The following is a 144,179-nucleotide window of genomic DNA, read 5'->3' as shown; positions in this document are numbered from 1 at the left end:
ATTTCAACCTCACAAAACTGCAATTTCCTTGGGATTCTTCATATTCCTAGCTCCCATTAGACTGTGGCCAGTCGGAGACAATAGAATTCTCTGTCTCATTGTAAGGTAGCAAATAGATGCGAAGTGAAGGCACTGGTTTGTTTCTTGGAGAGTCTTAGGGTCAGTAATCAGGAAGCTGGCTGACTGACAGTTTTAGCTTTGCTTAAATTTTGACAAATGCTAAGGAGAAAAACCTTTGCTAAGCTTTTAACAGAATCTGTATTACATTGGAGCACTGCCAGTTCTTTGGGGTGACATTGTTCTTTACCAAACTTTGTCTCCTGCAATATTCTGAGGGACAAAATGAGGTTTCAAAATAGCATGCAGAAACAGGACTAGATTTAAAAAATCCCCATTAAGTTTTCTTATGTAGATACTTGCGACTATTCTATTAAAGTTGACTCAGTTGTTTATTTTTCTGTTTAAATTTTTTTTTCTGGGGCACCTGGGTGGCTCAGTTGGTTGAGTGTCTGCCTTTGGTTCAGATGATGCTGGGGTCCTGGGATCAAGTCCCTCATCAGGCTTCATGCAGGGAGCCTGCTTTTCACTCTGCCTGTGTCTCTGCTCTCTGTGTGTGTGTCTCTCATGAATAAATAAATAAAATCTTAAAAAAATTTTTTTTTCCTTTTAAATTCTGGGAAAGAAACTAAGTAACACTAAAGCAATTTTCAGATTAAGATAAAAGGGACCCTGTGAAGTTCATCTGTATTTTGTATTTTGTTTGTAAAGGTACTTCTAAAAATAATGATTTCTTTTCCCAGCTGTTGCTAAAAGAGGTCTGTAGTGGATACAGAGTCCTTCTACAACAAGAGATTAAACAATATTGCATTTCTAATGAAATTAGGAAATTGAAGACTTGAACTGGCAACATATCCTCTGTTATCTCTGAGGAAATGCATGCTATTGATTGTAACCAAAAATAAAAACGGCTCTTTGCGAGGCTTGATCCCAGACCCTGAAACCCTTAACTGACTCTCAGAGCCACCCAGAGTATAATATTTTGGAAACACCTGTGATCCATTCTTAAATATTTTAGTTGAAAACCGTCTTTAATAAGACTGTTGTTCTCTGAACAAATTATTTATTGTATTATTAAAATAAAATATACTTTGTGGCATGCTCTTGAGGAGCCCATTCCAAAAAACTCAAATTTTACATAGTTTTTTCTAGCACATGTCTGGGAATTAACTTTAATAAGTCTTTAACTGGTAAAATTAGATTAAGTCATGTAGGTCAAATGACACAGAATCAAATGATCTGGGTATTTAAACAGTGCTATCGTCCTCTACCCATCCATTCCAAATGAATGTATAAAACATTTCAAGAAAAATAATGTTGATCGCATAAGCAGTGTTTCCTTTATTTCCAGAATATGTTTATTAGATGCGAGACATCTATTAAAATTTAAAATGTGGTCATGTATCTAGATATTTGGAATCATTAGCCCCATTAGGACAGACATAAAGTCCAATTTAACTAGGCAACCTGTTTTTTTATTTGCTAGTTATAGTATGCATAGAAAGAATAATACTGCTAGTATCCACAGTTGCTTTCTGTAGATTCCTTTGAATCACTCTGTATACCCATCCCCCAGCTTTTCCAGGTTTTGCTACTAACTACTAGCACCTTCAATTTAGGAGGTTTGCCATTGGGCACTGGAGCCCCCTGGATCAGGGTGACTGTCAGGCTTGATCAGAAAGTAAATCCTAGCTTTGACTGACTTCCTCCTCTTTCTGTTCTATTTCTCCCACTCCCTTTACCACCGTCTCCTGGGAGCTTCTGCCTTGAGGAATCAATTGATGATGTTTCTGTGAGTCTTGTTTCCAGAAGAATTAGTAGAATCGGTAGCCTCAGTAAAGAAGATGACCTTCACCAATGGAGGTGGCCATCGTCCAATCTGTTGAGGGTCCAAATACAATAAAAAAGTAGAGGAAGGGCGAATTCTCTTTCTCTCTTTCCTTGAACTAAGACAGGTTCAGATCTGCTTTTAAAAGATCTGATCTTAGTGTACCTCCTTATACAAAGAAGGTCACTACCAAAATGAATTTAAGTCTCCAAAATTTTTCCTATTAGAAAAATATTTTATTTTCACTAAGCTTTAAATAATAAGCAACTATTCTACTTATAGCATGTGGTCCTAAGGAGCAGTTGTGGAACTTTCCTCATTGTGATAAAGACACATTGTTCTGCGAAAACTTTCTTTGTCATAGCAGACTCAGAATTATAGCCAAAATGGAACTGGGCTAACTTAACAGGGCCATTGTATGGGCTTTCCAATGAAGACAAGAAATGCACTGCTATAGGTGGGTTCATTTATTGAAACATTTCTCTGGTATGATTTTTTTTGCAAACATCCACATCCTATATTTTTTGTCTAAAAAATTTGGAATTATGATTGGGTCATCTTGTTCCCAAATTGAACCTGGATTACCATCTAATTCAGATAGCTCAGAGAATGTTGGCTTGGTCTATCAGTGAAGAACTGTATCCACTATTTTTGCATAGTAAATTATTCCAAAATTTAACAGCTTAAAACAACAAGCATTTTTTACTTCACATATCTTCTGACAGTCAGGAATCTGACAGTTGTTCAGTGAGGTGGTTCTAGCTCAGGGTCTTTTGTGAGGTTGCAGTTGTCAGCCAGAGCTGTAGTCTCTGAAGACTTTGCCAGGCCTGAAGGATTCATTTCTAAGCATTCACATGGCTCTCGGCTCGAGGCTTGGGTTCCTTATTATTGAAGCTTCTCATAAGGCTGTTCCCCACATGAATTCCCCCAAAGTGAGTAGTCTGAGAGAGAGCAAGCAAAAGAATGTGCACACAGGCATCCAAGATGGAAGCTGCATCTTTTATAACCTCGTCTGAGAAGTGACACACCATTATTTCTGCTATATTCCATTCATTAGAAATGAATCACTAAATCCAGATCAGACTCAAGGGGAGGAGAATTAGGCTTTACTTTTTGAGGGGAGGAGTATCAAAGAATGTGTGGCTATGTATTTAAAACCACTACATAAGCTGTGACCATTACTTGAATGGAATCTTTTCATTCAACAAATATGTAAATAATACATAGTATGTAGCAGTCTAAGAAACTAAAATAAAAAGACAAAACCTTGTAAGGTAGTCATGGCCCAGTGGAAGAGTGAGCAATATATCATCATATTACTGCAGTGGAAACACATTTAGAGAAGAGATTTTTCTATCCTGTCTATACAGTAGAATTCTGTCAAGAGCATTTCAAATATACTGATATTTGGCTCTACCCAGACCACTGAATCATAATCTTTGTGAGTGGGGCCCAAGCATCAATATTTTTTAAAAAAATTTCCCAGGTAATTACAATATGGAGCCAGGTTGAAAATTCTGTTTAAAATTTAAATTTAAAATTCATCAGACACTAACTGCAGTGTGACTTGGTTTGAGTTCTTCCAAAAGCTGACCATATAACAAGGATTTTAGCATAAGTAATTTATTGGGAAGTGATTGTAGAAAGCCTTGCCAAAATATTGGGGAAGTGAGATAGGCTAGGCAAGGAAGCCAATACAGGTGCATCGATGAACAGGTTACCACCATCATAGAGAACTTTGGAGAGTATACATCACTCTTAAGCATCTAACCCACCTTTCCTACATCTCAGCCATGAGGCACAGAGTTTCTGCTACATGCATCAATTTTTAAATCTATAGACTATGTTTTCCAATACCTCCTTTGTGAGGTAATGAGGCAATTTACTTGTACAAAAGACTTAGCACAGTAGCTAGGGCATACTAAGACTCTAATGTTGGAGTAGTGAATAAGACTCTTTGTGCTACTTAGAAGTTTTATGAGCACACACAATATAAGGATGAATAAGGACACTGAAGTGAAGTGCTGATCTTGTATAGCTTAAGGTAGGTCAGGAATTAAGTGAATTTGAGCATTCATAAATGGCAAATAATAAGAATACAGAGTTATGTTTGGGAGAGAATTTTGGTTTTAGATATAGGCAGATCTGGGTTCAAAACTTGGCACCACTGCCTATTAACAATTTGGACCTGGGATGTCACTTAATCTCTCTGAGCCTCATTTGTAAAATGAGAATAATACTAATAGCTACCCCAGAGAATTGCTATTGGAAAGATATGAAATAAAATCTGTAAAAAGATATAGAAGAGTGCTCAGTATATTGTTATTTAGTGTTCCAGGGATCACCATCCTATGCTTAGAGTCTTATCAACATCAATACCACTCTCTTGCTAACTCCAGGCTCTCACTGCTGTAGAAAATGCAGCAGCATACAGAGTTCTATTGTTAAAGTATTTCTAGGAATCTCCAGAATAACAACTACATGTGGCCATTAGAAGTCTCATTGCTAGTATGGCCAGGTAAGTAGGGACTCCTAGACACTGACCCTGACTTGCCAGGAAAATTGTGTTTCTGTGTCAAGTCACTAGGTTTAAATTCTCCTGTTACTCCCTGGTGGTGGTAGATCTGTGCCCTTGCATAAAAACATTTATTGAGTATTTATTGTATTTTTATAACTCTTCTAAATGTTACACTAAATTCCTCTAAACCTTAGAAGGAACAGCATTACTATATCTAATTTATAGAAACTAAAAGAATTTGTTTTGTTGAAGCTAAAAGAATTGAAACAACTTTATTGTTATTTCTTTGTCTCTCTCCCCTTTCTTCCCCTTCTCTCCTATTACTGTTTTCTGATATTGGATCTGTGATTTAGTATCTGTCATTACTTTTGGAAAATTCTGGACTATTATTTCTTCAAATATTTTTTCTACTTCATCTCTCCTTTCTTTTCGAGCTTTTAATTATATTTATATTAAGTAGTTTGATATAGTCCTGCAGCTTTTGGATCCTCTGAATATTTTTTCTACTTTTTTCTCTGTGTGTTTCAGTTTGGGTAATTTCTATGGACTTATCTTCCAATACACTGATTCTCACCCCACATCCCATGGCTATGTGAAATCCACTGATGAAATGCATTCTTAATCTTTGTGTTTTTCATTTCTAGCATTTCTATTTGATTTTTTTCTAATAGTTTCCATTTTTCAGTTAAAATTACTTATCTGATCTTGCATTTGGTTCATCTCTTCTGTTAGAGACCTTAACAAATTAATTAGTTATTTTAAATTTCTTGTGATAGTCCTAATATCTCAATCTGTATCTGATTGTATTAATTGCTTTGTCTTTTAATAGTGTGTGGTTTTTTTTTTTTTTATTCTTGCTTTTGTGTATGCCTTTGAACTCTTATTGTTGTTGAAAGCCAAAAATCTTATGGGACGCAGTAGAAACAGGAAGTTTTTATGCTTAGAAATGGGAATAATCTTTTATTCCCCTTTAGGGTGGGGATGGGAGTTAATCAAGTCAGGAATTGAACTAGGTTTGGGATTGGTTGCTATGATTACTTTTGGTGTACCACAGGCTACACATTTCTATGGCATTACCTTGTGTTTAGGGCAAGAACTGGCTTGCCAGAAGCTTTTCTCAATATTTGCTCCATTCTTAGTTTTAGGTGTGCCCTTTGTGCTGTGTCTCAGAGAAGTCCTCTCTTCATGTTCTGGCCCCTCTTCCATGCCCTTGCATCAGGGTTATTGGTTATTTAACAAGTATTAGCCTGGTTCATGGAGGGGTGGTTAAGGGAGGGGGAGCAGGTAAGGGAGAGGCATTATCTGTGTTTGTGATTAAGCCTCAGTAGTAGGCCCCTTTGGGTCTCTAGGTCTCAGAGGTGTGGTCCTCTTAGGATTCCTGCCCCAGTCCCAGCCAGAGGTGTGGGACACAGCATATATTCTTGTCCCTTAACCTAGCTGAAATGGGTTTTCACCAGGGTCCTAAGGGTGACAGTGTTTATTTTGCTTCCCATAGTCACCTAAGGCTTTGTTTGGTTCTGTAGGGGAGACTGGGAAAGAGGAAATAATCTGGGTGAGTGCTCTAGTTGTCTTCCAGTCTGCACCTCTCTCTAATCTTTTAATTAGGTATGTGGCAAAGAAAGAGTGGGTGTAAAAGTCTCTTCTATTTGGAGTCCCTAGGGGTCTAGACTTTCCTAAGCCCATACTTGGCCTTTACCAACTTGTTATGAGTTTTTATTGAATTCTTTTCTGTGTCTGGCTGCAGCCTTTTTAGGTAAGAAAGTGTTTGTGTCCTGGCTCTTCTTCTTTTTTTCTTTTTAAAGATTTTATTCATTTATTCATGAGAGACACAGAGACTGAGGTAAGGACATAGGCAGAGGGAGAAACAGACTCCTTGTGAGGACCCTGATGTGGGACCTGATCCCAGGACCCCAGGATCACGACCTGAGCCACAGGCAGATGCTCAACCACTGAGCCACCCAGGTGTCCCATGTCCTGGCTCTTTTTGAAGATACCTGTCTTTCCTTATATTTCCAGCTAGTTCAGAGTTCTCAGCTCTCTGATGAGTTCAAGAAAAGTTACACATTTTCATATTGCTTTGGTTTTGTAAGGGTAGACACATGTTTTCCCCAGCTTTCTACATCCCAAGCAGTAGCTGGAAGTCCCACATATCACCCAGGTTAACTTTTTACCTTGTGAATAAGAAGTGGAACAAATATGAGTCCGACAGTTGATTCCAGATTCTGTCTTCTTACCCACTGAGCAACTGTGTTGCTTTATCTTGGTAACACTGAAGCTTCACAGGTACTTTGCTGCTGGCCAGTGATGCTTTTAGTCTGTGCCATCTAGTACAGTAGACACTAGCTACACGTGACTATTTAAATTTATATTTAAGTTAATTAAAATTAAATAAAATTAAAAATTCATTTCCTCTGTCACACTAGCCATATTTCAAATGCTAATTAGCCACATGTTCTAGTGGCAGCCCTCTTGGACAGCACAGATTAGAACATTTTCATCACTGCGGAAAGTTCTATTGAACAGCTCTGCTGTAGATCCTCTTGACAACATGACAGTCCCCTAACATGAGAGGAAAAACTCACTTTCCCTACTTCTGAGCAGTATTCTACTTGGGTCCAAATGTGTAACAGAATTTTTACTCTTAAATCTATTCACCCCTTGTAACATTAGGCCACTTGGGCACACTATGATTTTTCTGCCCTTAACATGATTTCTCTCTCAGGGGCCCCATTATACTTGACTGAACTTTGTCTTTCTTCAGGTTTTCCATGGTCAATCAGACACATGGATATACACATCTGTGTTTCATATGTGCACATAAAACCCATCTTTGTTAGTCTGTATTGTAGCTGTGCTCTGAACTTAAGTAATTTTCCCAACAGCCTCCTTAGCTTACATGCAAATCAGCGGACCCAGACAGAACATGAGGGTCTGCCTCATTATCCCATGCAAGCATCAGAGCTAGTACTGTCTGGCCTTCAATACTACCTAAAATGTGGCACAAAGTTTATGCACTCAAGCTTTCTTGGGTAGGATTTTGTTTAGGGGTCTTAAAACATATACACCTTAATCTCACCTCTGACAACACAAAATGTACAATTTCCATCCAGTGTTTTTATTACTACCCAACTGTTAACAAGTTCAATTGACCTAAAAACTTGTGCTTAATTTTCTTTTATTTTGTATTCATCTGCTTTGGGCATTTTTCTTTTTCCCGAAGCCTCTATATTTGGGGGCAAAGTAATAATAATAATAGGAAATATGTGAATGACATTCAACATATGCTAGGCACATACCCATTTATTCTTCACCATAATCCTATGAGAGAAATATAATTAATACCATCCCTGTTCGTAGATTAGGGAAATTGAAACACTGAGACATTAAGGTCCCATTGATAATATAGTAGAACAGGGATTTGAATTAAGACAGTTTGGTTTCAGAGGCCAGGCATTTAACCTAAATGTTGATTACCTAAGGTGACTAATTACCTATTCAACATTTCCTGATTTTTCTTCAGGATTCTCTGAACATCTTCCCAACTAAAGAAAACTACTGGTCATGTTTTCTAATCTAGGGTGTTCCTGGCTTATTAGTCAATTGCCCCTCTTTTGCTCTGACCACTTAAGTTTTCATATATGCCTAGATAATCCATTCCCCAAGTTCACTCTCTGACTCTTCTTTCTGACTGCTCTGACCCAGATGTGTGTTACTGGATTTTCCTTTTTTGTTTGTTTGTGTAAATAAATCAATGCCTGCTATCTCCAACACAAACTCTTTTTCTTAATACCTTAAATCCTCAAACTAGGGTTTTTCAGAATAGGATAGGTATTATTTTTTCATACATATTAAAAGGCAAAGACATAACCATGTAATTGAAGTCATATTAGTTTTTATATTTTTGCTAGAAAACATGAATGCCACGATTGAGGGAAAATTATTAAACCATGCCATTCATTCAGTTCTCTCAATTCTGGGACCCATGATATAATTCTTTTTCTCTACTTACCATTATCCATCTCTCTTTTCCATCACCTCCAGTTTCTACATCATACACTTGGGTTGTATCAACCTTTAGAGGTTATTTTTTTTTAAAGATTTTTTATTTATTCATTCATAGAGATGCAGAGAGAGAGAGAGAGAGAGAGAGAGAGGCAGAGACACAGGCCGAGGCAGAAGCAGGCTCCATGCAGAGAGCATGACGTGGGCCTCCATCCAGGGTCTCCAGGATCACGCCCCGGGCTGCAGGCGGCGCCAAACCGCTGCGCCACCGGGGCTGCCCTAAAAAATTTTCATTTTTAATGAAAATGTTTAAATGCACTAATTATATCATGTTAATATAATGTTTAATAATAATGTGACCTAATGAAGAAAAATACCACAAGTAAGCTGTATTCATATGTTGCTTTTAAAATGTATAAATGTTAAGAGAATTGAGGTACTAGCCATGCTCACTTTATACATGCTGAGTATGTGCACTTGATGACATTGCTTCTAATACATATTAAGGCTAGATTAGTCACTGTGCTGTGTCGTTTATCTAAACATGATTTGTGACCTTAAGTTTCCCGTTTGTTCTCATCTAAGCTCACTAAGAGCCAAATTTAATATGTTTTTTCCCTAGTACTAGTGCTTACAGAAACCCATATTCCCTGACATTTAGAAAACAGTGTTGCCCACAAAAGCCATTAACATCTAAAGAGATTAAATTAAAATTCATTTAAAGGCCTCACAAGTTCCCTGAACATTCTTATTCTTAAGATTTCAGTGTAAGCTGAACTTTTCCCAAATTCCCGGTAAGTTTTTATCTTCTAAGAATTAGACTCCACTAAACTCAGTGTCTCTTCTCTTTCTAATAGATGCTGAAATAACAGTCTAGTTGGGAAATTTGGCTAATTGTACAGAGAGGCATCCTGACAAATAAATACTTTTATTTATCTAAATACAACTGAGAAATTAGTTTCTCTTTTCTTCTTCTCTTGTCTTCTATTGTTTTTGACTGGGAGGAGGTAAGACATGGAGCTAAAAGCCATAATATCCTACTAATCTACTTATCTTTTCATTCGTAATGTGTTATGCATTTACGTATGCCAATATTTCATTTATTATTTGTCTAGGCTATTAAAATGTTGGAAGAGATACAAACCACCAAAACAAGAGATTAAATTAATTATTTATATTGTCCTTATTCATATAGCAGTGGGCCTAAGAGCATATTTGAAGAATGTAATAATTATGTCAACTAAAACCTGTAGGAAGTGGAAGAAGAAATTTAGATTAGACCAGTTAGAGCATTTAAGTGAGATTTGTAAGGTGATGTTCTATCCTAGGATCAGAATGGGAGTCTGAAATATGTACAATAAACAATCTGACTAGAAATACAAAGTTTCTGACACAAACATCTAAATAGCTCTCTTGCTCCAGGGGCCAGAGAGTTGGAATGAGAAAAGAGTGTTTTTTTTTCTAAAGGGCATCTAGCTGTAATTCAAAAGATTTAAAAATTAAAATACGTACTCTGTAATCAGACCTACATTTAAATTCCATCTCTGTAAATATGTGACATTGAATAAGTTCTTTATGATTTCAGTTTCCTAATCTGTGAAATGGAGATAAAAGCAGTAGCCACTTTATATGGCTGTTTGCAGAGTGTTTCACATACTGCCTGGAACATGGCAAGCACACAATAATGGTCACTTTTGCAATTAATAATATTAGCAATTATAATAATGGTAATATATATAATTATTAAAATCCTAAGGTGAAAAGATTGCTCCTTTTCTTTTTTAAAGTGCACCAAGTTGCTTTCTTTCTTCATCCTCTAATTTAGCAGAATTCTAATCAACTGGAGTTCTTTGCAGAGCTAGGATAGTTCTACCATAATTAACCATGGTTAAGTTGAATGAGGGTTCCCCTTGAGAAATGTCTGCATTGGACCATCATCAACTCTTAAATTGGTGCCCTCTAATACCATTTCTGGCGCTGAATGAATGTTATTCAGGCTCAGTTTTCATGCTTTCATTTTGGAGACTTTTAATTTTTTAAAATTTTAATTAGAAAAAAACATTTTAAATATAGGAACCAACGTGATCCAAAGGCTGGAAGAGTGTACTTTTTGTGCCTTATTCTCTTCTCTTGAAATGTCCTTTCCTACTTTGTTCTCCTACAACTTGTCCATCTGGTTAACTCCTTTCTATCTTTAAATCTTAGTTGAAGAATTACTTTCTTTAAGAAGCTTTTCTTAATCTACATAGTTGTATTACATGTCTATCCTCTGCTCATATCATTGCACTTATCACTGTAGATTTTAACTACTTATTTATTTGTATACCTCTGTCTTTAGATTCTGAGTTCTTTCAAGGAAGAATATTATATATATATAATATATATATAATATATATATATAATATATATATATAATATATATATATATATAGTTAGATAGCAGAATCTCAGTAAATATTTGTAGGGTTAAGAAATTTTGTAGTAAAAATAGAGGTGAAAGCAGAAACTACAATTGCCAATAAGCATATAAAAAGGTGTTCAATATAATTTCTCATCAGAGAAATGCAAATTCAAATCCCAGTGAGATACACAGGCATACCTATCAGAATGGCTAAAGTGAAAAAGACTGACCATACCAAATTTTAGATAGGGTGTAGAGCAATGGAAGCTTTTACTTACTGCTGATGAGATTGTAAGTTGGTTTGGCCACTTGGGACAACAGCTTGGCAGTACCTATGAAAGCTAAACATATATCTACCTACTTCATTGCTAGGTATATACCCAAAAGGAGAGAATGCATGTACCTACCAAAGGCAGTACAAGAATGTTTATAGTATCTTTATTCATAATCCCTAAGTGAAAGCACCATAAATGTTCATCAACAGAGGATGGATAAGCAAATAAGGGTATATTCTAACAGTAATAGAAAAACATAAACTCCTTACATAAGGAGTTCAACAACATGGATAACTTCTAAAAAATTATGTTGAGTGCAAGAAGCCAGACACAAAAGAACAGTTACTAATAGGATTTTTTTATATAAAATTCAAGAATAGACCAAAGTAATCTATGGTGATAATTGTGATAAAATGACAACATTGGTTATATTTAGGGGAAGGGTATAACAGGATAGGGGCTTGAAGGAAATTTCTGGGGTGATGGATACAATATATCTTGAATTAAGTGGTGCTTACATAACTATATATATTATACAAAAATCCCTCAAGCTGTACACTAAGACTTGAAAACTTTATTAGATATAATTTATGTCTTAAAAAAAACTAAAAAAAAATCATCCAGAATTCTAAATCTCTAATAAATAGACTTATTTTTTTTCCATATTTGTTTGCAGTTCTTGTTCATTCACTAAGTTGTGTATGTTTCAATAACTGTTTTAAATATATTTTACTCCAAAATGGTTAGATTTGGTAAACCAACCCCTAATAAAAACACTTAAGAGTGATAACAGCAGGAATGGCAGAGTAAGGACCTATAAAAATCTTCTCCTCTATAAAACTATAAGAACACTAACAAAAAATTATTACAATCAACATATTATGAACTCTGGAAATTAACCAAAGGCTGTAACAATCTGAGAAGTATTTATTTAAGATGACTGGCTGAATCTTAGTAAAAACAGTGAGCTCTGTAGCATTTTAATTTGCTTTAGACCCATCTCCTTCTCCCTAGCCATGTGGTAGCCTTTCAAACCAATTCTCTTATAATTATGGTGAAAAACTTCAGCCTAGCAGCCTCTGGAGAAGGGTAGAACTCTGGAGGAGCGATTAGAGCTCTTCCAAAGCCCCATTCCCAAATAACTGTCATTATTTTACTTGTCAAGTAGTTCCCTAAATAATCTCTACTTTGAGAACTTGCCTTTATTTGACCTACTCAGACCTCAGCTGATGCTAATGTAGCCTTTTCTACAGGAGCATTTAACAAAAACAGTCAATTCCAATTGTATAGTATCACAGCAGCCTGAGGTGGTAATAACAGTTGGGGCAAACCACAAGCTGATCAAAAAACTTAAGAGGAAAACCTGGGAATAAGATGTCACAGAGAGGTTTAAAAGACCTGACATAATTCTGGGGATTTAAGGACTATGAGCATACCCAGGAAAGACTCAAAAAAGCTATAAGCACTAACCTTTAGCTGACCTTGAGATCCATGCAAGTAGGAAGTGGAGACTATGGCAAAGTAGTAAACTGCCTGCCTGTGCATCAAAGAAATGCCCCAATATAGACACAGAGCTATTCATTAAAGGCTATGGACTTTAAACAATTTAGGGAACTATCTGTCCAATAATTAACTAACCACTAAGCTAACTGAACAGAGACTTCAGTGGCCACCCAGGTCAAAGAATACTGACCTCAAGAATTAGTTCAGGAAAGACACTAAATAAACTAAAAGCAGTAACAATAACAAACGACTACAACACACCCTGGAGAGAGACAGGAATCTGATTTCCACAGTTGCCATATTATATTACTTAGAATTTCTAGTTAAAAAAAGAGAAACATACAAAGCAACAAAAAGTATAGCCCATACACAAGGAAAAAAAGCATCACCTTAAATATTTTCTGAGGGTGTCAGACATTGAAATACTAAAGTCTGTAATTCAGCTATTTTAAATATATCCATAGAACTAAGGGAAACCACATCTAAAAATTATAAAAATATAGGAGAATGATAGAAACTATGAATTAAAAGAAATTATGCAAAATAACTAAACGTAAATTTTGATGTATAATAACTGTAATAAAAACAATCATTATAGCAGGTTAACAGTTGATTTGAACAAGCAGAAGAAGAAGAAAAAATCAGTGAAATTAAAGATAGCAATTTTTTTGATGGGACAGACAGAAACAGAATGAAAAAAATGAACACATTCTCACATCATTAAGTGCATCAACATTTGGATATGGGAGTCACAGAAGAAGAGAGAATGGGATAAAATATATATTTGAAGGAATTTTGTTGAAATATTTCTATTTGATAAAAAATTTAGTACATTCATCCAGGATGTTCAACAAACTCCCAGTAGGATAAACTCAAAAAGATCCACACCTAAGTACAATGTAATTAAACTAGAACACAGACAATGAGGGAATCTTGAAAGCAGCAAGGGGGATATGACTTATCTTGGGAAAAGATTCCCAGTGAGATTGACAGCTGATTTCTTAGCAAACCTTGGAGACCTGAAGGCAGTGAGATACAATATTCAAAGTACTCAAAAACAAAAAACAAAACCAAAAACACAAAACCCTATTAACTAAGAATTCTGTGTCTTGCAAAACTACCCTTCAAATGAATGAGAAATTAAAACATTCCCAGATAAGCAAAAACAGAGAGAACTAGTCCCTAGCAGACTACATGAAGTACTAAAGGAAGTCTTTCATGTATCAATGAAAGGACAATACATAGTAATTCAGATCCATGTGAAGAAATAAAGGGTATCAGTAAATGTAACTACATAGATAAATCTAAAAAAACAATGTTAATGTACTTTTTGTTTGTAACTCCTTTCTTCTTCCTTGTGATTTTTAAAATAACCATATAAAATAACCAATCTTCATAAATCTGTTGGTGGGCATATGGCGTATAATGATGTGACTTTTATAACAATAATAGCACAAAGGAGGGAGAGGGAATGGATTATCCCAGGATCAAAGTTTCAGTGAACTATTGAAATTAAGTTGGTATTAATCCCCAGGACAATCATTAAGAAAATAACTCAAAAATATATATAAAATAAATGACAAAGGAATACACTGTATATAAGAGACATACTTTGGATTCAAGGGCACAAATAGGTTGACAAATAATGTATGGAATAAGATATACCATGCAGAGTCTAACCAAAAAAGAGCTAAAGTAGCTATACTAATAACAGACAAAATAGACTTTAAGACAATAATTGTTACTAAAACCCAAGAAGGATATTTTATAATAAGGAAAGGATCTATCATCAAGAAGATATCATTATATAAACATTTATGCAACTAACAAGAAAATCGCCAGGTAAATTAACAAAAACTAATAGAATCGAAGGGAGAAATAATTAGTTCACCAATAGGAGGTGGAGACTTTATTACGCCACTTCCAATAATAGCAAAAGGAGAGGATCAATGAATTGCTAAAAACTTGAATAACACTGTAAACCAACTTGAATAATATTACATATGCACTAGACCTACTAGACATATACAGAACACTCATCTATCAATATCAAGTACATACAGAACATTTTCCGGGAGAAAGTGTATCATAGGTTATAACCAAGCTTCAATAAATTTAAAAGAATTGAAATTATACATGATATGTTCTCCAACTATGATGAAATGAAATTATAATCAATAACAGGGCAGCCCAGGTGGCTCAGCAATTTGGCACCGCCTTTGGCCCCGGGGAGTAATCCTAGAGACCCAGGATCGAGTCCCACGTCTGGATCCCTGCATGGAGGCTGCTTCTCCCTGTGCCTGTGTCTCTGCCTCTTTCCCTTTCTCTCTGTGTCTCTCATGAATGGATGAATAAAATCTTTTTTAAAAATTATAACAAAAATTAAATAATCAATCAATAACAGAAGAACATTTATAAACATGTGGGAATTAACACACTTCTAAATAACCAGTGGGCCAAAGAAGAAATCATATTGGAAATTAGAAAATTCTTTGAAATTAATGAGAATGAAAAATAAGATACTAAAATAAGAGGATACAGGGAAAGCAGTGCCTAGAGAGAAATGTATAGCTGTAAATGTTTACATTAAAGAATGAAATATATCAAATCAATAACCTAAGAAACATCAAAATAAACCCAAAGCAAGCAGAAGGAGGGAAAAAAAAAATTAAGGCAAAGTAAGTGAAATAAATGACAGAAAAACAATAGATAAAACAGAACTAAGAAATTGATTCTTCATAAAGATTTTTTTTAATTGACAAATCTTTGAGGCACCTGAATGGTTCAGGCAGTTAAGTGTCCAATGCTTGATTTTGGATCAGGTCGTGACCTCAGAATCATGAGATCAAGCCCCATGGTCAGCACTGAGTTTACTTAAGAGTCTCTTTGCCTCTCCCCTACTTTATCTCTCTCTTTAAAATAAATAAATATATCTTTAAAAATAAAATTGACAAAGCTTTGGCTACACTGGCCAAGAAAAAGAGAAAAAGCTCAAATTACTAAAAATAAGAAATGAAACAAAAAATTATGAGGGAATACTACGAATAAATGTAAGTCAACAAACTAGATAATTTAGAACAAATGAGCTGATTTTTAGAAAGACACAAACTACCAAAACTGACTCAAGTAGAAATAGAAACTATGAACAGAACTATAACAAGTGAAGAGATTTAATTGGTAATTAAAACGAAACAAAACAAAACCTTCCCACAGAGAAAAGCCCTGGATCGGATGACTTCCCTGGCAAATGCACTCAAACATTTAAAGAATTAACACCAGTTTTTACATACTCTTTCAGAGTAGAAAAGGAGGTGCATAGTTTCTTTTTATCCTGTAAGTCAACATTATCCTTATACCAAAACCAGAAAAACACTTGCCAAGTATCTCTTAGAGTTACAAAAAAATCCTCAATAAAATACTAGCTGTGGAATCCAACAGTATATTTAAAAAGTTATATATCATGACCAAATGGTAGTTATCCCAAGAATGCAGAGTTGGTTCAATTTATGAAAATCAGTGTAGCACACTATATTAATAGACTAAGGGGCAAAATCCTTTTGATCATTTCAATAGGTATAGGAAAAGCATTTGACAAAATTCAGCATCCTTTCATGATAAAACAGTTTTAGAAACTAAGACTAGAAGGGGACTTCTTTAACTAACAAAGGACATCTATAAAAAACTCAAAGCTAGTGTCATACTTAATGGTGAAAGACTCAAAGTATTCCCCCTAATGTCAGGGACAAAGTAAGGATATTTAGTTATACTACTTTTATGCACCATTTTACCTAAATTTCTAGCCAGGAAAATTAGGTAAGGAAAAGTAATAAAACTCATTTTGACTAGAAAAGAAATGAAACTATCTTTGTTCACAAATGACATATCTTAACATCTAGAAGTTCCTCAGGAATCCAGTGGAATATTATTCAGCCATGAAAACAAATGAAATATTAATTCATGCTAGAGCATAGATGAATCTTAAAACATTATGCTCATTGAAGCCAAAAGACTACATTTTGTATAAATTAATTTATATCAAATGTTCAGAATAGAAAAATCTACATAGATAGAAAATAGATTGGTGATTGCATGGGGCTTGGGATTTAGGGCAAATGGGAAGTACCTGCTAATGTTATAGGTTTCTTTTTGGGGTAATGTAAAGTTTCCAAAACTGATGTGGACTAATCTGTGAATATATTAAAAACCAGTCAATTTTATATTTGAATGGATGCATTATATGGTTGTGTGAATTCTATCTCAGTAAAGCAGTTATATAAAACAAATGGGTAAAGAATTTGATAGAATAGACATTCCTCCAAAGATCTACAGTGGCCAATAAGCATATGAAAAAGTAATAAATATCATTTATCATCAGGAAAAGACAAATTAATCCACAATGAAACAGTACTTCAAATACACTAGGATGGCTATAATCAAATAAATGAACAATAACAAGTGTTGGTGAAGATAAGGAGATAGTGAAGCCCTCCTATTTTGCTTGTGGGAATGTAAAATGATGTAACCACTCTGGAAAACAGTTGGAAATTTCTTAAAATATTGAACTTAGAGTTACCATATGATCCAGTAATTCCACACATAGATAAATACCCAAGTTAATGGAAAATCTGTCTATGCAAATCTTATACCTGAACATTCACAGCAACTTTGTTATAATAGTTAATAAGTGCAAAGAACCCCCAATTGTCCATTTACTGAAGAACAGAAAAATAAATGTGGTTTATTCATACACTGGAGATTTTTCTATTCAAGCATTAAAAGAAATGAAGTACTAGCTACAACTGCCTGACTCTTGAAAATCCTGTGCTAAATGAAAGAAGCCAGACACAAAGGCCACATATTATATGATTCCTTTTACATTAAATGCCCAAGAAACTCACAGTCATACAGACAGAAAGTAAACTTGCAGTTTCAGGGCTGGGAGTGGGGAATCAGTAAAGAACTACTAATGCTTACAGAAGTTTCTTGTTGAGAGTAATGAAAATGTTCTGAAATTAGATATTAGTGATGACTGTGCAACTTTAAAAATATACTAAAACCCACTGAATTGTAGACTTAACCAGGTTGGGTTTTTATGGTATATGAATTATATTTCAACAATAACAACAATCAAGACAAAAATCACTTTAAAGACACAACCTATTGCTGGCACAGTTTGAAGCCATCAGGCTATGTCTGTCTACGTAAAAATCTGAATTCCAGTCTGTCTGTGAAGCGTTCTCAGCGTAATTGACTGCAGTGAATAGTGCACTAATAATGTTCTTTTGGGTGCCAGAGTGTCCTAAGTGTTCAGCACAGTTGAAGTGTATCCCTTCAGTAGGTTGTCTGGAGAGAGTACAGAGCACTGCATTTTATGGTTGAAAATTTTTTTTTAATAATAAATTTGTTTTTTATTGGTGTTCAATTTGCCACATACAGAATAACACCCAGTGCTCATCCCGTCAAGTGCCCCCCTCAGTGCCCGTCACCCATTCACCCCCACCCCCCGCCCTCCTCCCGTTCCACCACACCTAGTTCGTTTCCCAGAGTTAGGAGTCTTTATGTTCTGTCTCCCTTTCTGATATTTCCTACCTATTTCTTCTCCCTTTCCTTCTATTCCCTTTCACTATTATTTATTCCCCAAATGAATGAGAACATATAATGTTTGTCCTTCTCCGATTGACTTACTTCACTCAGCATAATACCATCCAGTTCCATCCACATTGAAGCAAATGGTGGGTATTTGTCATTTCTAATGGCTGAGTCATATTCCATTGTATACATAAACCACATCTTCTTTATCCATTCATCTTTCGATGGACACCGAGGCTCCTTCCACAGTCTGGCTATTGTGGACATTGCTGCTAGAAACATCGGGGTGCAGGTGTCCCGGCGTTTCATTGCATCTGCATTTCTGGGGTAAATCCCCAGCAGTGCAATTGCTGGGTCGTAGGGCAGGTCTATTTTTAACTCTTTGAGGAACCTCCACACAGTTTTCCAGAGTGGCTGCACCAGTTCACATTCCCACCAACAGTGTAAGAGAGTTCCCTTTTCTCCACATCCTCTCCAAATTCGTGGTTTCCTGCCATGTTAATTTGCCCCATTCTCACTGGTGTGAGGTGGTATCTCATTGTGGTTTTGATTTGTATTTCCCTGATGGCAAGTGATGCAGAGCATTTTCTCATGTGCGTGTTGGCCATGTCTATGTCTTCCTCTGTGAGATTTCTGTTCATGTCTTTTGCCCATTTCATGATTGGATTGTTTGTTTCTTTGGTATCGAGTTTCATAAGTTCTTTATAGATCTTGGAAACTAGCCCTTTATCTGATATGTCATTTGCAAATATCTTCTCCCATTCTGTAGGTTGTCTTTGAGTTTTGTTGACTGTATCCTTTGCTGTGCAAAAGCTTCTTATCTTGATGAAGTCCCAATAGTTCATTTTTGTTTTTGTTTCTTTTGCCTTCGTGGATGTATCTTGCAAGAAGTTACTGTGGCCGAGTTCAAAAAGGGTGTTGCCTGTGTTCTCCTCTAGGATTTTGATGGAATCTTGTCTCACACTTAGATTTTTCATCCATTTTGAGTTTATCTTTGTGTATGGCGAAAGAGAGTGGTCTTGTTTCATTCTTCTGCATGTGGATGTCCAATTTTCCCAGCACCATTTATTGAAGAGACTGTCTTTCTTCCAGTGGATAGTCTATCCTTCTTTATCGAATATTAGTTGACCATAAAGTTAAGGGTCCACTTCTGGATTCTCTATTCTGTTCCATTGATCTATGTGTCTGTTTTTGTGCCAGTACCACACTGTCTTGATGACCACAGCTTTGTAGTACAACCTGAAATCTGGCATTGTGATGCCCCCAGATATGGTTTTCTTTTTTAAAATTCCCCTGGTTATTCGGGGTCTTTTCTGATTCCACACAAATCTTAAAATAATTTGTTCTAACTCTCTGAAGAAAGTCCATGGCATTTTGATAGGGATTGCATTAAACGTGTAAATTGCCCTGGGTAACATTGACATTTTCACAATATTAATTCTGCCAATCCATGAGCATGGAATATTTTTCCATCTCTTTTTGTCTTCCTCAATTTCTTTCAGAAGTGTTCTATAGCTTTTAGGGTATAGATCCTTTATCTCTTTGGTTAGGTTTATTCCTAGGTATCTTATGCTTTTGGGTGCAATCGTAAATGGGATTGACTCCTTAATTTCTCTTTCTTCAGTCTCATTGTTAGTGTATAGAAATGCCACTGACTTCTGGGCATTGATTTTGTATCCTGCCATGCTGCCAAATTGCTGTATGAGTTCTAGCAATCTTGGGGTGGAGGCTTTTGGGTTTTCTATGTAGAGTATCATGTCGTCTGTGAAGAGGGAGAGTTTGACTTCTTCTTTGCCAATTTGAATGCCTTTAATGTCTTTTTGTTGTCTGATTGCTGAGGCTAGGACTTCCAGTACTATGTTGAACAGCAGTGGTGAGAGTGGACATCCCTGTCTTGTTCCTGATCTTAGGGGAAAGGCTCCCAGTGCTTCCCCATTGAGAATGATATTTGCTGTGGGCTTTTCATAGATGGCTTTTAAGATGTCGAGGAATGTTCCCTCTATCCCTACACTCTGAAGAGTTTTGATCAGAAATGGATGCTGTATTTTGTCAAATGCTTTCTCTGCATCTAATGAGAGGATCATATGGTTCTTGGTTTTTCTCTTGCTGATATGATGAATCACATTGATTGTTTTACGAGTGCTGAACCAGCCTTGTGTCCCGGGAATAAATCCTACTTGGTCATGGTGAATAATTTTCTTAATGTATTGTGGGATCCTATTGGCTAGTATCTTGTTGAGAATATTTGCATCCATGTTCATCAGGGATATTGGTCTGTAATTCTCCTTTTTGGTGGGGTCTTTGTCTGGTTTTGGAATTAAGGTGATGCTGGCCTCATAGAACGAATTTGGAAGTACTCCATCTCTTTCTATCTTTCCAAACAGCTTTAGTAGAATAAGTATGGTTTCTTCTTTAAACGTTTGATAAAATTCCCCTGGGAAGCCATCTGGCCCTGGACTCTTGTGTCTTGGGAGGTTTTTGATGACTGCTTCCATTTCCTCCCTGGTTATTGGCCTGTTCAGGTTTTCTATTTCTTTCTGTTCCAGTTCTGGTAATTTGTGGCTTTCCAGGAATGCATCCATTTCTTCTAGATTGCCTAATTTATTGGCGTATAGCTGTTCATAATATGTTTTTTAAAATTGTTTGTATTTCCTTGGTGTTGGTTGTGATCTCTCCTTTCTCATACACGATTTTATTAATTTGAGTCTTCTCTCTCTTCTTTTTAATAAGGCTGGCTAATGGTTTATCTATCTTATTAATTCTTTCAAAGAACCAACTCCTGGTTTTGTTGATCTGTTCCACAGTTCTTCTGGTCTCGATTTCGTTGGGTTCTGCTCGAATCTTTATTAACTCTCGTCTTCTGCTGGGTGTAGGATCTATTTGCTGTTTTTTCTCTAGCTCCTTTAGGTGTAAGATTAGCTTTTGTATTTGAGTTCTTTCCAGTTTTTGAATGGATGCTTGTATTGCGATGTATTTCCCCCTCAGGACTGCTTTTGCTGCATCCCAAAGATTTCTAACGGTTGTATCTTCATTCTCATTAGTTTCCATGAATCTTTTTAATTCTTCCTTAATTTCCTGGTTGACCCTTTCATCTTTTAGCAGGATGGTCCTTAACCTCCACGTGTTTGAGGTCCTTTCAAACTTCTTGTTGTGATTTAGTTCTAATTTCAAGGCATTATGGTCTGAGAATATGCAGGGGACGATCCCAATCTTTTGGTATCAATTCAGACCCGATTTGTGACCCAGTATGTGGTCTATCTATTCTGGAGAAAGTTCCATGTGCACTTGAGAAGAATGTGTATTCAGTTGAGTTTGGATGTAAAGTTCTGTAGATATCTGTGAAATCCATCTGGTCCAGTGTATCATTTAAAGCTGCTCTAGTTTCATTGGAGATGTTGTGTTTAGAAGACCTATCGAGTGTAGAAAGCGCTAGATTGAAGTCACCAAGTATAAGTGTATTATTATCTGAGTATATCTTAACTTTGGTTATTAATCGATTGATATATTTGGCAGCTCCCACATTTGGGGTATATATATTGAGGATTGTTAAGTCCTCTTGTTGGATAGATCCTTTAAGTATGATATAGTGTCCCTCTTCATCTCTCACTACAGTCTTCAGGGTAAATTTTAGTGTATCTGATATAAGGATGGCTACCCCTGCTTTCTTTTGAGGACCATTTGAATGGTAAATGGTTCTCCAACCTTTTATTTTCAGGTTGTAGGTGTCCTTCTGTCTAAAATGAGTCTCTTGTAGACAGCAAATAGATGAGTCCTGCTTTTTTATTCAGTCTGAAACCCTGTGCCTTTTGATGGGGTCATTAAGCCCGTTCACGTTCAGAGTTCCTATTGAAAGATATGAGTTTAGTGTCATCATGATATCTATTCAGTCCTTGTTTTTGTGGATTGTTCCACTGACCTTCTTCTTAAAGGGGAATTTTAAGAGTCCCCCTTAAAATTTCTTGCAGAGCTGGTTTGGAAGTCACATATTCTTTCAGTTCCTGCCTGTCTTGGAAGCTCTTTATCTCTTCTTCCATTCTGAATGAGAGCCTTGCTGGATAAAGTATTCTTGGTTGCATGTTTTTCTCATTTAGGACCCTGAATATATCCTGCCAGCCCTTTCTGGCCTGCCAGGTCTCTGTGGAGAGGTCTGCTGTTACCCTAATACTCCTCCCCATAAAAGTCAGGGATTTCTTGTCTCTTGCTGCTTTAAGGATCTTCTCTTTATCTTTGGAATTTGCAAGCTTAACTCTTAAAAGTCGAGGTGTTGAACGGTTTTTATTGATTTTTAGGGGGGGGAATCTGTCTATTTCCTTGATCTGAATGCCTGTTTCCCTTCCCAGATTAGGAAAGTTTTCAGCTATGATTTGTTCAAATACATATTCTGGCTGTCTGTCCCTTTCAGTGCCCTCGGGAACCCCAATTAAAAGTAGGTTTTCCTTCCTCAGGCTGTCGTTTATTTCCCTTAATCTATCCTCATGGTCTTTTAATTGTTTGTCTCTTTTTTCCTCAGTTTCCCTCTTTGCCATCAACTTGTCTTCTATGTCACTCACTCGTTCTTCCACCTCGTTAACCCTCATCATTAGGACTTCTAGTTTGGATTGCATCTCATTCAATTGATTTTTAATTTCTGCCTGATTAGATCTAAATTCTGCAGTCATGAAGTCTCTTGAGTCCTTTATGCTTTTTTCTAGAGCCACCAGTAGCTTTATAATAGTGCCTCTGAATTGGCTTTCTGACATTGAATTGTAATCCAAATTGTGTAACTCTGTGGGAGAGAGGACTGTTTCTGATTCTTTCTTTTGAGGTGAGGTTTTCCTTCTAGTCATTTTGCTCAGTGCAGAGTGGCCCAAAGCAAGTTGTACTGGGAAAAGGAGAAAAAGAGAGGAGAGAAAGAAGGAAAGAAAAGAGAAAAAGAAAAAAGAGAAAGGAAGAAAAAAAGAAAAATAAGAGAAGAAAAAGAGAAAGAAAAAAAGGGTGGGGGAAGCAAACAGAAATCAAAAATCAAAAAGCAAAACAAACAAACAGAAACAACATAGGGGAGTATCTTCTGATTCTGTATACTTTAAGTCCCTTGAGTTCCCCTGGAACTTGTCCGTCCAGCTGGTCTTCTGGGGGAGGGGCCTGTTGTGCTGATTTTCAGATGTTAGCACTTGCGGGAGCTGCTCTGCCCCCTGCCTGGTGCAGGGCTCAGTGGGGGTTGTTACTCCATGAGGTTCCAGGAGGAAGAACCGCATTGGCAGCGGCCAGCTCTGGAGCCCTGGAGTCAGCCCCCGCAGTAACTCCGGAGCTCTCGGTCTGCAGGGCCTGGAGGCTCCGGGGCGGGGCCGCTGATCTGCTCAGCTCGGGGCAGGAGCGTCCTTGCTGTCCTGGGCCCTCCCGGCCTCTGCCTGTCCCGGGGGAGGCCGGATCCTGGGCTGTGTCCCTGCGCCCTGTGCTCCGGGGCCTGCGCTGTTGGATTCGCGCTCCCGGGCCGCAGCCCCCTCCGCGGAGCCGCCGCCCGAGCCCCTCCGAGCTGCTCCGGGTCCCGCCGTGCGCGCTGCAGCCCTTACGGAGCTTGGTGCACTCTCCTGCACGCGTCGCAGTTGCTCTGTTACTGTCCCGGGGAGCCCGAGGGCATCCTCGCCCTTCTGGGTCCTGCTCCAACTCCCTGCGAGCCCCTTTCCGCCCGGGAAGGTTGGTGCAGCTCCTGCTCCTCCGGGACGGGGCTCTCCTGTCCTGGGGACACTCGCCCCGGCCTCAGCCCGGCTCCTCGCGGGGCCCCTCCTCCTTGGAGGCCTTTTGTTTCTTTACTTCTTTTTCCCCGTCTTCCTACCTTGATAGAAGCGCGAACTCTTCTCACTGTAGCATTCCAGGTGTTCTCTCTTTAAATCTCAGACCGAATTCGTAGATTTTCAGATGATTTGAAGGTTATCTAGGTAATTTGGTGGGGACAGGTGATTTGGGGACCCTACTCTTACGCCATCTTCCAGTTGAAATTTTTTTTGTTTTTCTTTTTGTTTTTTGAGGGGATTGAAACTGTTCAATGACAGTCATGGCATTTCTGAAGCCTCCTGCTCAAAGGTGTGGCATAAAAAATGATTGAGTTTACTTAATGAATGTCTTTCCAAGTAATTGCTATCTCTAAAAGTTTTAGAATTTTCTTTGGAAAGTACAGCAAGGCGGGTGAGAAATCAAATGAAACATAATTTGAGATGCTTAAATTTTGATATGCATTTCGTTAAAGGTTTTGTTAAAAAACAAAATCCAACTGAGTAAATTTGAAGATCTAATTGACTTTATGAACTGATTTATGAATTGGGTAGCATCCCATCTATCAAGTACAATGATGCTCAAAGGAGTTGTGCAAAATGGAAGGTTTTTATAGGAAGGAGAGTGGAGTGAGAAGTTTTTACCAAAATAAAAGATTGTTTCAGGCAATGTCACTTCCCTTTAGGGGGGAAGGGCAAAAGGTCTATCACGTAGATTACCTCTCCTTCCTTTGGAGACTGAGAGGTCCCCACAGGTACCTCAGTGGTGCTGACCAGAAAATTCCTGACATTTCTGAAGGAGGTGGAAAGTGCAATTAGCTTAAGTCTTAAGCCCCAGTTTGGTGACATTGTCTAAGTGCCTAAATTTTGGGCCCATGGTTTTCTTTTTGACAGTTTGCCACATTACAAACTGTTGAAACATATTTGCTGTTAGCTTTATTTAGAGAATTATGATTTCTTCTCAAGAGCTTATCAACAGAACTACCAGGTACCTAATAAACAAGATTCTGGAGGGAACAAATGTAACATTAAAAATGGAACTCAGACTCTGGTTCTGTCAATTCAATTGTCTATTTTAAAAGAATATCTGTTAAGCCCTTTACCAAAAAGCAATTATATTGTAACGGGAAATTATTTTTATGCATTTCAGGGGCCACTTTAAAAGAAAAAAATCCACTAGAAATAATACTTATAGGGATGCCTGGGTGACTCAGCAGTTGATCATCTGCCTTCAGCTCAGGGCATAATTCCAGAGTCCTGGGATCCCACATCAGGCTCCCTGCATAGAGCCTGCTTCTCCCTCTGCCTGTGTCTCTGCTTCTGTTTCCATGCCTCTCATGAATAAATAAATAAAATCTTTAAAAAAAGAATACTTATATTCAATGTTATATAAATTAGACAATTTCTAGTAGTTATAGAATGGATGGTCTTAATGATAAATTTGATATATAGAACATCCTTAGATGTTTGTATTGCATTTATGTTTCCAAATTATAGATTTTATGCAACTTGAGAAGTAGTGTAAGATCTACTTACTGTTAGTTTTTTCAGTTGCTTTTAAAAAACTAATCTTAGTTGAATTTCATTTGTAAATGTAAAACTAAGGGAAACACTGGTCTAGGATTTCAAATTGAAAATGATCTTGAAACCCTAGGCTGAAGAAATAAATAGAGATAGCATTAATGGATGATTTCTGGTTAGGAATCTCCATCGTTTCTTGAGAAATTCAAGACAACAAATGCCAATTTCCTTAAATGCAGCTCATTCATTTTCGTCTACAAAAAGCCCTTGTAATAAAGTTAGGCTTTTTATCCTTAGAGTAAAAAAAAATATTTTCCCAATGGAAAGAAAAAAAGATATGGCTGTAAATGTATCTTAAATATCCATTCAAACTGTGTTGCATGTGGTGTCTTTCAGCTTATCATTTCACTGCATTTTTTCATCAAATAACAGTTTTAGGTACTAGCTTAATATTCAACTCACCCTGATTTTATCAGTTCTGATTGAAGCTGTAGAATTGGAAAATGAATCTAAGAATCTAAGGATTTGAAGGAGTCCAGTCATTCAAATGATGGCTTAAGGCTTGACCAAAAAATAGGAAAATCTTGGATTTTCTCTTTGAAAAATTGCCTCAAATAAATTCAATTTATGATCCTTTGAATTTTTTTTCTGAAAACTGAAAGCCTAAAACAATTTTTGACAACCATTATCATTCAAGCTAGGTGGAAATAGCCATCAAAATGCAAAGAAATTACTGTTCCTGACTCTCTTTACACTATGGGAAATCAGAAGTCAGTAGTTAGTTGTTGCATTATCATGTTAAGTATTTGTTTCTTATTGTTGTCACATTCCTAAAGGTTTTAGTACAATTCAGTGAGGAACTAATAAAGCAAGAAATCAGAATAGCCAAAGCAATGAAAGTCAGAGTGAGGCAAATCAAGTTCCTGCAAAACGAAATAAAATTCATAAATGAGACAAAGAAGCTTTGCCACAAATCACTTAAAGGCTTTTCTTTTTCTTTCTTCTTTCTTTCTTTCTTTCTTTCTTTCTTTCTTTCTTTCTTTCTTTCTTTCTTTCTTCTTTCTTTCTTTCTTTTCTTTCTCTTTCTTTCTTTCTTTCTTTCTTTCTTTCTTTCTTTCTTTCTTTTTTCTCAAAGGACTTTCTGACATGTATTTGCTATTTTATCTAAAATCATGTTTCCTAGGTTTTCCCATCATGTAAATACACCTTTGCTTAAATTACTGTTCCATTGGAAATATTTTTATATCTTTTTTTTTTGAAAGAGAGAGAGTGCATGAGCAAAGGGGGGAAGTGGGAGAGAGAGAATCTTAAGTAGACTCCATGCCCAACATAGAACACGACACAGTTCTTGATCTTACAACCCTGAGATCGTCATCTGAGCTGAAATCAAGAGTCAGACACTTAATGGACTGAACCACCCTGAATACTTTTAAATTTTGAGGAGAAATTTTCTTTAATTTCTAGATTATGGCATTGTTCTTGTCAATACAAATGTCAGGATCAAATCAGAGTGGATCAAACTTGTGATGTTCCAATAGATGATAGCCTTGGCATATTCTTCCCAAAGTAGACAGTTAACAAAACCAGGAGCTTCTTTCTTATCCCTCTCTTCTTACCTCACTAACTTTCTTCCTTTTTTTAGGTTTCTTTTGGGGGGACTTTTCTTTCACACTGGAACTTTCACCATAGAAATTGACCATTTCCTCAGTGTTCCTATCTATTAAAATCATCTCAATGTTGTGTTCTCATCAACACTGAAGTAGATATTTTCTTCATTTTCCAGATGGAAAACTGAGACCTAAAAGGCAAAGGGCCACAGTAAATATCAACTTAGGGATTTAATTCTTCAGATATGATATTGACTTATCTGGAATGTTGCGTGTAGTGTAGATCTTTGCAATTTTCAAATAGCAATATTATCCTTGGTTCCTTTGTTATTTTTTCTCTTTCTTGTCCAATTTCTTTGAAATCTCAGCTTTTACCCATGTTCAGAAAATTGTCATTTTTTTAAATTTTTTTTTATTGATTGCTTCTTCTGCTTCTCTCATTAAACAAAATTTTTTCCACTACTGCTTGCATTAATCTGCCTTGGTATTTTGGCTACCATAGTTTCTGTTACAGAATTTCAGCCTAAGTAAGCCTCAGAGTTTGAGTTTAGTCAAATTCATGGAGTTTTGTTTTCATCCTTTCTGAAATCCTCATTGCTCATCTACTAAGTTTCCTCTAAATCCAGTGACATTTTGTTTTCATACCGTGGAAGTAGCTTCCACTCTGATACAGCATTGTAGGTAGCTTCCCCTGTGAAAAGTATGCACCTTTTAGGATTCTCCTGTGGGCCTGTGCAGAGAGGTCACACTGCTTACAATAGATCTCTTGCCTTTCCTCATCTCAGAATACACTTCCTCTTGCCATGCTGCTTTAAAAAGGAGTTTCTCTCTATTCTCCCTCCAGGCTACCTAGGTTTTGAAATATATTTAAAATTTTAATTTTTTTTACCAGAGTAATAAGCACACACTTATTTATTTTATTTTATTTTTTTAAGCACACACTCTTTATTTTATTCATGTGAGACACACACACACACACACACACACACAGAGAGAGAGAGAGGCAGAGACACAGGCAGAGGGAGAAGCAGGCCCCATGTAGGGAGCCCGACATGGGACTCAATCCCGGGACTCCAGGATCACGCCCTGGGCCAAAAGCAGGTGCCAAACCGCTGAGCCACCCAGGGATCCCCAGCACACACTTTTTAAAGCAAATATTTTTAAAAGATTTAGGAAAAGAAATAAACAGGTCTTACATCCATCCTTTTCCACCCCTTCAATATCTATTTTTTCTTTTCTTTATTTAGATAGTTCTAAATAATAGATACATACTATTTCCTCAATTATCAACACTTGGATATTGTTTATCAATTTTTTTATATAATAGCTTAGCATTTCTTTTCATTATTCTTCTAATTTCTGTTCTCATTATCCTTGCATAGTCTTCTACCACAATTTTTGGTTAAATCAGCTGTTAATGTTTATAATATTATTACACTGTAAATATTGTGGCTTGCAGATCCAAGTAATGTATTGTGACTTCTTTTATTTTGGGGTTCATTTTTTCTGTAGTTAAAAATTTCCTCTAATATTTATTTGTTTAGCTCTCAGTGAATCTATTGCTATTTTTTTTTCAAAAGAGTCCAGTTGTTCTGTTCTAATGCTAAAAATATTTCTATATGCCAAATCACCAATTAATATATTGGTTTATTTTTTTTCTCTTTGGAATCCTTGTAGGGCCAAGGGCAGGCAGCCCCAAGATGGGCCACTTTGGCATCAACATTGTGAGTTAAAAGCAACTAAACCCAGAAGTTTTAGAAAAATCTCTTTACCACCCCCTCAACTGCCTGCTTGTACCAGGAAGAGACCTATTAACAGAGATTCCTCTTTACCTAAGAAACTTACTTATGTAATAGGGCAATTTTTGTTTTCCAAACATCTCCTTTCACCTTCCTGATAATGGTTTTATCCTCTTATATGCTCATACTTCTATCCTTCTCCTTAACTCATATAAGCATTATGCTGCCTCACTGTCTTTGGAATTTCCACATCTGTGTGGATTCCCTTAAGTAGACTATTAAATTTGATTTTGTTCTGTCAATCTGTCTCTTTTCAATTTGATTCTTAGCCCAGCTAGAAGAATCATGAAGAGTAAAGGAAATTCTTCCTTCCCAACACCCTCCTTTGACATCTCTCCAATTTACCCTAGTCTTTCATTTTTCTCCATCTGTCAGAAAGAGAGACATCATTCTGGGACTTATTTTTTACCCACCTGTGTTGCAATCCTTATTTTCTAGATTTCATATTATAACTTCTTATATTCTATGGTATATCCTTTCATGATGATGTACTTTGATACCTTTTCCTTTCATTGTTCTGTGCTTTCAGTGGACTTGTGTGATTTGAAATGCATATCTCTCAGTTCTTAGAAATTTTCTTATATTATTTGATAGATACCAGCCTTTTCTTTTCCCTTTTATCTCTTTTGGAACTCTTCTTAATGAGAAGGTAAAACTCCTGAATGAAATCTCCAATTTCTGTTATTTTTCTCACTATCTCCAGCACTATTGCTTTATCATTTTATTTTGCTGAGAAATTCTTCTCAACTTTGTCTTCCAACAATTATAAGGCTAACATGTTTATTTTGGTTAGTGTATTTTAATTACTCTTTCTTATTCTCTCAGTGTTTCTGCTTTTGTTTTTCTTTTCTTTATTTTTTTAAAGATTTTATTTATTTATTCATGAGCGACACAGAGAGAGAGAGAGGCAGAGACACAGGCAGAGGGAGAAGCAGGCTCCATGCATGGAGCCCGATGGGACTCGATCCCGGGTCTTCAGGATCACACCCTGGGCTGAAGGCGGTGTTAAACCACTGAGCCACCCGGGCTGCCCTGCTTTTGTTTTTCATAGCATGTGGTGATTATTGTCTTATAGACGTAAAATTTCCTTTTATTACTCTGAATATTTGAAAAATTTTAGAAGGGTATCTTTTTTCTTTATTTTCTTCTTCGTCGTCTTCTTCTTCCCCTTCTTCCTTTTTGATCTTATGCTCATGTTGGAGGTTTTTTTCAGGTGCCTGAGCACTCACAGGTATCAGTGAATAAGAGGAATCAGAAGATAAAACTGATAAGTTAGTACATTTGTCAGAGTTTTTTCATTTGTCATTTACAGAAACCATTTAAATTAAGAAGAAAGGGACATCTCTTGTCATACACAAACATAAAGCACAAAACAGTCCTCAGATATGGCTGGATTCAGAAGCTGACACAATGTTGTCACTGTAATCTCTTTTTATCTTGTGATGAGGTCACCTTCTTTTCTACCACATGAAATAAGTGAAAGAAAAGAGGAAAGAGGAGTTATGTTATCAAAAGAAAGTTGGAAGGGAAAGGAATACTGGAAAGAGAAAAACCGTATCTATTCCCTAAAGACCCTTAGAATGGCAACATGTGAAACTCGGGATTCTAAAACATCACTTTATTTTATAGTTGAGTTATTATTGCTCTTTAATAAAGCAAAATCTATTCCTTTCTAGGACTTTGACCTGTGATTCTCCTACACACCTACTTCTCTCCCCTACCCAAATATGTTTGAGATGTAGCCTTCTGAAAGGCAGCATTGTCTTGACCCAGAAATTCTTTTAAGACAGTGCTTCTCAATCTTCAACAAGCATATAAATTCTTAGGGTTCTTGTTCAAATGCAAATGCTGATTCAGTAGGTTCTTGGTAGGGTATGAAATTCTGTTTTTCTGAAAGATGCCAGGTAATATTGGTGCCACTGGTTCTTGGATCACACTTTGAATGGCAAGCTTCTCAAGTTGCCATTGATCAGAAACTTTTCCAGAAAATATGAAACCTAATTTGTCTAGTGTCCTGTTTTCACAAGCTTCAGGATCAAATCAAGTCCTTCATGGCTTAGTATGTAGGCTAATGTTTCCAGCATGAGTAAATTCCAATGGCCAGAGTGAAAAAACAAATGATGGGGAAAAAAAACCCACAAGACTTTCTGGGAGGGATTTACATTTTCTGAATCGCCAGTACCTCAGGCTCGTTGTACTTCTGTGTGAGCACAAACCTTGGAGGAAATCTCTAGGCTATAAATGTGACTACAAATGGATGTGAGATCGGCCAAAATCAATCCCCTAACAGATGCTAACTGATTATTTTTACATAGTCTGAAATCCATGAAGTAATTAGGAAAGCAGATAAGAATTATATCATAGTTCTAATAACTCGTAAGTGAATTGTCCCATCATGAGGCCATGTGTATTCACAAAGAGTAGGAAGTACATGTCATCCTGTAGCAGTGGTCCCCAATTGACACACTTCTTTTGTTATTTAATAGTAGTATTTCAGTTACACAGTATTACTCCCAAACTTAGCTATGCATGTTTCTCTACAATAAGAATAGAAACTTGAATAATGGCAGCATATATTTTTCACTGAAGTCCCTTGAGTCTTTTCCATATCCTTTTATATCTCTTAGAACTCATATTTAATCATTCCTCACATCCCTGAAATCTTTAAATAATAAAAAATGAAAGCACTGCTGAACATAATCTGGCACCAGGAACAATCCTGGCTTTGGTTGAGAGATGTGGAGTAAGCACAGGCTTGGGGACAGGGGGACACCCGTGTGCTTAATCTGTCTCTGACATTACCTACTTCAGGAACCTGGGGCAAGTGCTCAGCTCAACTGCCCCCAGCTGAAATGGGCAGGAGGCTGATAACACTTAATCTTCCTCTCCCAGAGAGAATTAACTGGCAAAGCAACTTTGAGGAGGGGTTTGGGGGAAGAAGGCCTATAAAATACTCAAAATAGTACATTTGAGTTCTGTGAGAATGTGTTCACTGGACCTCATCAACTCCAAGAGTGGCTTGCAAGTTTCTGTGCAATTAACAATTGCTAAAATCTTAAAGAGTAGTGGACACATTATATTGGAGTCATATTAATAAGTATATTTATATTTCACATATATATTTATATAAACCAGAAGATTATTATGAACACCTGTGATATCCTTTTACAAATCATAGATTTATTGATGGAAAGAACCTTAAAAATAGACTGATTCCATCCATTTTATAGGAAAAGAAGTGGATGCACAAGGAGACTGACTCAGCCAGAGTCATAGAGTGACTGCTTTTATGCCAGAGGCAGGACAAGAAGGAAGACAAATGAGCATTTGTTGAGCACCTCCTAAATGTCAGATATTCTGCTAGGATTCTTCACATAAATGAATCAATATAATGTTCATAGCAAACCTTTAGGATGTTATCCATATAGGTTTTCTTTCGTCAAACTCAGCATGATTAGCCAAAGTAAGACATGGAGTATATGTCTTAGTGGTTGAAAGAGCATGTTTTGCTTCTTTGTTTCATTATACCTAATTACCTCTCTAATACAGGGTTGCCAAAGGTTGAAGAATCCAGGTTAGTGTGGCAAGAGGCCTGGGGGATCTGGGCCCTGTCCTCCTAGCCATGTTCTGGCAATTTGAATGGAGAGTTCCTTTTCCCATAATGGGTCCCATGTTCTCCATTCCAGTAATAACACTAATTTTGGTCTTCAGGTACAGTTTTGCAGCCTCCTGAGGCTCCCATTATCACCTATAATTCCTTATCTGTCGAGTAACTTCTAAAATCATTTTTGAAACTTTCTAAAATACATCTTTGAACTTTTCATTATTTTGGAGAGTCCTGAATCTTTCCCCAGGTTTCTCCAGAATACTTCAGGGTTTATTTTTGTAATTGATAGGGAATAACTATCATATGTTGTAGGATTATGCATGAGCCAAATATTCTACAGACCTACAGTGACATTCTGTTTTCCACACACATGTTGCAGTATAGTCTATTGCTTACCAATACATCTATGAAAATGTGATATCAGAATATTCAACCCAAATGCAGAGGCTTCCCTACTTGAAAACCTACAATCCATTAATGTCACAATTCACTAATTCTAACTAGTAGACCTTGTAATCTTACTGTAGACCCTTTTCAGTTTGTCAGAAAATCAGTTTCCATTTAAGAGCCTTTGCTTATATTTACATGCTGAGTAAATTTTAATTTGCCCTTTGAATATCTTCCAATGAAACCTCACATGTGAAGAACATGTGATCCATGGTTTTCTTGGCTGTATATATTTCCAGACTTATTATTAAGAAAGTTTATAAAATTATGTAGTCAATAGTCATGAAGTTGGATTTTTTGTTGTCTCTTAAGAAAAACATATTGGCAATACTAACTTATTAAGAACATAACACAGTCTTAACAATGACATCAAAAAAAGCTAGAATCTAGGACTTTCATAAACTTGGGACAAGATACATATTAATCTAATGATTCATGCATTAATCTAGCATGACAATTATCTTCTTAAATAAAACTCTACTTGGATTTGGTATTTGTAATCCAAAGAAAAGTAGTTTGTAGGAACATCCATCAGGATAGTGTCTTTACAAAACTAGCTATTTCTATTCGTTTCTCTATGAATTATCATCATTAAGCCTTTTTAATCAAGGGAAGTGAAGGTTTATTATGAATTACTTGAAAACCGAGCTATTTTTATAGTGATTCTGAGTATTCCGAGAATTATCAGAATGGTCCAATTGACAGGACAATTGAGAAATTTAAATCCTCTGAATGGACCTTTTAAGAAAGCCACATATTCACAAGTTAAATATATAGCTCATTCCTTTCTTGCTTTGGTTATACTGACAGAGAAAATATATTTGAGAATGATTGTTAGGGGTTTTATACTTCTAGATTATTATATCATCCACCAGTCCGGCCTAAAATAATGGTTTAAAACAACCACTTCTTTGTTTATGATTCTGTGGCTTGGCAACTAGGGTTGGACTCAGCTGAGGTGGTTTGGCTCTGCAACATCAGATGTTAGGCTAGGCTCAATCCTATATGTGGGCCATGGCCGGAACAACTCAGGGGGCTCTCTGTGTGTTTTCTTATTCTCAAGGTTTGCCACATCTTTTCCATGCATTTCTAGAAGACCAAGCAGGAAAAGGTGAGTCCCAGTGCACAGACCTTTGTTGTGAGCTTTTGCTTATATCATGTTTGCTGATCTCATTGGCTAAACAAGTCAGATGGCTCAGCAAAGTCATTGTGGGAGAGGACTACTCAGGGAACAGATACAGAGAGGAATGATTCTCTGGAATCATACAGAAAGAAGTAACAACCGTAATTACTAACACAGAGATCCATGGAGTCCTTTCATCTTTCAGAAAATGAATATTAGATCAGATCAGGTGTGGGCAAACTATGGCCTATGGGACGAATTCAGCCTGCCACCTGTTTTTGTAAATAAAATTTTATGGAAACACAATCATGCCCATTCATTTATATATTGTCTATGGCTCTTTTGCGCCACACTGGCAGAGTTGAGTAATTGCTACAGAGACTGTAAGGCCCACAAAGCCTAAAATATTTACTTTCTGGACTTTTACAAAAGATGTTTGCCAACCATGAATTGGATAATTGATCTTTTTTTCTATCTCTAAACTGTAAAGCAATGGAATACATTTTAATAACTGAGTTCCAGAGGTCGAAATTAAAGTATCTTTTAGGGAATTAAAAACTAGGATGAAAAAGGCTGTATTCCCAGCCAATACCTGAAACAATGGTCCTTTCCCTATGAATGAAGGATATGTAAAAAGATTCTACCAAGACAGGCTGTGGGTAATTTGAAGAGTAAGATTAAGTTACTAATACTTTTCCTGTGTGTATATGAATGTGTGTATGTGTGCATACTTTAAATTTTATTGACTAGCACAGAAAGTCAATTCATGAGAGAATCAATCCTTTTCCCCGACATCTCATTTTGAAGAGTTTCCCAATGCTCACAAACTCATGCATGGTGTAGTTGAAGCTGGTAGATATTGCCAAGTAATCTCACTATATTCTGTTTCATAAGATCAGAGACCTGATAGAGAAGATGAGACATATATGTACATACAGATGTTTGAATAATTAGATTTTTATTGTTTTCTATGTTCTCAATTCCAATTGGATACATTTCACATGAAAGGGAAATAATTTTGCATGTACATACACCAACTATGATAACTTAATATATACAGTATGTAATATAGGATATAGTATATAGAATAGTATGAATAATATATACATAGGTTAGATAGAGAGCCAGGTAATGTAATAATAACATAATATTACCTGGCCATGAACATTTCAGCCCTTTATTGTTTACTACCATCATTACAAATGTATCTGATGATAGACTATGCAGAGAAAAAAATTCTGGTTTTGTAATGCATATTCTTCATATGTTGATGAAAATTACCATTGGTTGTCACTTCAAATATCTTTGATTCAGCTTAATTTCTATCAAGCTTTGAGTCTTGGGTGCCTCCAATTTGCTTGACACTATGTATGTATAGGTTAATACTCTATGCTGCGTTAATGTCAACATTAGACTGAGGTACTATTTAAAAATCAAGAGTCAACATAAATCGGAAAAGCGGAAAACATATACTGTAAGTGTGACCTTCAACCTATGACTATTTTATTGCTCTTGAAAACTTAATGGTTACCAATTTAAAATTTTCACTGATTTGATGTTGTTAGGATTAAATTTGTTATCCTATGTAGAGTGTTTGTAAGAGTACCATGTACATAGTGTTTGCTATTATTGTTATGATTTAGTTTGCATGGACTTTAGTCTTGTTTGTTCATGTTGAGTATATTGAATACTACATATACATATATTTGTTGAGTTTAATATGTTAACATAGCTGAATGCATATGCAACTCTATAGAAATATAAAAACCAGAAGTAAGGTTAAGAGTTAAGTAAAGGTTAAGACAAAATGAGTCTAAAAAAGAAGAGAAACAAAGAGTATGATTGGCATCTGGAGGAATTACAGGCAGGGTGGAGCATATACATGGAACTGATGTAAATGTTGAATATATGTAGATCTCCCAATTCATCCCATATTGTGGGTGCTCTCTGGAAATGGACGTGGTGACTTAAAAACAGATTTGGCAAAATTGAGCATAGAATTTTTCTATCAGTTTTTAAAGAAAACTTCATTTTTGGAACAGTTATAGGCTTACAGAAAAATTGCTAATAAAGCATAGAGGGTTGCCATATACCCTTCCTACTTCTTCCCATCCCCCACAGTTCCTTCTTTTACCAACATGTTGCATTAGGGTAGTGTTTTTGTTATAATTGAACAATGAATATTGATATATTATTAATTGAAGCCTATAATTTACATTAGAGCTCACTCTTAGTGTTGTACTTTTTACAGACTTTGGCACATGTATGATGTCATATATCCACCAATACAGTATTATACTGAATACTTCCTCTGTCCTAAAATTGCCCTGTACTCCACTAATTCATTTGTCTCTCTTCCCTCTGAACCTTTTGGCAACTACTAATCATTTTACTGTCTTCATAATTTTGGCTTTTCTGGAATGTCATATAGTTGGAATTATTCAAAATAATAATTATAATTATATTTATAATTATAAAATAAATAATTTTACTTAGTAATATGTATTTAAGTTTCCTCCTTTTTTCCCCCATAGCTTGATAGTTCATTTGCTTTTAGCATTGAATATATTCCATTGTATGGATATACCACAGTTTGTTTTTTTATTCACCTATTAAAGGACATCTAGTTTGAAAGTTTTGGCAATTATGAATGAAGCTGCTATAAACACTAAATGCAGGTTTTTGTGTGGAGATAAGGTTTTGATTCATGTGAGTAAACACCTTAGGAGTGTGATTTCTGGAACTTTGGTAAGCCTGTGTTGAGCATTGTAGGGAACTGCCAAACTGTCGTGGGGTGGCTTGAACTATTTGCATTCTCACTGTCAATGAATGAGAAACTGTGTTGTTTGATATCCTTACCAGCATTTGGTGTTGTCAGTGTTCTGGATTTTAGCCACTCTAACGAGTTTAATTTGCAATTCAAGAATGAATATGATGTTGAACTTCTTTCCATATGCTTATTTGCCATCTATAGATCTTCTTTGGTCAGGTGTCTGTTCAGATCTTTTTCTGATTTTTTAATTGGGTTGTTGTTTTTCTATTGTTGAATTTTAACAGTTCTTTGTATATTTTGGACAAGTCCTTTATCAGATATGTGTTTTGCAAATATTTTCTTCCAGTCTGTGGCTTGTCTTTCACTCTGTTAACAGTTTCTTTCACAGAGCAGGAGTTTTTAATTTTTAGAAGTTCAACTTATTGTTTTCTTTTTTTTCAGATCATACTTTTGATGTTGTATCAGAAATGGCATTGCCAAACTGGTCACCGAGATTTACTTTTATATTTTCTCCTGAAAGTTTACTACCAGTTTTTTAGGAAAATTATCCTTACAGTGCAAAACTTTGTCTCCCTTAATGCTTTCTTTTCATCACATAATGTCTCCCCCTACCCTTGACTTTACTTATCTAGAGAAACCCTAACCATTCTTCAGTCAGTTCAAGACTTGCATACCTAAAACCTGCCCTAACTACTTCAGACCACTTTGATCTCATCCTTCTTTGAACTCCTAAAGCTAAAGCAATACACTACATTGTTCTGTACTGTATTATACTCTGTTTAGTGAGTGTCATTTAAAAAATGATTTCCATGTGGTAATCATATCTTGCAGACAAGAGCAGTTAGAAATTATACATCCTTTATAACTACAAGCAACTGGAGGTTGGACCCAGAGCAGATTCTCAAAAATTGCCTGGAATCAGGAAGCTACAAAGTGAAATTGTTAATGGTTTGAGTTTTGAAGTCAAATTGACAAGGTTTTACTTCACCTATGCAATGGATGCCTGTGTGATTTTTAGCAAACTAGTGACTGAACCTCTCTGACTTGAGTATGTTTATCTATAAACAGAGGAATAAGAATAATACCTATATGATATGATTGATGTAGGTATCAACAGATAAGTGTACGTAAGGATCCTAGCATACATTTTGGCTGATGGCATGTGCTCTGTGTTGTTGTTGTTGTTATTATTATTATTATTATTATTATATTATTCTTTCTATAAATGAAGCAGACTAGAGTATCAATGAATTAGGTGAGTTATAATGAAGATGCAAATATGAAAATACTTTGTGACCACTGTCATAATTATTATTAATATTATTATGTTTAAAAGTATATGTTGCATAGAAGAATATTAAAATGAACTAAGAATCCCAGACAGCATATTTGAAATCCTGATTTTGCATTTGTGCTTCCAAATTGGATCCAGCTTTTATAACTGCTACTGAATATTCAATTTGGTGATCACATTTACTAGCTCTGCAATCCTGAGAAAGCTGTGCTCCTTCTGTTTTCTCCTTAAAACCTCACTTTGTCCTGTTAAAAACCTGCTAAAAACTATTACAGAAATATTATAAGGGTTAAAAAAGATTATTATGTGAAGGTAGTGTAGTGTCTCATATTTTGTGGCTATTCGATGAGTATTACGTGTTAATTTCTTCACAGTGAGTGTCCTTTAAAATTCTTCACAAAATTCTCCCTTATACTCCATCATCCACACAACTGCCAGTATAGGCATGCCAGAAGCGCCAACAGGCCAGGCTGCTTCTCTGTACTTCAATGGCTTCCTGCCGTTGCGTGAGAGTCAAAGCTCTTTAGCACACCATTGGAGGCTTCAGATCTTCTCTCCCAGTGTGGACTCAATTTCTGCTTCTGTCTCATTTTAATAATATGAAGTGTTGGCAATTTCTGCTTTCTGTGCTTCATTCTTCCTGCTTTTATACTTGGCTAGCTCTTTGAGACTCAGTTGAAGTATGTCGCCCAGGAAGATTCTGAGTACATCCTTCCCAACCCCAGACTGATGTAAATCTTTGTTTTTTCCAGAACTCTATTCTCTTATTTGTAGGTCTTCTTCCCAGGACTGTAAGGTTCTTGAAGGCTGCAATGGTGTCCTTAGCATCTAGCACATAGTTGGTGCTGATTAACGAAAGATAAATATTCTTCATTGAATTCTATTAAAAAAATGGGCACTAGTACAGTGTCATGTATGTTCTAGTCATCTTATAAATTTGGTGAGTGAACAAATAAGTAAATATATGAACAAATACCCAAACAAGAGTGAAGAAGAAGCTTTACCCAAGGGCAGAATTCAAATTACTTTTGACAAGGTTTTTACAACTCTGTATTTATATAAAAGATCCACATAGTACCAGTGGAATAGCAGTTTTATCATTAAACATAGACAAATAATAAATATATGCAATAATTATATGGTTATAGATAGTAACTTTGTCTTTAATAAAATCTCTACAACGAATAACTTCTTAGAATTAACAATATGTTTATGTTAATAAATATAAATATAATATAAATATATTTATAAATATAAATATAATAGACATGTTAATGAAATTATCTTTTTATATGTCCTTTCAATGGCAAAGAACTCTGAAGTTTTCATAAACATTTATATCACCTACTGTGTGCTGTTAGTTGATTCATTCCTTCTTCTTTCACGTAACTCAGATTTTATCAAAGTGTCCACTCCTTAATAGCTCCTGTCATTCAGGGGTCACTGATGTCATCTTCAGCTCCAGATGGGTTTAAACCAGTCTCTACACTCTTTGCTATGGATTGGTCGTGGAGACCAAGCTTAACCCAATTAGTGTATGATATTCTCCTGGGGACTATTTGTGACGAGCACATGACCCCAGTGATCTCAGTCAGACTGGAGGCAGGTCCTTTTTCTGCTTGGTCAAGGAGAGGCTCTCTCTCTTTCGCTTACTGGATAGAATGAGAAAGAACAGAGCCTTGTTTGAGCTTAGAACGCTATGTAACTGATAGGGGAACCAATGCTGTAGCTAGTAGTATGGACAGGTGAAAAGACTGCATGCTTGACATTACTTAGGGTCTTGCATAGGCAAGATAATTTACTTATTGCTTAAATTCATTTTTAAACAGATTGGTTATTACTTAAAACTGAAGGCAGCCTAACTAGTACCTATTTATAACTTTTCTGTGCTTCATATAAACTAAAATATAAAATAGGCTCTTCCTGACTCAGCAGTGAAATGAGTATAAAAACCTATAACCATCTCCCTAGGAAACAAGGGCTGAACTTGCAGGTATATGCATGAGATTTAATCATAGAACATCACTATCTCTCCTCAAAGTGTGAACTATTGTTAAATCAGCAGTCCCCTGGACTTGAGGGAAGAAGAGTAAAGAGGAGGCTCTGCATGTGAAGGTGATAAGAGGAATCACTAGTGGAGAATGGAGAGCAATGCATCTTTTCTGGTAGCCAGAAAAAGCTGAATGTAGTCTGCCTTGAGGTCCTTTCACTTTTTTTCCTTTGGATTGTCTAATGGTAGCTGAGAGCAAAATGTCTCCCTTAGGATGTAACTTCCCATAAGCTGAGGAGCCAAGCATTAACATTAGGGAGAGAGCAGGAAAGGAAGACTGTGTGCTTTCCTGGAGCTGTTAATAATATACTGGACAAGGGCAATAAATAATTGATACTTGTCACCTCACTGCTTCTTGGTTATTCATGGACTTCAAGATGGTCCTTTATCTTAGTGCCATCTAATCGTGTTACATCACATGCACTCCTCATCACCAACATTAATATGTCTGCCAGTGACATGTGCTGCATGCTGGCCTTTCAGAGCTATCACAAACTGTTGATCTGCACCAGTCAAGAGCAATGTAATTGTCACTGGCAGACAGAAATATTACCACCAGACAGAGTAATGTAAATAATAATAATAAAAAATAACCTCCAACACCAACGACAAATCTCCATAATTAGGAAGAGGTCTCTTTCATCACATCCACTGTACAACTCCCCTGAATGAGAATTGTGGTAGTCTGGAGGGAAGAGAGCTCAATTCAATCAGGTTGAGCACCTGTGCTCTTTTGATGATGTACATTGCAGACACAGAGTAGGTGTAGATTCTGGAGCAAAGCAATGGTAGTCTGTGAGTATTTTAGATTTTTGTTCCTTTTATCTTTACATACACCTGTAGAGGTACCACAGCAACCTAGAGGTGGTTGCTTTCCATGGCAATGTGGCCACATTAACCCACATACAGTAATTCCTAAATTTTGATTATAGGCAGAATGAAAGTCCCAACAGAGGGAATAAATCCAGAAAGGAAGAGAAGGCAAAATATGTGCCTTAACTGGAAGCTAAAACTACCTGGACATTACATAGCTCATTTTATTCCCAAAGTGTTCAGAGAGCATTACCTAATGAATTCTTTTTATCAGATGCAGCAAGATCCCCCATGCACCTGTGGCAAACACTATCTATTCCTCCTCTTTCTTGCCAACAGAATTCCAATTTTGAACAGCATGGCAGAATGCCTGGCTAAATAACAGCTTCCTCAGCCTTTCTGGTAGCTGGGCGGATGGGGAGGGTGGGGAGGGGCTGCAGTGAGGGCCTAGCCAGGATGGGGAAAGTGGCAGTGTTCTGGCCAGTGAGACATAAAGGGAGGACTGTTCGGCATTTCTAGGAATGTTTTTGTTTCCCAAATAAAAGGGGAAGATGTTGCTGGAGTCACTCTTCTCCTTTGGACCTCTTCCTGTCTTGAATGTCTGGAGCTGAAGAAGTACCAAGTACAGATCAAGAGATGGACAGATACATCCCTGATGTCAGTGAACCAATGAATCAGTGCCAGCAGCCACCTAACTTTGGGTTTCTTCTTATTTGATAAAAAGAACCTCTATTTTCTAAAGTCACCATAGGTCATGTTTTGTTTTGTTACTTGCTGATGAACACATTCCTAACTATAGCACCTAATTTAAAATGCCCTTGATATGGCCCCAACATTAAAACAAAACAAAAATTTTTGATGATATTTTGAAAAGTCATGTGGAGGGGGGCATGGGTGGCTCAGTTAAGTGTCCGACTCTTTTGTTTTTGGCTCAGTTCATAATCTCAGGTCATGAGATAGAGCCCTGCCTCAGGTTCTGTGCTCAGTGGGAAGTACACTTGAAGATTCCCACCCTCTGCTTCTCCCCCTTGTAAAATAAATAAATAAACCTTTAGAATAAAGTCATGTGGAGAAATGATAATGAGGAATACAACAATAAAACTGGCATTTATTGAGAATATACTCTGCATTAAGCAACTTTGTAGGAACTTAACATTCGCCAACTCATTCAGTTCACACAGCAACCTTATGAAGTAGATTCTATTGTATATCCATCTTATAAATGTAAGAGATGCATAGTGAGGCCAAGCAACTTGCCCGATAACTCACAGCTAGAAGGGGATGGAGCCAGGATTCCAGTTTAACCACCATATTTTCCGATTTACTTTTCCATTTCATAAAATGAAGACAAAGTCAAAGTTTTAATTGACAAATCCATAGCTATATAAGGCTCTTTTTGTTGTGTCTTGAGTATTACTAAGAAAAGATTTTTTTGTGAGATATGATTTCAAGCAATTTTTGCTTTGTGTTATATTTTTGTTTTCAGATGCTCAAAACAAAAATTTAATCTATCCATCCATCTCATATGGAGATTACCATGACAACTATCTTCACTGCATCTAACATATTTGCATTAATATATATTGAACTTACCCAGTTCTTGAACTATGGCATTTAGAACAACACATTCTTTAAATTTGGATCACCTAAAGTGGATTTGAAATCCAATTGTATTGCTCTATTTTTTTTTCCTTAGTGAAGGCTAGTGCATCTATTTGTTTATTTACTGATTATCACTGAAAATGAAATAATGCATGTCAAAATGTTTTGGAAACTTTCAAATAAAAATCCATGCATATATAAATTATCATTATGTGTTGGGGATATTTTGATATAGTAGAACAAGAATTAGGAAACCCAAGTTTTTCTGGCTGTGTCTCAGAATTACTGTGTGACACAGGGCAAGTCAGGTATACTTTCTGGGCATCACTGACCTAATTTTAGTTCTCTTGACCAATATAACTCCCTTGTTGCATGTACCTACCAGTTAATGAAAATTAGCTGAGAACATTAGTCAGGTGTTTGGAAAACCTCATGCAGGACTTCATTTTTCCTTGTTTGTTTCCAGCTGGCTTTTATTTGATCTCATCTAACTGCACTTCCAGATGTGACTCCAAATTTAATCTCTGTTTTCAAAATTGGCTAATAATAATGGTTTATACTTATTGAGTACTCAGTCTGTGTCAGGTACAATGAGCAATGCTTTGATCGTACTATCTTATTTAACATATACTACTGCCTCACCTGTAGGTAGTGGTGTGGCTAGACCGATATTTTTGCCTCTGGTTCTGATTGGTTGGTGGCTGTGCTCTACTGGTTACTAATATTTCTCATATCATCCCTGACTACAGTGTTAAGAAGGCAGGTGTGACTGTTATTTCCATTTTAGAGATTAGGAGACATATTAATATTTGGGATTCTTGGTATTCAGGGCTTTTTCGTTTCTAATGGATTCTCACCTGATTTACTTCTGTCACCACTGGTGGCTATTGTTAGTTTTCTAGTAACTGCTTACCCACGCTAGCCTTTGCCCCTGTGCAAGCCTCTAGCCCAAGGATCCCATTTCCACTTTTGGCAGGTTGTCTAGTGCCAGACCTGTTGGTCCGTCTACCCACTTGTTTGTATATAGATAAATGACAGAGTGAGTTTGATCTTAATCTTTGGGTTTTGGATTGTTAATATAGAATCAAACAGTTTCCTTTTTTAAATTGACAATTCTGACTAATCCTGTTCTGCCCTCACTGCCATCCTCAATTCAGATACATTCTATGAGGGAGGAAGTGGGGAGTATGTGTGTTTCCTGTTTATTTATCTGTATTATATAAACTGATAGAAAATGGAGCCATAGATCTATCTTCCCTATGTTTTTTGAAGTTTATCCTCCTTTGCTTATGGTAGAAAATTGAAGTCCATTTGGATATTTGAATTAAAAAATACTTTAGGACTTCAGTTTTGGAAAGATGTGGTCTAATCCAATATAACAACATTGCCACTGCAAACTCTTAAACACAATAAAGAAAAAAAATATTTAAAAATTCACAGTGAACTAGTCAGCAAGAAAGGAAAGTAACCAGGTGCCAGAAAAAAGGTAGTAAATCTATAAACCAATGCCACAATAGTCCTAGACTGTAGGAAGATGAGAGAAAGATATATTTTACTAGGTAATAGCTAACTACTGAAGTTTTAAGATTCTCCTCAATGACATAGAGAAACAATAAACTTGCCTTTGTCTAGGATCTTTGAATTGTTAACAAGATACTATATGAAAGTATCTTGTTTAGTAGTATAAAGTAGTATATTTGCAAAAGATCAAAAGTGTAACTTTTAGGAATATGAAATATAATCATCGAAATTGAAATAAATTAAGGGGTGCCTGGGTGGCTCAGTCTGTTAAGTGTCCGACTCTTGATCTAAGCCCAGGTTTGGATCTTAGGGTCATGGGTTCAAGTCTCCAGTCTCCATGCTGGGTATGGAGCCTACTTAATAAAAAAAAAGAAGTAGGATTGATGTTGAAATACAAGCCTGTTGTTCAAAGCCTGTTCTCTTAAGTATTATTTTAGGGCTGATTAAAGAAAAAAATATAGATTGATTGGTTGGTTGATTAATTCTACCAGTACATATTACTTAAGGTGGAAACGTTATATCTTCATTTTAGCAATAAGGCATTGAGGAAAGAGTAGGTATAGGAGGCAAAGACTTAATAGTCTGTATTCCTTTCTGAGTTCACTCTCAGACTAGTTCTTTTTCATTTTTAGATGCTCTTGCTGCTTTTAAGATTTTTTTTTTTTTGGTCTTTGGAATCCTGCAGTTTTATCACGATATTCTTAATTATGTTTTTATTTTTATTTATACTACTTGGTAACCATTTTGCCTATTTGTGGAATCATGTCTTTAACAAGTTTCAGAAAATTTCTAGTTGTACTCTATTCAAACATTTAATTTTTTTCTGTTCTCTCTATTCTTTCCTCCTGAGAGTTTGATAGTATACATGAGGTTGTTCTCATGTTATCCCCCATATTCTTAACCTCTAGCTTCCATATTATTTCATGTTATTTTCTGTACTATAATATGCCATTTCTTCATATCATTTTTCAGTTCTCTGATTTTTGTTGAATGTTGTCATTTTAAAGACCAGTTCTAGTTTCACAGCACATCTGCAACAATGATACAGAAATTTCTCATTACTCTCTGCCCTGACACATGCATATCTCCCTCCATTATCAATATTCCTCACCAGAAAAGTACATTTATTGCAACTGATAAATTGACATCGGCCGTCCCTATCAACCAAAAATTATAGTTTGCATTGAGATTCACTTTTGGTTTTGTACATTTTATGAATTTGAATAAATGTATAATGACATGAAACCACCACTAAAAAAAAAGAAAAAATATATATAAATTGAAATAAATTAAAACTAAATGGACAGATTAAGCAGAAGTTTAGACATAATTAAAGAGAAAATAGACTGGGAGACCAATTTAAAGAAATTAATAAATTACATTTCAGATAAGAAAGTTGGAAAACATAAATAAAAGAGAGACTTACAAATATTATGGATAGAATAACAGATAAACAGTTTCATAATCTGAGTTTCTAATATTCAAAGAGTATTGGGTCAGAATTTCTCAGAACTGAGGAAAGATGACATCACTTCAAGAAACACAAATTCTACCTGGCAATATCATAGAAAAACTGCAGCACACCAAAAATGAAGAAATAATTTTAATAGATACTACAGAGAAAAAACAGATTACCTACAAAAAGAAACAATATTTAGAATGAAAGGATAAATAACCACTACAATAAAGTACAAAAACAAAGAAATAATGTATTCAAATTCAGTTTAATGTAGTTGTTTTAAATTCTTGGTCTAATAGTTCCAAAGTCTCTGAGTCTAAATTTTTTTAAGGTAATCTCTATATCCAACATGGGGCTTGAATTCATGACCCTGAGATCAAAAGTCTCATGCTCTACCAACAGCCAGGAGTCCCAAATTCTGATGTCTTTTTAAATGTGTTTTTATCTTTTAGTATGCCTTGTAATTTTTTTGTTGCAAACAGGTCATGTAGTAGTGGGTTAAAGCAACTGAGGTAATTAGGCCTTTTCGGAGGTTTTATATTTAAGTGCCTAGTGGTTAGACTGTGTTTACTGTAGCTACAGGTATCAGAAGCTAAAATTCCCTCTGATGCCCTTGTTTTTGTCTCCTATGTTGTTTTGGGATTTCCCTAGGGACTTCTTTTTCAATGGGGTAGGGCTTCTGGAGATAAATTCATGGAAGTGTGGATGCCCCCTTTAAGACCGGGCCTCCCTGAGTTTTTAACTCTTAAATTTATCTGCCTTGAACCTCTAGCAATTCATTAATTACTGTTTATGTTATACAGGCTATGTTACCCTGTGGTACTCATTCCTGCAGAGGTTTCTGACTGGTAAGTTGTTATTCTCTGCATTTATGTATTTGTCTTTTAAATTTTGGGGGCAATCATTTGCTCTCAGTGACCTCAGTTCTCTTGTGGATCTAGGAAGAGTTGTTGATTTTCTTTCTTTTCAGCTTTGTTTTTGGTTATGTAAACGGGAAGGACAAGTTACAACTTCTTATATGCCAGGCTGGAAACTAGAGGTTCCCACTGTTTAGAATACATCTGATAAAATTACCATTCAGGAATAAGAGAAAATAAAGAAATTTTTACATTGGCCTTCTAGAAAGAGAAGACAAGAACAAAGTACTATAACCAAAACAACAAATTTAAAAAAAGCCCAAAGATTAAAATCCCCAAAAAGGCTGTTAAAATTATCTACTCACAATTCTTAATAAAAGAACTAGGGTATATTTTTTTAAAAAAGGAAGGAGTAAAAGAAAAAGGAAGGAATAAGATATTTCTTAAACCATAAAATTAAAACATTAAAAATAAACCTTTAAGCTCATTCTGGTGTTGGTGACTTAAAATACAACAGTTTTTCCTAATTTTTGGAATAGTAGACACTTTGACCTCCATGGTTTCAGATTGCATCTGCTCTACATATTGAAACATATTTTTGGGATTCTCCAATATAAACTCTTTCCCATTACACAGGATTCTTCTTCCTCTCTCTATCCTCCCCTGCATGCCCATTCTTCCCAGTTTATTCTGTTCCCTTACTTTGAATAACTATCACTTGAGTTATTTCTCTATACTCATGCTTCAAGGTCCAGGTCAAATTCTGCTTCCTCTGTTTGGCACTGAATCAACTCCAAATGATTCACTGTAAGTTGATTTCATTCCTGCAGATAGAGTGGAAGTTCCTTGAGTTCAGGAGTTGTGATTTATTTATTCATATATATTTTAAGACCTGTCTACCAGTATCATAAAATGAGAGTGGCTGTCTAATTTTACTTCTATGACTAAAGTCAGACATGAAGGCCTCAACCAAATGAGTCATAATATATGTCTTACCTTTCAGATACTTGTCTGCCTCAGCATTTGGTCAATTTGATTTTAAGGTAGTTGGAATTTAAAACACTGTAGTGATTTAAAGAATATAGTGTCATGGAGCACCTGGGGTGGCTCAGTCAGTTAACCATCTGACTCTGGATTTCAGCTCAGGTCATGATCTCAGGGTCATGAGATGGAGCCCTACATGGGGCTCAGCAGGGAGTCTGCTTGAGATTCTCTTTCTCCCTCTCCCTAGGCCCCTCCCTCTCTCTAAAATAAATAAATAAATCTTAAAAAAAAGGGATATAGTGTCAGCCGATATATGGCTTCTCAAACACACCCATGTTGCTACAAGCACTTGCATTAATATTTGTCAGTACAAGTTGCTTTACTTTGGGCAGTTGGTAAGGGTTTAAAAACTTCTTCCAGAGAATCACTCTGTTCCTCTTGATATCAGCTGAAGAATTTGAACTACTCTCAGAACTAAAAGAATACCCACCTATGACCACATGGTAAGAGACAAATATTTAAATGCACATATACAGAGTACTTTAGGAACTTGAAATCTCACATTAAGCCACATATTCACACAATTAAGTTTGTTCATGTTTGTAATCACTGTGTTATCTATATATTTAGGTGACTGTTGATAATTTGAGTGTCTTTTTTTTTTAAATTAAAGTGATGCAGAGTGAGTATCAACCAAATAATACTGAAGTACTTCTTTCATCCCTATTTGTCAAAAGTAGGTAACATCCCAAGCTGTTTATGGTTTATGATGATTGTGGTGAGTAATCCATTAGATCTATGGGCTACTGTACGATGGGATGTAGCTGGTAGGTGGGATACCAGTGTGATCACTATGCTAATGTTGAAGTTATTTATTAGTGTGATGTCACTGGATAGGCGCTCACCTTGCCACCTGACATTAATGCTTATCCTTTTAAGACTGACTTTTCTACTACAGTTGTGCATATCTATGTTGATATTAATGTAATTTTAATTGAGAGGCTTTAGAGTCATGGACCTTTCATACAATTGTATCTGGAGTCTATCATTCAGTGTTTCCTTCCATATTTTTGAAAGACTTCATTTCCCCCAAACATCTCTATTAGCAGCCTCCTTTCTTTCACATGCAGTGTGAGAAAGTCATAGATTCTCATCAAGAAAAGAGGTTTCTGTTTATTTCTTGCTTTGCTCCACTAAAGATATTATCATTATTCCAAAAGTATGCCTTGATTTACAAAGGTTTACTACTCTACTACCTGTACTTCCAGGTTTAAGGTTTATTGGCTACTTGATCAACCACTCAAAAAGGACATAAAGTGGATTGGGTCAATGGGAAAACAAACAAACAAAAAAAGTGATGTCAGTTAATATGTGGCTTCACATATCTTGAATGGACATATAACTCTTTCAGGAGAACTTATTAAACTTGAGAAGTTTTTAAGTCTCCTTAAACAGGAGAACTTGATTTAAAAAAATCAAGATATACCTCTTTTAGAGTAATGTGCATTGCTTTAGTATAGCAACAAAAGTAACTTTCTAACTTACTAACATTTTCTGGTTTGGCCTAGGAATTTATATGCTTTCTCCTTTTGTCTCCCTCATTTCCCATTTGCAACCTCTAATTATGCATATGAAAATTTTATTTCAGTAAATGAAAAATTTAAAAGGTCCTCAAGAATAAAATGTCAGGGAGAATTCAGGAATTTAAATTCTACCTAAGATAGCTTGGGTCAGGTCTATTGAAGTAATTATGCAAAATGTAGGGACTAGTTTAAATGATCTTTTATCTGGCAATTATTATTTAGAATTTTCGAAAGTACTTTTTTTTACCTTCATTAAATAAGAATTAAAACCTCAATAATTTTTTTTAATAGAGAGAGAGCATGTATGTATGCACATGTGAGCTGTGTGGGAGAGGGACAAAGGAAGAGGGAGAGAAAGAATCTTAAGCAGGCTCCTGCCCAGTGTGGAACCTTATGCAGGACTTGATCTCACAATCCTGAGATCATGACCTGAGCCAAAATCAAGAGTTAGACACTCAACTGACTGAGCCACCTAGGTGGCCCCAAACCTCAATAATTTTTAAAGGGCCAATATTTAGGACTTACCACAGAGTGGTAAGTCTAGTAAGGCATAGTGTCTATGAGTGGCAAAATGTCTCTGAGTGCAGCCTATGAAATCAGATTTCATGGGAACAAATCATGGCATTACCATTTATAAACTGTATAAATTGGGCAAGTTGTGTAACTTCTTTCTGTCTCAGTTTCCTCTTTTGCCAAATAGGGTAGAAAATAAGATTACTTACCCCAGAGGGCTGTTCCGAGGACTCATGAATTAATCTCTATAAAGTATTTTGATCAGTACTGGGCACATAGTAAATAATCAATAAATATTAGCTCAAAAACCACACCCAGATTATATATCTATATACTTTTGAAGACTTTTGTTTTTCCTGCAATACAGTTAGTAACTGCAAATCTTTAAAATATATTTAGACTTTGCTGGCTGACAATTTCTATAACAATACATCATATCATTATAAATTGTGATCCTATACTATGAAATATAGAAGGCACATAAAAGCTTAAAATTTATAAGGCTATCTCAGGTACCTATCAGTAATACTATAGACAGAGCAGTACATTAAAGTGACAGCAAGATTCACTATCTCTATAGTAACCATGGAATTCAAAGTTATCTTAAAAAATGTCAAATCTACTAGTTTTTAGAGCTGTATATGTGGTGTGGTGGTGGGTCATTTTAATAGAATAAAAGGTCTTTATAAAGATTTTCATGGATCAAAGGGGCAAAAAGACTCTGATATTAAACTTTTATGTATTAGTTGAAAATGCATTTTCTGAAAGAAGCAGTTTGAGGTACTTAAGAATATGAGTCTTAAGACCAGAAACCTGATTTGCTTTCTGGGTCTACCAGTAACCATTAGCCTATCCAGAATTCAGTTTTTCTAATTTGTTAATGGAGATAATAGTAAATAGGGTTTTGAGACTCAAATTAGGTAATGTATGTGAAAGCATTGTTTACTGTTTAGTATTCATGATTTTAGTGTTTCCAAAAACAATCAAGTTCTAACGGAAATTGTTTAGTACTCCATAGAAAAGGAGTTCTATGATCAAATTAGTTTGGGAAACACTGTATACTTGTAGTGGCTCCTTGGGCTCTGCACACATTCCTAGTCCTTTCACCTCTATGGAAGTGGCCCTGACTTCCTACCTGCATTAGAAGTGCCAGAATTCACACCTTCTGGAGTGAACCTCTTCCAGTGACTCACAGCAGCTTTCCTGCCACTCAGGTGTGGATAGCATGGGTTCTATGGTGGAATTATGAGACCTTGCCCTCAGTGCAGCCATCTTGATAACACAGTCTTGATTGGCTGATTTCTCTTCCTTTTTTCATTTTTAAATTCCCTACCTGTGTTTTCTGCACCTCCCCAAAATTGCCACTAGCACTTGAATCCTATTCTGGGATCTGCTTCTGGGGGATCCCAAGCTAAGATCACAGAATAGATAGTTTTGTTTGTAGAAACTCACAATTACTTTTGCATATTGAAGACCCTGGGAAGCCCAGAAAGGCAGACCAAACTTTAGCAGTATCTTAGTCTTTCCAGCCTTAAGCCATTTGTTAAAGGAATAACTTGGATCAGGTCAGTGGTTTTCAATCATTCTTAGCAGTATAAATTGTTTAAAGACTGAATCCTTACATGGAATTACAAATTCCTAAAAAAATATTAAAAGTCTTTTCTTATATGTATAACATTACTTTATGCTTACAATCTATAACACTAACTTGCTAAAAAAGAAATCAATAAGAACATCTTGGCTATTTGGACTAACACCTAAATTTGAAAATTGAGGGTTTGAATGGCAATCAAAGTCTTTTATCAGCCTCATCATGCAATTTATTTCTGTATTTTGTTTGGTTCCACAGCATTGGAGTCATACAATTAAATACTTAAAAGTAGTAATAGTGTTTAAATGGCTTGCTTTGCAATTTCAGCACTATTTTCAATTGAATTGAACCAGAACCTTAAAAGAGCAACGTTATGGTGGAAAATTTAGCACCAAAGTTAAATCAATGCCAATGTATAAAAACTGCTTGTGTGTCATCATTGGTAAGCATTTGATTAAGAGGAAGTTCTTACTGATGTGCCTAAATATTCACTCTTTAAAGGGAAATACCTTTCCAATTCTCTTGATAACATCAAAAGATGCTTAAAATTGTAATTTAATACATTTTAGGTACTTTGATGCCTACCTAGTTGGAAATTCACAAGTTATCACAAATCAAATTCATGTTTATTTTGCTTAGTGTATTAAGTTTAAAGATTTAGTTTGTGTCATTGCTGACAGTATATCTATAGTGGTGGATGCATTGTGGCACTGTAACCCTAGCATGCCAAACTGAACTTGTTTCACTTATTAAACCTATCAGGTAGTAAAATCTTATCATGCTTGAAACATATTTAGTTAATATTGCTTATTTTATAAACCAACAAGCAAACAACCGTATTATTTCACTTGAAATATTCACTCAATTAGTATTCTTATTCTGATTCAGAATAGCCAATAACATTTAGAATGAAAGGTAAACTGTGCTACTCTCTGTCACTATTAATTACAAATGATTTCCAAACCTGGAAATATAACCAGCATATACTAATTTGTTTGGCTTGTCCAACTCTGTTTTGAAATACACTAGGATTGTTTCAGCATTAGGGATCATCTATGCAGTGCATATTTGAACATATGTTAGCCACCTTTTTAGTAAGAGCCTGAGCTCCCGTGTGCTTTGTCCATGACATTCTGTTTGCACCCTCAGTGAGGATATCACATCATTTTTATGATTTATACTATGGCAAAAATGGTTCTAAACACTTAAAATATTATTTTACTACTGTGTTTCTATGCAGCATTTTTACAAAATAAAAAAAATATATTTTGTGTTTTCTTCTGTGATGTTTTTAAATTTTTTTGGATTTTTTTTTATTGGAGTTCAATTTGCCAACATATAGTGTAACACCTAGTGCTCATCCCGTCAAGTGTTCCCCTCAGTGCCTGGCCCCCAGTCACCCCATCCCCCGCCCATCTTCCCTTCCACTAACCTTTGTTCATTTCCCAGAGTTAGGAGTCTCTCATGATCTGTCACCCTCTCTGACTTTTCCTACTCATTTTCTCTCCTTTCCCCTATAATCCCTTCTACTATTTTTTATATTCCCAGTATGAGTGAAACCATATAATGTTTGTACTTCTCTGATTAACTAACTCACTCAACATAATACCCTCCAGTTCCATCCACGTTGAAGCAAATGGTGGGTATTTGTCGTTTCTAATGGCTGAGTAATATTCCATTGTATACATAAACCACATCTTCTTTGTCCATTCATCTTTCGATGGACACCGAGGCTCCTTCCACAGCTTGGCTATTGTGGACATTGCTGCTGTAAACATTGGGGTGCAGGTGTCCCAGTGTTTCACTGCATCTGTATCTTTGGGGTATTTCCCAGATGGCAAGGGATGCGGAGCATTTTCTCATGTGCTTGTTGGCCATGTCTATGTCTTCCTCTGTGAAATTTCTGTTCATGTCTCTTGCCCATTTGATGATTGGATTGTTTGTTTCTTTGCTCTTGAGTTTAATATGTTCTTTATAGATCTTGGCTACTAGCCCTTTATCCGATATGTCATTTGCAAATATCTTCTCCCATTCTGTAGGTTGTCTTTTAGTTTTGTTGACTGGTTCTTTTAATGTGCAGAAACTTTTTATCTTGATGAAGTCCCAATAATTCATTTTTGCTTTTCTTTCTCTTGTCTTCATAGATATATCTTACAAGAAGTTGCTGTGGCCAAGTTCAAAAAGGGTGTTGCCTGTGTTCTCCTCTAGTATTTGATGGATTGTTGTCTCACATTTAGATCTTTCACCCATTTTGAGTTTATCTTTGTGTATTGTATAAGAGAATGGTCCAGTTTCATTCTTCTGCACATGGCTGTCCAATTTTCCCAGCACTATTTATTGAAGAGACTGTCCTTATTCCAGTGGATAGTCTTTCCTGGTTTGTTTAAAGCTTTTTTTAAAAGATTTTATTTATTTATTCATGAGAGACACACACAGAGAGAGAAGAGGCAGAGACAACAAGCAGAGGGAGAAGCAGGCTCTGTGCAGGGAGCCTGATGTGGGACTCGATCCTGGGTGTCCAGGATGATACTCTGGGTGGGCTGAAGGCAGCACTAAACCGCTGAGCCTTTCCTGGTTTGTTGATTAGTAGTTGACCATAGAGTTGAGGGCCCATTTCTGGGTTCTCCATCTGTTCCATTGATCTATGTGTCTGTTTTTGTGCTAGTACCACACTGTCTTGACGATCACAGCTTTGTACTACAACTTGAAATCTGGCATTGTGATGGCCCCGGCTCTGGTTTTCTTTTTTAATATTCCCCTGGCTATTTGGGGTCTTTTCTGATTCTACACAAACCTTAAGATTATTTGTTCCAACTCTCTGAAGAAGGTCCATGGTATTTTGATAGGGATTGCATTGAATGTGTACACTGCCCTGGGTATAGACACTTTCACAACATTAATTCTTCCAGTCCATGAGCATGGAATATTTTTCCATCTCTTTTTGTCTTCCTCAATTTCTTTCAGAAGTGTTCTATAGTTATTAGGGTATAGATCCTTTATCTCTTTGGTTATGTTTTTTCCTAAGTATCTTATGCTTTTGGGTGCAATTGTAAATGGGGTTGACTCCTTAATTTCTCTTTCTTCAGTCTCATTGTTAGTGTATAGAAATGCCACTGATTTCTGGGCATTGATTTTGTATCCTGCCACATTGCCAAATTGCTGTATGAGTTCTAGCAATCTTGGGGTGGAGGCTTTTGGGTTTTCCATGTATAGTATCATGTCATCTGAGCAGAGGGAGAGTTTGACTTCTTCTTTGCCAATTTGAATGCCTTTTATTTCTTTTTCTTGTCTGATTGCTGAGGCTAGGACTTCCAGTACTATGTTGAATAGTAGTGGTGAGAGTGAACATCCCTGTCGTGTTCCTGATCTTAGGGGAAAGGCTCTCAGTTTTTCCCCAATGAGAATGATATTTGCAGTGGGGTTTTCCTAGATGGCTTTTAAGATGTTGAGGAATGTTCCCTCTATCCCTACACTCTGAAGAGTTTTGATCAGGAATGGATGCTGTATTTTGTCAAATGCTTTCTCTGCATCTATTGAGAGTAACATATGGTTCTTGCTTATTGTCTTGTTGATATGACCTGTCCCATTGATTCTTTTACATGTGTTGAAACAACCTTGCATCCCGGGGATAAATCCCGCTTGGTCATGATGAATAATCTTCTTAATGTACTGTTGGATCCTATTGGCTAGTATCTTGTTGAGAATTTTTGCATCAGGGATATTGGTCTATAATTCTCTTTTTTAGTGGGGTCTTTGTCTGCTTTTGGAAATAAGGTGATGCTGGCCTCATAAACGAGTTTGGAAGTATTCTGTCCCTTTCTATCTTTCAGAACAGCTTTAGTAGAATAGGTATTGTTTCTTCTATAAATGTTTGATAGAATTCCCCTGGGAAGCCATCTGGCCCTGGACTTGTGTGTCTTGGGAGGTTTTTGATGACTGCTTCAATTTCCTCCCAGGTTATTGGCCCGTTCAGATTTTCTATTTCTTCCTGTTCCAGTTTTGATAGTTTTTGGTTTCCCATAAATGCGTCCATTTCTTCTAGATTGCCTAATTTATTGGCGTATAGCTGCTCATAATATATTTTTAAAATCATTTGTATTTCCCTGGTATTGGTTGTGATCTTTCCTCTTTCATTCATGATTTTATTAATTTTAGTCTTTTTTCTTTTTAATAGGACTGGCTAATGGTTTATCTATCTTATTAATTCTTTCATAGAACCATCTCCTGGTTTTGTTGATCTGTTCTACAGTTTTCTGGTCTCTATTACCTTGAGTTCTGCTTGAATCTTTATTATCTCTCTTCTTCTGCATGGTGTAAGTTTTATTTGCTGTTCTTTCTCCAGTTCCTTTAGGTGTGAGGTTAGCTTGTGTATTTGAGTTTTTTCCAATTTTTTGAGGGAGGCTTGTATTTTGATATATTTCCCTCTTAGGACTGCTTTTGCTGTATCCCAAAGATTTTGAACAGTTGTATCTTCATTTTCACTAGTTTCCATGAATCTTTTTAATTCTTCTATAATTTCTTGGTTGACCCATTCATCTTTTAGCAGGATGCTCTTTAACCTCCATGTGTTTGAGTTTCTTCCAAATTTCTTCTTATGATTTAGTTCTAGTTTCAAAGCACTGTGGTCTGAAAACTGCAGGGGCCAATCCCAATCTTTTGGTATTGGTTGAGACCTGATTTGTGACCCAGTATGTGGTCTATTCTGGAGAAAGTTCCATGTACACTTGAGAAGAATGTGTATTCAGTTACATTCGGATGCAAAGTTCTGTATATATCTGTGAAATCCATCTGGTTCCGTGTATCATTTAAAGCTCTTGTTTGTTTGGGGATGTTGTGCTTAGAAAATTTGTCATTTGCAGAAAGCGCTGTGTTGAAGTCTCCCAGTATTAGTGTATTATTATCTAAGTATGTCTTAACTTTGGTTATTAATTGATATACTTGGCAGCTCCCACATTAGAGGCATAAATATTCATGATTGTTAGGTCTTCTTGTTGGATAGACCCCTTAAGTATGATATGGTGTCCCTTTTCATCTCTTACTCAGTCTTTGGGATAAACTTTAATTTGTCTGATATGAGGATTGCTACCCCAGCTTTCTTTTGAGGACCATTTGAATGGTAAATAGTTCTCCAACCCTTCATTTTCAGGCTGTAAGTGTCCTTAGGTCTAAAATGAGTATCTTGTAGACAGCAAATAGATGGGTCTTGCTTTTTTATCCAGTCTGAAACCCTGAGTCTTTTGATGGGATCACTTAGCCCATTCACATTCAGAGTAACAACAGAAATATATGAATTTAGTGTCATCATAATACCTATTCAGTTCCTGTTTCGTGGATTATTTCTTTGGGCTTCCTCTTTCTTTCACAGGGTTCCCCTAATATTTCTTCCAGAGCTGGTTTGGTGGTCACATATTCTTTCAGTTTCTGCCTGTCTTGGAAGCTCTTTATCTCTCCTTCTATTCTGAATGAGAGCCTTGCTGGATAAAGTATTTTTGACTGCAGGTTCTTCTCATTTAGGACCCTGACTATATCCTGCCAGCCCTTTCTGGCTTGCCAGGTCTCTGTGGAGAGGTCTGCTGTTAATCTAATATTTCTCCCCAGATAGGTTAGGAATCTCTTGTCTCTCAGTGCTTTAAGGATTTTCTCTTTATCTTTGTAATTTGCAAGTTTCACTATTAAATGTTGAGGTGTTGAACGGTTTTTATTGATTTGGGAGGGGGACCTTTCTTTCTCCTGGATCTGAATGCCTGTTTCCCTCCCCAAATTAGGGAAGTTCTCAGCTATGATTTGTTCAAGTATGCTTTCTGGCCCTCTGGCCCTCTCGGTACTCTATGGAACCCCAATTATACGTAGATTTTTCCTTCTGAGGCTATCATTTATTTCCCTTAACCTTTCCTCATGGTTTTTTACTTGTTTTTCTCTTTTTTCCTCAGATTCCTTCCTTGCCATCAACTTGTCTTCTATGTTGCTCACTCTTTCCTCCACTTCATTAACCCTCATTGTTAGCACTTTCAGTTTGGATTGTATCTCATTTAATTGATTTTTAATTTTGGCCTGATTAGATCTAAATTCTGCAGCCCTGAAATCTCTTGAATCCTTTATGCTTTTTTCCAGGGCCACCAGTAGCTTTATAATTGTGCTTCTGAATTGGCTTTCTGACATCAATTTGTAATCCAAATTCTGTAACTCTGTGGGAGAGAGTACTGTTTCTGATTTTTTCTTTTGTGTGAGTTCTTTAGTCATTTTGCTCAGGGCAGAGTGGCTAAAAATGAGTTGTACTGGAAAAAGGAAGAAAACAATAGAAAAAAAAAAAACAACAAGGAGGGGTATCCTCTGGTTCTATATACTGTAAATCCCTTGACTTCCCCTGGAGCTTTCCAGCGCTGCTTGGTCAAGCACTTGCTCTTCCCCTGTCCTTCTAGCTGGTCTCCTGGGGGAGGGGCCGGCTGTGCTGATTCTCAGGTGTGTGCCCCTGGGGGAGCTGCCCCGCCCCCTGCTGGGTGCCGGGCTCAGTGGGAGCTGTTTATTTGTGAGGCCCCTGCTCCCTGGTGGCCCGCCCTTCCTGAGCGCAGGGTGACACCAGGAGAAACAACAGTGGCAGCGGCCAGCTCCCCAGCCCTGGAGTCAGCTCCCGCAGTAAGTACCGCAGCTCCCAGTCTGCACGGGCCTGGATGCTCTGGGGGGCGGTGGGGGGCGCTGACCTGCACAGCTCCGGGCACCCGGCGGCAGGAGAGTCCTCGCTGTCCTGGGCCCTCCCCCTCCGCCTGTCCTGGGCTGTGTCCCCGGCGCCCTGGGATCCGGGGCCTGCGCGGCTGCAATCGCGCTCCCGGGCCGCGCAGCCCCCTCCACCCGGAGCCCCTGCCTGACCCACCGGCTTCTCCCGAGGCCCCGCGGGCCGCTCCAGCTCGTTACTGCGCCTTTCCCCGGGGGGAATTCCTCTGTTAGTAACTCTGGGAGACCGCAGGCTTCCCGTCCCTCCTGCGGTTCTGCCCGGTTTCCCTGCTGAGCGCCTTTCCGTCCGGGAAGAATTGGTGCGGATTTTTAAAGTTCCTGCTTCTCCAGGGCTGGGCTCTCCTGTCCCCGGAGGCTCTCGCTCCATTTAGCCCGGCTCCTCACAGGGGCCCTCCCCACTAGATTCTTCTTTATTTTATTTTATTTTTTTCCACCTTCCTACCTTGCTAGAAGCAAAAACCCTTTTCTGTGTAGCTGCCTGGCTGTTCTCTCTTTAAATCTCAGGTCGAATTCACAGGTGTTCAGGATAGTTTGAAAGCTATCTAGGTAAGTTAGATGAGTGGAGGGTGAGTGGAGGACCCTACTCCTCCACCATCTTGCCTCGCCTCCCTTCTTCTGTGATCTTATTTAAAAATGAGCAACAAGAGCTCTGTCATATCTTTATCCTCAGAAAATTGATTTGTAAAGAGATACAGTAATGGGGGCGTCAAATTAATTCTTCCTGTACATTTTGAATTTTTTTTTTGCATTTTTATTTATTTATTTATTTATTAAATTTTTATTTATTTATGATAGTCACAGAGAGAGAGAGAGGCAGAGACATAGGCAGAGGGAGAAGCAGGCTCCATGCACCGGGAGCCCGACGTGGGATTCGATCCCGGGTCTCCAGGATCGCGCCCTGGGCCAAAGGCAGGCGCTAAACTGCTGCACCACCCAGGGATCCCCTACATTTTGAATTTTTATCTGGATGGGGCTTTTCATATAAGGATGCTAATTTTATTGTTTTGCGCTATGCCCCCAACATAACCGGCATCGGAGTACCAACAGAACAGGCTTTAATAAACTCCACCTGGATCACTTCAATGTAAGTTTCTTCGTGTGCAGCAAGATTTCTTGATTTCTTACTTTGAATGATTTCTTAAATGCATTTTTATTGTCAGATTTTAATTTTGCTTGTGTATCTGTGAGAGCACATCTACAAAGCACACCTATGGAGTCTTTGTTTCCACAGAAACATTTCAAGATCTCTTCCATTTCAGGAATTACAAATGGAGTTGAAAATCAGGATTTTCTGAGTGCTCACCTTCACTCTTATTTAGGAACTGCATTATTTTTTAGGGCCAGATATAGAAGGTTTTGACTCAGGCTTGTCATCCATGAAATGGAATTAATGGTGCTCTCAAATCAGATAGGGAAGGTAGCAAATAAATGCATTAAAATGTTCTTTGAAGACTCGAAGGGACCAAGTTTGATGTTTCTAATCTAGGAAGACAGAGATGGCTAGATTGTTTGGAGAATCAGCAAGAATTATTCAGTATCAAATTAAGTAAATAGAGCTTTGAAATAAAACTCATTTATGTGTGTATTTAGCAAATATTTATTATTTATGCCTTATACTATTTAGGCTCTGAAAATACAGTTGAGAAGAAGATAGTCACAATTCCTCCCCTCTCAAATCTCACAATCCTAAATATTATAAGGAAGTATAAAGTGTTATATACTTTACCTGGAATGGGAGATTATTTCAAGTAGGTTAGGATATTTATATCATGATATTTCCATCAATGTTAGGAGCAGTTTTCTTAGGTTGTAAGGAAAGAATCATGTATCTTGGTAGAGTTAAGGGTTTTGATGTCAGTACTGTGTCTGGGTTCACTTATGTCATTAACTCAAAACTCAGTTCTACAGTAAGGACTGAAGATATCTCTGGAGAGGACTTAGACCTCGATTTAAAATGCAGGTATCAATCATTATCTACTATGCATACAGTCTTTACTGAGTGATTATTAAATTAACTGTGACCATACCACAGCAGTCACCACAGAGATAGAGAGCTGCTGAGTAATAGTTTTAGTACATAAATATCTTTACTTCTATCAGAAGACAAACCGGCTTTCCTAGAATGTGAACTGTTTCAAGTTCAGGATAGCAGGAACATAATGAATGAGAAAACTGGTATAGAAAAAAGTCTTCAGCAGATATTTAATCTGCCTGGTGCTGATGATAATAATAGTAACTTTTCTATTACTTTATTAATGAGGATTTAAATTTGTAATAGAATGTCTTACCTCATTCCTTTCAATTTCTAGTCTCATAATTTTACACTTAACTCTTGGAGTTTTCTGATTGTCATTAATCAGTTTTTTGTTTTGTTTTGTTTCTGGATTTTTAATTTATTTTTTCATGAGAGACACAGAGAGGCAGAGACATAGGCAGAGGGAGAAGCAAGATCCTCACAGGGAGCCCGATGTGGGATGGATCCCCAGACTGGGATCATGCCCCAAGCCAAAGGCAGATGCTCAACTGCTGAGCCACCCAGGTGTCCTCTAATCAGTCTTTTTTTTAAAGTCCCATACTACTTTCTATTTACATAGAAAACATATCCTTTAGGTCAGCCCTGAGTATGAGTTCAATGATGAATTGCTTTAGGCTATTGGGGTGAGGATCAGGACAGAGGTGCTTTGTGGTGGCATTTCAGGGAGAGAAGAGAAGGCAGGAAAAGTGAGTTGGTGGATACTTGAGACTCATTTTCATTTGCTTTGAGTTTTTCCTGGGCTCAGGCTTGGGCTGGGATATTTTTAAGCTCAGCTTTCAGATCTTATTTTATTGTTGCTGTAAAAATTTGCATATGCCCAAATTAAAAAAGGAAGGACAAGGGGGAGTAGCAGATGAAAAAACTGGTCCAAGCATAAAGACGTTTTTGAGCATTTCTGAGATCAATCCATTTCCTACATTTTATAGAAGAGAAACTGATGCCAATAAAGTAGACATGTTTATTCTTAAAGTCAGAAATCAAAATCAAAAGTCTTTTAGTTTTTATCTTGAATCACCAGTTGACTTTTCCTTCCTTTCCCCCTTTTCTGAAAACATTAGAAAAAAATCATTTGTTGAATTAATCTAACCTTGGGTAAATAGCTCTGAATTTCCCATGGTGTGTGGTCTCTAGGCCTCTTACCATTTCTAGGTCTCTAGGTCATGCAGTGAGAGACTGTTTGTATGTGTGTGTATGTGTGGGTAGGGGAGCAGGGTGTTAGTGGTGATAGCCACACACATGTGTTTAGAAAATCCAAAATGCAGTTTGGCTCTAAGCAGTTCCCTCCTCACCTAGTTTCTAAACCCATGTGTATTTTAAGAGAATCTTAATCCATATGTTCCTGATTTACTTTCACTAAGTCATCTGCTTGTTGTTGCTAGGAGTCCTTTGATGTCTAAGAAGACTTATGAGCAATTTTTATGGCTTCTCTGAGCCTTTGTTCTTTCAAGAGGCAAGATGTGCTTTGCCTGCATGGATGGCACTCTTATTGTAACAATCTAAAGTTTCCTAAAATTTGGAAAGGAGACAGAGTGAATCCTAACCTTGACCAAGGGCCATGTTTTTTTTCCCAATGCCAAAATCGTGGAAAAAAAAAAAGTCTGGTCTGACTCAAGAAGGTAACATGCTGTCAACGTTCCAGCATCACTTTTGTACTTTGGTCCTTCTGTGTTTGGGCAAATTGATTCCTCTTGTTTGGAAGGATTGTTTATTAAAATATTCATTTGTTCTTGCTATTCTTTCATTTATTTTTCTTTCCTTATTTCACACAGGATTCAGACCCTTAATAATTTCCTGCTTCAGAGAATTTTTGTTTTGGTAGGACTGAGAGCAGAATCCTAAACTTATTAAAGCCGCTATGTAGGTACCCCATGAAAGTCACTAGTAGGTGCCCAGAGAGTAAGAGATAAATATCTTCCAAGGCAGGGTGTTCATCTTTGACTAAGATGAGTGGGAGAGAATGACTTGGTCCTTCTGGGCTCATTCTTTCTCCAAGCAGAGTCCTAGGTAGATGACAAAATCTTGGAAATCATGGCCAGATAAAGCACTGGGAACTGAACCTTGAGTCCAGGAGTTCCAAACCTAGTCCAATTGCCTACATCTCATGAAAGCCAGAGAAGCAGTTAAGCTTGCTATGACATACCACAGGAATCATACAGGCTGTCACTGGGTGTCTTAGTAGTGACCAGTGTAGAACAGTGTGAGGATTCCCTGATGAAATGCCATGTGAGGCCCTAGGACTCTTCTTCTTGGATAGGTAATCGTAACTAGTGGTGAATTTCCTTCAATTTAGTAGAATGAAGCCAAAGTTAGATTTTAAACGACCTAAAGAAAATGTGGGCATGTGATGATTCTGAAATACCTGAGTTTGTATATTAAGATTCATTTCTGCTATGTTCACTTATTTTTATTTTAGTGTACCATGAGCATCAGTCCACAAGCATCCCCTAGGTGATGCTATTCTGTTTCAGGTTCTAGAGCAGGGTAAGTGGTCAGTGACGTAAAAGAAGTTTCCATCTCTGTCTTCAAGTTTCCAGAGGCAAAGTCTATTATACTTGTTTTTATTAACTGTTATAAAATACCTCAATGAGTTATAAACACTGTACTAATTTCTGTTAGTAGATTATCTCTTTTAATCCTTGTAAGAGATCCATAACAGCAGAAACTCTTATTATTTCCATTTTACAGGTAAGGAAGTGGAAGTTTAGAAATCTGCCCAGTATCATGCAGCTAGTCACAACCTTATCCAGGTGTATTTGACTCCAGTTTCCATGCTCTTCTTCTCAATTCTATACTGCTTTCAGTAGACCATACAATAATTTATATAATTAAATGTGAGAAAAAGAAAAAGAGGAACTGATCAAGTTCAGAAGAGTCAATGAAGGCTGAAGTGATGAGAGATGAGCTTATAAACAAGTGGGATTTAAGATGAGTCATACGGGATCCCTGGGTGGCACAGCGGTTTGGTGCCTGCCTTTGGCCCAGGGCGTGATCCTGGAGACCCGGGATCGAATCCCGCATCGGGCTCCCGGTGCATGGAGCCTGCTTCTCCCTCTGCCTGTGTCTCTGCCTCTCTCTCTCTCTGTGACTATCATGAATAAATAAAATCTTTAAAAAAAAAAAAAAAAAAAAAAAAAAAAAAAAAAAATAAGATGAGTCATAGAATAGTTAAGGTTGTAATGTAACTTAGAATCATTTCATCTCTCCCATGACCTTTACAGCCCTCACACCTGGACTGAATTCAGACAAGCTGAGGGTAGAGGCAGAACAACATGACTGAAGGCACGAATGTGGAAATGATCACTGTGTAGTCATTTTTACAATAAGAAACCAAGTCAGAGGACAATAGGAAGTGATTTGGAGAGAGAGGTAAGTTACAGTGGACATCAAGACAGTATGAGGTGCAGAAATTATAGAGATCCATGAATTCCAGGCTAGAACTCTGAACTTTATCTCAAAGTATTTTTCCTATCTTAATATCTTAAATGTTTGTTTAAAACACTTCTCTCTAGAGACCATGCCATGTCTTAAATCAAAAATCTTATCTTGATGGGAGCTGGGCTTCTGCATTTTCCACAAGATCCCACAGGCCCAACATCCTAGTGATTTGGATATTAACTAAAGTTTGAAGACTACCGCTGTGGACAGTGGGGATCAGGTGCATGATAGACACTGGAGATTTCAGAACACAGAAGAGGCCTGTGAGGATTTATTAGGTTGTAAAACATGAATTAGAGACCAGAGGGATCAGCCTAGATTTGGATGTCAGTTACGGTACAGCACAGGGCTTATCTTGGAAAGGGCCTATGGTGGCTATGCAAACAAAGGGGAACAGCTGAATAAGGCTTAATTTGAAAGAAGAACTAATAGATTTGGTGACCAGCTAGGCTAGAGCCATCTGATCAATCACTAGTCCTGTCATCTACAGATGACATAAATAGTTCATAAATAGTTCTCAACTACTTCCAGCTTTCTCAATTCTCAAATCTCAGGCTATTACTTCCATGGCCTTCTTGCTAGTTTCGCTGACTTACTCCTTGTCCCCTACCTGCCCATCAATCCTCTATTCTCCACCTTGTGAGAGTGTTCATTCTCAAATGCAATACTCCCCATGTAATTGTTCTGCTCAAAAGTGTTTAATGGTTACCTATTGCTCTCGGAATAGCTAAAATTTATTTATAAAGCATGTAGGGTCTTTCATAGTCTGGCCTCTATTGCTTCTCAACTTCTTTCTTTCTCACTGCTTCCTCCACCTCTTGGTCTCAGGTATACTAAACTTGGATCATAGCTTCTTTACATCTCTGAATCTGTGCATGTGCTCTGCTCTTTCTCTCTAGAACAATTTCCCTTCCCTTTGTCTGGTGAGCTTAGGTATCATGTTCTCCAGGAAGCCTTCCTTGACCATCACCAGCCTGCCCACTGGATTAGGACTTCCTTTTATGTGTTTTCACTATATTCTGTTTTTGAGTTTAATGCACAAGATCCTTGAGGGAAGGCCATGTCTGATTTATACAACCCAGCATCTGGCATAGTGCCTAACCCATGGTAGGTCCTCATGACATGTTTATTGAATAAATGAACAAAAAGAGTGACTGAGAAAGAAGGAAGAGCCAAGGATGTCATCAAGGTTTCATGTTTGATTATATGAAGATAATGTCAGAGCTTTCACTTGTCTTTTCAACAGCTTCCATCTTGACCATAAGGAGACACAGGGGGCCTTGTCTTTGTCAGGACAAAAACAATAAGGATGGAAACTCCAAGACTTAATCTCTTTCAACTGAATCCATCTCCTTGACATTTGAAAGCCGACAGCCCTTCCAGTCAGGGGAATAATGATCAGATTGTGTATAACAAGCCTGAAACTAGTGTCTATCAACTCTGTATTGGATAAAGTACATTAAGATAAAGGGCTATGTAGTCATTCATTAAATGGTGGGTTTTGCTATTTAAAAGGAACCTCTGTTCCTCTGGGAGAAAGAGAGGCAAGGAACAGGGTGTCTTGATCCTGGGGAGAAGCAGCAACCTACTTTGTGTGTTGACTTTCTGTTTGTGAGATATATAGTCAGCATTTCTAATGAATCTGCTGGAAGCGGCTGGAATATTATGATTTATAGCACCTTCCCACTCTCTATCATAGCATTTTATTAGATGGATGGGAAGCTGGTAGTAATGAGGTTAGGAATGAGAAAACATCCATCAAGCCCTGCTACATCTTCTCAGGAAAGACAACACACTATCTCATATGTCACAGGCAGTGATCTAGGTCACGATGATATAAAATGCGTGATTAAAACCAAGCATTTGACACTAGATAATAGGCATCTAGTTAAAAAATAGCTCTAGTGTTCCTGACTTTTAATTAAACCCAACTCGTAAATATGCACTGTGGTAAATATACTGCAGAATGGGGCTTGTTTATATTCCACCACATAACAATTACCTCCAGAATGGGTGCTTTATTTCACTACATGGTGTTATTAGTCAGGCGATGGACTGAAATACAAATGTTAAGCCAGTGATGTCAGACAGGCATGCCACAGCAGGGCCACCACTCGACTCCTGCTTTCCCCACCCACCTTCCCTGGGTTTCCTGCCTTCTGCCTTCTCCAGTATCCTCTCACCCTTTTGACCAGAGTTATCAATCTAAAATCAAACACATTTAATCATTTCCAGCAATCTCTCATAGTACCTTTGATTGCATCAGTAATGATTGGAAGAGAGAAGATCTTTTAAATACATAACTTTGACGTTCAGTAAATCTGTCCTGTTAATGGGTTTATTCTTTGACAGGACATTCATTTATGAGAAAGTTTTTCTTTTTTTTTTTGAATATCAAGTCCAGTACTAGAATACTAATACAAAATTGGGGGAGCAGTTAGGAAACAGTAATTGAGCTTTTTTTTTTTTTTTTTTTCATTTTATTGGGTATCTGGACATTCTTGGTTGATAGCATAGATCACGGACAGAGCACTGGTCTAGGATCTAGATTTTATCTCTAACATTAATTGGTCTTCTGACATTTATTGCCTCTTAGCCATGCAGCTTTAGTGAGTTTTTGAATTTGAGAAATGAGATTAGACCTTTTCTAAGACCTCTTCCCTCTGATGGCCTGTGAATCTGTTAAATCAATGCATCTCGAGGTTTAATGCCATACAGATCTCTCGGGAATCTTGTTAAAATGCAGATTCGGATTCAGCAAGTATGGGTGGGGCCTGAGATGCTGCATTTTTGACAAATTCCCAGTGAATGCTGATTCTGCCGGTTTACAGACCACACTTTGAGTAGCAAGATGTTAAAATACAAGGACTGTTTCTTACCATCGAAAATTTTTAAACTCTGGGTCTTTTTTTCTTTCTCCCAGTGTCACTACTTATATATGTAATGCCCGTCAGTGAAACATCTACCTCCTTTAAGTAGTATATTATTAAAACTGCTTTCTTTTGGCTAATGGTTTTGAATTAAGATAATTTCTGAATATATGACTATGCTCATAAAGTTCAGTTCAGTTCAGTTAGTATTTCTCTAGTGTCACAATTTAATTTAGTAACCCATTCCAGTGATCAGACAACTCCCTGTCAAAGTGATTTTTAGTCCCTTTAGACACCACATGTTCATGGTTAAGCTCTTCTTTCTTCCTTCAATCTCCGAGGAGATGAGGAACAGCTGATCACCTGTGGAAGTAATTTACCCTAAATTGGCATGAACAGACCATGTGCCTCAGAGAAGGAAAATTCTGTTAACAAGCAGGAAGCCGAACAGCCAACCCTCTCCCCCAAGACTTGTGTCTCCCCAGAGCTGAGGAGCAAAAGGTTTTATATCCTGGACAGTCAAGTGGTTAACCAGCCACAAACAGCTGTGAATGGGCTGGTCTGAGCTGCCTGTGTGCATTTGGAATAAGGAGAGTTTCCTCCTGCATGAGATTTAACTTATTATTTTATTTCTTTTTAATATGAAAATCAGACCTCCACTCTCTTTCCCTTTATTTTCATTCAGTTTGATGTGATTGTCGTAATTATATGTCAGCTATTACCAAGCACATTCTAATTACTCTATTTATCGCTAGAATTACTGTTACTACATAGTGTTTTGTTCATTAGTGAACTCTGAGGGGACTTCCTTGCACATGTCAGACTTTACATGGTGTGATACTCAAAATCATTATTATTTTGAGCAAATTCACAAAATTGATGTGTACTTTTCATTTGGATTTTCTTGACTAACGCAGTTCCGCAGTTCCCATTCCTGAATGTGTTGTTACCAGGAAAAATTACAATTTGACAGGAATACAAAAAGAGGGAAATGTTTTGAATCAATATTTTGCTTTCAGCTCTTAAAAATAGCACCATGGTGTTTGAATTTCAAATCACTAAACTCCTTTATTGATTTTTATTTTTAACTGCACGAATTGGTGGGCTTTGTGATTCTGAACCCAACTTTTCTATTGACTTATGGTGTCTTGAGCAACTGGTCAGTTGAACTTCTCTTATCCATCGGTAGTTTGAATGGAACTTTCTCTCCATGTCCTAATGATGTTGTGAATTTAACATGTTGGTTTTATATGTAAGACAATGTCAATATCCCCAAATATTGGGAAGGCAAAGTCTATTAAATTTAACAAATTTTTACTTATTTTACATAATATATTCTAAGCTTCTCATTGAAATCAGTTCTGTAACTCTTCACTTTGTGTAAATATAGGAGTACAACCTAATTTAGCATAAAATTTGTATGGTTTTTATAGATGCAATTATTTCAGTTTTTGTTTTTCGATTCTAAAATTCTCAATGAGATGTTTCCTTTATCTTTTTCTCTCACCCAAACTCTCAAATGAAATTGACCAGAGAAAAATAAACTGCATCTAGGAACTAGGGAAAGTGTTTATGCAAAGATATTTTTTCCCTAGCAGCAGTAAAATGTGACATCATAAATACAAAGGAAGAGAATACAACTTAAAAATATTGCCTGCAGATGTAATTGTGGACACTTGCTTTGCACTTGCAATAAAGTTTAAAGATCTTTAACATTAAATATTAAAGATAAGAGATATGACATATTAGCATGAAGAATTGGGAAGAAGAGGTAGGGAGAATTAAATAGGAGCTAGTAAGATTAATTTTAGAAAGGTAAGAAAATAAAGTATACTAGAATTAAGGTCTGCAGAAAATTAAATGAGCAGTTTGGAAAACAAACTTGGTAAGTTCAACTAGAATATAGAGGGACAGGTTTAAAAAGCAAAAAATATCTACAGAGATGATGACAGATACAGAAATCAGAGTAAGCATAACAAATAATATCTATATAAGAAGAAATGGATTCTGACCAGTGAAAGCCCCTCCTGAAACAAAAAGACTCATTATAAACCAGAAAAATGTATTCAGGGAGAGAAACCTCTAGGCATATTCTGAAGAAATTAAATTTAAACATAAAGACATCCTGGAAGCATCAAATCAGAAATAATTTAATAATAATAATAATAATAATAATAATAATAATAATAAACTATCAGATGTGTTTCAGACTTTTCCTCTTTAACAGTGTTAGTGATAGAACACCATGAAATAAATGTTTCATGGGGAAAAGTTCTAATCCAATAACTTCACACTAGTTAAATTGTCATTCATGGGGGATACAAACTAAAAGGCAATAACTGAAAGAATCATGTATATTTCTTGAGGGAAAAATATAGCCAAAGACTAACAACTGTCAGCTGAGAAATGAATGGAAAACAAACAACTTTGAGGAAGACCAGCAGTAAATTTAAAGCCAGGTAAATTTACCATTAAATAAAATTATTTGACCTTGGTAGATTGCAAATGAGAATATGAATATCATAAATAATTATTGAAAGAGAAGATGGAAGATGTGCAAAAAATAAATTAGTCTAGAGAGTAAATTATATAAATTAAAACAGAAAATGGTTGGAAAGAAGTTGAAGAGTATTAATTTCCTTATTTCACATAAGGGAGTCCTAAGATATTGATAATTAAAGAATATTCAACCATGCTTAGAAAAATCTTCGATTTGAAAAAAGATAGTTAACATAAGTTATTAAAGAAAAAAGATTTTAGAAATTTCAAAAATATAAAGAACCAACAGAGTAAAACAATCAAATCTTATTTATTTATTATTCAAGGAAATAGTTAAAACCAGGTAAAATATTACTACTGAAAAATAACTGGGATTTTTTTAAAAGCTCTATGCTTTATATAAAAACTTCACCTAAAATGAAATTACAAAGAATAATTAAAGAGTAATGGCTTATTATAGGGAGATGTGTAAAGTTAATAAGCAAAAGCAAAAGAATAAAGTAATTGACAATAAATTAATATTAGTGTAGATTTCAAGGCATTATTTGATTAGATGAGTATAAATGCCAGGCAAATAACAATTAAGCCTTATTACTTTACATAGGAAAAAATGCTAGAACCTGCAATGAGGTATAGAAGTCATGAAATTTATTTGAAAAATAAATATATAGCTTAAAATATAAATAAAAACAATTAGAAATATATATTTATATAATCATGATGATAGTACAAATGTTACCATATTTTTTTAGTTTTTGACAGATGAGTAGGAAAAATAAACCAAGAAAATAGAGGGTGAATAATAAAATAGTAATATTGATTTAATAGAAATCCATCTAGCTTAACAACTTACATAAATAAAATATATTTCCTTTTGGGTTGGCCTAAATTTTATTATAAAATTGATTATGTGTTATACAATAGAATCTCAATAAATGCCCCAAATCATAAATTTTGTAAGATTACATCCCCTGGCCAAACTGCCTTAAAAATATTAGCAATATCAATAATAAAGAATATAAACTAAAAAAGGAAATTTAGATAAGACACTTTTAATATGTTATCATCAGGAAGTAAAACACAAAATTACACACTAATTAGAAAATAATAGCAGTAAACATGGGTCACACAATGTTTTCTGGTAAATGAGGAATATTATAATCCAGAAGTGAATTATTTGTTAAAGCCATTTAGTTTTTAAGCAAGTTAAGTCCACAAATTAAAAAATTCAATGCATGGAGTAGATAAAAACAAAACAGTAACAGAAGGAATTGCTGAGGAATAAATTTAAGAATTAATGATTATAAAAGAAAAAAGCAGTGAAAATGAGCTCAAGAACTGATTCTTTAAGAAAAAAATTGATAGCCTCTAACTAGCATGAAAAATATAAATGAAGGAAAAACATTCAAAAGGCACAATTTGCAATGAATGGCTGAATTTTCCACTCTTAGAACATTCTTCATTTGGCTTTTATGATGCCCCACTACACTGGATTTCCTTTTCTTAAAGTTCCCTGGACATGGCTTGTTTCCTTTGAGAGCTGCTTTTCCTCTGTGATCTCCAAATATTGGAGCACCTGACTGCTGGTCCTGAGCCCTCTCCTCCCTGGGATTTGAATAGCACTCACTCACATGTGATTGTCAACCTTACATTCTCACTCCAAGTCTGTTCCTTGAAATTTGTATATCCATCTCTCTCTCTCTTTTTTTTTTTTTTTTGGTATAACAGGTATTAATATATATGAGATGTAGCTCTTGGTTGTGCCCTTTCCTTTGAGCATGTCCCTCAGCTTTTCTTCCCTATCTCAATAAATGACAAGGCTATCTCTTAGTTTCATAGGTCAGGAATCTCAGTTTTTACTGTTTGACCTTTTCCTTTTTAAAGCAAGTCCAATTGATTCCCTTCCATATTGTATAACCTAATTCATTCTTTCCTCTCATCTCCTCAGCTACATCCTGGTCCAAGCTGTGAATCCCTCTTGCCTGGACTATTGCAGCAGCCTCCTTATCAGCTTCAGGTTCACACACGCCTTCTCTACATTATTCTTTACACAGCAGTGACACACGATTGTGTTTTTCTTAAACACATATCTAACATTTTTTGATGGATTGCCAACACAGGTAAAATAATATCTAATCTATACAAAAATCTACACAAAAATCTTTATAGCAGCTTTATTCATAGTTGCCAAAGCTTAGAAAGAACCAGGATGTCCTTCAAGAGGTGAATGGATAAACAAACTGTCATTCATTCAGACAATGGGATTTACTTCAGTGATAAAAAGAAATGAGCTATCAAACCATGGAAACACATGAAAAGAACCTTAAATGCATATTTCTAAATCAAAGTACCCAGTCTGAAAAGGCTGTGTATCGAATGATTCCAACTGTATGACATTCTGGGATAGGTGAAACTATGGAGTCAATACAAAGATCAGTGGTTGCCAAGAGATTGGTGGTCAGGGGGAAGGGATGAATGGATAGGTGGATGACAGGTGACTTTTAGGGTGGTGAAATTATTCTGCACAACACTGTGATGATGGATACATGACATACATTTGTCAAAACCTGTGGAAAGTATAACACCCAGAGTGAACCCTAATGTAAATTGTTGATAACTGTAACAATGTATTATGATTTTTTCATAATTGCCCAGACTTTCATCATTTGTAACAAATATACCATACTAATGTGAGATATTAATAATGGGGAAATCTGGGTAGGGGTTGGTGTGAAGTGGTGAATGGAGAGAGTGAACGAAGATAGGGAAAGAGGTTATCTGGGAGCTTTCTTTCCGCTCAACCTTTGTGTCAAACAGAACCTACTAAAATGCAAAGTCTAAGCAATTAAAAAGATTATCTAAACTCTTTACTGTGATTTACAAAATGCTTATTACAAATAATCTCACTCTTAGATATGGATGACTGAATTATTCTGCATTTTATGTAAAGAACTGTGCACAGTTACAATTTTTCCTTTTGAATTGATTGCCATGCCTAATCTCCCTTATAGGAATTCTCCAGTAGCCACTGAAAGACCTGCATGCTTCAACCTCTGGCCCTCCAACATTCTTTCACAGTCCTCTCCACATCACCCTCTGTGTTTTAGGCACCTGTACTTCTTTCAGTATCTCAAATACAGGAGTGTCTGTCCTGCCTGGGAATATTTTGGGATTTTTTTTTCTCTTTCCTTCACAGAACTGGTTCTTCCTAATCTATGTCTGGGTTTAATTATCACCCTACACAGTGAGGTCTTCCCATACTTCCATCTAACTTTCAACTTCCCTTAGGCCTGTAATCCTACTCCAATTATTTTCTTTAACTGTATGTTTGACCTTCATAGCACTTATAACAATTAGTGATTACTTGTGTGCTTCCATGTTTACTATTGTTCTTCTCCCACCAGACTGTGAGATCCTACAGGGCCTGAAACCATATATGTCTTGTTCATCAGTAATTACCCAGTGCTCTGAGCAGAGTCAGACACAGAGTAGATGGTTAACAAGGGGGCAATTGATGGAGAAGATGGTTCTAAGATCAGATATGGAGTGACTGTCATGAACAACTTGTATAGTTATTATTTTGGCAAAATTAATAAAATGGACAATTTACTAGGAAAATATGAATTTCTAAAAATAATTCTAGAGGCAATAGAAAACCTGCCTATTCGTGGAATAAATTGAGAAGATTGTTAAAGAACTAATTCTGAAGAGGATACCAGGCTAAGAGTTTGAGGGTGTTTTTTCCCAATCCTTCAAGATAAAAATATAATTCTTATATTATTTAAAATGTTATTGAATTTTGAAAATGATGAATTGGTTCCCAATTCATTTTGTGAATTACAAAATATAGCTAGTTCATATAAGGATAAAGATTCAAAAACCCTAAATAAATAATGGCAACTCAAATATAGACTGTATTAAAATAATAATATGCTATGAACATTTTATTAAGTTTGGAAAAAGATGGATTGATCCCCAGTTCATTTTATGAATTGTGAAAATAGCCAACTCACTTGAGAATGAAGATTCAGAAACTCTAAATAAATAATAGCAACTCAAATACTGCATTCTATTAAAATACTAATACACTATGAACATGTTGGCTTTATCACATACATGCAAAGTAATTTTAAAAGCAGAAAATTTATTAAAACAATTCATCATATCAAGCGATCAAAGAAAGTGAAAAAAATTATGTGATCATCTCAAATGATGCTAAAAAGGCATTTGATGAATTCATCTTCAAAGTATAAAGAACACTTTTATGAAATAGGAATAGAAGGATATGTATTTAGCATGATAAAAACTGTTCTAAACCTGAAGCACATGTTTGAACTAAACGTTAAAAATTATGGAAAGTTTAGCATAACATTTGAGAGTACCTTTTAGATCTATAAGTCTCAGTTTTCACATCTGTAAAATGGAGATAAATAGGGATGCCTGGGTGGCTCAACGGTTGAGCATCTGCCTTCAGCCCAGGGCGTGATCCTGGAGTCCTGGGATCAAGTCCTGGGATCGAGTTCCATATCGGGCTCCCTGCATGGAGCTTGCTTCTCCCTCTACCTCTGTCTCTGCCTCTCTTTCTCTGTGTTTCTCATGAATAAATAAATAAAATATTTTTTTAAATGGAGAAAAATAATAGAACTTATTTATGGGGTTTCTATCATTATATCATATGATATTTGTAAATAGCTTTATACAGTACCTATAGGACAGTAATAGAAATTAAATTTGTTTATTTCCCCTCTTCATTATTAACATATCAAGGGCAGTTTTGTTTTGAATGATGAATATATAGAAGATTAAGGCAACTTACAAGGAAAGGAGTACAGCAAGACAGTCCAGGAAAGAAGGTGATACTGGATTTTTCATTATGAGAGCTCTGAGAACAAAGGAATTAATTAATTAACAGATTAATAAGGAATTGCCTTTGACCTAGAGGTCCATATTCCCAAGCCTCAACAGTGAATGGCCTCATAATAAATCCAAAGTCTTGGAGAAGCTAATGCCAGTGGACTAGAAGAAAAAAACAAAAAAAAAACAAAAAAACTCATGAAGCTTACTTGGAGAGAATTCCAAGGAGTTGAATCTCTCTAGTTTACCTGACCCCATCATACCTGGTATGTGCCATGAGACCTCAACTGGCACCTTGAGATATTGCCTGAGTGTCATTAAGTTATGGTTTGGGTAATTTTGTGCTATTTTGATGCTTTAAAATCTCATACTCCAGTTGATTCAGTTCTCTAGGGAAGATGCTTCTGTGCTATCCTAGGATACACCCTAAGAGGATCCCTGGATACCTAGCAAGATACAGTTTCCATTCTAAGATTTTTAGTTTCTAGGCTGGCTGAGGGCATGCTGGGCTGGGGATGATGGAGAGTTGACATCCCTGTGACAAATATTATGTGCCTGTTGATAATACAAGTAAGTATACTTCTTATTACAGTTTAGTTTTACTTTGGTATTTCCATCCAAGGAAATGATACAAAAAAAGAGAAACTATAAAAGTATTGGAAATATAATTATTTTTAAATAGCAGTATTAGTTACCTAGAAAAATCTAAAAGAATTGATTGCAAAGCTCGAGGATTAGTAATAGAAACAGTTCAATAAAGGGACTTCTCACATAAGGATACATATACATATACATAAATTTACATAGTTCTTATAGATCAGCAATAACCATTTAGAAATTATAAAAGGAGAAATGCCATTCAGAATAACAACATAAATTTAAGCTTAAAACAAAATCTGGAAGATCTACATTTAAAAAAATCCACGAAACATTTAATGAGACACTTAAGAATTAATTGAAAAGACCTATCCTGTTCTTAGGAATAGGAAGAACCAAGATTTTAAAGATGTCAGAGTTCCCCAAATTTATCATAAATTATGTAATACAAATAGTGCAGTGCAATTTTAAGTGTATCTGATGAAATGATTTTGAAATTATGGAATAAAACCAGCTATAACAAAGAAAGAAACATTAATCTAGAAAGAATAATATGCTTGATATTTGTACCACCAAATATTAAAATGATCAACAAAATTAGATTCTGTCAAAAATAATCTATGAAACAAAATAAAAGTCTATGTATGTTCAAAACACTATCGTAAGTAGAGATTACATGAAAAATGGTGCTGGAAATTTTGGCTAAGTAGTAATTACTAATTAGTAATTAGTAATGAAAACAATAAAATCACACCTGGTAAAATGAAATAAGATTTAGATTTTGCATGGTTTATATATTTAAGTATAAAATTAGGTTATGAATTAATGTTTATCTGAAGGATGTAGAAATATTTTCTAAACTTAAGTCTTTTTAAAACAATTAAAGAAAAAGATTGGTGGTCTAGATTCTATAACTATTTGAAGTTTTCTTTGTCAAAACTTACTATAAAAAGGGTGTTTGTAGAAGAGCTGGAGAAAATCTCTTCCCCTGAGAGACATTAAGCTGGTCAAAATGAGTAAAGACAATTATTTAAAACCCCTGGAGATGAATCGAAGGGCTTATGACACATTAAGGAACATTTATTCAGCAGAGGTTAGTTGAGAATCTTGCATGAGGGCATGGCATTTGTACTAGGGCCTGCACCTATTGCCTCACAGCTATGTGTTCCAGAGAAGCTGTTCCAGCAGGCTAAGCAGTAGAGTGGCAAGCCTCAGTTCTCCTAGCTTTCTTGAGTGGGAGAATTATTCCTGGTGGATTTGGCAGCCGGTAAATGTTGGCAGATCCCCTTTCCACAGATGCATGCTGCGGAAGGTCTATGTTGAGGGGGTGGTGGCAGTGCCCATTACTGTACTCCCAATTTTTGCCAGGTACCTGGCAGGTACCTGGTTGGGAAAGCTGGAGAAAAATGTAGCTGTCCAATCTTGTGTAGCTCCGTCTTACCAAGCTCTAGGAGGCTTGTCAGCCAAATGTCAGGTTCCATCTTCCCTGACCCCGTAGGGGAGAAGAGCTATTCTGATTAGATTTGACTGCTGGTAAAGCTTGGCATATTCCATGTTTCCTGACTCTGGACTGCAGAAGACATGAAGACAATTCACAAAAGATATTTTTCAAAATGAATAGAAAACATATATAAGACATTCAAGCCTTTTTAGTGCAAGTTAAAAGAATAGTGAGATTCCTTTCTTCATTTGTGAACCTGGAAAAGATTAAAAATAACTAATACGCATTGATGGGAATGGGAAATGTTATCTTCCATTGCTAATACTTAAATTTAAAATCTTACACAATAGCATTCCTAGTACTCATGTAATAGTTTTCTGGGGTCATTGTTTTTTTTTTTTTTTTAAGTGACCAAAAAGATTTGTCCTCATTCTGCATTATTATTAACACATTAGCAACAAAGAAATCATCAGTAAGCTCTTTAGATATTGTCAGATGTCGTTTTTAAAGTGACCTATATAATTACTTTTCCATATATATCTTAGGTCACAGTAATACCTGTGACATTCAGTCACTGAATGAGTTAGGATGACAGTTGTCATTATGTTTGTCTTTATTTAGTTGTAAATAATCCTGTAAGTCATTGCTTCAGGTGGTTAACTAGCCTTAGCAAAGGTTATCAGTTGTTTTTATTGATAACTTAGCTACACTTACAAACATGATACAGATGTGCCACCAGTAGCACTAAATGAAAATTCCTCCATGTTGTGAAGAGGAAACAAAATGGTGAAGAAGCTAAATGAATTATTGGGGGTAGGAAATACTCCCAAGTTTTATTTTCATGAGTTGTAGGAAATATAAATCATTTTGTAATGTAAACACATCTCCAAGTTAAGCAGTATCCTCTCTTCACTGCATTCTCTTGCTCTTCTAGCCAACCAGCCACTCCCACCCCCAATATCCCTAAGTAAATAACACATGTTTCTTAAAGGACTTCCCTCCCCCCTGCCACTCCTCCCACCTGTGGCTATAGAAGATGAAAACTGATAGTAGGGAGAGATGAACAATTTAGAGCTTTATCATAGATCTTTTACTCTGGCCTTCAACATTGTCACTTAGTAGTTCTAAATAGATGACTGAGGGAAATCTATAGTATTTTAGACTACTTAAATTCTTTTATTTTTAAAGATTTTATTAATTTATTTAGAGAATATGAGTAGGGGGAGGGGCAGAGGGAGAGAGAGAGAGAGAATCTCAAGCAAACTCTGTACTGAGCACAAAGCCCAATGTGGGGCTAGATCACACAACTCTGAGATCACAACTTGTACCGAAATCAGGAGAGGGCTGCTTAACTGACTGAGCCTACCAGGGGCCCCTGAACTAGTTAAATTCCTGACAAAAAAAATCTTAGCTTGCTTTTTTTGTTTTGTTTTAAAGATTTTATTTATTCATGTGAGAGAGAGAGAGAGAGAGAGAGAGAGAGGCAGAGACATAGGCAGAGGGAGAAGCAGGGTCTACGCAGGGAGCCTGATGTGGGACTTGATCCCGGGACTCCAGGATCATGCCCTGGGCCAAAGGCAGGTGTTCAACCACTGAGCCACCCAAGCTTCCCTTAGCTTGCTTTTTGAATTCAGCAATTAGCCAACAGAATCTATAATTCTGTTATTTAACTAAAATTCTTTGTATTTCATAAATAAAGTATAATATAATAAAGATTCATAACCTTCTCAGGTATATTTTACCACCCAGTCTAAGAAATACATTATTACTAATATGGTTGAAGCTCCATGTATTTCATGGTACACATAATCTGCAATTGTTCTTTTATTCTAACATTTCATTTGTGTGATTCATTCATATTGATATAACCACTAGCTCATTTTCACTGCTATGTAGTATTCCATTGCATAAATATAAAGAATCTGTAATATTATAATATCTCACCTAAGGCTGCTGATGGTCCTAGTCATTCTCTTTGTACAAGTACCCCGAGAGTCTTGGTTCCATTTCTATGTTCTACCTTTGAAGAGGAGCAATAGTAAACTGGCATATCTAGATAGATGTGGATTCATAATTCAGTGACACTATTGATGGATGTGAAGGAATTAAGAATTGTTTTGATTGTGGTGGTGGGGTGATGGTAGAGAGGACTATCTTTAGAAATGCATCTCTAAATGACGCCAGTAAGGGAAATGGACCATGCCTGAAGGCAATTCCCTTTCCTCACCAATGTTCAAACATGGTTTCACTATCTGATGTATTAGTTACATAGAAGAGATTCAATTTAGTGGTATTTGTCAAGATAACTTCTTTTTTTTTAATAATAAATTTATTTTCTATTGGTGTTCAATTTGCCAACATACAGAATAACACCCAGTGCTCATCCCGTCAAGTGCCCCCCTCAGTGCCCGTCACCCATTCACCCCCACCCCCCGCCCTCCTCCCCTTCCACCACCCCTAGTTCGTTTCTCAGAGTTAGGAGTCTCTATGTTCTGTCAAGATAACTTCTATGGTTACATATATTTCTTAAGATATTGCATTTTTTTGGAGATATTGTATCTAATTTAAAAAAATTAATGTTCACTTAATGTGTAAATAATACTGTCTCATATTTTGGAAGTTTTGATGTATATTTTTTTCATTTTTTTCTCTGTGTTGCCAACAATAAAGAACATAGTTAAATGTCCTCCAACCTTGCAGAAATTCAGCTGAAACCTTAGTTTAACCTACTAATTCCATGCATTGATCACCAGTACTTATCAGCCAACCTGTTAGGACTGCAAAAAGTAGAATGGGTTATGTGTTTGCAATTTGAGTATGTTACTAAGGTAGTATTGCTGTAAATAGTAGTTTTAGAAACAGAGTAGTGAAGATAGTCAAATTCTTGGGTTAGGGACCTTGGGTTAGGACTTATTTGCCCTACTATCTGTATCTGTTGCTTAGAGTATTGCCTGGAAAAATGAAAGTGCATAATTAATACTAGTTTAATTTAAAGAACTATTTCTCAATAGTCATAGAAATTGTCCATATCATCAGTAGTAAGGAAGAATCTAGATTTATATTCATACGTTTATTCTTTTTGAACAAAATTTCATGTAGTCAACACTTACTGTGAACCACAGGAGAGGAGGAAAGAGTATTAGGTACTGGGAGAAAATGGATTTGGAAGTCAGTGGTTTAGTTTTGAGCACCTGATAAACACATTGTAACTACTTTACAACTCAACAAACAACACACATTTGTTTTCTCGAGTGCAGAAGCATTCATGAAATATAGCAAAAAAGGAGTGATTGGACTCATTGTGCTAAAAGCCATTAATTTCTGATTTTTGCCAGCCAATTCCTCTCCACTCCAAAGGATAATATCAGTAATTTATATTTTGAATTACATATTACTTGAAATGACTTTTGAGTTAATTATTAAGGTCTGTTTTGATGCCTTTGAAAACCAAGTTTTACCAACTTTGCCACACTTGGGAATTGTGGTTTTGAAGGAATTTGGACATAAATTACTCTTTTTTTTTTTTTTAGTTCACTGGCAAATGTCATATATGAAGGCAGATATTCATCCCAGACAGTAAGATAAGTGTTCTTGATTTCATTATGAGGCAAGAATAATAGCTCAGTGGAAAGAAAAAATAAATTCCTAATATGAGTGCAAGTTGCTTTCTTGATGCCATCATGATCCTCATAGCAAGAATGATTTAGTATATTGGATTATATTGTCCCAACTCTTTTTTTCAAAGGAATAAATCACATGCTTCTATTACTATGATAATATGCAAGCAACTATGACCACTGCTGAATGCTCTTTCAGCCACATCTTTTATACTGTGCCAATTAAGCAGAAGGTGTGGAATGTTGGCAGGGGGATTTAAATGTCTCATCTAAAGGTCGACACCTAACAACAGGACAGCATTTATCCTGAACTGGACTGTAGAGTCAGCACTGGGTTTGAGCCCAGTTGCTGTTGGGGGACTTAAATATACAGTTCTCCAAATGAGAGCAGGTGGTGTCAAAGGAGCTATACTGGTGTTCAAGATATATCCTAAAATAGCTTTAAGCTTCTCCATGACCTCATTTTGCCATGCTGGCTTGCTTACGAGTGTGTTTTTGGGTGGTGTTAATGTTCTAGCGTTAGCCATTATAATTTATGGACTGACATAGTATCGTTAACACTGAGCATGGATTGTACTCAGTAGCCAAAGCATAACTTTTTTTTCCCCTCTATGTTTCCTGCAGCTGGTCAGTGTTTTGTAACCAGGGCACCAACTCTGGAGCCAGTTGGTAACTTTAGATGTTTGATTGGGTGTGCAATTGGCATTACAGACGTGGTTAACCAAGGATAATATTAGAGTATGCGTGACAGTTTCAAGATTTCATACTGTGAGACAGAACTTGTTTTAGCACAAGATGAAACCAGATAGCTGTATTTATAGTAAGATTTCATTTAATAAAAGTGTTTTAGGCAAGGTGAAAGTGACTGTGACTATTTTGCCTTTGAATAGATGAATGAGCTAGTGATTTTTAAAATTAAATTTTATTTTTTATCAAAGTAAGCCATGTATATTGTGTGTTTATAAGGATTAATAATGTTGTAAGACTTATAATGAAAAACAGCAGACCTTTCCCTTGACCTCTTCTTCTTCACCTTAAATCCTGCTTCCAGGGGCAATTGCCATCATATTTCTACGTAACACAATTATAATTGTAGTTCCTGATTCTCCAGTTTTAGGAATTATAGATTGAGTGTCCATTGTGAAAGATGAATACTTAACTCTCTTAAACTCGTTTGCTCTTCTTCTCCTCTTTGTCACAACTCTTAGTGAAATCAGATAATTTCAATGGAGGCAGGAATAGTCATTCTTTTTTTTTTTAAGATTTTATTTATTTATTCATGGGAGACGAGAGAGAGAGAGAGAGAGAGAGATAGGCAGAGGGAGATCCCTGCAGGGAGCCTGATGCAAGACTCAATCCCAGGACCCGGGGATTACACCCTGAGCCAAAGGCAGACACTCAGCTGTTGAGCCACTCAGGAGCCCCAGGAATAGTCATTCTTAAACACTATTCTTTAGGAGATTATAATAACCTAGATTAAGGAATGTGATGGCCCAATACTACAGTAGATACAGAAATTGATACACAGAACATAAAGAAACAAGCTGCTTCCTGGACTTGAAGGACACATAGCAATATGTCTATAAAGACGTGCCAACAAAGGAAAATCAGAGTTAGATGTTCTGTTGGAGAGGAGACAGGCAGGTCTATAGTCCCTGACTTGGGTGACCCAATCACTTTTGTTTTAGTTATATAATAACTGCTGAATGTAAAGTTTTCTGCTCAAAGTGGTCCCTGGCCATTTATTTATGATACAGTCTGAGCCCAAGAGGTAATTTCTCCTTCAATTACACTAAATGGGGAGGAGTGGTGAAGCTATTGATTGAACTTCAGGCAGCAGGTGAAAACTGCTACTGGCTGGACAACACTTTGTTGTTGCTTACTAGGGAGACACTGAAGTGCTGAAATTAAATATTACAAATGTTTACAAGGTTAGAATAATCCAGAGCAGAGGTCAAGGTGGATATGTCATCCCATGAATTACAAATGGTAACCCCCCTACAAAAAATTATAAGGTGTATCTTGTATGTGCATTGAGAAAGTCCTTGAAACAGCCTTATGCAGTCTTATATACCCTCATCAGCTCCTAACACAATATCCAACACGTGCTAAGAAATAAATAGTGGTTTGTTCAAGTGTCAGCTGTTTGGGTATAACTGTGTAAGGTATAGTTTAACTTACTGTAGAAAATTAGGTATTACTCAGGCTCCATCTCTTTATGGGTACTCTTGCTTACAAGGTAAGTCCACTGGAAATACTAGACTCTTGATGATAATTTTTTTGTTTGTTTCATCTGATCAGAACATAAAGACTCCTAACTCTGGGAAACGAACTAGGGGTGGTGGAAGGAGAGGAGGGCGGGGGGTGGGGGTGAGTGGGTGACGGGCACTGAGGGGGCACTTGACGGGATGAGCACTGGGAGTTATTCTGTATAAAAAAAAATAAATGTTTCATCTGATCAAGTTAATGATATCATTAGGGCTCTTTTACTTGGAACATTGTAGTGACAATAGAAATGTTTAGTTGAGAATGAGCGACTACACACAGGAGTGAGTTATATATAGTTCGTGAAATACTTGAGTTTAGCAAATATGTACTGTACAAAAAGATACAAATAATATGCAAAGTCGCTTGGTTATTTAATTCGTTACTACTCTTAAGGAAAAGTTAGATGAAATTAAGAGAAATATCTCTCTTTGATCTGTTCAGATCTTTTCTTCTTTAACCTTTTCCTTAAATTATTTGTTATTTTCTGTTTATGCTCTGTGGTTGGCCTACATCCTACATTTATTTGTCATTATAAAAGTTTAGACATAAAGCATTGGTAATGCTTTAGGTGAAGACATTGGTAAGTCTTTAGGTGAATATTTCATTTAGTAATTTAAAAAAAATAAATGTTCAGTTGAAACACTAGAAAACAAAGAAGAGTCAGATGATCAAACAAAAAAACCCATGATCTTCCTGCCATGGAAAATTTTCTTTTAGGGGATCCCTGGGTGGCTCAGTGGTTTAGCGCCTGCCTTTGGCCCGGGGTGTGATCCTGGAGTCCCAGGATCGAGTCCCACATCAGGCTCCCTGTATGGAGCCTGCTTCTCCCTCTGCCTGTGTCTCTGCCTCTCTCTCTCTCTCTCTCTCTCTCTTTCTGTCTCTCATGAATAAATAAATAAAATCTTAAATTTTTTTTTCTTTTAAAACATTGATGTTCGTACTTTCCTTTCTGTGTATGTGTAGGTATTTGTGTGTGTGTGGATTAAAAGTTAAAATCATACTATTTTGTAGCCTTTTTTTCACTTAGAATTTTCACATACCAAAACTCTTCTCTAATAATATTACTGGTAGTAATTACATTGTGATTATTTGTATGAATATGCAATAATTTGGAATAATAAATCCATACTACTAAGACTTTAGTATGTTTCCAATTATTTTTGGTCATTGCATCTATAGATTTTGCTAACCTTGCTCCTCTGTATTATTGCACAGCCTTGGACAAAGCTTGACATGAAGAAGTTTGCCATTCTCTAATGTAAAGATTGCAAAATAGACTATGATTCCTAGGTATTCTGACATGCATACCCCACCCTTTCTCTTTCCCTCCTCCTTCTCTCTCTTGTTCTCTCACTCTCTCTTCTACCATGGGGTGGTAAGGGGTTATAAAATCTCCCAGGATTCACTTGGAAAGAATAAAACTTCCTGTTTGGGTTCAGCGAAAAGGCCCCCATCTGCACAACTATTGTTAGCTTTTAAATGATAACAATTCAAGGTATCCACTTAGGATTTGGTATCATAACCATTTCAAATCAAGTCGTATATTGTTTGCATACTTATGGAACAAGCCTCCATGAGCTACAACCTCTCGTATCAACCATGGGTTATAGTGAAAGTACAGGATTAAGCCTGCAAGATTCATGGGCTGAGGGATGCTGTGGAAGCAAGATAGTGTAATGAACAATTGTCATGCCAGATCCTGGACCTTTGTAAGCTAATTACTACTTCTCAGCCTCTCTTTTGTCATCTGTAAAATGAGTATAATCATAATCATACCCGATTTTAAGGTTTTGTTGGAAATTAAAAGTGAAAACACATTTATTGCAAATTTAGCACAAAATATGTTGCAAAAGTATTAATCTTGCACAAAGTATTAATGGGAGTATTATCATATTGTTCTTGTGAAACTGCAGATGGCAAGAGATACGCTGATGCTGTGTTGAGGAGCACAGCCAGATGGACAAAGCCAGATGGAAAAGGACCCTTAAAACAGATCTTCCATAGTATTTACTTGCCTTTCCTTCTTCATACTTCTTGGAAAAAGCAGCCCTTTTTGATTCTAGGATTTTCTCTGTCCTGAGAACCAATATGATACTGATGAAAAGAAAAAAAAATCTCTAACAACCTGAAAACTGAGTGCTCTGAGAGGCCAACATTTGTTGGAGCTTTTCCACTAGATTAGCGTTCATTTGTCTTACTTCACACTGTCCCCCAGTCCCCCTGCCAGCTTCAGTTTTACTTTGTTATTAACAATAAAAGCTTTGTTCACAGACAAAGCAGATATGAACTTGATCTTAACTTATTTGTTTAACTCTCACTTAAAGTTATTGCTCTTTGCAACCCAGGGCATTTCTGGTATTTGAACAGGAAAAATTCTGAGCAAATGAGTAAAACAGCACATTGTCTTAAAATGGATCCTTTGTTACCAGTGAGCAAGGTAACCAGCATACAGTAGCAATATAGTTGGGGTTCTATTCCTGACCAAGTTCACCACACTTAATTACTCAGAAGTGTCATCAGCAAATGTTGCAAATGAAGATACTCATTATAAATCTAAGTAGCAATTTCAAGTGGTAAGATGTTTCAAGTCTCATAAAAGGAGCATAGATATATGTTATGCATTGATTATTCAGGGGACCTTTATAAAGTGTACATATAGCAAATAAAGTAATCAACTATGTCAAATTTGGCTGAGCTTAAATTAATATGCTTGCTATGACAAATACTAACATTTAACTCACCGCTTTAAGTTCATTTGGAGGCATTATTTTATTGATAAAAATAGTTTCAAAAGCTACCAAAAAAATTTGGTCATTTTTAAAATAAGTAAATATTTGATCTAGCAAGTAGAAGCATTTGGAATTATTTCATTGACCTTAAGCCTGCTTTCAAATTTGAGATGTTGATTTTTTTTTTAAGAGCCATTGAGGTATCTAAATATTTCAAGGGCTTTCCAAGGATTTTCATTGTGAGAGTTTGAAGAGCCTCAGACTCTTAAATCTAGCCCTTCTGTTTATCTTTTTTCCCCTCTTCTCAACAACTATAAGGGCTGAATGGAATAAGAAAAGAAGTCACAGAAAGGTCCCTGAATCAATAGGGAAGATGGTATTGGGGAAAGGAAGTCATACCTCTTTGCCTTTGAGGTGGGAAATATTTATCAGATGATATATGTATACAGATATATAACATATGAAACTTGAAGGCTGAATATACATACATGTGTATATATGATATAGCACATGGTATGTTATTTGTATATGTGTGTATGTATATATTTCAAATACAAACATACATGTAAGTATAACACATTATGTGATTTATATCATATATACATATATATTATATATACACACATATATGTATCTCACAACTTCAGAGTTTCAGATATTTTCAGATCCCATCTAGAGGAGTTGCTGTCTTTTTCAAATTTAATTGTCTGGTTTGTCACTGTGTTACACAAACTTTATAAGCAGATGTCACTGAAAAGTAAAAAGAGTATTACAGACAGACTAGTTTATAATCTCTATTCTATCACTTGCTAACTCTGAACTTGAGGATATTATTAATCTATTGAGCGTGAATTTCTTTATCTATGAAACATAATTCATAAAACCAACTCTTTAAGGTTGGAGTGAAAATGACATGAGATAATACATTAGCATAGAGCACAGAAACTGGTCATGGAAGACAAGTGCTTAAAAAGGGCAGGGGATCCCTGGGTGGCGCAGCGGTTTGGCGCCTGCCTTTGGCCCAGGGCGCGATCCTGGAGACCCGGAATCGAATCCCACATCGGGCTCCCGGTGCATGGAGCCTGCTTCTCCCTCTGCCTATGTCTCTGCCTCTCTCTCTCTCTCTGTGACTATCATAAATAAATAAAAAAAAATTTAAAAAAAAAGGGCAGTTGTTACAATTATTTTTTCTATTATGAGGAAGTCCACTACAAATACTAGTGGAATTTATCATGCAGAATATGGACTAAAAGGGACTCACATTGTTATACATATTTACTTGTTACTGAAGTTTCTTGAAATTGTGCATGCAGCATTATTACTATTTATTTATAAATGTATTTCTAATCTGGGTCCTAATTAGAATTTTTTACCTAGGCAATTTTTTTTCTTTTTTGAAAGAGAAAGAGAGAGTGAGTGCGTGTGCATGTAGGGAGTGGTGGGGGGACAGAGGGAGAGGGAAAGGGAGAGAGAGAACCTGAAGCAAGCTCCATGCCCAGTGTGGACCTGGAGGTGGGGCTCGATCTCACGATCCTAAAATCAGTACCCTGAGCTGAAATCAAGAGTTGGACACATCACTGACCAAGCCATCAAAGCACCCCCTTAGGCAATTATTTTAATTCACATTGGAAAGGATAAGCAAAATCAATGTGGATGAGATGAAAGGAGTTGGACCACTAGAGTCTAATCTTTGTAGCTTTTGCTGATAACCAGCCCTTGACTAGCTTTAGGGAAAGCCCAGGAAAATTTAAATAAATAACTAAATAAATACTTTGCAGAGGTTGCCCAAGGAGGTTCTGTGAAGAGTTGTAGCTCACTTGTTCTGGTGTTTATTAAAACAACACAAAATCCATATTCCCACTTTGATCTTTACTCAAGAAAATGTAATGAAATTGGCACCAAATTCATCAGGCAACTCTGTATTTGTCCACTTGGATGCATCTTATGGGCAGTCAAGAAGGTGAAAGAGGGAAGATTTGATGGCCTATCTCTTTTGAAAGTATAATATCAGCTAGATGTTAGAAAGAAAATACAATAACACCCTGCCAGTACTAGTCAATGTCCATCTAATTACAAAAGCTTTAGGAAGCTGGGATTCTATTTAACTTCAAACATGTTAAAGGCTCAAGTCATTCAACCTGGTATAATATTTTCTGAGGATTTGGTCAGATCATTTTCTTGCCTCAAATATTTAATTGAACCAGTTGTGGGTAATGAGGTCTGCTCTTTGACAACTCACAAGTAGTTTTCACACTGACTTATCCTTAATCATAAGTTGTATGTCATCTTTGGCCTTCTGCACAGACAGATGAGAAATTAGTGGGACAGTCCATAAAAATACTGGCCTGCAATAAAGTCTTGACTGTTTCAATACCAGCTGCTTTCCAAAAACACTTCACTCAGGACCTATGTCAATGTAAATATTAGAAGACTTGGAAGAGTTTGCAATCTTTTTTGACTATGGTTAAATTATTATTTTAACCTTCCTTTCCCTGATTACCACTGGAGGATCATTTTAGTTCATTTAGTTTGTTTTGCTTGTTGTTTTCTTAAAGATATATCCACTTAGCTGGAAAAGCAAATTGAGTAAAATGACATGAAATACAACATAAGTCAATGACAACAAAAACCACCAGGTAATCCATTGGCCTAATTTGTTAATGTGTGGCTTTATTAATTTTTTTGCTTCAGAATTAAAAACAAACAATCAAACAAATTCAGCATTACTGCTTGGACATAGAGTTCTGTAAAAGCACCAGGCTTGCTGTGAAGTAGGATTTTTCTTTCATCGAGGAAAAGGGATTACAAGAAAGAATACCAGTTGGAGAAAAAGAATAGTTGGAGAAATCTTTTAGAATAATTTGCATGTGAATAACCCCCATGATATTTAGGTATGAGTATTGAAACTTCTCCAAAATGGAAGTGAATCCAAAAAAAGGAAGTACACTTTCTTTAAATTGTGTTTGAGAGAAAGTAAAGTGGGTAAGGAAAGATGAAGAATCTGATTACTTTATAACTGTTAGATAGTTGGGCAGTGAACACATCAGTAGCAGTTCTGTGTTTTGTGTTTCTTTAGTCATACATAGTGCCATTCCGGATGCATAGTGTTTCTCAATGCTGTTAGTCCCAATTCAAACCTTTATATCTCAGATTGCTTATTGCACATTGGCCATGTATTAGAATTGCCTATGTCACACACTCTATGCAATTTAGAGAAAGATTTCCATCGTGGAACAAACTTGAAAAAAAAAAACAAAATATTTCTCTGAAAAGCAATTTGCTTTGCTAGGCTTTGCCTGTATTCCCAGTACAATTACTGTAGATTATATGAGTTTGAAAATGAGCTTTCTTCCTTGCAACCCACTCTGTTTGATTCTCTCATGAAGTCATAATCCTCTGTTTGCGCAGTAAGCCTGTTGCCATGGAAATTAATGTGATGTTACAAATTTGCTATTATTTATGACTTCATTGTAGGATGGATCTGAGTAAGACATTAATCTCCAGTTTCTTCACAAGTATTTGGTGAGTCATACAAGAACAGGTGAAGGCATTTCAGCTTTCATTTCTTAATTGCAAGGTGGAAGTGTTTTCCCTGGTAAAAAAAATACAAATATCTAAGAAATAATAATTGCAAAAAAATGTTAAAATAAATACTTCTGAAGAGAAGTTGAAACATGTGAAACACTAGGATAAAATTTATATTCTACTTACAAAATATCTGCCAAGAGCTACAAGGTAAGCTCCTTGAGAAACCTAGCTTGTCAGTGTCACTCTCTCAACAAGTCTCTTCTTGGTGCTGCCATGTTTACTTTCTCAGCACAGAAGAGCTAAACAGTGAGCACTCTGGTGCATAAGCCCCTCAACCATTGCAATATTGAATTCTGATCTTTAATAAACCAACATTGATTTACTTCACTGCTTCTGTTTGCTTAGTTAAGCTCCATTGGCATAGGAAAAGGCACACATAATTTAATCAAATTGCTTTTTTTTTCATCTGATTTTTTATTAGTGCACAAGGCAGGCTCTAAGCATTCAGAATTTATTTTTACTACTAAAATATCTTTCTTCTCTCTTGGAGGAAAAGTTTGAAATAACAGTTAATTTCATTTATTTTTATTTATTTATAAATAAATATATTTATTTTCAATATGTACAAAAACAAAGACAAAATATTACCAATGGACTTATTTTTGAGTATTAAATTGACTTTCTTTTTTGACATCGTGTTGATTTGAAGAATCAGTATAACATCTAAACAGTATAGAGCTTTGAGATTTCCAGATTTCAGATGCCAATAAGCAAGTCAATGTTTTCAACATTTTGAATTGAGGTAACATTTTCTTTTGTTACAAATGAATTTTTCTGATTATCTAAGTTAGCCAATTAATAGATTAAAAAAAAGACTTGGAAAGGTAGATGATTTGCGGAAGGTTAGGAGGCTGATTGATTGACAGTTTGGGGGTAAACCAGGAGATGCTGAGATTTCAATTCTGTATTATCAATGAAAACTACTCTTATTTCTCCTCTTGAGTTTATTGCATATTAGGGAGTTAGAACTCCTTTTCATAAATGTAAAGGTTAATCATATTTTTCATATTTAACTTGTTTTTATATGTTGGATATTTAGTTTCCAAATGAAGGTCCTAGTTATTTCTGTGGGAACGAAGTCAGTGAATTACTTTGGAGTATGAGTGGAATTCATGAAAAAGCTTATGATGTTGCATTTCTGGAGGCCTAGAAGCATATAGACTTGCCAGTGTTACTGGAGAATGACAAGCTTGAAAAGCTGTGAACTTTGTTTCTCTGCACCATACACTTGTTTCTTCTGACTCCTTAGTGCAAGATTTAAAAATACAAGAGTATTACTTTAACTTTACAGAATTAGCCTAAGTACTATTATAATTTTTATGTATATAATTTTTTATATCATAATGAACTAGAAATATTTCTCTTAATTTAATGGAATATATTATTTTCTTATCTCCCAAAGTTTGAAGAGTGAAGAGGAGGTTTTTCTGTCTTCTGTTTCATGCATACAAGGAAGCATTTTTTTCTCTGGGGAGATGGCAGCCATCTCCTTACTATGAGGAGAACCAAGCTTGAGTGGAGGAAAAACAGCTTATGTGGCAAAATGGAGATAGAATCTGTCTGGGACCCTGATGAACATTTTGAAGGGCTAAGTTAAACAGTCCTAGAACCTGGCCTACTTTTGGAAATCCTTTTTTATAGGGTAATAAAAGTTCTCAGTACTGTACTGGACCAGTTTCTGTACCTCCCAGATCTACTCAGCCCTATGTTCCTCCTAGCCCTCAACCATCGCCCTGATTCTTGGCCAGAATAAAGTCCAAACTATGGCAAAGATTCTGTTGTTTTCCATGTCTGGAAAACACATGTGTGTTTTCCATGTGTGCAGATTCAACTCAACTGGACCCACTAAACAGTTCTGGCTTTCTTCCCCAGTAGCTGCCTAGAGGGGCTAATAACACAACCCACATATAGAAGGTGTTAGACAAAGGATGAGAAAGAGCTGAAGATTGCTGTGGACTATTTAGAAATGTAGTCCTCCATCTGTGGATTCTTTGGAGATGTAGTGGTTCCATGAATCAAACATCCTGCATAACTAAGTAAAATGTTTGTGTTTATATAAGGCTGGGGTCAGCTGGGTAATGTACTGCCTTGTAATGATTGTCCTCCTTCTGTGTTTCATTCCATTTTTCCTTCACTCTTGCTTCGCTGGGATAATACTCCCAAAAAGTTAAGCTAGTGAACTTCAACTTAGGTTCGATTTTCTAGAAAACCCAGGCTAAAGATTCCCTTAGGACCCTGGTATCAAGAGAGGCCAGAGAAAGCAGACCCTCAGGATGTTGGATTGCCTGACTAGCAGACTGTAATAGAGACCTGCTAATTACTGCTGATGTGGTGAGTGGCAGTCATCTCTGGTATGCATGATCTAACAATTACTGAAGTTTTCATTGGTGATGAATTAAGGTGAGGTGCAGATAAAGGCAAGTCATTGGAAATGAAGTGGCTACTGCATTTGATTGGAGTGACAGAAAAATGATATAAGAATTGTGGCATGAGGTAGACACTTTTGATGGTATTGGAGAACTTGCAAAAAGAAATAATAATAATTACTTATATAAGGTATGCTGTGAATGCCAGAAGACTTCTATAGTAGCCCTAAAGAAGCTAAAAAACAAAGCCAAACAAAACAAACAAACAAAAACATCAAGCTTAGGATCTGATTATAAATGTGACACACACCTGCAAAGGAAACAAAATAAGTGCCTGTCAGATCTTCCATGTCAAAGTTAGAGTCCTAAACAGGAAAGGTAAAACAGTGAGACTAGAATTTAAGTGGATAAGCCTAAGAAACTTGAACCCTTCCAATCCCCTGACTCTTGCTGGCCATCAGAAACAGTCCCTTTCCTCTTTCTGGAGGAGAATAGCCTCACAGTGTCTGGAGACTGCAACGGTTTTTACATAAAACAATTATCTAGCAAGATGATGCTCGTTCTAATTCTCCATCACTGTTGTCCTCATTTAGGCAAATAAGAAAACTCATGTTTATAAGTTAATATATACAAGGAGGGAATGATGGTGAGGGATGGAAAAGTGGATCTATAACCACTGAAATTCTGGTTTCCCATCCCAGTAGCTCTCAGAGGAGGAAATAACACGATCTGAAAATGAGAGGGAGTTAAATCACCATGGACTAAACTTTAACCATGAGATCTGGGAAATGGTAAACAAATTTCTGGCCCATTCTCCCCTGAGTAGATTCCTTAAGATGCAGTGTCATAGAGCAGATATCCTGTGCAAATGAGCAAACCAGCTGTGTTTTCTTGAAAAGTTATGGTCATCTGGGTGCTACACCTGTAGGAGTAGGAGAAAGAATATAAAGCTGGATGGGAAGAATTCATTGTCATGAGATTCACCTTTGACTTGGGTTTGATGTTCTGCAATGATTCCTAGAGCTGGTTGAGATAATTTGTTGGGATGTTTCTTTGCATCTTGTAAGTGAGATGGTTCCTGATTCTTATAATGGCTACCCATTACAGAGTTAACATAACAGAACTTTCTTGACATGACATGGAGAAAAGAATCAGAAAACTCAGAAAAATGAGAATATATTTCTATATTGTTGTGTAGTATCTGAGAATCCATCACAGGACTGTGTACCCTGGAGATGGGGTAAGGGCCACTACCTTCACTTAGGCAATAAAGAATGTACTAGGATGGAGGGTACCAGAATTTTGAGAAGTCTAATCATGGTTGTCCTCTGCAGGCTGGGCATGTCAGTTGGGGAATGCTGCCATGGCCCTGGGCTGCCTAATATCAATGTGAATGATAAGGATCTAAGACAAAATAGTCCAAGTGGCAATCCTGTACTGTCAGATGCAGAGTATATGTACTTACTGTAATGGACAGAAAAGGCAGAGCAACAGTCATGGTGCCTTCACCCACAAGAAGTCTATGGTAATGAGTAATAGACCATGGTGGTGTCCTTGCGATGAGACATATGGATAGTGGCTACAATATTGCACAATTTTTGTATTAATAGCAATATTCACAATCCTGAAAACATTGAGCACAAGGCCAACACCCCCCACCACAATGGAAAGTTGTGGCTCTTCATTCCATTTCTAAATATATATTAATTCCCTGACTCATAGCTCATTGACTGAAGGGAAAAATAGCTTTGTTTTAAAAGAACTCTACAATTTTGCCAAAAGTATAGATGCAAAATTATTTCTTTGATTATTTCCCCAAAAGTACTTTTCCCTGAGGAAAGAGGATACTAGACCTCTAAAGGATTCTCAAGTATGAGGTTTTTATGGGCACTGATATCAGGGCATCTAAAATGCTGTCACAGTCTTATTGTGGTTAAGACTTACAGAAACCACATGGTAAATGGCACTATCTGGATCCAGTGGGTTTAGGGATCCATTCTATGATTATGTCCTCAGTCCGGGAGGGTATAATTGTATATACTATACATGGAAGCTGGCAGATCCCTAACACTGCTTTCCTGATCTATAAAGTAAGACCTATTATGGTAGAAAGCATTATAGAAGCCCTTAAAGTTGTCCCAACACCTACCACACAGCCCTGATAATAAACCAGAAGTAATACTGCTTTTGGGATGAATTGTGGAAATTAGTATCATTACTAAGGGTGTGAAGGTGGTGCTTCTTGTTTTGTTACCTTCTTGAATTCTGCAAAAAGCAGATGGCTCATGACAACAGATAATGGACTACCATAAATTTAACCAGGTGGTACACTAATTGAAGCTGCCTTGCTGAATGTGGTGTCTTTTCTGAAACAGATCAGCACTGATTCTATTATTTAGTATGTGGCTGTTGGTTTGGTGAATACTTTGTTCTGAATTGCCATCAGTAGGAATAAGTTCATCTTTATATAGTAAGGATATGGGCACAGTGGCACTGTTTGTCCTTAGGGCTCCATTAACTCTCCTGCTTTCTGTTATAAGGGGCTTTGATCATTTATCAGTCAGGGTCCATTCATGAGACAGAAACCATAGAAATTACTTAAAAGATATATTAATATAGAGAATTGTTAACCTGGCATAAGAAAAATGAAAAGGCAAAAAGGAACAAAAAGACAAAAAGGAAAAAAGTAATAACTACAGGAAGCATTTATCCCTTCTAGTGTTGCGTGTAAAAGAGAAGATATTGGAATTACTAAAATCTAGAGACTTGAATAAGGGGCTTGCTGAAGGTGAGACTCAGATCCTGTGAAGGGTCCTGCTTGGTTGGTATAATTGCCTTAGAAGGTCAGAGGACAGACCCATGAGGAAGGGGCCCTAGCTGATGTGCTGTTAACTCTGGATGTGATAAAGCTGGCTCTACTTGTATGGAAAAACTGTAAAGTGGAATCAGTTCCTGCTACTGGAATCAACTAGGAATAAGATGGACCATGGGCTTGGGAGGAAAGCATCTCACACCACAGAACAACTCCCAAAGAGGAGAGTCACAACAACGTCCTGAGAATGTGAACCAGCCTCTCTCCCTGGCACTGGTTGCACAGTAAGGTTATCTACAGAGGAAACATGGTGTCAGAGATAGAGGTTATTCATGAATCCAATAGCATGGGTTCTTTTCAACTAAAGATACTCTAGCTCCTGCCACTGCTGATGGCCAAACTGACAGAAAAAGAAAATGCTACTCTCTGGGTATAGTCCTTTGAAAAATCTGCTTTGTGCAGACTTGTCTTCTATTAAGATATTCCTTATTTTGACATGGTCCTTGGCTTTGCTTTCTTTTCCCAGAGCTCTACTTAGTCCTTCCTTCTTTTTTTTCCCTCTTTCTAGCTCCCTCTTCCTTCTTTCTTTGTTCCCTTCCTTACTTTCTGGTGTATCTTTCACTTTATCTTTATTTTCAACTTTCCTATTCCTTTTTTAAATCATGTATTTGGATCTTGGCAGTTGGTTTTACAGTCACTCTTTACACTGATTGGGCATTTTATGTCTTACAGTGCTGTTAATAGTTACAGTTGATCCACAAATTGGAGAACTTTTCAATGTAACTCTCAGAATGTGTTAGGGACAATTAAAATGTAAAAATTATTAGTATTCATTAGGAAGGAATTCCTAGAAAGGGAATATCAGCAAAGGATCCATGAGCCAGAGGCAACAGTAAAGCAGTTGATTAGTTACAGTATTTCCTTCCAGTTTGTGGTTCATAAATTCATTTTCTTTATAATATTTCTAGATGAACAGAAGTTATTAACTTTAATGTAGTTAATTTTATAAATTTCTTTCCTTTATGGTTTGTTTAGTCTGTGTTGCATTTAAGAAAATCATCACCATAAGTTCCTAAAGATTTTCTTCTTTACAATCTTCTGAAAAGATTTATAGTTTTATCTTTTACATTTAATTATTTAAACCACATAGAATTTATTTTAATTTTAAGCCAAGGATTTGATTAATTTTTTTCATACATAATCAATTGTTTTAGTGACATTTATTGAATAGTTCCTCTTTTCTACTGATTATTTACAATACTCAGTAAAGAATATTATTACTTTTATTATTATTAAGAATAATAATTCTCTTCTGGAATATCTGGTTTTTTTCCATTGGTCTTTTTGATTAATCTTACACTGATAACAAATGTTTGATTTTTATTTTATCATAATTTATTATTATTCTTGATATCTGGGGAATACCAGTCCTTTCACCATGTTTTTCTTCTTCAGTAGTATTTCTAAAAGTTCTCTCTTTCTTTAACAAATCAATTTAGTCATTTTATAGGCTACTTACTTATATGTCATTCCTCTCTCTTATACTTTTATTTTTTTTCTCTTATACCTTTAAATGTATTGAACATACTTGGTTTTATAGTATGAGCCTGATATTTTCCCTTTTCTAAAGTCTTATTCTTTCTGCTGACTTTCTCTTTTTGTGCCTTTCTTCCTTGTGTATATTTAGATATTTTGACGTTGAGCTCCTGTTCAATGGAACTCCATTTACATTAATTCCAGGGGGTATTTTTGAAGATATGTTCAATCCAGAGGATTTGATTCTGTCAGGTGCCCAGGTAGACCAGTAATTCAGGAAAAAATTAATATAAATCTTGCCCTAAGGTCCTGGGGTTATCCTGAAATATGGCTAGTTCATGACTTCGTGATTATTAATTCTCAGAGGAGATCTTTACTCCATCCAGTGCCAAGATTGAGAATGGAGATTTTTCTTGACTTTTTCTAAAGGTCTTATCTATGTTTGATTCACTGCTACACCATGAGTATAGCCCTTTGAGAGAATTATTTTATGTAGATATGTCTTAATAGAATTCCCATTCTGAACTGGTCCTATCATTTGTCTCCTGTTTGTAGCACTCTTTTAAATTATCAAAACAGTAGCTCAGTGTGCCCAGGGTTGGGTACATGTCCTCATGGTGAAAATTGCTTTGATTTTTTTTGTCTTTCCAGATTATAATTTTATTTCATTATTGATTTGTGAAGTTTCCCTACCTTCCTTGCCAACTTAGTAATTAAAAATGTCTTTCCTTCCTTCCTTTTTGCTTTCCATATTTTTCTAGCATTTTTTGTTGCTTTCAGATCAGAAGGTCTAATCTACCATGTTTCAAAATCAAAATCTTCACAAGACCAATTTGTAAGAGATGTGAAAGGTTAACTTCAAGGTTATAGACATACACATTGTCAGCTCTGCCACTTACTATCCCATTGGCCTGACCGTGTGATCCAATATTAAGCCAATTCCATGTTTGTTTCTATAACTTATGCTTCCCTATAAACTTATGCTTCGCTATAAGGGTTGTTGTGAAACTTAAATGAGATTATGGAGGTTGAAGCACTAAGTATTGGCCTGACTGACACATATTGGGCTTTCATAAATTATTGTAAAACTATGTATGGTTAATTCTACACCTTCCCAAATCAATGTTTTTAATAATTCTTCTATGAGTTGCACCAATATAATCAGGTAAAATATGTCATGGCTTGTAAAATATCAATATGAGGCTGTTGAAATAATTATTTTTCTTAAAAATGGTTGCTAATCTAGATCACTGGAAATAAACATAAATCTTCACAATAAACACACATTCAAGACAAGCTGTGTAATTGAGGATAGATCCTGTTGCTAGGAAAACTCTGGAAATTAGAGGAGCACTTGCCTTATGTTTAAAAATATACAAATTTTCTAAATCTTACCCAATAGCTTTGTGATGAGATGTTAGCAGAAACTAACAGCATTGGCTATAGATTTTTCCATCCAAAAACTTGGTTACTTTTATAAATTCTCACTGGCGTGCCATCTGTGTAGAAACTTGAGCATAAGTTCAGTGTACTCTGATATTTTAAGCCTCCAGACTGTTTTTAAAAATATTTATTTACTTACTTGCTAGTTTACTAAATTCTATATTTTTTCCTCTTTTTTTGAATTAAGAACATTTTAATGATATCTGATTAATTCTAGAGCAGATACTATGTTGGGAATTGCAAAATATACATTTCAGAAAAACTTGTTTTGATTTCCTGGTTGTGATGGAAAGTTTGATAGAATATTGACACAAAATAATTGCACATGCACCTAGAATACAAATTAAAACATATGCAATTATATAGAAAAAAATTAGGTAGGTGATAGTAGGTTCCTTGAGATTCATATTCCTAGTCCTAGAGAAAGTCAGAATTTGACTCGCCGTAACCAGAATGACCTATCTACATGTGTCTTCTCTGTTTAAATATAATTTTATTTTAGTTTTAAAAAGATTTTATTTTAAAGTAATCTCTACACCCAACATGGGACTCAAACTTACAACCTGGAGATCAAGAGCTGCATGCTCTACTGACTGAGCCAACCAGGCACCCCTGCATGTCTATCTTCTAACAATATTCCGAACAAGACTTAGTTTAAAAACATGTTCCTACCTAGCTTTGTTAGTTCCTGTATTCACAATTTATTGGAATTGTTTTTATCAATTTGATTTCCCATCTAGAAAATGATGTTGTACATTCAGTGTACTCTTATGAGTAACTCTTGCATTTTAAGAAATACACTTATTTTTCAGAATACCATCTATACCATTGTATAATGGTCCCCAAATACACAAAACTCTATTATTTTTGGCAAGGCCAATAAATGCTAAGAAAGCCTCATATATGATTAGTTTTTCCTTTTTCTACTGAATAAGAGCTCAAGTTAAAGAGCAAGTGTTTATTGAGGCACAGCACTACATAGAAAAAAATAGCCATAAATATAGATAAATCAGAACTTGTCAAAGTAATCTCTATATTATTTTAGATAAAACAACTGTCATATCACAGAAGATAAAACTAAAGCACACTGATGGTATGTAATATATTTAAAATCATATGACTTATAAGTGGCAGAGCCAAAATGTACCCTCAGACAATCTACTCCTAGGCCCAACCTCCTAACTTCTCCAGTCTCTGTTCTCCCATATAAATATTTATCCCATATATAAGAATCCTTCATATATATATATATATATATATATATATATATATATATATATTCCAATTTATATAAAAGGAGCTAACCTAGAAAAAGTGAAGTCATTTGTCTAATGCTACTTAGCATATGGCAAAGCAGAGCCCTGGTTTGAACTGAAGGCTCCTTCCTTTCATACTATCAGAGCCCCTTCAAGTGGTGAAGTAAATAAGAACTTAATGCTCAAGTCTCAGTTTATGATATGTTAGTTAGGTCTTAAAAATATTTTAGGGATGCCTGGGTGCCTCAGTGGTTGAGTATTTGCATTTGGCTCAGGTCGTGATCCACAAGTCCTGGGATCGAGTCCTGTATTGAGTTCCCTTGCAGGGAGCTTGCTTCTCCCTCTGCCTTTGTCTCTGCTTCTCTCTGAGTGTCTCTCATGAATAATACAAAAAAAAATCTTAAAAAATATTTTTTGGAGTGAACTATAAAACAAAACAAAACAAAACAAAAACTAAATACATTTTCCTGGGCATTTTGAATGAGATTTTTGTGTGTACGTCTAAGGTTTTAGCTGGGATGTTAACAGTTTTCCTCCTGAATGATACTATGACTTTTTTCCAAGTGTGTAAGTTATTAGTGGCTAGCCCTTCAGATGTAAACTTTTATGTATAAACACTGCCCAGCTTTACATTTTGGGTTGATTAAAGTTAGCTGCATTAGTTTGTGTGATAGCTCTGAAGCTTCAAATATTAGTCTAATCATAAATGTAACAAGAGAGACCATGAACTCTTGAGAGTTCAAGAATTAGTGTTTGGCATTGTCCAACGAAGAGCTCCGAAGTGATTACTCCTCCTGAAAGTTCCAGAGTGGCCAACTGCTTCTAATATTCTTTTATGACTTGATTTCATTCATTTAGAATAGATCACAAAAGAGACATCTAAAGGGCAATGCCTAATCTTTGAAAAACTTCTCCTCCTATTTTTACTAAGATTTATTTGGTGAAATGCTAACATTCTAAGGTATTTTGTGGGAGTTGTATATAAACCCCAATGTTTAAGAATGGGAGGTAAGGAATTACTGGTTACCACTTTTGTGATTCTGGACAAGCCATAGAATCTTTCAAAGTCTTGTTTTCCTTCTCTATTCAACACTTGTCTAGAATACCTATTGTTCTATATATGAATGCTGCTGAAGGTATTGCATAATAAGCTAATACATATGGAATGATTAACTGCTACACAAATAACAAAAGAAGGTGTGTCAACAATTATAATATCAGTTTGGTACTATGGGTTTTGGAGGGACTTTTTATTTTAATCCTTTAAATAGGTAGTTCTGTATCATTCTTTAAACTGAAGAGTAGTAAAGAAAAGACATTAGAACAGGAGACTTGTGTAGAATGACAAATTCATTGTATTTCAAATGAAAGTCTTTGCCATATTCGAGTTAATAATAGATCTCCTATTCAATTATTGATTTTAGAAAGAATGAGGAAGGGAGGCTAAGAACAACAATTTATGATGTTTCCCTCATTGAAAGACATTTTGGTGTCTCTTATATTTAATTTATTTGTCATTTATAGAAAGAGCAAAGTACTGTTTCAAAAGATAACTGCAGTCTTCAGCTGAACCTGGCTTAATGTGTCTTGTTGATTTGGCTAGAGGGTGGCCATAATCTTTATTTTTAATGACCAATTATAAATGCTATTTTTTCACTTCAGATGTAAAAATTTCAGTGTTTTCTTGAGTGCCCTAGTTTTCCTTAAGTATCTGACCTATAGATAAAAGTAAAAAAAGAAAGAAAGAAAGAAAGAAAGAAAGAAAGAAAGAAAGAAAGAAATTAAAATGTTAGATTCCCCTACAAACTTGACCTGACAAACTTCTTCCTTGCAAGGACCTTGCTGTACATTGTAGCCTTGCTATTGAATCTGCTGTCTTCCTCTCAAGAGAAGTGCACTAATGGTAAATTCAGATAAAATTAAAACTCTGTTTCTTGAAGAACAAGATGCTAGAAATGCCATAGAAATTATTTAATTAGAATTAATAGACACAGGGACAGCCTGAGTGGCTCAGTGGTTTAGCACCGCCTGCAACCCAGGGCCTGATCCTGGAGACCTGGGATCGAGTCCCCCTGCAGGGAGCCTGCTTCTCTCTCTTCCTGTGTTTCTACCTCTGTGTGTGTGTGTGTGTGTGTGTGTGTGTGTGTGTGTGTCTTTCATGAATAAATAAAATGTAAAAAAAAAAAAAGAGAATTAATAGACACAGATATTGCCATCACAATTGGAATGGGCACAAATCTGGAGGAATTTTCTCTCTTCAAGTCCAAGACTGTCTCTGGGCATTGTAAGGGGCTTTGGCATAATTCTTCATTCAAAATTCATTCTATCAAATGAATAAACTAAACAAAACAGAAAGAGACTCATAGATACAGAGAAAAATCTGATCCTTGCCAGGATATGGGGGTGGTGGTGGTGGCAATGAATGGAAGGATGGTCAAAATATGGGAAGGGGATTAAAAGGTACAAACTTTCAGTTATAAAATAAATAAATCAAAGGGATATAGTACAGAAAATATAGTTAATAATATTATAGAGAATATAATTAATAATATTGTAACAATTTTGTATGGTGACAGATGGTAGCTAGATTTATCATGGTAATCACTTCATAATGTATATAAATGTTGAAGTACTATGTTGTATACCAGAAATTAATACATCATTGTAAATTAATTTCACTTTTAAATAGACTTACTCTTAGTCATTCTCATGTAAAAAATGCACACCTTTACTAGTTTGGACAAAGCAAAGATATTACCAAAACATGCAATAATAGGTTGGCTTGTGTTTAATATAAATGGCTCATGAGGAAAGATCATTGGCCTAAATCACTAGAGAATGAGAATATTTCTGACTTTACTTAGCTTTCCATGTGTCTTGAAGTAGCAGTTTAACTTCTTTGTGCTTTGGCTTTTAATCAGAAAAAAAGGGGGTTTGAATTTTTTATTGTTCTTTTTCTGTGATGATGTCCTTCTTGTTTCTAACAGTCTCCATTCATTGTCATCTCTTATTGCATATAGTGGTTCTTTAAAAATTTGTATATTTTCAGGATCCCTGGGTGGCGCAGCGGTTTAGCACCTGCCTTTGGCCCAGGGTGCGATCCTGGAGACCTGGGATCGAGTCCCACGTCGGGATCCCAGTGCATGGAGCCTGCTTCTCCCTCTGCCTGTCTCTGCCTCTCTCTCTCTCTCTCTGTGTGTGTGTGTGTGTGTGACTATCATAAATAAATAAAAATTAAAAAAAAATAAAAAAATATATATTTTCTTTAAACTCAGTTTGCCAATATATAGTATAACACCCAGTCTCATCCCATCAAATGCCCTCCTTAGTGCCTGTCACCCAGTTACCCCATCCTCCCATGCACCTCCCCTGCTGCAACTCTTTGTTTCCCAGAGTTAGGAGTCTCTCATGGTTTGTTTTCCTCTTAAATTTTTTCCACTCAGTTTCTCTCCTTTCCCTTATAATCCCTTTCACTATTTCTTATATTCCACATATGAGTGAAACCATATGATGACTGTCTTTCTCCGATAGACTTATTTCACTCAGCATAATAGAGTGATTCATAATGCAAATGCTCCCTATCCCTGCCAGGTTGAGAATCACCACATGATAATCTCTAAGATCACTCAGAACTCCTACATTCTATGTGTCCCAATTTCAGGAAGGTGGGGAGTTCCATGGAATCTTTTTAGGCAAACACTTATGTTTCCTACTTTCATCTAAGAATGATCAGTGTTCTTGTCAGGAGGATGCTTCTGTTGTTAAGCTACCATTTTGTTGTATTACAAATAACTTATTTTTCTTTTTAGTGTGTGTGATGCAGACACCAGAAGTCAGCTTGAAGGATGCTTCTGTATAGTATAAGCAGTTTAGGATCTAGATAGCTAAATTCTCAGCCTGAATCAGCAAGGAGAAATAGATTATTCATTGCTTGAATTAGCATTGAGAAACTTATCTATTTATATGCATTTATAGGAAAGGTGTAAGAAGACATTATAAACTTTCATTAAAGATTTATTTTAGCCAGTATTTTAATTTACATTTTTACAAAGGATTTCAATTTTTTTTTTTGGTGGAGTTTGTAGTGAAAGTGCCATTGTTAAGAGAAGGGATTTCATTGGTAAGTCCTTCTAATCATAATTATTAAGCTACGGGTTGAATGTCCATAAATGAATTCTAATAATAGCTATGAAAGAAAAGGGGGAAACAGCAATGTTGTCATTCAAGAGGTATCTTGAATCGAAAGGATATTTGGGAAGTGAGACAGCACTGCTCCACTATCATTAAAAAAAGTGGTTAATTTGACTTTGGCATTCAGAAACAAGAAATTATTGGCCTTTGAGATTTGCTTTGGCTATAGATTGAGGTGCACTTTTCTCTCCCCTTCTCCTATACTCCTTAACATTTCCAGTGAAGTATGACGTTTGTGCTGTCCAGAAGCAATGAGAATGGAAGGCAGTTTTCTGGCCTCTGTTCCTACACACACTTGCTTATTTCCTGTAGGAGGAGCAATTTCCCTGACGGGTGATATATGGAGATACGTTTTATTTCTCTGGTTTAGAGCTGCTTGGTTCTAGGAGCTTGGGCTCTGTGCTTGCTCCTACCTCCATGTTTAGGGTCCCATTGAGTGAATCAGAACCCACACCTATTTCTGTCTCCTCTCTCAGGGTTCAAGGAGTTTAGGTCTGCAATTCTGATTAAGCAGGTTTACTCTAATTAGACCCATGTTCTTTTATAAATGGGTCTCTGAAGGTCCAAACTTAGGGGTGAGAGAGGAAGAGGGAAGAAAATTAGGAGGCCAGAGTTAGGTCCCAAGTCTAATTAACAAAAATTATGTCTTTATTTCCATCAATCTGATTTTTTATTTCTCAATTGGTTTCTCAATTGGTTTGAAATTTAGATGGAATCTAAGACTATGAACAGTATCATTCTTAGAACCTCAGAAGCCTCTTTTACTGTTATGAACAAGAAATATATGATTATTATTATAGATGTTTTTTCTTTGAGTATGTGCATTAATTAATTTTAACTTTCTTTTAATTAAGTTTTATTTTTTAGAGCAGTTTTAGGTTTATAGCAAAAATGAAAGGAAGGTATAGATATTTCTCATACACCCCTTACCCCTATACAGGCATAGTTTTCCCCATTGTCAACATCAGTCACCAGAATGGTACTGTTTTTGTTTGTTTGTTTTTTAGAATTTATTTCTTTATTTGAGAGAGCGAGAGAGCGAGAGAGAGCATGAGCAGAGGAATTTCTAAGGAAGTGACCTGAGCTGAAGGCAGACACTTAACCAACTGAGCCACTCAGGCGCCACCACATGTGTTCCCCGCCCCCCCTTTTTTTTTAATAAGGAAGCACCTACACTGAATCTACATCATAATCACCCAGAGTCCCTAGTTTACCTCAGGGTTCACTCTTGTTCACAATTGTGAATTTTGTAGACTTGGAAAAAAGTATAATAGCATATATCCATCATTATAATATCATACAGAGTATTTTCACTTCCTTGGAAATCCTCTGTGTTCTGGATATTCATCCCTTCCCCCCCCACCTTCTCCTAGTGATCTTTTTAGTGTCTCCATAATTTTGCTTCTTCCAGAATATCATTTAGTTGGAATCACACGGTACATAGCCTTTTCAGATTGGCTTCTTTCCCTTAGAAATATGTATTTAAGGTTCCTACATGTCTTTTCATGGCTTGCCATTTCTTTTCAACATTGAATAATATTCCATTGTCTTGATGTACCACGGTGCATTTATCCATTCACCTACTGAAAGACTTCTTGTTTATTTCCAAGTGTTTGCAATTGTGAAGAAAGCTGCTGTAAATGTCTAAACATCTATCTATCTATCTATCTATCTATATAAGGTTTTTTTTGGATATAAATTTTTAACTCTTTTGGGTAAATATCAAGGAGCACAATTTTTGGATTGTATGGTAAAAGTGTGTTTTATTTTGTAAAAAACTGCCAAACTATCTTCCAGTGTGGCTGCACCATTTTGTATTTCCATTAGCAATGAATGAGAATTCTTTTTGCTCTACATCCCTACCAGTGTTTGGTATTGCTATTGTTCTGGATTTTGGATATTCTAATGGACATGCAGTGATGTGTCATTGTGTTAATACGCATTTCTCTGACGACATAAGATGTGGAATATCTTTTCATATGCTTTTTTCCCATATGTATCTCCTTTGGTGAGGTTTCTGTTAAGGTCTTTGACCCATTTTTAAAAATCAGGCTGTTTTCTTATTGTAGAGTTTTAATGCTTCTTTTTATATTTTGGATAACAGTTCTGTATTAGATGTATCTTTCACAAATATTTTCTTCCAGTCTATGACTTATCTTCTAACTCTCTTGACATTGTCTTTTATAGAGCAGGAGTTTTTAATTTTAATAAAGTCTAGCTTATTATTTCTTTTATGGATTGTGTTTGTATGTAAAAAGGCATCACCATGCCCAAGGTCATCTAGGTCTTCTCTTCTGTTATCTTCTAGGAGTTTCATAGTTTTGCATTTCACCTTTACATCTATTATTTGAGTTAATTTTTGTGAGAGTATAAGGTCTGTGTCTTAATGCATTAATTTTGGATTAATTGGATGTCCAATTTTTCCAGCACCATTTGTTGAAGAAACTACCTTTTCTCTGTTTAATTGCCTTTGCTCCTTTGTCAAAGATAAGTTGACTACATTTATATGAGTGTATTTCTGGGCTCTGTATTGTGTTCTACTTGTCTATTCTTGCTCAGTGTGTCCTACTTCACTGTCTTGATTACTTGTCTTAAGTACTGCAGCATTATAGTATATCCTAAAGTTGGGTAGTGTCAACCCTCCAATTTTTTTTCTTCAATATTGTGTTGACTCTTCTGGGTGTTTTGCCTTTCCATAGAAACTTCAGTATCATTTTGCCAGCATCCATAAAATAACTTGATGGGGTTTTTATTGGGATTGCATTGAATCTATAGATCAATTTGGGAAGATCCAACATCTTGACCATGTTAAGTCTTTGTATCTATGACTATGGAGAATATCTGTCCATCTATCTAGTTGGTCTTTCATTTTGTTCATCAGAATTTTGTAGTTTTCCTCAGAAAGATCTTGTACATATTTTGATATATTTATACCAAAATATTTTGTTTTGATGGGTGCTAATGTAAATGATATTGTGTTTTAATTTCAAATTCCACTTGTTCATTGTTGGTATATGGGAAAGCAATTGACTTGAATTTTCACCTTATGTCCTGCAACCTTGCTATAATCACTTATCAGTTCCAGGAGTATTTCTGTCATTTAAAAAAAAATTTCTATACAGGGCAGCCCGGGTGGTTCAGCAGTTTAGCACCGTCTTCAGCCCAGGGCCTGATCCTGGAGATGCGAGGTCAAGTCCCATGTCGGGTTCCCTGCATGGAGCCTGCTTCTCCCTCTCTGTAGATCTCTGTCTCTCTCTGTGTGTGTCTCTCATGGATAAATAAAGAAATTCTTAAAAAATTTTCTTTTTCTATACAGCCCATCATGTCATCTGCTAAAAAACAGTTTTGTGTCCTTCCCAATCTGTATGCCTTTTGTTTCTTTTTCTTATTATATTAGCAAGGACTTCAAGTATGATATTGAAAAAGAGTAGTGAGATGGACATCCTTGCCTTGTACCTGATCTTAGTGGAGAACCTTAGAGTTTCTCAACAGTAAGTATGAGATTAGCTGTAGGGTTTTTTTGTAGATAGTTTTTATCACTTGAAGTTCTCCTCTATTCTTACTTTACTAAGAGTTTTTTTTTTATATATTTTATTTATTTATTCCTGAGAGACAGAGAGAGAGAGGCAGAGACACAGGCAGAGGGAGAGCAGACTCCATGCAGGGAGCCCAGTGTGGGACTCCATCCCGGGTTTCCAGGATCAGGTAGGCCCTGGGCTGAAGGCGGCGCTAAACCGCTGAGCCACCCGGGCAGCCCTACTAAGAGTTTTTATCGTGAATAGGTGTTGGATTATGTCAATTGCTTTTTCAGTTTTGTCAAATGATATGATCATGTGATTTTTCTCTTTTTGTCTTTTGATGTGATAAATCACACTATTTTCTTACTTTACTTGGCTAGAGGCTTATCAATTTTATTGATCTCTTCAAAGAACCAGGTTTTGTTTTCTTTGCCTTTCTCTATTGATTTCCTATTATCAATTGCATTGATTTCTGCTCTAATTCTTATTATTTATTGTTTTTATTTGGTTTTAATTTGCTCTTCTTTGTCTAGTTTCCAAAGCAGAAACTTAAACTCCTCATTATATATATTTCTACTTTTATAATATATGCAATGACTATTATAAATTTCCCTCTATGCACTGCTTTTGCTATCCCACAAATTTTGATGAGTTGTATTTTTAATTTTCATTTATTTCAAAATATTTTATTAAGATTTATTTATTAATTTTAATGAGAGAAAAAGCAGGAGGAGAGGCAAAGGGAAAGAATCCTCCAGCAAACTCCCTGCTGAGTGTGAAACCCAACACAGGGCTCAATCCCAGGACCCTGAGACCATGACCAGAGTTCAAATCAAGAGTTTGACGCCCAACTGACTGAGCCACCTAGGCACTCCATAGTTTAAAATATTTAAAACTTTCTCTTGACATGTCTTCTTTGACCCATGTGTGAATTACAAATGTGTTGTCTAATCTGTAGGCATTTTGGGATTTTTAGCTGTCTTTCTTCATTGATTTCTAGTTTAATCCCTCTGGTCTATGGGCAGAAATTGTATGATATCTATTTTTTTTAATTTGTTGAAGAGTGTTTTATGGGCCAGGATGTGGTCTATTTTAGTAAACATACCATGTGAACTTGAGGAAAATGTGAATTCTGGTTTTGTTGGATGAAATATTCTACAGATGCCCATCGTATCCAGTTCACTGGTGGTGTTATGCCCTTACTGATTTTTTTGTCTGTTTGATATATCCATTTCTGAGAGGGATGTTGATGTCTCCAATTATGATAGTGGGTTCATCTATTTTTCTTTGCACTTCTATTAGTTTTTGCCTTAAGTAGTTTGAATCTGTTGTTAGGTGCATATATGTTAAACATTATTACATCTTTTTGGAGAATTGACTCCTTCATCCTTATGTAATGCTTTTCTTTATCACTGATAACTATCTTTACTTTTTTTTTAAGATTTATTTATTTATTCATTCAGAGAGAGCGAGAGAGAGGCAGAGACACAGGCAGAGGGAGAAGCAGGCTCCATGCAGGATGCCGACGTGGGTCTCGATCCCGGGTCTCCAGGATCACACCCCCGGCTGCAGGCAGCGCTAAACCACTGCGCCACCAGGGCTGCCCACTATCTTTACTTTGAAGTTTGTTTTCTCTGAAATTAATATAGCTATTCCTGCTTTACTTTGACTAGTATTACTGTGGCATATTTTTCTCTATCAATTTACTTTTAACTTATATATGTGTTTATATTTAAAGTGGGTTTCTTATAGACAAGCTGGGTTGTGTTTTTTGATCTGCTCAGACAATTTCTGTCTTTTTATTGGTGGTCTTTTAATATCAGACCACTGATATTAATTTTAACTTTATTCATGAAAATATTCTGACTATGAAACAATAAAGTTGTGTCTATATCCTAGGACTTTGATTTAAATAAAATGAACATCATGTATTTTTAAACTTTGCTGTAAATATCCTGTGATGATTCCATGTAGAGTAGAATTTAACATAAAGTTGGTGCATCTTAAGGCTCCAAATAAAAGGATTTATATGCTGTGAATTTTAATAATTCAACAAATATCTTTAAGTCCTGAATAACCTTTGGGCCCATTGTTGTGTGCTGAGGATACAGTTGAAAATGACATAAAACTCCATTCTCTTATACAATTCATGAATGAGGTGGTTTCAAAGAAGAAAAATATAGTACCATAATGAAAATTAAATCTGAATGTGTGCTAGAGAGTAACTGGGGGATGAGGAAACTACTTTATATAATGTAGTAAAAAGGTATCAGTCAAGGTTAACTAGAATATGCTGTAATGACAATCTCCAGAGCTTATTGGGTTAACAGCACAAAGGCTTATTTCTTGTTCAGGCTACAAGTGCAGTGCAGATAGTCAGGTGGCAGGATTGTTGTGCTTTAATCATCATAGTTTGGAGCAACACAGGATGTCAGATATATATATATATATATATATATATATATATATATATATATATAGCTGGCTCTAAAAGCTTCTGTTTGGAATTGACATGTGTCACTTCTATGTAAAAGTTCTACATGCCACTTCTGCTGAAATTTCATTGGCCACAGCAAGTCATGTTGCCATATCTAACTTCAAAGGAGGTAAGAAAATCCAATTACACCAAGTGCCCAGAAAGAACACTGGAATATTTATGAACATCCCTAATGACTATCAGAGAAAGCTTTTCTGAGGTGACATTTTAGTTCAGCTTGACTAGCAAGAACGAACCAAATGTAGTTGTAAGCAGTGATTCTTAACCCTTGTTATCCATTAAAATTACCACGGACAGACACTATACTATATGCTTTCAGGCATTAACTCTATTATCTTACAGCAATGATAAGATTTTATCGTCATCTTTATTTTACAGAAAAAGAAACTGAGATGAAAGGAGGTTATATTACATTCACAAGGTCACAAAAATAAGTGCAAGAACCAGGATTTGCACTCAGTCTGATTCTGGTACCCACAATCTTAAATATTCTACTATAGTCTGCTTAGGGTATATGAATTATGGTCTCATATGCTTAAATCAAGAATGTTGTTCCTTAGGATTTGCCATCTCTACCCTTGCCTCAGATGTATATGCATGTATGTATGTGCATACAAACATATGAGCCTGCTTGTGTGCATAGACTCCAACCCTTAGTAAACTGGGCTGCTTTATGTCATGGTTATGCTTGTTTGCTCTACTCCAAACACACTAGTCTTCTTGCTGTCCTTTGGAATCTTAAAGAACCATTCAACCTCAAAAACTTTTCACTGCTTCTTCCCTCTACCTGGAAACCAGTTCCCCCAGATGTTGAAATGATTTACTTCCTCACTTTCTTTAGCTCTTTGCTCAAACATCTACCATTTCAGCCAGGCCTATCATAACATTTAAAATTGTTACCATCCTTCTGCACTCCACATCTCCTGTACTTGCTTTATTTTCCTTATTTTCCTCTATAGCACTTTCCCCATCTAAACAAATGCATTTTTCTTTATTTAGTATGTTTTCTTTTCATTCTCTTAGGCTCTAGGATATTCCAAACTGTGTAAGGACAAGGATTTTTTCCATGTTTTGATCCCTAATGTATCCTCTGGGCTTAGAAGAGGGTTAGCACATAGTAGGAACTCACTAAACACTTGGTTACCTGAATGCTTCATGGGAACTCAGGCCAGAGAGTTAGCCATGGAGGGTAAATGAGATTGGATGCCACAGTCTTGTCACAGTATGTGGAGGCTGAGTGGATTGTCTATGTGGAAAATGTAGTATGATGGGATGTTTACTCCTCTTTCTAGAGTCCACAACTAACCTAAGCAACAGCCATTGTATCCAAAGAGAGAAATATAATCTTGCACAGTAAAGAAGGAAATATTCATTATTACTTTTTCTCTCACTCTTGCCCAACTCCTAAGAGATCAGCAAAGAGAAGGGAAAGAGTGCAGGAGGTTGGGTGGGTGGGTAGATGGCAAACATGAGGAGCTCCACTCAACTCCAGACTGCTAAAATCATAGATTATCCTACCTTGGAGGCAGAGGGAACTTTGAATCAGAACTATCTCCCAGGGACACCTGGGTGGCTCAGTAGTTGAGCATCTGCCTTCGGCTCAGGACGTGATCCTGGGATCCAAGATGGAGTCCCACATTGGACTCCCTGCATGGAGCCTGCTTCTCCCTCTGCCTATTTTTCTGCCTTTCTCTTTCTGTGTCTCTCATAAATAAATAAATAAAATCTTTTAAAAAAAGAACTGTATCTTCCAATACTGAGATAAGATTGTTCTAATAATCAAAATTCACTAAAAAGTTGTGAAATCTACCACAATTTTATTAAGGGAGTCATTAGACAGAAGGAAGAGTTAGTTCTACACAGCTGACTTGCTATGGAGGAATGTATTGAAAAAAACATAAAATTGCTTATTGTTTATACTTCAGAAAATAAGTACTCCTCAATAAACCAGTTTACTTTTATTTTTTTATTTTTATTTTTTTAAATAGGTTTACTTTTAAACTAGATATTATTATCACAAATTAGAGAAAGTTGAAGTTAAGGCTTAGAAAGTTAAACAATAAATTGAAGGTCATATCATAGAAAGTATTAGCCAGGATTAAACATTACGTCTGTCTGGGTCCAATATTTAGGACTTTTTTCTGACCTGCAGTGAGATGAAAGGACAAACCAAAGGAAAACACACACACACATTTCCTTCTGCATTTTATGTAATTCTGATAAAGTGCTGAATCTAGGTCTTTTTTCTTCTTCATGGGAGTCTTCTTAAACAGTTTAAAATCCTTAAATTTATGCAACTGGAATATTATCCAGCACCAGCAAGAAAATATTAATATACTAGATAGAAACTGGTTGCACTCATTCCTTCGTGTAAGTTTTCCTCCCTGTTTTTTTTCAGTAACATTCAATTAATAACTAGCATTCAGTTAAAAGCTTGGAATTACTTCATTAGCTTAGCCAAATTATCTTTTTATGCTGGTGATAAATAAGCAGTTATTAGCAATGGTTCACATTAGTTCCATGGTTTAAAACAGCTAATTTCCTCTTGGATGCTTTACAGCACTCACACTGGTACTCTTGCTCAATGTATTCGTATTACTGTACTTATGCTAACAAGGTCACTCTCCTCTCTTGCTTAAGACTATAAATTTCTTTTCTCTATAGGGCTAGACTTGATAGATCCATCTTTATTAGAGGTAGGTATTTTTGTTTAGGTCTCAGGATTGGTTCAAAGGCCTAAGGTGAAATATAGAAGACAGACTAATTCTTGAAAGTTGAATGAATTTTCAAGGACACAAATAGTGCATGCTGGGCAAGCCAGTCGCATTGTGGGGGAAGGCGTTAAAGGCTTCATGGTTCTTGTTTTCTCTTTCTGTCACCTCTTTTCTTGTCCTTTGCCTTCTCCTTCTACTTGGTTTTAGCAAGAACTCAAATAGACTCGAGATAGATAACTTCTTTCTCAGGTTTAATGTGTAATTTGTAGAATGCAATCATCTTGACTTTAGTGTTGAATGACTGACCCTGACAGTTTTGCCTTACTGTCAGAGCTTAAGTTGATGTTTAGGGAGTCATCCCACTCAACATACACCTGTTTATCTATAGAATGGTCTTGAAAATAGTCTTCACACAATATCCAAGGATTCTATAAGCATATTAGGAAGAAATCAGCAAATAAAAATAAATCGGATGTACCAATTCTTCTATGTTGATTGGTGTCTTTGTGCTCATCAGATAAAGTTTCAAAGGTTAAATTCTTATGTGTGACAGTGATATTTGCTATTAATTTATACATTTACACTCATAATATTCTTCTTTGGAATATAATTGGCATCAGTTGAACAATGGTTTCAAGGTCTAACAAGTTAAGAATCTTAGAAGTTTCTCAACAGAAATAATGCACATTGTATTTTAAACAAACTATTTATTTATCTTGGAGAGAGTGTATGCTTGGGGGTTATGAGGAGGGGCAGTGGGAGAGAGAGAGAGAGAAAGAAAATCTCAAGTAGACTCCCCACTGAACTCGGAGGCCAACAGGGGGCTCAATTTCATGACCCTGATATCATGACCTAAGCTGAAATCGAGAGTAGGACACTTACCCAAATGAGCCACCCAGGCACCCCTGAAATAAAGCACATTTTATTTATTTTTATTTTTTTAAAGCACATTATAAATTTGTTTGCTTTTATAGAAAAACAACTTTTATAAACAGCTAAGTCTTGCTCTAGTTCTACATATATATTTAAGAAGGATTTTAGAAGAAACTATTAAGTAAACAAATGCTTAAATATGATTTAGTACTTTCTCACTGAGCTGGATTTCCTCCGGTGGTGATAGTGCTTCCTTCAATTCATTCTGAATCTCTTAATTAAGTCAGAACCCTCTTTGTTTGTATTATGCTTCAAAGTTTTTATCAGGCTACTATCTGCTGGTCTTACTAAAATTCAGAACTCTTCCTATCTACTTGCACTCAAGACTGAGTTAGTTTCTATATGCTCAACTTACCAAACTTACTTTTAAACTAGATATTATTATCACAAATTAGAGAAAGTTGAAGTTAAGGCTTAGAAAGTTAAACAATAAATTGAAGGTCATATCATAGAAAGTATTAGCCAGGATTAAACATTATGTCTGTCTGGGTCCAATATTTAGGACTTTTTTCTGACCTGCAGTGAGATGAAAGGACTGGTGGGGGAAGAAAATTTACATGATAGCGTGAGACCATTTATTGAGTGGAAATGCCATAATTGTAACTTGGGGATCATTTCAAAGGACCCAATTTTTATAAATGGTTTTATAAACATCTTAACCAAGTTTCCTTTTTAAAAAATGATTAAATAGTTCAAGGATTCTTAATGAATAATCCACGTTATCTCCTTTATGTCTTTTTAATACTAAAACTAATTCATGATATCACCTTGTCAATCATTTCATGTGTGTTTTCTTGTCTTTTCAACTAGAGTTAAGTTTACTGGGGGTAGAAAGTATATCTTAATTATATTTTATAGTTTCTAAAATTTTTCATCAGAGTTGAACTCATAGTAGATTCTCTATGGTTAACAATTGATTTTCATATGCAACTAGAGTGATCATGCCAGCAATGGAAGCACAATCATTTAAAGTGTTGGGTTTGACTTTCAGCTCACTTCCTGGTTATCTTCAGTATTTTGTGGATCTGTGGCCTGTAGCAATTCATTGCCCTATTTCAGAACCCATCTAAGGTCCAATCCATGTCTAATAATGCCATTGAATCCTTTTATCAAGCTGTAATGGAACTTAGAGACTATTCTCTTACAAATAAAATTTGAATTATTTTAAAAGATATTCAAAGAATTTTTTTCAGTAACAGTTTTATTGAGCTATAATTTATATATCATACAATTCACTCATTTATAGTATTCCATGAATACTTTACAGTATATTCACACAGTTGTGAAACCTAAATTACCATAATCAGTTTTGGAGGATACTCATTATCTCAGAAAAGAAATCCTACATTCTTGAACTAACACCTGTCAATAGTCCTATCTTCCAGCTCTAGGACACCACTAATCTGCTGTCTCCATATATCCACTTATTTTGGACATTTCACATAAATGGACTTATATAATATATTGTCTTTTATGATTGACTTTTTTCACTTAACATAATCCTTCAAAGTTCTCCTATACTGTATCATGTATCGGTGCTTCTGCTGTTTCTTCTTCTTCTTCTTCTTCTTCTTCTTCTTCTTCTTCTTCTTCTTCTTCTTCTTCTTCTTCTTCATCTTCTTCTTCAAATAGTTGGATACATATAAAATGTGTGGATATATAAGATGGAAACATCTTGTTTATCCACTCATCAGTTGATGGACAGTTGGATTGTTCCCATCTTTAATCTGAAATATTTATACCTATTCAGATAGGCTCAAGGTTCTTTGTGCTGCTTATCCCTTTCAGCTTGAAGTCCTATGATCAGAAGAACTTAAATTACACTTGTAAACTTCAAAATTTTACCATGTTCACCTTTTCTCAAGTCATTTATACAAATATCAAAGAACCAGTCTCTGAGTTACTGCTTTGTCAAAGAACCAGTCTCTGAGTTACTGCTTTGTTTATGTATCTTAACCCCCGAAGAACTTATTTATTTCTATTATATTCCTAAGCAATTCCCTATTCATCTATTATATTGCTAACAATGTTACTCAATTCTGAGGCATCATAAAAATAGGAATAATTCCTATTCAAAAGAATTAGTGTAAGAAGTGTTATTTAGGTTGAGTCATTCATTAAGCACCTACTTTGTAGTAGGCCCTTTTTTTCCCTTTCTATTTCTAAAGAATTTTTAGTATAATGGGGGACATGCATTGGACAAGAAAAGCTTATAATAGAATGGGGTAATTGATCTTTAAAGTCTCTTCGAATTTTAGAGGGAAGGGTAATATGATTACATTGGAACTTTGACGATGCTCGGCAATGACTCAGGAGAGAGTATTGTAGGCAAAAGGGACAACATAAAAAAAAAAAAAAAGCCTTGGGAGTATAAATTATCTGGGAGTGCCATAATCTACTGGAAAGTGAAGAGAGATGACCAACATTATAAATGAGAGGATAACTAGGAACAGATTTTTAAGATCATGGAGGATCATTCTAAAGTATTTATAACTGATGGACAACCATTAATCAGTGTTTGTTTATTAAAGTGATTTAGAGAAGGAAGATAGGAACTTCAGATAGGATGTTTTCCATGGTCTGTTAGAAACATGACTGATAGGTAAATATTGGAAGATAACTGAGTAGACGATTTATGATATTCAAAATTACAGAATTCGGAAGTAGGCGGTGACAGTGCAAATGGAGAGAAGAATATGCATTCATATATTTGAATCAACAGGATTTGGTGGCCTTTGAAAGGGAATATCCAAGGAAGCCTCCAGTGTTTCAAATGTGGGTACAAGACAAGGTGATGTCCTTCCCTGAAAGAATACATCTTCATGTCTAAACTTATATGTGTGTGTTTGTTGTGTTAGTAATATAATGTACTCTCCCTAAAACATATTAATAAAAAGGAATAAAAATCAGTAGTTGCTCACTCACTGTGAAGGCCTTGGGATGATCCTTTCTGATCTTAACAGTGCCATAAGTATGCTCCATAAGTATGCTCTATAACCTCAGTGGCATATCATATTAGCATCTTAAAATTCACCTGATCTAGGTAGGTTTGGTGCCAGTGTCCCTCATCTTCCTTGGACCAGCAGCTACCGGAGGCGTTTTCTTATGGCCAAAGTTTGGAGCTCAAGAGAGTGAGCCCATTGTGTATAAACATTTCAGTATTTTCACATACCATGTCCATCTCATTAGCCAAAGCAAGTTACGTGGCTAAGCCCTCATTCAAGGAATGGGAAGTATATTCTAACCACTATAAAGCTATGGCATAGGTATGAAGGTATGATACCATTAGAGTAGAGTGAGACATTGAGACCAAAACAGTCAATCTACAATACTCTGTGTGGCTGTGTTTTGTTACTCTGGGAACCAAGATCCTCTTTTCTCACCGAATAAACATTAACTCAATTTTTTTCTGGTTAACCATGAAAGATGATGAAGAGCTATCACGAAGGAAGCCTCCAACTGACCCTGTCCTCGCACATGTGCATGATGCTGCTGAACTTGGGTGACTACGTATTTTTCAGTAAACAAGATCCAAGTTGGATGCATGTTCCTCTTAAGTCATACACTCATCAGAAATCCAGCAGCCACAGCTTCAGCCCCTTCCCTCCACTGGTCTAGTAAATCTTAATATCTTCCCTAGAGATCAGCCAATTCCAAGATATTGATTGGCCTTGATCCTGTTTAACTTACGAGAACAATCAAGCTCCCCACTTGAGGTGATACAATATCTGCAGTTCTTGGGAAAGAATTACTAAATGTCACGGAGAGGAAGCGATAAGCAGCAGTGTTCGCCTCTGCCTGTAAATGCTGTGTGTGTCTTTGTGTCGGTTTTGCTGTCACCTGGAGTGCTTGTACTCTGGTTGGTTAAGGGTTCCCACTGCAGTCTCTGTTTGCTATCTCTTGCCTCCCTTCCCATCAGGTAAGCAGTTTGCAGTGATAGCACTGGAATGGAACTCTGCTTCATGCAGGAGAGGTTAAACATTTTTAAAATGCAAACCAGATAAATTTTTAAAAACCTCAAAATAGTCTTGGTGCCACAATGCCTCTATGCCATCCCCAGCCGTTCTCTTAACAAAAGATGCTTCTCTCTTATGCAAGCTTCTCATTTGTCAGAAGAGAGATTTCCCCATCTCCTCAGCGGCACACTCTGTATAATTTAAGGTGACTCGCTGTACAGAAAAGTTCACCTTCCATTAGCATGTTTTCTTTAGTAAGCACTCTCTCGCAAGTGCTGTAGTGTAAACATGAGTGCCTACGAATATGAACATTTATTAAATAGCACTGATGAATATTTCAATACCTCGGGGAGAGCAATTCACAGCTCAATCATTCAGGCTGTTTTAAGTGCAGCACAGGACAATTCCACTACATCTTCCATTAATATTTAATTGCCCATTTTATTCTGTTTACCTTTTTGGTTAATATATAATTTAAAGCTCTTCTACTAAAAAGGGGGGAAAAGAGAACAGCTGTTCATCTGCTTTTAACAAATCTCTGGTGAGAGCTTTTACCTCATTTAAAATTCATTGCAAAGAGTTTTTATTTAATATCAGTAACACAAAACCTCAGGTATTAAAAGTAAAACTTGGAAGTGACTCTCATGCAAAGAGCCTAGCTGTGACTTGGGTTTGATTACACATCCATTCGTGAGTGGCAGGCATTGACAGGAAACGTCTGAATCGCCAGCAATGGCGCCGTGTGTCACGTCCTCAGGAAATAGAATCACAGTAACTCGACCTGACACATTCTGACAACATGTCGGAAAGTTGTTATGCACCCTGCAGAAAGTGAGTCCTGTCATCCCAGCGATGCAGATCTTACTGATGGGATAAAACACATCTCTGCTTGCTAAGGGACAGGGGAGTCAAATACGTGCATGGCCTCGAGGAGCTGGGGAATCCCTGATGCACTCACCATTCATTTCTCCTTGGTCCTGCCTGGGTGGATGCCATCAGCTTCTCTCTCTGCTGTGTTTGGAGTCCCAGAGCCTATTTCTTGTCATTTTAGCTTTCTTTTCTCCCCATTAGCTGTCGTTGTTTGTCACAAATCTGTCTTTAAACCCTACCTGGTGGCAGGCTCCCTGACATTTACTGACAGACCTCCATGTTGTTGTGGGCTTCCCAGACCTCCCAGGCCAGTGAGTAAAACCTACCCCAGATCCACTTTAGAGAGGGTCACCCTTTCCCTTCATCCTCAGTCACCTGGAATCAACCGCTTTCCAGGACAGTGAGCTGTGTAATCTCCTGTTTTTCCTGCTCCACTTGATCTCTGTGGCTGATTCATTGCTCCCTGTCTACTGTGCTATGGCCTGTTTAAATATCACCAGCATGGCCAAGCTAGCAGCAGCAGGGACTTCAAAAACCCCAACACTACTGTCATTTTACTTCAGTCCCAGAGTCTTTTCTAGGGTACATTTCTCTTGCCTGCTTTGTATCATTCCATTACTGTTCTCTCCAGTCTGTTGAATCTAGTTCACTTTCTACATCTGACCCTGTTAATAGAGGCTCTTACATAATGCTTCCTTTCATTCATTCATTTATTCATTCACAAATATTTATTGAGCATTTGAGCCAGTCATTGTTTAATGTGCTGGAAATACAGGAATATAGTATACAATAAGATGGGAGGGAGGCCAAAGGGAGAGAGGGCGAGGAGAGAGAGAGAGAGAGTGAGAGAGCCAGCATTCACCTGCAGGAACCTACCTGTCTTTCTGAAGCTTACATAATTTGAGGGGAGTCACTGATGTTGAGCTCTGCTAATGGTGAACACAGGAGTGATGGCACTCCACCTTTGGCCTGGATTCTGAGATGCCTCTCTGGATGTTCCCAGAATGTCTGAAGTTTCAGCTAAAAAAGGAAAGAGATCAAATACTATAAATTTTTGGAAAGATGACTCCAATTGTTCACCCTTCCCTATGTCAGTACCCTCTGAAGCTTGTCTTGTGAGGTGAAGTCTGTTCTCCATGTGTTGAATCTGGGATATCCTTATGAATTGCTTTGGCTAACAGAATGTGGATTAAAGTAATGGTGTGCCAATTCTGAGTCAAGGCCTGGACTGCCTGCAAAAGAGTCTGCCTGGACTAGCCTGCAAAAGAGTAAGAAACCGCATTGTGAGGAGATGAGATATCTTTGCTGAGACCATCCTATACCAACTAACAACTAGCAAAGCCCTATATGTGGGAAGGAGTCCAACCAAGATTGGCACAGTGCCTATCCAATACATAGTGGACCACAGATGTGTGAGAGATCCGAGCTAAGACTGGCAGAACTACCCTGACAAGAAGGACAAAGGCCAACCCTCCCAGATACTTCTGAGCAAAAATGCATAATGTTTTGGGCCATTAAATATAGGGATATTTTGGTATGCTGTATTAGTTAACGATAAATATAGTCTTTAAACTTCTATGATCCACTTAGATGAGATATACTCCTGCACTCCCTTATCCTGTGGCAAACCCCACTCAACCAGATCTTAGGATTTGATAGTTTGGACTAATTCTTAACATTTTTTTCAAGTTTCAGGGGTGGGAAACTGGATCGAATCTCTTAAAAATTGAACTTAAACCACAGTGAGCTAGAAATGAAATGAGAACCCAAGGCTAAAAGAAGGGGAAAGATATGGCTTAAATTCATTGCAAGAGAGAGTTGGATGACTGTTAGGATTGATTTATATCTCATCAGAAAGGGCTCACATATCTCTGGTTATAGTCATTTACCAGCTTGAGTGGAAAAACTGATGCCATGATGTAACTGTACACAGCTCAAATTGTGGTTACAATTCACATTTCCATTCCTCCTCCTCCACTATCCTCTGTATTAATTCAATCACAGAAGTTAGGTGGGTTGGTAGGGAGACCTATTAAGTCATCTTGCTTTTTCCCAAGAGCCATATCTGAATTTCTACCCATAGTATATTTTCAAATGCTTTGTCCAATAAAGTTGAAAATGGCTTGAGCAATGGTCCACCCTAAAAGCTTTAACTGGAAGTATATTATTCTTTAAGCGCTTTACTGGAAAAGAAATTAATGCAGTCAAAAATAATTGGAGTTTTATCTGACCAAAACCCACACAAGCAAGGAATTCAAAGTAATGGTTGGGTTTTCTTCCCTCTCTGTCCCCTTTCTTTGCTCTCTGTTTTGCTACAGAGGTATCAGATACCTTTGGGTGGCAGCTGAGAGGACATTAGGGTTAGGGTTGTGTATGACAATGAGTCAGTGACTGCCGGAATTACATGGCTGATCTGAATTTCTCAGATATGGCCAAATCCTCAAAAGTTTGTCAATGTCAAAAAAAAAAAAATCTAGATGATTTGTAAGAAGGGTAATTTAGCCAGAGAGAATTATAATATTGCATTTTGTTATAGCTGAGCACATGCAATCATCTAATCATTTCCAAATTATGGCCTCAGGCCAAATTATGGCCTTAAGCCCTGGGTTCTGGTCCTAGTGTGAATACTTCAACATTCTAGAGAATGTGATTATTCTAAAAATATGAAAATGGAATGAAGGAATCCAGTGTAGAGTAATTTCTGAGCTGGGGAGAGTTTTATGGATTTCTGGGTGGATAATCATGGGTTTAAAAAAATTTCATGATGAGGAGATTCAAATACTAATGAAAAAATGAGATATAAAAAGCAAAAGTCCCAGTACATACCAATTAGAATGATGAAAATCCAAATTATTGACAATACTAAATACTGACAAAATATGAAGCAACAGGAATTCTCTTTCATTGCTTTTGAGAAAGTGGTACGGTCACTTTGGAAGATAGTTGGTAGTTCCTGACAAAACTAAACATATTCTTACCATGTGATCTGGCAATTATGCACCTTGTTTGTTTCTTTTTTAGCTCAAATGAGTTGAAAACTTATGTTCACACAGAAACCCATACATGGATATACATTCATAATTGTATAATTGTCAAAAATTGGAAGCCACCAAGTTGTCCTACAGTAGGTGAATGGATAAACTCTGGTATATCTAGACAATGGAATATTATTCAACACTAAAAAGAAATGAGTTATCAAGTACCAAAAAGACATGGAAGAACCTTAAATGTACATTTAAATGTTTATTACTAATTGAAAGAAGCACTCTGTAAGGGCTACATGCTATATGATGCCAACTATGATATTCAAGAAAGAAAAATATCTATTGATTGCCATTCTAATGGATAGAAATGGCATCGTATTTGTTTGAATTTACATTTTGAGTTTTGGATAAGGTTTAGCTTGTCCTCATATGATATAGTTCATTTGCATATATTTTCTTCTGTGTGCTAATTTTTGCTATTTTTCTATTGAACTACTCTTATTAAGAACAATTATTAATTTGCATAAGCTCTTTGTATCAAGTAAGTTATCTTTATTTTTAATGTAAACTGAAGGTAAATATTTTTTTAAATCATATGCATTGTAAAAATGTTTCCTATTTTCCCTTCATGTGTTTAATTTTGTCATATGGAAATTAAAATTTTTGTACTGCTAAATGTATCATTCCTTTTATTTTTATGGTGTCCTTAATCATATGTCCTAGTCAGAAAGACCTTTTCTGTTTCAAAACAATAATAATTTTGTTTGTGCTTTTGTTGAGTATATTTAAAGATTCTTTTTTTTTTTTTACATTTACATCTTCGATATGGCTGGAATTTATTTGGTATAAAAACTAAAAGAAAGATTCAACTTTTATTTTTCTAAACAATGTTCTGGTTGTTTTAACATCATTTAGAGGTAATCCTGCTTTTCCCCATTGATGAAAAATGTCACATTTAAATTAATTTACCATATGTGTATTCTATATTAGAGTTCTCTATTTAGTTAGTTTGTATATTCCTATTTATAGCAATTCTTGTCATTTTCCTAGGTTGTGTTTCCCAGGAATGGAATAAACACTTTTAATAGAATAAACTAGGTTTTATATACTTATTTTAATATTAAAAATTTTAATCCTAACAATTTACTCTTCAAACATTTAGGCATAATTATTGAATTAGGAAATTGTATGCATGTATGCAAGCATAGGTGTCAGAGAGAGAGGGTGAGAAAGAGGGAAGGAGACATGGAGAGAGAGAGAGAGACAGAGAGGACATTGTCATCTATTTGATATAAGGACTTTATCATTTGCAGTTAAAAGGAAGGAATAGTAAAATTGTTTATTTGCACACATTGCAAGCCTTAGTTCTCAACAAAGTAGGCAGTTTTATTGTCAGGTTGCTATATTTCTAAAACCTTAAGTAAAAATAAAAAGTAATACACACTGTAAAAATAGATAATATTTTCATTAATAAACTGGAAACAGCAAAGTCAAGCAATTTACACCATTAGCCTCCTAAAATTTCGTGCAGTGAAATGGGGACCAGTCTTACTAGTCCTCATTTAAAGATGAGTGGACAAAGGTAAAAAGTAAATCTGATTAAAACCAAAAGGATTAATACAAAGACTGGAAACAAAACCTCAAAGAGACGAGTACTCTCTACAGATATTCTCATTGAAAAAAGGAAAGCAAAACTAGACACTTGTTTGGCTTACATTTTTTTCTTGTTAAAAGAAAGAAATTTTGAAATTGCAGTTGATATTGAGACCCTGTTAAACTTTCAACAAAGCTTCCCCAGAATGGTCTAATTTTACTTCTAGCATTCAGCTGTGGGTAAAATAATCCTTTAGAGATTATTAAAGCAGAAAAATTTTAAGTAAATCAAATTGAAGCTTCAGAACTATAGGATAGGGCCAGGAGTACCTTCTTCATCTTTGCTCAGTTGCAATTATGCCTGTGTTTTCGCTATTTTCAGATAGGAATTTGGGAGTAGATTCTAATCTAATAGCTCATTTCATATATCAAAAGGCACAGCGCATATATTGCCTTTCTGATTACATCTTTTCTAAATGTTTTTCTTTCACCAAAATTATACCACCTATTTGTTTGATACTTTTCTCAAAGCGGAGGATAATTCACAGCAAGCATTGTAGTCATTATCAAGCCTCTTGCTTTTTATCAAAATAACAAAATTTTAAAATGAATAGTTTAAAAACCCTGGCCCTTTTCCCTCCATTGCCCTCTGCTACTCCTTGTTTGGATTTGTCAGATGAAAGATATTCTGTCTTTATCAGCAGTGCCACTATTATCTATCCACTTCCAAATTCTCATGCTTTCAGTGGAAGAAATCTGATCCACAAATGGGACAAATCTCTGGTCTTTTATATTTGTAAAGGCAGCTGCAAGTAATTGTTTACTGTCTCTGTTATTTCCTCTTACATTGTCTCTAATTATTATAAGTGCACACAATTTTTCCTTGATGTTTGTCCTCTTCAATACACATAGTACTTACAAAACATATTTTTAAAATTCTGGGTTATAATGTTCTGCTTTTTAGTGCTTACCATTTAATTTTCATCCTTTAATTTTTGATTACTCATTTGCAATTTTCCCCTTTATAAGCCAGACTTTCTTCTTTTACCTTAATGACTGATGTTTTGTTTTGTTTTTACCTCTCACGGTATGAGTTATTCAATACCCAGACAAAAGGAACAAAACGCCTCTCCCATTTTATTCTAACTTCAGCAGTTTTTGTCTTAATTTCAATCCCCTTGGAAGTCTCCTTCCAAGTGACCAGCAAAAGCACAGAGTTCCAAGGCATTAGGGGAGTTTCTTTTCCTTCTCATTCATCTCTGCCAGCCTGAGTATGCTGAGTGTGCTGGCTGCCTGCCAGGCTGTAGCAAGACCAGCATTACCACATATTTGGAGTCTTCTATCTGAGGGCTCACTCTGGCTTGCTTAGTTCTGGGGTTGCTTGCTCTGAGCAAGATTCTCACAGATTCTCCGTAACTCTACTGAAGACAATAAGTACTTTGTAAACCTTGCCCCTCATTCAAAATGCTAGAGGTATCTTACTAGGTTGAACAGACCAGTTTTGATTCAAGCTGTGCTAAGAATGCACTATGCACACTCCTGGTATCCCAGTTTGTCAACATACTTGATGCTTCTCCACCTCTTAACACCTCCGTAGTGGATGAAGAAGTGGAAGCCACATATAAGAAGAAATCCAGAGATCTCCGAATAAGCCACACCGGGTGTTTTTAGCAACATACTTCTGCTTGGAGCCCCCTATTATATTATGCTGTGGCTATGGATCTTGCAGCCTTTATCCCTAAGCACCTCACGGTTGGTAATGTCCTTCCCCCTTAACATTTCACCTAACTCCTACCCATTCCTTGTTCAAAACAGTATTCATTTTTATCAAATAAACAGGTACTTAGTTCAAAAGATCAACTACTTCTCCCAGGTATGTTAAGGCCATTTACAGTCCTGAGTCCCCTTTCCTGATTCCCTTACTCAGAGGCAATAAATCTTCCACTCTTTTGCCTAACTTTTTAATATTTGAACTTTAGGCATTCTTTGCTGACATCTCAGTATGGAAGGTAAGCATTTAGTTTCTCCCTACTACTACTCTACCCTCTGATGCTTATGGTATCAGCGGTAAATGCTTATGGTGCCAGTATGGTAAAATTATAGTTTTGGTTGGTAAATTTAGTATTTACATTTTTATTACATTAATCAGACCTGAGTCATATAGTGAACGATGATCATGTTTTCTTACCTGTGCAGCCTGTTTTTTTTCTCCTGGATATAATAATTTTCCTTGTTTGTTTGCTTATTTTTTATATATACTTTAAAGAGGCCAACCACAAACACTGCCAGTTGCCCAAATCTCTTCTCATTACTTTCATTCACATCTGTTATTCTAACAGTTTCATCCCTGCAGTGATCCCTATCAGAACATTCTGATCTGCTTCAGTCTGTACAGGTTGCCCTCTACACCTGGTACACAGGTATTCAGACTCCCATTTGCCACCATCCTGGGGATGCTCTTTGCAGCTGATCTGTATTGAACCTCCTGCTTTTGTTTCAAGGTTGCATTATCATTTCCTATTACCCTGAGAGTATTCAAGATAAACATTTAGAGACTCTTTTTCTTATATTCTCCCTCTTTCCTGCCAGTTGCTTTTTTCTGTTTATATCCCTAAGATATTTAATAGTCCTTCATGTCTGCTCATATTTAAGAATAGGAGAAAAAAATTATTGGAGCTCTGAGCAAGCTATTGGGATGAGTTGATAGTTGTATCACTATAGGGTGAGCTGGTTAGATTAATGCTGAAGAACTGATTTCAGTATTGTCTTTTCTTATTGGCTGAATGGTTTCTCCAAGAGATTCTTGCAATCTCCCACCTGGAGAGTGAAGGCCTGGCAGCCAACATTTGGAGGCAGAATGGAGGAAGCAAACCAAAGCATGTATGTGTTAAATTTCCATTTTTAGTAAAGCATACCTACCCCTAATTGGTCCCACTAATCTAGATACCATCTATTTTGTCCTTTTGTTAGTTTACAGCCCTCCTGGCAATTTCCCCTGGTGTAATCTGAAACTGGTCCCTGTACTCAGAGGGTGAGAAGAGGCTGAAGAAATGCAGGCCATTCCAGGTTGGTGGGTTGTGGTTTTAATAAACAAAGAGAGCTTACATGTGAGGTTTGTTTTGGGCATCAGCAAGAGGAATGGATCCCCACACCTGCTGGTCAAATCTTAAGAGTTGATAAAGAGGCCTTAACTGGATTCAGTCACGTGTACTGTGCAGGTATTCTCAACACCACATCACTATTTCAAGGCTGTGTCCTTGGAGCAGCAGCCTCTGGGAGTGAGAAAGGCAAATGGAACCCACATTCCAAGGACAGGGAGAGTGGTAAGGAGCCTCAGAGTGCTTGGGTCCAGCTCATAGGTCAGTTGGCAGTCAGTTTTCTTGATGACATTCCCCAATATCTTTCCAGATAATAAATTTCTGTCTTCTGCCAAGGCGAGATGGTGAGATGGTATAAAATAGGAATGGGATGGGGATGAAGAGACAAGTTTCTTCAACAAGCTTAGAACAGTTTTCTTCACATTAGCTCATGCTCCTCATCCTAACTTCAGATGATGTTGCCAGTTACTGGGCCTACTGAACCTGGCTTTCTCCATTGATGGTGTAGGAATGCTCTAATCGCAGGTCTTTTAATTTTTATATTTTTTAAAGATTTTATTTATTTATTCATGAGAGACAGAGACACAGGCAGAGGGAGAAGCAGGCTTCCTGCAGGATGTCTGATGTGGGACTCAGTCCCAGGACCGCAGGATCATGCCCTGAGCCAAAGGCACATGCTCAACCACTGAGCCATCCAGGTGTCCCTCAAGTCTTTTAAATTACCAGTCAGCCAACTCTTCTCCAGACTGTAAACTGTTATTCTCTCCCCTCTTCTTCTCAATTTTTAAATTGGAGGATAGTATACAGAGTGAAAAGCACATAAATTACAAGTGTGTGTCTTAATGAATTTTGACAATGTGAACACACTCATGTAACTGCTACCCAGATCAGATCATAAAACAGTATGACACCTCTGAAGCCTTCCCTTCATTTACCCAAAGATAATCACTATTCTGAATTCTATCACTTCTATTAGTTTGAGCTATTTTTGAATTTTATGTAAATTTTATCACAGATACTCTTTTCACTTGGCTTCCTTTGTTCCACATGTTTGTAATATTCAAAAGTTTATTGGGTAGTTATATTCTTTTGTATAAAAATACTGTAATTTCTTTATCCGTCCTACTACTGGTGATGGTTTCCAGTTTGGGGATATCATGAATAATGCTGCTATGAACATTCCTGTATAGCTTTTTTGTGTACATAATAAATTTCTTTGCATATATACCTAGAAGTAGAATTGTTGGACCACAGAGTGTGCACTTGCTCTACTTTAGTAGGTATAGCTAAACAATTTTCTAAAGTTTTTGTAACGACTTACATTTCTACCAACAATGTAAGATAGTTCCAGTTGCCCCATATCCTCACCGGCTCTTCATGTTAAATATTCCCTTGCCATTCTAGGGGTGTTGTGATAGCTCATTGTGGTTTTAATCTGCATTTCCCTGATAACTAATTATGTCAAGAACCTTTTCATATGTTTATTGGCTACCATCTTTTGTAAAGTGCCTGTTGAAATTCTTTGGAAAAAAATTAAAAATATAATTGTTTGATCTGTCTTTTCAAATAAATTAAACAACCTTTAATTCATTATACTATATTATCTATCTTTATGTAACTGGACTTAATTTGCTAATTATTTTTTTAAGATTTTATTTATTTATTCATGAGAGACAGAGAGAGAGAGAGAGGCAGAGACACAGGCAGAGGGAGAAGCAGTCTCCATGCAGGGAGCCTGACGTGGGACTCGATTCTGGAACTCCAGGATCATGTCTCGGCAGGCGCTCAACCGCTGAGCCACCCTGGCTGCCCTAATTTGCTAATATTTTGATTAGGATTTTGTATCTATACTCGAGAGAGACTGAAAAGCAATTTTATTGTCTTGTTCCTGTCGGATTTTGATAATTAAATTTATCCTGGAATGAGAAGTGTTTCCTCTTTTTCTTGTCTCTGGGAAAATTTGTATAAGATGGGTGTTTTTTTTTTTTAAATACATATTAGGAAGATTTTTACTCAGATTCAATCTCTTGTATGAATATGGAATTGTTCACATTTTCTTTTTTTACATGTCAGAACTGTGTTTTTGTGGGAGTTTATTGATTTCATCTAAATATTCAATATCATTTGGGGCACCTGGGTTGAGCGTCTGCCTTCAGCTCAGGTCCTGATCCCAGTCAGTCAGGGCCCTGGGATCAAGTCCCACACTGGGCTCCCCACAGGGAGCCTGCTTCTCCCTCTGTCTATGTCTCCACCTCTCTCTCTGTCTCTCATGAATAAATAAATAAAATCTTTTAAAAAATCAAGTTTATTGGCATAAATTTTTTCATAATATCATTTTATTATTTTTTAATTCTGTAGGGACTGTAATGATGCTCCATTCTTTATTTCTGGTACTGGTTCTTTCTACGTCCTTTCTTTATCTTCACTTTTGGTGAAATGTTTACAGATTTTATTTAAGAATCAAACCATTGGTTTTCTAATCTTTTCTATTGTATGTTTATTTTCTACTTCATTAATCTCTTCTCTTATCCTTATTAATATCTTCTTTCTGCTTTTGAGGGTATCTAACTTATTTATTCTTTATATAGTTTTTTGGGGAGGTAATTTAGGTAATAGATTTTAAGCTTTTTAAATACAGGCTTTTGCTGAATTCTACAAGTTTTCATACATCTTTTAAAAAACTTTTTCATTTAGTTCAAAGTATTCTCCTCAATTGATTTCTTCTTTGGCAAATAGGCTATTTATAACTATACTGCGTAAGTTCTAAATATTTGACCATTTTTTAACTTATCCTTTTGCAATGAGTTTCTAGCTTAATTGCACTATGATCAGAAAACATACTATGACCATAGTAAGTCCTCACAAAATTAGTGGCTCTATTAGTGTGTGATAATGGTTATCATTAGCTGTGTTTCACTCCTACTTTGTAATTACTTCTTCACTTTAACAGCCTTGTAAGTCACTTTACTTCTCCTAGACTTGGTTTCATGCACTTTGGAAAAATGAGCTCCAAAATTTCCTTCATAGCTCAAATATTCTATTATTCTAGGTTACCTTTTATCCTCTTAACTAGAATTCATCAGCATTATGTAAAAAGGAATCCATAGAGCAAACAGTATCATTTTTTTTCACATACTAAGAGCTATAATTGTCAAAATAGTTCACACAGACTGAACTTTGCTTAATTAAGAATAAATCAGGAGTGCTTGGCTGCTTCAGTTGGTCAAGCTTGTGACTCTTGATTTTAGGATTATGAGTTCGAATCCCAAGTTGAGTGTAGAGATTACCTCAGAATAAAAATTTTAAAAAGAATAAATCATTGTACTTATGTTTTTTTTAGAGGGTATGTAACAATGAATAATGTGTGCTGCTCCTTCCTTTTAAGGCATGCCTGGTTTTAAGACAGATCATGAATGAAAACATTGAAATACCCTCAAAGAAAGCTATAATCTTATCATAGAGATCCTGAGTAAATCCAGGAAATCTTAGAAAATTGCAAGAGGAAAATGATTCTATCACAAATTTTAGCCTCAAGTCATAGAGTACTCTCTTCCAAATGCATTTTGTTCTTGACACATTTTTTAATGAACACTTTGCTTTACTATGAACAAGACAAGGTTATTTCACACTCAAGTTATGATTGTTTCCTTCTTGTCCTATGCATTGGAAATACTTGTGGATTTTTCTTTTGATAATGAGTTGGGTTTTTTTTGTTTGTTTGTTTGTTTTGAAGACTGATTCTTGGAGAAAAGGATCAGGATTGATATTAAGAAGTAGATTGAGATTTTGTATTATTAACAGCTTTTGAATTGTTGGGTTTTTTTTGTTGTAAAAAAAAAAGTAGCTAGCCTTTTTAGTTTGTTACACATTGTACTGAAGCACTGATTCTTTCAAGCCTTAGGGTGGTTTTTACATTGAAATTTGTGATCATTTTTTAAAAAAAAATTGATATACAAATACATTGGGAGAGGATTTATCCTCTTCTAGTTATTTACTACATTTATCACCCCAAATATTTTCCTTCTTCTTTTTCTTTTTGGTGAGAACATTTAAATTCTATTCTTAGCAAATTTCAATTATACAAAACAGTGTTATCAACTATAGTCACCATGTTTTACATTAGATTCTCAGATCCTATGCATAGTATAGCTGAAAGTTCGTCTCCTTTACTGTCCTATCTTGATCACCTGCCCCCTCCATCCCAGCCCCTGGCAACTGCTTCTCTACTCTGTGATCACTCCTAATTGTTACTCTAGAGTCTTGGTTGACTCATGTACCTTCTGAAATCTTGGGACAATCTTGGACACAGAAAGGCTTGAATTCCATGTCAGTAAGTAAAATAGTAAAACTTCCTAAGATGGACCCATTACATAATCCCACATGGAAAAGCATATTTTAGTTTTTTAAGAGATAGCTTAGAAGAAGAAAAAGAATGTTTAAGCCAACAATTCTCTAATATTCCTTATCACCAACCTTAAAACAAAATAATGAATCATTTCTAACAATTTTCTCATAAAGGGGCATGGTTATCCTTGAAGACAACCCTTCTGTTATCATGACTTCAGGCTTGATCTCCAGAACTCTTTCTGTCCTGCTTGTCCACAATGGTATACAATCTCCCTTTTCTTTTGGTATCTGCTCTGCTTCTAATCTCCTGTCTTCTTTCTTGGACTTCACATTCTGGACTGTCCCTTCCTTCCTTGTTATATCTTTACCTAGGCCTTAAAATTTCCTTTCCTCTTTTTCCATGCTTTATGGCTATGGTCAATGAAACGACTCTCATCCTTAACCTTGGTTCCTGAAGCTTATCTTTCCAATATCTATTTCAAAGTCCATGAAACTTTACCCAAAGTAGTAAAGTCGGTAAAATCTCACCTTTTAGGGCCTTGTACTTTCCAGAAGAACTTGAACACAAATAGTTGTTTTCAACTGCCATTTCTTAAAAATTTAAGTGCAGGAAATTTAAAGAGGAAGATCCTGGAGAAAAAGTAGGCTGGTTTGCTTTTGCTTGCTTTATGGTCCCAAACTAGTTACCACCATTGTCCATTAATTTATATTCTGGAGTGTAAGAATCTGTGACTCCTTGTTAAATACTTTTAACTTACTCTAGGGATTCTTATCTTTGGTAGTAGGACCATTTATTTCTGCCTAGGAAATCTCAAAATGCAAATAACAGTAGCAAAAACAACAGTAAAAAACATTGTAACATTTATTGAGAATTAACTGTGGTCCTAACCACCTTTATATGCATTCTGTCATTTAACAACAATGACATTGTAAGCTAGGTCCTAACATAATCCTCATTTCAAAGAGGTTTGTTTAGAGAGGCAAAAAATTACCTAAGATCACATAGCTAGTATATATTGAAATTTAGAATAACATCCTAATTCTGCCTTTTAGAAAACTCAGCTCTTAATTACTAGAATATTGCCTTCTTCTTTGCTCTATGGTTTAACATTCCAGAATGATTTCTGCAAGGTGTGGTTTGGCTTACTATTAATGCCAAATCGGAGGTTTTGCATTTCTGGTTGTATGTGACTCAGGCTTTTATTTCTGGTAGTATGTGACTAAGAATGTCCAAGCAGTAATAACATTTTATATTTGATACAGGGTTATACTATATAGGACATATTTCTGGTACTTGACCCTCATATTAATCCTGTATGGGTATCTGATATAAAGATGAAAAGTTTGATTTTTATAAAAATCCCCAATTTAGAAACATGCCCAAATTACAAGCAAAATCAAAACATAGGACACAGTCTTTTGACAACTGTGTTATTATTCCTAATGCAAGATTCTATATAACTGCTTATCAGAATGACTCCAAAATATCTCTGAAATGGAATGTGTGCTAGTTCTAGTACTTTCTGGAGATGATAAAAGGAACCAATCATAGGATCATTTCCAACATTTTGTATATGGAAGAATTCTAGTCATCATTCATGATCCTGTGTGCCAAGAGGGAGACTGGTATCTTAGAGGATTTCATGAAGAAATCTCCCCTTGGTCACCAAGAGAAAGAACTTCTGATGCCTTCATACCCACTATTCCTACCATATCCTCTGTGTATTATTAGAAAATTAGCAGCCTCTACAGTCTTCTAAGAGCAGCACCTTCTGGTGTGGCATTTGGTTCCACTTCATTGAATCTATGGTAACTTCTCTGTCATAAATTTCAACTTTTGTCTAGTGTGATATGTTGAATTATACTGTCAAATAATTTTAGTAGCATTTTGTGTCTATTGGGAGTACATCAGTTTTCCCAACTGTTGCAGCAGGGTGGTATGATTTCTTGAGTGAGTCCCTTGATTAAAGGGAAAACTCTTTTGGTGATACCATTTTAGGCTGAACATAAGTGCCAGCTCCTCAATAGAACCCAGGCAATTAAAAAAAAAAAAAAAACCCAGGCAATTCAAAAACTCACACATGGCATGTATGAGCTCTGCTTAAATGAAGTAGCAGAGACATTGGTTTGCAACACCATTGTTCAAAATACTAGAGTGAAATTTCACTTGACAGTTAAATTCTAATTGAGATTATCCTAACAAATAGCTTTGTATGACTATCAAAAACAATAGCATGGTCAAATACTTGACAAGTGATTATGAAGTGAAATTGTTACTAGAGTATTCTAGATACAGAAATAAAGCTGTATTCATAAACTCTTTAAGACAGGAAGGGAAAGGGAAAAGAGTTGGCCATACTATTAAACATTTCACATGTTATTTAATTTTCAGTAATGAGCTAGTAAATCAGAACTTTGGGGGTGAAAGCCCTGATTTATAGATTTTTCCAGTTTCTATGGCATAAACATTCTCATTATGGCCAATTTCAAGCTACCAAAATGATGTCACTGCATGCATAATTTAAAGGAGATGCACACATTTGTTTCTCATAAGCCCTAGGAGCCAGCTCTAACACCCAGTGACTTTATGAGGTAGGTTTTATTATCTTAGATGGTAAGCCACAATGGCTGGGAAATTGTAAAGGTTGAATTAAAATTGGAGTAGTCAGATCTGTCTGACCATGAGATCTATATTTTTCTGCTGTATTCTACTATGCCTAGAAAAAAAAAAGTATATATCGAGAGCCTTCCCTGTGCTAGCATTGAAGACACATTGCCCTGGTAATAATTCCTAAAAATAATGAAGAAGAAATGTATGAAGGCTCCAAACTTGGCATTTTGTTGCTTCTCTATCTACACACATGGGAAATGTGAAAGATTTTCAGATACAATACAGAATTACTGAATTAAAAAAATATATAACATAGTGGAAATGAAACATCTAATGTATCCTCCAGTTTTTTGTTTGTTTGGTTGTTTTGGTTTTTTTTTGTATGTATATATACTTATGTTAATGCTTAAAATAGTAGAGAACTGAATCATGTCCATAAATTTTTAAAAGGGAAAAGAATTAAATATAATTAAGTCACCTCTTTCCTGTTATTGCATTAAAAAATCCACACTCATTCTACTTTTCTATTTGTCTTAGGAAGAATTTGATTATGTCACAGGATAATCTAAGACAACAAAGAAATGGGCCCATTCTCAAATCCCATCCCAGGTGATCAAAGGTGTTTCATTTTATTTTGATTGATTTCTCATCTGTTCCTATTCTCTGTTTAATTGGAAAGAATTGGCAGAGAGTGCTTAGTGTCTAAGCCTATTAGAATCAATTCCAAATTTTGTTTACCAAACTCAGATGGGTACTTAGGCTCATAGTCTTAAAAGAAGCCTTCTATGCTGTTTTTCTTCTAATTAGGTCACTTAGAATAAGTGATTTTCCTAAAATTGTGCTAGAGTTTCACAAGCATTTATGACTTTTGCTAGTAGATGCCCATAGAGTTTTTAATGCCTCTGTGGCCAGAAAGAATGAAAAGACCTCTCCAAGTAGCTAATTTACCACCTGCCTAATGCTGTGTCCATGACAGTTACACAGTCAGTTAAAATAGAGCTAAATTACCTCTTTGCTCACAGTCTCTGGTCAAACTGATTCCATCCCCAGGCTATTACAGCATGTCAGGAGACAGGCTTAGAGGCTCATAGAATCAAAACTGTTAGTGAAAATTGTGGTGTCTTAAAATGACTGCTGGACTACTGGATTCTGAACAGAAATTCCAGGAAATCTAGAGGTTTCTGAGTGGATAATGTGCGGAAAGCAGGTGACAGGGAAATGACTGTTGCAGTCCTTCATTTTCTGATGCTGTTGTCTTGGCTGACCTTTGGAAACAAGGTCAACAAACACCAGAGGCTTTTTTTTTTTTTTTTGAGTCAATGACATTTCAGGAAGGAGCCACCATCCCTTCTCTCAGAGCCCTAATGAGAAACTCTCCCCAAACTCCTTGACTTTTCTTCATATGGATTGACCAGCCATAGCCATAGCAGAGGTGACATATCAAGATGGGTAAGGGTGTGGACTCTGGAATTAGAGTGCTTGAGTTCAAACTCCAGCTGTGTGACTGTGCTACCTCTTTGTCTCTAAGTTTTATCATCTGATAAAAATGCGGATAGTAATAATATCCAAATCACAGACATGTATGTGATATGCTTAGAGGTAAGCAATCTATAAGCGGTCACCCAGATAAAGCAGTTAATGTCAGTGTTCTGGCCATATCTCTTTGGTATTCACTTTACATGCTGAGGTCTGCTGTGGCAAGCACCAGTCAAAACTATTTTTTCTGGCTACAGATAGGCTTGCTTTGAGGAAGAGCCAGAAGTTCTGAAAGTTAATGCTTCTGCTACCAGCCATAAGTCAATGACAGAAAGGATATTGGTGCATAAATACCCAGCTTCTTCATCCTACAGTTGAGAAAATTCTGAAATGTGTTCTATACCATCTCCTAGAGCTCCCCAGGGAAATGATGCCTCTAGTTGTAACTGGCTTGGTAACATACTATACTGGCTCTATTTTATCTTCTCTCTCTCTCTCTCTCTCTCTCTTTCTCTCTCTTTCTTGCCCCACTCCACTATTCTACTTCCATACTTTTGTTTCCTGGGATCACCTCTCAAATAAAATACTTGCATTTGATTCAGTTTTCATAGTCCACTTTGGTGGGAACCCAAATCAAAACAGATTTCATGGCTTTTGGAGTATTAAAAGTGGCTACTTAATTAGTGCATTACTTTAAAAACTTCATTAAGATGATATACACTCTTTAGAATCTCTATCAGGCTAGTGTAGGGTTTTATGTTTTGGTTTATACACATAGATTTTTTTTTTCTAAGTGGAAAAAAGTTCTAGATTAAGAGACAAGAAAACCCAAGTTGCTTTTGACTGGATAAATGCATTTTTTAAAAATTCTCAGTTTTATGAGGTGATGCTATTTATATATTATTATAACAAGATAATGTATATAAAATGATTCTGTGAACTCTACATAATTGTATCATTAGCAGTCATCTCATTGGGACTTTCTTTTTTCTTAGAATTTTAACACTTGACATGGATTTCTTATGCATAGTTATACAAGGTAAAAGTAGTCATAAAATCAAAAAGAAATAATTTGGCCATATTGTTATGATCTATACTTTGTTATTCAATTTTTGTTAACATTTTCATTTCAACTTTTAACCACATATCATCCTTGCCATTTTGGCAGCTGCCTGATGACCTAGCCATAGTTTGGATGTCTTGTAGGCAAGCGGAGCAATGGATTTTTGAGGTGTGTGCCAGAGATCCTGGATTCTAGCTCCAGGTTGCAAACTGCATAAGACATTTCGGTAAATAATGTTAAGAACATTTCTTTTTTTCATTATACAGTTTATGAGCTATTTGACTAATGCTTAGGCCAAGTATGAATTTACTAAACAAGTAAGCCACAGGCAGATTCAAACCTTATAGCGTTTTCCTGTTACTCTAATGAAAAAGAAATGCATATTCATAAAAAATAAAGGAACATTACATTGCTTATTATATTTGCTAGTCCAGAAAGAATTAATCACTAAGAAGTTCAACTACTTACTTTTTAAAAATTCATCTTGAAAAGTTAAAGGCAGCACATAATTATTTTGAAAAATTTGCAAAATAGCAGTAGGAGTGGATAATAGAAGGAATGGTCTATAGTCTCACCATGAGAGAAGAACTGTGACCATTTTGATGTGTTTCCTTCCTATTTTATATACATTGTTTTTCTTTAGAGTGTTGATTGGATAATGTAATGTGTATTTCTGCATAACATACATTTGGCATGTGTCTGGGATTATTCAGCAGGCATGTCTCATGGCTAAGTACTTTCTCCCAGGTTCTCACTTGTTCTTTGGTTTCCATGACACTGTTGGCATTCTCTCTTCTCGTCTGGCTTCCTTCTCCCTGCCCCGCCTCTAGCTCCTAACCTCTCAGAATGCTGCCCCTAATGGAACCATGTGCCTGAGTTTTATCACTTTGGTACTAGGGCTACTGTCTGAAGACTCAGCTTCTTTGGGCAGATGGATTCCCTTTCATCCTTAGTCCTGTGATCATGTTTGTGTCACACCTTTGCTTGGGGGTGACAAACAGGAAAGTCTCTTTTTTCTTTTTTTTTTTTTTTCTTTCCTTACCCCTAGACAGCTATTCATGAAATAAGGTTATGAGTAAAGGCTAAGTCCCTTGTAGGTTCCTTCCAGATTCCACTCTCCCCTTTACAATTGGATATCCAATTTTTTACCCATTATTTAAGAATGTATATTTTTAAAATCGTTAAAGGCAACAAAGTAGTGGGGTGGAATTAAAATATGATATTATCTCTTTTCCAGAGATTGCTGACTTGAGCCAGCAAGTTGTCTTAAAATTTTGTTTCTTATTATGAGAAAAAAAAATTGCCTCCCTTCATTATGTAAATGTTTATGCAGCCTGTTTTGGTGTTTTTGTGTTTCTCCTTGAATCCTTGAAGGACAGACCAGAGCATTCTGATTTAAGCAAAGTTTCCTCTTCTTACTCTTGAGCTTTTGTGAAGCTTGTGAATCAGTTTTCAGTTTTTCATCAGAAATCTAGCAGCCTCCCCCCCAAAAAAAAAGAAGTCTAGCAGCCCCATGAGACTGAAGAGACCAAGACCCCAGATTTAGTACTAGACAAATTTGGAAGAAACCCCAGTGTCCTTGGCTAAGGCCTCTGACAGGAAGGGACCCTCGTAGTGACAGATGTGGATACATGGTGAGAGAAAGTTAGTTTGGGCTTCCACAAGTTTCTGACCAAGGTCTAAGATAGGTCTGGCACTAGCAGACCCTGGACTGAATCTTCCTATAGTCCCAGACCTGGCCAGCCCGGTACGAGGCCATGGCTTGGCAGCCTGGGTTCCCAGCTATCTCTATCTTTCTTTCCACAGAGCGGTAGAGGCCACATCTAGTTTGAGTGGCCCCTGATGTGGTGATGCCAGCAGTGTTGCCTCTGGCTGAGGCTGTCCCTCTCATTGCAAGAATGGTAGAAATGACTGGGGGTGACATGGGATACCAAGCTGCCTGCCGGTAGTAGAGGCATATGTGTTCCTAAGTGAATAATAAAAAGGATGTGACCATTTTATACCTCCAGACCTCTATTACTCAAGCACTTTTCTTTTTTCTCTTTATTCAAGCACTTTTCATGTTATTATAAACTTTAATGACTGCCTAGTGTTGTACTGAGAAATATACCGTATTTTATTTTCTCATTTCTCCATTATTGGACATTAAGGTCTTTTGCATGAGACATTTCCTGCAGAATCTTGTATTGTTTTAGCACTCGTAATAGTAGTAGGAATATGTTCTCTAGGTGTTAAAGATATGCAGCTATAATGTAAAGCAAGTCATATAAAACACTAACATTATTTTTTGGAGCGTGATGAATTTAGTTTCCTTCTATTTTTTATTCAAGAAGTGCTAGGAACCTCTGCCAAGGGTGGGTTGTTAATAGAGAGGGGGCTCAGAAAACCGTGCTTGAGTCCCAGGTGTTCCAGGGCACCTTTGACCAGAAGGAGGGTCAAGCATTGTAGTGTCTGCTGGGTGAAAAGCCCACATCCATTGGATTTAAGAGACCATGACTTCCTAGTGAGTCCCCAGCAGCAAGCAAGCCCAGCACTTACTGGGTGCTTGGCATGTATTTTGTGAATCTTTGAATGAATGAACATTTCCACTAAGCACCCAGGGAACAGATTACAAGCCCAGATAAGCATTCTAGAATTAAAGGATCAGATTTACACAAACTTGCCATGTGATTTTGAAAGTGCTGTTTAACCTCTTGAAGGCCATTTTCTTGTATGTAAAACTGGTAATGATAACTATACTAACCTTTATAAAAAGCAAAATATTATAATATGATAGATCCATGTGGTTTCTTATGTGATGTTATGTTATTTCAAGATATTATTTTTCCTGCTTGTGGTTATGTGACCACACCTTGATGTAAACAACAACAACAACAAAAATGAAGCAAAAACCACTGATACCAAAGAAAATCATGGTTAACATTCCTAACCATAGATAACAGTTCGTGGTAGACAGGAAGTGGTATTTCTGAGCGTACATTATTATTTTAGGGCTGTATTTCTGAATGTACATTATTACTTTTGGTTGATTTTCTCTAACTTCCATTCATTTGAGAACTGTGGCAAAATGAGACTAGAGATTCCACTTTTCAAATTGGAGAGTTTGGGGAACTGTAAAATGGTCTTGTTTGGTTCATTTTATTTTTTCTGAGAGACGTATGACATTATTTTGTTCTGGAAACATGGTGGCCTGGTGGAGTAATTTATCCAGTCAGGCCCCAGCTACCTTGCCTCGAAAGAGAGGCCCATTAGGTCCAACTGCCCTGAGAATCTTGACTCCGGGTCCATTGTTTTTATTTATTGAGATTTTTTTGTAGACACCAGGAAATAAATTTTCTCCTGCAACATAGAGATTGGATTTAAAAGTTCTCTTTTTGTGGACCTTAAAAGGAAACTGATTAATGGAGCAATGAGATTAAACTCAATGAGTTAGTGGTGATAAAACAGTATCTGAAAGAGGATTAGCTCTGTACAATCAACAACCTGCATTTGACATATATTACCGCATTCAAATCTCAGCAGAGCCCCTTGAGACAAGTTGAAAAAGCATCATTACCCTTCTTTTAAAATCTAGAAAACTAAAACTGAGACTCAAAAATTTGAGGGTCGTGTCTCCAACAATAGACCTGGTAACTAAAGATCAGAGGTTGGGTACTCCCACACTCCTCATACTTCACTGTGCTGCTGGTGAAGGTGCCAGAGTCAGAATCTTTCTGTTTCTTTCCAGAGTCATTCAATCATACTTCCCGAATATTTGTGCAAAAGAAATGTCCCTTCTGAAATTCAGATCCATTAACATATTTATGTCATCAGTACAACTCCATCTACAAACTCCTACAAATTACATGAAAGCTTGAGGCATTTCTTTCATTTTTTTCCTCTCCCCTTCCCCTGCATGTGTGTCCAGAGGGTACTCTTCTCACATTGCCATTTCCTAGGGGAAAGGAACATAGAAATTCTTGTTCTTCATCAAGGCTAATACTCTGGCTGCTTTTTATTTAAACTAAGGGAGAAAAAAAGAAGAAAAAAATGTTTCTGTAGATCAGATAGATTATCCCAAGTCCTTCTCATTTGTGCTCAGAGATTTTTTAATTTTCTCTTCTATTTTCTGGCCACAAGGCTTCCTGAGAGAAAATTGCAACAAGAGAAAGGTCTGTTCCCATTTGGAATGCTCTCCACACAGAAAGGCTGGGAGAAAAGTTGCAGCATATGTTAGAGACCCCAGCTTCTAGGAGCTGGGCCAGAATAGGCAGCATGCAGGAAAGAAAGGTGATTCTCTCTGCTTTCAAGTTTCAGTTCCCTACTCAAAGAACTCCATTCTTGTGGCCAGGAAAAGGAAATAGAATTGGTTCTGAAGCAGATGCTGCTCAGATTTCCTGGTTGTCAGAGCAGAAGTGAGAAAGGCAGAATAAAAGGAGGCAAAGTAAGAGAGAGTCAGAGAGAGACACAGAGAGAGAATGTGTGTGCACATGGGGGATAGAAAACTTGAGAACCCAATGCCATCTGCAAAACCAAGCACATTTTCAATTGCAAGTAGGAATGAAGGAAAGTGGGATGCCTGGGTGGCTCAGTGGTTGAGTGTGTGCCTTGAGCTAAGGGAATATTCCCAGTCCACTCCTGGGATTGCGTCCCACAGCAGGCTTGGAGCCTGCTTCTCCCTCTGCCTGTGTCTCTCATGAATAAATAAAATCTTTAAAAAAATAAATAAAAATACATTTTAAAAAAAGAATGAAGGAAAGTGAATATGTTGCTGGAGTAGGGGTCTGCGAACTTTTTCTGTGAAGGGCCAGATAATATTTTAGCCTTTGCAGGCTATACAATCTCAGTCCCAAACACTTAACTTGTAGCACAAAACTGCCTGAGACAACCCAGAAACAAATGAGCATGGCTATATCCCGATAAAATTTGATTTATCAACAGTGAAATCTGAATTTTGTATAAATTTCAGGTCATGAAATATTCTTCTTTTGAATTTCCCCCACCATTTAACAGTGTAGATGTCATTCTTAACCTGTGGGCCTCTTAGCCTCTTTTAGTCTTTTGTAGTGCTTGCCTCACAACTTTAACTCAATACTGTCACCAACACTCCATCTGACCCTAACAAAGCTTTATAAAAAGGCTCTCTGAAAGGATAATGAGTTACAAACCATCTTGTTGTTCTTGTTTGCTGTTGTTGTTGAGGATGAGGATAAATGTGAATTTTGTTAGAGTTAGCAAAATTCTCAAGTGTGTAATTAGATAAACTGATCGTGGAGGTTAGAAGAACCTGAGAAAACAGATGCCATTCAAAAATTCTCTTCTGTCCTTGGATCATTGAGGAACCCATGTAATTAATTCTCAGGGCACAAGTACGAGGGCTTGGGGTATGTAAGAGAAAAAGTCATCATTTGGCAGCTAATACAATGTCATCATATCAAGGTCCCAGAAATGATCACTTCAGTTACTGAATTGGTATCCCCTCATTATTACTTCACATAATATTAATTTCACTTTAAATAATAATGGTTAAGTCATGCCTTTAAAGAAACCAAGCTGCATAATGATATAAAATATTTAGGTTACTACATAGTTCATAAAAAACAAGCAAACAAAATTAAAAATTATGTTCAAATAAAGCTCTCGTGGGTTCTGGTGCTTAGTGATTCTCCCTAACTCAGGAGAAGTCTGCAGAGTCTAGCAGATTTTGAGTTGGGTTTTCTTTCCCTACCTGCTGCTAATTATGTGTCATCTTTGTACCTCTCTACTCCCATCTCATCCCAGTGTTTTAGGATCCTGGTACTGGATGTTATTTAATTTCAGGGTTCTGAGTTCTGCTTGCCATTGCTCCACACAAACCCATCTACTATATTTCTATTTCTGTAGCTTTTTCAGTGCTTAATTGCTAATTTCACAGACCTGTGGAGTCCTGGAAGCACAATTATCCTCCAGGGTAATTACCTTCTGCAAAAATTGCCTCCTACAAGACTTCTGCAAAAAAAGTTGTGTTCTGTTTCGTACTACCTGTGAATGCCTATAGATGCCTTTTCAGCTACACACAGCTCCCTGGCTTCTGACAAGAATAAGTTGTCTCTGTGGTTGGAACACCCCCTTTAATCAGGAGGCTTTTTTACTATGGTTATTTCAGGTGTCCCATCATCTGACATCCCAGCTGAGTATAGCAGTTGATGTTATGAGTGATCTGATTGGTATCACTTAAGAGCTTTTGTTTAAATATTTCATGTTCACTTATAAAAAGTTATGCACATTAAATAGCTCCTAAATTCTTAAGTATCACTTAAATACAGATCCTATAATAAGCAAACACTCTTCTCAACATTCAATTATGCAATCAGCGATTTGCTTCATAAATGTGAATGGAAGGACCTACTGTGTGCCAGGCTGTACATTAGATTATGTGAGGACTTAAAAGATACAAGAAGTGTTTCTTTAAAAAATATTATTTAAATTCAATTTGCCAACATATAGTATAACACCAGTGCTCATCGCATCAAGTGCCCTCCTTAGTACCCATCACCCAGTCACCCCATCTCCCCCACTCCCCTTCTGTAACTCTTTGTTTCCCAGAGTTAGGAGTCTTTCATGGTTTGTCTTCTTCTCTAATTTTTCCCCAGTTTCCCTCCTTTCCCTTGCGGTCCCTTTCACTATTTCTTATATTCTCCGTGTGAGTGAAACCATATGATGATTGTCTTTCTCCAACTGACTTATTTCACTCAGCATAATACCCTCCAGTTCCATCCACATCAAAGCAAATGGTTGGTATTCATCCTTTCTGATAGCTGAGTAATATTCAATATATATATATATATATATAATGAATATTACTCAGCTATCAGAAATATATATATATTTCTGATAAATATATATATATTTATATATAAAAATATATATATCAGATGTATATATATACATATATATATGTTCTTCTTTATCCATTCATCTGTCAAAGGACATCATGGCTCCTTCCACAGGTTGGCTATTGGCTATTGTAGACATTGCTGCTATGAACCTTAGGGTGCAGGTACCCTGTTGTTTCACTACATCAGTATCTTTGGAGTAAATACCCAGTAGTGCAATTGCTGGGTCATAGGGCAGCTCTGTTTTTAACTTCTTGAGGAACCTCCACACTGTTTTCCAGAGTGGCTGCACCAGCTTGCATTCCCATCAACAGTTCAAAAGCGTTCTCCTTTCTCCACATCCTCTCCAACATTTGTTGTTTCCTGTCTTCTTAATTTTCCCCATTCTCACTGGTGTGAGGTGGTATCTCATTGTGGTTTTGATTTGCATTTCCCTGATGGCAAGTGATGTCAAACGTTTTTTCATGTGCTTGTTGACTGTGTATAGGTCTTCTTTGGAGAAATCAAGAAGTGTTTCTTGATTGGTGCTCCGGGAACTCCTGGGTAAGAAAAGCACACAAATCACTATTATCCCAAGTAAAATATAATTGGTTCCTAAAACAAAGAAAGAAAGAAACAAGCAGTAAGTGTCACAGGAGCTTAAAGAAAAGGAAGAGCAAGAAGAACCACAGGGACAAAATTTCAGCCACAGCTTCATGAAAGAGATGACATTGGAGTTGGACCTTGAAGATGGACACTTTACAACAGGCAATTCTCAGGATGAATGGAAGCAGAGTTAACAAAGACGCCCTCTCTAAATACTAAGAATGTAGGAACATTCATCATGTGGCAACAGCTATTGCTTCCTTCATCCAAAACCCGCATGTGACCCAGTAGCTGAGAGCTATTTGCTTAGTAATAATAAATGGCAACAAGTGTTGTTGGTCTCCTTTGGCTGAGATAGAAAGGAGACACTCATCAAACGTGACAGGAATCATCAAGACCTCTCAGACCCGTCCCAGAGAAAACCAATGAGAGCAACTGAATAGAGAGCCTAGTGGTCTTGATCTGAAATCTTTGTAAGCAGCTCCCCAGATTTTTCAGCATCTCTTAATTGTTCGAATTTGCAAAGAGCTTACTTTTCCCGCATGGAGAAATCAGGCACAAATCAAAAGGAGTTTTGGTCATTGTTGATAAATATCCTAATTAAATCCTCCATTAACTGATGCCTGCCAAGAGTCAGCAGCAGGTGGTAACAGTTCCTCTGTAATCATTATAATTGTTTGAAATAATTCAGTTTTCTGTTCCAGGATTGTTTTTGGAGAAGGAGCCTGGGAGAGACAGTGCAGATGGGCCTGATTTAAACGGTATCCTTCTTAAAAGCACACATCATATTTGCTGGTTTAAGGTATCGGCACATTCAAATATATTGTCGGCAAATCAATCTAATCATTTGTTGCAAAATAATAATGGCTACAGCTGTTCTCCCTTTAATTTTTAAGAGAGGAAATACCATGTTCACTTAGATACGCCTATCTGACGTGACATATTTTCTTTCTCTGGCGTTCAGGGTCTCTGATGTTACAATGTTTCTTTTTCATTGTGAATAGACATCCACGTGGGCTTTTTTTTTTCCTTTAAAATTTATGGAACATATGCAAGAATCCACTTCACCCAAAGCTATAGAATAATGATGCTATTATGGTAGCCATCTGTCTCTTCCCATCACTGTCTTCTCTGGTTTCATGGTCCAGTGTTAGGGCTCCGGAAGAAACGATGTTGGTTAATATCTGACAATTTACATCTCTATTTGGAGCCAGCTCCTGAAAGCATCTCTCCCAGGTATGGGTACAGTGGGACAGGAGGAGGGACAGCTCTCCTGAGGGAGGTGGAGGAAGAGCCGCCTCTTTTGCTCCACTTGACTGACGCCCAAAGGAAAGGGTGAGTCAGTCTCCCACTTCGTATTATAACTCTGCCTTTGCAGTTTTCCACCTTGACAGGCAGTAACAGTTCCAGCCAATGCTAATTTGGGTAACATCTAAAAGGCTTGCCTGACAAGGCAGATTCAAATTATGAAGCAAACCCCTCACATACTGAGACCTTGTTAGCTAGATTAGTGGCGGATTGGCTCCTTGTGACAGCTTGTTTGCTAGAGGTGAGCTATCTGCATTTCCAATGCAGGCAGGTTATATCATCATTTAAAGAAAAAAAAAATAAAGATGTCGTTTTTCTTGTTTGTCACAGAGTTCATGTAATATTCCCTCTCGATTTTCTCATTGTTGACTTCAGAAAGAAATAGCAGCAAGTGTGTACCTTTGAGTGCGACAGCTAATTTTGTTATGGATGAACAGAGTATTGTGACAAAACAGTGGCACAGCTGTCATAACAGCTGTCACACATTAATCATGACAGTGACAAATAGCATAATTACCTTATCTGGAATTCCTAGCATGCACACTCAGTATGCCCCACTGCCGAGCGAGCATATCACGCATGGTTTAATTAAAAAGACATCAATACAGGTTAGTTAGACAAGGGCTAGAAGACATTGATCCAAAATGAAAATAAAATTATTTATAGGTTGGTGTTTAGGGACACCCAAAGACCAATTACTTAGCCAACGTGATAATTTGAATCTGTTTCCCTAACTGGCCCTTCTCGTTTTGTGTATCCCACATGGTAAATTACCTGTTCTGCCCCAAATCACCAGCCCTTCTTCCATGAAACATTTGATCCCCTCTTTTTCCAGTCTCAACATGAGTCCCCGGGAGCTCTCTTTATGTGCTGTTAATTGACTGAAGGGACTGCATTGATAAACCTGTGATTGCCAGTGAACAAGTTGCGGCCAACATTTTTGTTAACTTGTTTCCCATGTCAGGTCCCGAGCAGAATTATATTAAAGAGAGTGAGTTTTTATTTAGTAATTCTTCCAAGTAAAGAATATAGGCAGGTGAGATGGGGTTTAAGCCTAGAAATGACAGTCTCTTACATGTGCTGTGTTTTAATATGTATGCCTGTATTCATGTGCAGATACGTGTCACATCAGTATGTATAAATATGCACACATGCCAAATATATGTATATTTTTGCCCCCCTGGTATTTTAAGCTCAACAATTCATTGAATTTACTGATTGAATTCCTGGGAGCTGGTTCTTGAATTGCTCTGAAGCTGCCTCGATGAAATATTAATGAATCAATTTCCATAGACATGGACTCATTATCTTGCTGGATGCCGTTGGAAAACACAGTCCTGCCTGCGGTGTCCTTCCACCTGCCTGTGACATGATTTGATTTTTCTCTCTCTCATTTTTTAATTAAATAAAAAAATTGCTATCAGGAAATTTTTTGATAACTTTGGAACAGACATTTCCATTTCTCTTGATAGGCACCTAAACGGAGGTAAGCTGTTTAAAATAAATTTATGTTACAACTTAAGAGCAGGTATTAAAAAGCGAATCCTGCAAACAAACAAAAAAAAGAGGTGGTCAGTTCAGTTCTTTGGTCTCTGTAATGCCCTTTGGAAATGGGGAAGCTGCTTGTTTTTGGAGCAACCAATCTACTTTGGGTGGTATCTGTATTTTAGGAAGAGGGGCCTGCGTGTAATTGTTTACAAAGTTATCAATTTTAGGAAATGCTACTAACCACAAACACAATGTCACTTTAATTTAGGACTGATCAAATGTAGATGGAATTATTCAGGCTGTGTCTACGAGATGCCAAAACAGCTGGTTAGAACATGAAAAATTCAGTCAGTCAAGCAGTGATTATCTACATACAATATAAATAGCTGGTTTTAGGTATTTTGTGTTCACTGAAATCGACTGGTTTTGTGTGTGTGTGTGTGTGTGTGCCTTATACAAATCAATCCAGGGATGTAATAAACCACATTAAACTACAATTATGCCAAACAGAAAGTTTCTAGCTTCCTTCCTTCCCATTCATTTTGTTCCAGTAAAGATTATTAATGCCTGCTTTGGGTACCATCAATACCCACTTTAGAGAACTCTGAAAAATCCACTGGTGAATGGTTGCCAACATTGTTAAAGACCTGGATTATGTTCTCAAATTCAGTGGCTTTCAACCTTTTGAATTAGAACCAATAGAATATCTGAATGTCATGTGATCTGAGGACAATATTATCCTTTCAGCACATACATATTATATGACTTGAGAATGATACTACTATTTCAACACATATGTTCTCTTAGGGAATGGGTCAAACACAAGTTTGGCCAAGGAAATCTTCTCAATACTGGGCCAAAAAAAATGATCTTTCTTGAGAGAACCTCTGTTCCCCAGGACCTGATTCCATTTCCATCTAGGTCCTGGGGGACATGCTTGTGTCCACTTCTCCC

The sequence above is a fragment of the Canis lupus genome, chromosome 1, assembly GCF_003254725.2.
Source record: "Canis lupus dingo isolate Sandy chromosome 1, ASM325472v2, whole genome shotgun sequence".
NCBI lineage: Eukaryota > Metazoa > Chordata > Mammalia > Carnivora > Canidae > Canis > Canis lupus.
The sequence above is the reverse complement of the archived record's forward strand: the minus strand, read 5'-3'. Positions refer to the sequence as shown.